The sequence below is a fragment of the Rhizophagus irregularis genome, chromosome 18 (assembly GCF_026210795.1).
Source record: "Rhizophagus irregularis chromosome 18, complete sequence".
Taxonomy (NCBI): Eukaryota; Fungi; Glomeromycota; class Glomeromycetes; order Glomerales; family Glomeraceae; genus Rhizophagus; species Rhizophagus irregularis.
Genome location: NC_089446.1, coordinates 357,698 through 501,876, shown reverse-complemented (window position 1 = coordinate 501,876; position 144,179 = coordinate 357,698). Strand labels below are relative to the sequence as shown.

The following is a 144,179-nucleotide window of genomic DNA, read 5'->3' as shown; positions in this document are numbered from 1 at the left end:
GTTTATAAACTCATACGAGGAAGATAACTTTTGATCTCAATAAACTAAAATAGTCTCATTTGCAAACCCTTTCATACCTAATTTTTCAGTTGATCTATTGATCCATTATTTATTTTAGTTACTTTATTTCTAAAAAAGGAGTGAATGTTGTCTGTTACATTAAAACTACGCTTCTACTAGCACTAAGAACAAGAAAAGAAGAACCAGCACTAAAAAAAGAAAAAATAAAAAAAGTTTAACGGGTTTACATTAGAAATAAAACAAGTCTAGATTATAATGAAATAGAAGACAGATCAATATCTAAAGAGAATTATCAAGCGCGCGCCACGCCACGATCATTAAATGGATGGCGGTAATCTATTGATCCATTATTGTCTCGCAGTCGCAATAAGAGTCCAGAATAAGAGGTCACGTGCGTTTTGTGCTATGCACGATGTCGATCTTACTGAATAAATTTAACGTGATCATATAAAACCGCGTACACAATCACGAAACCGCGACACAAACATGTTGATAATTTATTGGCTCAATGGAAACTTGTATTGATAATCGTTTTCTTCTTCTCGGACTTTTTCTTCTTTCTCAGGCTTTTTCTTCTTCTCAGACTTTGAAAAAAACCTACAAAAAGTATTATGTGCATTATTATGTATGAAAGCTTACGGCTTGCTTTGGATTTACACGATACTATTTGCATCTCCAGCTTGTAAGTACTAATTGCATTTTTTAGTTTCGCGTTTTCATTTCCTCATGTTCTTGAGCTTTAATAAAATATTTTCTGTAATCCCGTTTCTGGCATATTAGTCTAATGTTAATCATATCTATGATGAAATATTCTTAACATCGCTAACGTTGATTCTGTAATAGAATTTTAGGAGAAACCTGTTCCGAATGGTGCAATACCAAAAAAGAAAAAATCTTACAGCAACAGTATGCACATCTTACCGGATGAAGACTCAGGAAACCAAGATCATTAACAACTACCAAGCAGATTGTCTATTGGGTGTACTAAATTTTTTCCCTTTATTTTTGTAAAATAGAACGTATCCTGTGAGATGTAGTCTGGCATAAGCGGACAAAAACTACTGTTATTCTTCATCAGAAGGCACGTTTGTAACCAGATTCTCTCACAGAAGACAGTATAACTATTGAGTGTTCTGAAAAACTACTGTTATCCCATAGCTCTTGAGTTGTGGCTCTAGAGGTTGGAACCGGTCCAAAAAGTCTTAACCGGTTAATAACCGGTTAACCAAACCTTTAACCGGTTAATTAACCGGTTAAAACTCAATCCTAGTCAGAATTAAAATTTGGCCAGGATTAGCATCAAATATCGGCCAAAATTAGGCCAGACCAAAACTCTAACTATCGAAACGAAACTCTAGCTGAAAGACGAAATTCAGGCCAAAATTGTCCGGCTGGCACTATGAATTTCGGCCCGCATTATGAATTTTATATAACACAAAAATTTCCACCACCTGGTCTTACCTGGTGGCTAAACTTTTATCCGAAGTCCCGTGATTTATAATTCTGGCCGGCACTGTAAATTTGGCCAGAATTACGCATTTTAACCGGTTAATTTAACCGATTAATTTAACCGGTTAATTTAACCGATTAATTTAACCGGTTAATTTAACCGATTAATTTAACCGATTAATTTAACCGGTTAATTTAACTGGTTAATTTAACCGGTTAAAAATTGTTTTTTAACCGGTTAACAAATGTTTTAACCGGTTAACCGTTTTAACTGGTTAATTAACCGGTTAAGTTTAACCGGTTCCAACCTCTATGTGGCTCACACTTGGTTGTTAAGAGTTATACTGTGAGTGCGTACCCGGAAATGCAAGTTTTTCCTTTAGTGCCTTGTAAGTATCTTAAAATAAAGTCTTAATTGTACTACCTAACTTTGTGCTGATGCTTGCTTTTATTGAATATCCCAGCAAAAGGATTACTTGACCCCATATGTAGGTCATGGGTAGGGTTGGTCAAAAACTACTGTTATTCCTATAGGGGCACCTGCCGTGGCATTTTCGTCATAACCTATATCATTTATTACATCTCTCTTTTGCAATTTTAGTGGCCCCATATGTAGGTCATGGGCAGGGTTGGTCAAAAACTACTGTTATTCTTATAGGGGCACCTGCCATAACTTGCGTAATGGAAGACGATGCGCTGACCGATTCATTCTGAAGAACTACTGTTATCCCATAGCTCTTTCAAGAGTTGTGGTTCATGATCGGTTGCCAAGAGTGTGTATCATGCGCTCAATCACCTGTCAACTTGTCAATCAAGCTATCAAATCATTTGCAGACTTATTTTATTAATCAGGTTAAGTAAGAATAATTTAGTTAGCATTTTCGTCATAACCAATATCATTTATTATATTTCTCTTTGCGATTTTAGTGGCCCCATATGTAGGTTATGGGCAGTGTAAACGGCCGAATATCAAGCACGAAAAGATGATAAAATTCAACCGCCAAATGTAATTATCAAGTATTAAGAACAAACAAATTAATCGTGGATTGGTGTGGATGGATAAATAATTAGCCGAAAAGGATAAACATTTAAGAAGAGTAATGATCTACATGATGTAATATTTATTGGATGATTGACAAAGAACCAATAGGATAAATAGAGTCGATCATTTGCGGCTTAGCGATCTTTAACAATGAGAACGACAAGAAAGAATAATTATAAGCCACAAAAGGTAGATTATGAGCGAAACACATAAAGTGGATTAAAAGAATATATAAAATAATGTCGGAAAGATTGGAGAACATAAAATAATATAGAAGATAATATGAAAAGATGGCATAAAGATGGAATATAAAAGATAACATATTAAAAAGAACATATATAAAAGATAACACAGCCACAAAAGATGAATTATATCTTTACGACATAATATTTGAAAGATTATTTTAAAGAAAAGATAGCACAGCCATAAAAGATGGGTTATAAATTATTTCTTTACGATGTAATATTTGAATAATAGAAAAGATAATATATAAAATAATATATAGGATAGCATATTAAAAGATAGCGTATCTAAAATATAGATAGTATATTAGAAAGATAGTTCAAAGATAATATGTAAAGAACATAAAAGATAGTATATAGATAGAATAGAAAGTAGCATAACAATTGTATATATAGAGAACGGAATTCAAAGTAATTCCACAGTTCGCATCCACAGAACTCAATAAAATATAAGTTTCGTTTAATTATTTGTTAATGAAGTTTAATATTAATTAAAGGTAATAGGTTCGCCCTAAACTTTAATTAATGTTTGATTAATTAATTTTAATTAATGAAAATTTAAGAAGAATTAAATATATGTTTTGAAAAGTGATAATTCGTAGCGAGAGCTATCGAAGTTTGAAATTAAAGGTAAAAGTGGATATAATTTGAGGAAAGAGAAGTATATTTTATTTTATATCGTTTAATGTTTTGTATTACTAACGCTATTTATTTTATGAACCAAGAATGTTGTTGTACGTTGTTCGCTGATGTTGTTGTTCGTTAATTATGTTTTGATCACGTGTTTGTTCGTTTGATTGCTCGTTCGTTCGTTTGTTTGTTCGCTCATTCGTTCGTTCGACCATGAGAATGCCCGTTCGATGTGGCAACCTTGTAAATTGATGACAGGGGGAATTGGGGGATCTCAGCAGGGTTGGTCAAAAACTACTGTTATTCCTATAGGGGCACCTGCTGTGGCTTGCATAATGGAAGACGATGCGCTGACTGATCATTCTGAAGAACTACTGTTATCCCATAGCTCTTTCAAGAGTTGTGGTTCATGATCGGTTGCCAAGAGTGTGTATTGTGCGCTTATCATATCATTTGCAGACTTATTTTACTAAAGATAATATTTACGCCAATCAGGTAAGTACAGAATAATTTACAGTTAGCATTTTCGCCATAACCAATATCATTTATTGCATCTCTATTTGCGATTTTAGTGATAGAATGGTTGACCTTCACTATAAGATGGATCAAGTTGGATACGATTAAGAAATCTTGAGCGAAGCACTGGCTTTAATAATATAACTCTAATCAAGATCTAGATTGGTTATGTTTGGAAAAAGATTGCACTATGCTTATAAATCAGTTTAGGATTTTCTTTTCTTGCCTATAATTGATATAACCTTGGATTGATGTGCATATATTAAAGTCTATAGACAAGTAAAGTGTGACATAATAAATCATCTTTGGCTAATAAAATTAATCTGCAATAATCAGACCAAATTATTTCCAAAACTTTAGTCATATTTGTAATGTGGAGATAGTTCCTTTTTTCTTAAATTAAATAGATGTAATTTAAACAATTTAATTAAACGAGAACGTTCTTCTAAATTATCCAACTTATAAAACTCCTACAGTACTTAAATATAATGAATCCTATACTCAAGTTATAACTACCTTAACGCCCTGGTCTTTTAATTAATTAATTATTTTACTAAAAAGAAAAATATCAATTTACCAACTAGAGTTTATTACGATATTTTCCGAATTTTCTTTACGCATATAAGCAAAACTCGAATGAGTCGTTCCAAAATCTATAGCAACAAGAATTTTAATTTCTTGTAGATTAACTTTATACAGCCGATAGTGTTCATATCGCACGACATAATCGGCAATTTGGTATAGAAAAGACGTGTTAAAACATTAACTTTGAACCAGAACTTCCAGATGAATTTGCATGTGATTGGCTTAAAGTTTCTGATTGGCCAGCCTTTCGGTTTCGCATAACATAACGTCAAGTCGAATCATTTCATTTTGGAGAGCTTTAATGGAAACATTAATTGTGGTAAAATCATTTTGGCAGGCTTCTTTGTTATGTTTTTAACCATCGATAAGATTTTCTGCGCCTCGGTGGCGTAGCCCGCTGCAACATGTGCGGAAAGATCATCTACGATTTTGCTTGAGTAAATTTTTTAGTTTACCTTTTTTTAATTTTAATTTTTTTTTTGAACCAATCTTTTACTCTGGTTCTTTCTTTTTTTCAAATTTCATTATTTATCTTTCGAAAGACCTTTTCTTTTCCTTTTTTTCTTTTTTAAAAAATTTTTCATTTTTTTTCTCTTTCTTATTTTTTTCATTCTTTGAATAAATCGAATGGCAATTTCTTGTTAATATACTAAAAAAATTGGTGTGTAACCGTTACGTTTAGATTAACCTGTATAAATTAATTTTGCTGATCGGTATTCTTTATAGCTTGTCATATTGTTAAATCTAATCCAATTCCGGTTAATGAAATTTAATCGGATTATTAGACCGATTTTTTCAATTTATTTTTTTCATTTTTTTTTAACCTATTTTTAAATTTTTATCTTTTCTTTCGAGCCGAATTGAATTCTTTCAGTTTCCTTTTTTTTTTAATTTTCTTTTTTTTCCTTGAATCGATCTTTTACTTTCAGTTCTTTCTTTTTTTTTAAGTTCTTCTTTTCTCTTTCGAACCTTTTTCCTTTTTCTTTTCCTTTTTTTTTCCTTTTTTTCGGGTTGGTTTTTTTTCCAACCCGAGAATTTATTGTTTTTTTTCCAAACTGAAAATTTTTTTTTATTAGTTTTTTAAGACCGATTTTTTATATTATTATTTTTTTCGGTCTTTTTTTTTAGACCGTATTATTAATTTATTTTAAAATTTTTTTTTTCAGTTTTTTTGGACCAGATTATTCTTTTTTTTCAGAATTTTTTTCGGTACTTATTTTTTTTACGGATTCCTTCTTATCCTTTTTCTTTTCCCCCACATTTTATTTTTCACTTTTTTTTCAATTTTCTTCATTGTTATTTTTTTTTTCCAAACCATATTCTTAAACCATTTAGATTTGGATCAGTGATCGGATTGATGCTGTGGCACCACGATAGTTGCCTTTTTCCCGATTCTTATTATTATTATAAGTAATAATATTTTCCCTAATTATTTTTTAGGCTCAATATAAATAGACTAATTTACTTATTTATTTTTTGTAACAATAGATCAGTTTAGTAAATTCTATAGGAAAATGTTTTTTCATGACAATAGATTGTTATAATTGATTTTTGGAGGATGTGAGATATTTTTTTGGGAGGATTGCTAACCGAGGGTTTTTTTCAAATATGTCACATGATGTACAAATTTATTAGTCGGCTGATGGCTGATTTTTTAACATAGCTATTTTGATCGGTTAAACTTAAAATTTTATTGCGAAGACATTTTAAAAAAAATTTTTTTGCATATTTATTCAAAATAATCTTATTTAATGAAATTTTATTTGCAAATATTAAAATTTAAGCCACACATTTACGATTTTAAAGAAAAAATCACCGTATTTAAAAAATAACAATAAATAGAAAGGTAAATAAATTACAATGACCAAGGAGAAAGATGCTAATAAAAAAAAATGAAATAACAATGGAGTAATGGAAAGTAATAGAAGATGAAAGAGAAAAAAAGAGTAATTAGAAGTGATAGGAAACAAAAAGGAGAAATAGGACATGATGAGAGATGAAAAGTAGTGATGGGAGACGAAAAGAAGTGATGGAAGACGAAGAGGAGTGATGGGAAGTAAAAAGGAGTGAGGGAGACGAAGAGGAGTGATGGGAGGTAAAAAGGAGTGATAGGAGACGAAAAGGAGTGATGGGATATGAAAAAGAGCGATGAGAGACGTAAAGAAGTGATGAGAAGATGAAGAGGAGTAATGGGAGACATGTGTTATTATTACTCTCTTTATTACTCTCTTACTTGATGGGCAAGTATCATTCCCGCTGCAACGTGATGGGTTACACCTAGTTATCATACTAAATTTTCTATTTTAACAAAATCATTGGTTCCGGTGCGAAGCTACTGATATATATATATATATATTTTTTTAATTTTTCAGTTTTCCGCCATTTCGAAAAGTTTCTCATGAACCATATGTATTAAGTCATAAGTCTTGGCTGGTAACCCTTAAACCCCCTTTTTTATTCAATTTTCATGAAACGATCGAAACATGTGATGAAATAAAATTCGTAAAAAATTTTTTTTTCTTTGAAGACGAAATTTTCTACAAAATAAATCATTATAAAAATTACCTAGTAAAATTTTTGAATTATCAATAATGACAGACGAAATTATTATTGAGGATGAAGATATTACACATAATCCTTTAGCAGAAAAGAAAAAGGTAATGCCAAATTTCAATAATTAACGTTAATATTTTTCAATTTCTAAATTATAAATTTTAATTTTTTTTTAAGAAAAAGAGAAGTTCTGAAAGTGGAGGTCAAAAAAGTCAAGGTATAAATAAAAAACCATCATTTACAAAACAATATTTTGAAAAAGGATATAATAATATAAAGGAGGAAGAAACCCATATTTGTACTATTTTAGATAAAGATGGTAATCAATGTGGTAAAATGTATCAAGCTCAACCGGAAATCTTATTGCACACTTACAAGATGTTCACCAAATTATTGATGAGGATGAAAGCGAGAATAATTCTAAAAGGGTAATTCTTATACCAAAAAATATCCAAATGTTTAAAGTTTATGATGTAAAAATTTAATACTAATTGATTTTTTTTTTAGTTAAAAAATACGAAAATTACTGATTTTGCTCAATCTCATTGACTTTACCCTAAGCAAATCAAAAACAATGGGAAGAATCTCTTCTTAAATGGATGCTGCTTACCAACCAACCTATTCCCACTGTTACAAATCCAGCTTATAAAGAAAAAATGGCACATTTTGATCCTTCATTTGTAGTACCTGGTGAGCAAAAAATTAAAACAATGATAATTAAAAGTTTTAAAAAATATTTTAAGTGAAACTGCAGCAATGGTGTGTCTCACTACCAATCTATGATCCAGTAAAGCTAAACATGGATACACTCCCGCGCCAAAAGTTTAGGACCACCCAATAAATTTTTAAAAAAATGGTTTTTTTTAACCAACTAATATTTTAATAAACTATAAAAAGTAATTTATAATTACTTTAATGGATAAAGAACAATTTTTTATTATTAGTTAAAAATGTAAAAATAAATTATCGGTAATTTAGTTATCCAGCATTTCGCAAAGTCACGTGACTAATGTTTACATCACGTGATTTTTCGTGATGAAGGAAAAAAATTCGTAAAATGAATAAAATATAAAAACTTTTTATTAAACCTCTTGTTATGTATAATAAAAAAAAAAATTCTGGTCCATAACTTCACAAAATTAAAAGTTAAGATAATGAAAAAAAATTTTAATAAAAAATGCTTAATTTTTGGTAAAAATGTAAACAAAAAAACCAATTTACCGAAACTAACTTTATAAAAATATAATTAAAACATTCCTCAATATCTTGTGGGATATCCACGAGCTTTTATAACTGCCTCAATTCTACGGTTCATGCTCTCCACAAGCTTTTGGTAGACCTCACATGAAATTTCTGACCAACATTCTTGAAGAAGTTCCTCCAATTCTCCTAAATTTTTAGGATGATTTTGCTTTGCTCTTATACGCCTCTCAAGCTCATCCCAAAGATGCTCAATGGGATTGAGGTCTGGGCTCTGCCCCGGCCATGATAGCAAATTTATTCCCATTTCTTCACAGAACTCTCTTGTTCTTGCACTTGTATGAATCGGTGCATTATCTTGTTGGAACAAATAATCACCATTTTCTTCTTCAAATCTTTCCAAGAAAGGGATCACGTTGTTACCCCTAGTCACGTGTAGAGTTATAATTTACTATGCCAGAAGATCATGTGGAAAATTAGGATCTACTGTGCCCAACTGTGCCAAGCCGACTTAGCCACAGCCTATTTAGCCTATTATTTTTATTATATTTATTATATTAATTATATTTAATATAATCGATATAATTATTTTATTTATTATATTTAATTTATTTATTATATTTATTATATTAGTTATATTTATTATATTAGTTATATTTATTATATTAGTTATATTTATTATATTAGTTATATTTATTATATTTATTATATCTATTATATCTTTATATGTAGTAACTTTTATATAAATAACGTTGGTATCTTCCTTCGTTAAAAGTTCCTTCAGTTCGAATTAGTTTACCTTTAGTTCCGTAATTCTTATTCTTGTAATCATAAAGTTCTATAATAAAGTATAACCTTTTACACTATAAACGAACTCCCTATTTTTAAGCGTGTCTTGTTTGATTGGATTTCAGTCATAGTTAAACGTACTTAATCTCCCTGACTGCAAATCATAGTTAATCTATTCAACGTACCGAATCGGTTAACAAGTGGTGATTCCTGCCAGGTAAAAGGCTATACTGTGAATTAACAATTGATTTCTTTTCTCAGACGAACTTGAGAATACTTGCAGACGTACTTGCAGACGTAATTTCTTTTCTCAGACGAACTTGCAGACGTAATTTCTTTTCTCAGACGAACTTGAGAATACTTGCAGACGCACTTGCAAACAAAATTTACTTTCTCAGACGTACTTGAGATATTAGCAGACGTACTTGCAACAATTTGAATTTTGAAATTGAATGCCCTTTTACAATTTATCTAAAGCAGAATTAAAATCACATCAAAGAAAACATCGTAGAGGAAGAGCGATCAACCAAAAAGGAGTTTACTGTATTCAGTGTTACCCAACAGATTCTATTCCAGCTGACAATATCCCTGACGGATTTGAGAAATTTTGGCTCTGGATTTCTATTCAGTATACAGCAAAACAATATACTGGAGCAACAGTAGCCGCTTTTAAAGTATTAAAAACTGAATTCTTTATAACTACACAACTCAATACACTTGTTGGTATAACTACTAAGATTTTACAAAGTATAAAGTTTCGACAAATAAATACCCCTTTATTAGAATTATCCTTTTATTTACATAAATTATTTGAATTAACAAACGGATTCAAGAGCTTACCAACTAATACTCAAGTAACCAACGCATACCAAATTTTTCATAATACACCAGTAAATAACAATGCCAATATGGATGCAGGTCAAATGAGAGATCTTATGAAGTTGGTCTGGGGAACTGACCCAGCTGATAATACTAACCCCAGAAATGTTGGAAACCTTTTGGAAAATACTTTGAATAACAATACAAATGCTATTACTACTGCTTTACAAAATAATCTTACCGCCATTAATGCTCTTACAACTGCCAACCAAAATCGTACTACATCTAAAGTTGTGGATGTTCCTTTTTTCTATGGACGTGATGATGAGGATCCATACGAATGGTGTCGACTCTTTGAAGCTGCCTTTGATGCTAATGGATGGCCAGATAATCGAAAAATTGCTTTAGCCGCTGGATTTCTTAAGGAAGCTGCCCGAGATTGGTATGAAGAGGATAGAGGAAATATCAATCAATGGCATATAGATAACAATGCAGATAACTTTGACACCCGACTTATAAACTACTTTGCAACTGCTGCTCGAAGGAATCAGTGGACCAGAGAACTGCAAAATATTAAACAAGGAGACAATGAATCAGTAGAAAACTACTCCCGACGTTTTAAGAAGTTGTTAAATAAAGCTACTCAAGGAGAAGCTTTAGCTGCAAGATACCAAATTAACTACTATATTAATGGTCTCAAGTCCTTCTTAGTTGGACAGGTAGTAATTGGGAATGCTGATACCTTGGAGACAACTATTACCCGAGCCAAGTTAGTAGAATTAGGTGTAAATACTACTCTTTTAACTACAACACCTGTAACTACTAGTACTACAGAACCTATTCCAACTACTACTACTACTACTGTTAAACCAACTCCACAAGTAGATGAAATGGAAGCATTAACAAAACAAATGCAACAACTCGCTCTTAATTATGCAAATCTTTCATCAGTTTTAATGGTTCAACAAAGCACTCCTCGAAATACCAGACCTAGACCTAATAATAATAACAATCAAAATCGTCAAAATGGTCAAGCCCCTACTCAGAATTCCTTCAATCCAAATATCACTTGTTTTAGATGTGGAAATATAGGACATATTTCCAGAAACTGCCAAATGGGAAGAAATACCAATAATGGAAATATTAATGGTAATAATAATAATAATCGCCCTCGCCAAAGAGCACCAGTTACACCAATTAACTATGCAGATGATGAAGCAGAAATTTATTATGATGAATATGAGGATGAATATGAGGAAGAATGGGAGGAAGAAGACGAATATGAAGCATATGTCACAACTCGTTCTAGATCTGTTCCATATGAGATATCCTCTCCTAGAGGAAAAAGAACAAGATTTTCAGAATCTCGAAAGGAAGACCAATTACGTACCCAACCTATTCCTCCAGTAACTCCTTCTACACCAATGGATATGGATGCTACAGCAGAATCTTCAACAAAAAGAAAAGTAAGAACCAAAATGGTCCCTGCACCTATTGAAAACGTCAATGAATTTGACATAGCTAAATACATTAGTGACCTTCCTTGTGGTCTATCTATCGGTCAAGCAACAGCTCAACTTCCTGTTTATAGGAAAGGATTAATTCAAAGTATGAGGAGAAAGCGTGAAAAGATTGATAACAATAATTATATTGGAGAAAGTTACTATGGAGACTCCAACTCAGAAGAAGAAACTCCTACTACCGCTGCCAAATGTGAATTTCATATTAATCAACAACCAGTTATTGCAGTAATTGATAGTGGAGCTGCAGTTAGTATTATGACAACTGCCATGATGAAAATTTTGAAATTAACTATCGATGGACCTTCAGAATATGTAATTAAAACTGCCAATGGAACTAGAGTTAGATCACTGGGAGAAATCCAAAATTTACCCCTAAAAGTCAGAAATTTAATTATTAAAACCAATGTTCAAATCATAGAATCAAGCGATAGTGTTTTTATTCTAGGAAATAACTGGATGAGAAAGGTAAATGCTGCTCTTGACTGGGACAAGAAAACACTAACCATTAGATACAATGGACGATCCACAACAGTCCCTGTGATTTTTACTCTTCCAAAACCCATTAAAATGAAGCAATCATTTGAGTATGATGACGAAGAGGAATATGAGTCTGAAGAGTTAGAAGAAGCTCAAATCTATATGTCTGATTTTTCTGGTTATTCTACAGAAGAATCCCTTGAATTTAACCCTTGGGAAAATGAAATATCTCCTGCCCACCAAAATAATGAAGATGAAGAATTGGAAGAATCAAATCCTGCCATTTATTTAGCTCAAGCAGAAGTATATAGTGAAGAAAAAGTCAATCCAGACTTACATTTAGGACCACTAGACTACCACCAACAAAACCAATTTCAACAACTCTTGAGTGACTATGCAGATATTTGTGCTAAAAGCCAAACAGAAATTGGGAAAACAAATGTAATTAAGCACAAAATTATTACAAAAGATGCTACGCCTATTTCTCAACCACCCTATCGATGTAATCCTAAATATAGAGAATTTTTACAAGGTGAAATCACAAGAATGGAAAGCCAAGGACTTATAAGAAAATCAGCTAGCCCTTGGGCTTCACCTGTAGTAATTGTTGATAAAAAAGGAGGAGAAAAACGTTTATGCATAGATTATCGCAAATTGAATGCTGTTACCAAAGCAGACGCCTATCCATTGCCTCGAATTGATGATATGCTCGAATCTTTTAGTAATGCAACATGGTTTACCACATTAGATTTAGCCAGTGGTTATTGGCAAGTAGCTATGGATCCAGCAGATGTGGAGAAAACTGCCTTCATTACTCCCTTTGGATTATATGAATTTTTAGTAATGCCCTTTGGTTTAGCTTATGCGCCTGGAACTTTTCAACGATGAGATCCCCCAATTCCCCCTGTCATCAATTTACAAGGTTGCCACATCGAACGGGCATTCTCATGGTCGAACGAACGAATGAGCGAACAAACAAACGAACGAACGAGCAATCAAACGAACAAACACGTGATCAAAACATAATTAACGAACAACAACATCAGCGAACAATATACAACAACATTCTTGGTTCACAAAATAAATAGCGTTAGTAATATAAAGCGTTGAACGGTATAAAATAAAATTAACTTCTCTGGATTTTCCTCAATTTATATCCACTTTCGATTTCAAACTGCGATAGCTCTCGCTACGAATTATTATCTTCCAAAGGTATATATTTAATTCATCTTAAATTTTCATTAATTAAAATTAATTAATCAAACATTAATTAAAGTTTAGGGCGAACCTATTACCTTTAATTAATATTAAACTTCATTAATAATTAAAAAATAAAACTTATATTTTATTGAGTTCTGTGGATGCGAATTGTGGAATTACTTTGAATTCCGTTCTCTATATATACAATTTTTATGCTACTTTCTATTCTATCTATATACTATCTTTTATGTTCTTTACATATTATCTTTGAACTATCTTTCTAATATACTATCTATATTTTAGATACGCTATCTTTTAATATGCTATCCTATATATTATTTTATATATTATCTTTTCTATTATTCAAATATTACATCGTAAAGAAATAATTTATAACCCATCTTTTATGGCTGTGCTATCTTTTCTTTAAAATAATCTTTCAAATATTATGTCGTAAAGATATAATTCATCTTTTGTGGCTGTGTTATCTTTTATATATGTTCTTTTTAATATGTTATCTTTTATATTCCATCTTTATGCCATCTTTTCATATTATCTTCTATATTATTTTATGTTCTCCAATCTTTCCGACATTATTTTATATATTCTTTTAATCCACTTTATGTGTTTCGCTCATAATCTACCTTTTGTGGCTTATAATTATTCTTTCTTGTCGTTCTCATTGTTAAAGATCGCTAAGCCGCAAATGATCGACTCTATTTATCCTATTGGTTCTTTGTCAATCATCCAATAAATATTACATCATGTAGATCATTACTCTTCTTAAATGTTTATCCTTTTCGGCTAATTATTTATCCATCCACACCAATCCACGATTAATTTGTTTGTTCTTAATACTTGATAATTACATTTGGCGGTTGAATTTTATCATCTTTTCGTGCTTGATATTCGGCCGTTTACATTATCCCCCTCTTCGCTATTTGTGACCTCACAAATAACTTTAAAAGAATCGAACTCGGGTCTCGTTCGTAATAATTCTAATTGAATCGAACTCGGGTCTTATCGAATACCTCTTTTCCTTTAATTACTATTTTTGGTGTAAATCCCCCTCGATCATAAAATTTCTTTAACCATTCTCCATTTTGTGGTGTCTTTAGTATTCTTCCATCCAATTCTTTGAGTTTATATGCCCCATTTCCAAATTCTTCGTGAATTAAATATGGTCCTTTCCATTTGTTCTGTAATTTTAGTTCTGTGTTCTTCTCCATTTCTCCACCTCTTTAAATACTTTTCTCCAACTACTATTGTCATTTTTAACTTTTACTCGACTGTATCTTTTGGTATCTTTGTACACACTCTGATTTTCTTCAAACATTTTAACCATGTCCAAATATTCATCCTTCTTTAATGTTGGATATGATGATTTTTCCGTTTTCTTTGTTTCTCTTCCAATGTAATTTTCCCAACATACATTGCCATCTTTTTCTAAAAATATCACTATTGATTTATCTATTGTTTCTTTCAGTCTGAATATTTCTTTCTCCATCTCATGATTTCCATGTGGAGTAATTAATCCTCTGTCAAAACTTTTCGTCTTTTGGTAATAATATTCACAATATGGTGATTTGTCCAAAATTATTATATCTGTATCTTCATCGTATTCTACCATTCTTCTATTTATTTGTTCCACTACTTCTTTTCTGAATTTCCATTCTGTATCCATCTTTGATTCGTGAAATTCATCTTTATCTTTTCTTCTTCTTTTATAAGTATTGAATCTTACTTTTAATCCTTGTTCTTCCCATTCTTTAATTAAATTTTGTACTATACTTGTTTTCCCTAATCCGTCTACTCCATCAATTATTACTATTTCTGGTTGGTCCTCTACTATCTTTAATAACCTACTTAATGCGTCGGCGTTCGTATTTTCTTTTCCCGACCTATGTATTACTTCGAAATTATATTGCTGTAATTCCATCACCCATCTTGCTCTTTTTCCTTTTGGTATCTTTGCATTCATTAATCCCTTTAATGCACTGTGATCTGTTATTACTTTAAATTTTCTATCGATTAAATATTTATGAAAATGTTGAATTCCCCAAACTATTCCTAAACATTCCAATTCTGTTATCGGATAATTTTCTTCCGCTGGTAATAAACTTCTACTTGCATATGCTATTACTACTTCTTTTCCTTTTTCATCTTTTTGACTCAATACTGCGCCTAATCCTTTTCCTGATGCATCTGTTATTAATAAAAATTCTTTCTTCCAATCTGGATGTCGCAATATTGGATATTGTATTAACTTTTCTTTCAATTTTTCAAACGCTTCTTGTTGTTCTCTTCCCCAAATAAAAGGTATTCCCTTCTTTCTCAAATCACTTATTGGTCTTGCTATCTTTGAAAAATTCTTCACAAATTTTCTGTAATATGAGCAAAGTCCTAAAAATGATCTAACTTCTTTCACTGTTGTTGGTGCCTTCATTTCTTTTATCTTTTCTATCTTTTTATCGTCTGGCCTTAATCCATCATTTCCTACTATATGTCCTAAAAATTCTATATTTCTTTCCAAAAATCTACATTTCTTTAATTTTATTATCAAATTATTCTCCTGTAGCTTCTTTAATACTTTTTCCACATGTTCCATATGGTCTTTTAAATTTTCTGAATATATCATAATATCATCGATATATACTACCACAAAATCGTTTATGTATTCTTCTAATATTTCATCCATTAATCTCTGAAATGTTGCTGGTGCGTTCGTTAAACCGAACGGCATTACATTATATTCGAATAATCCCTTTGAACATACAAATGCTGTTTTTTCTTTGTCTTCTTCTTTCATTTCTACTTGATTAAATCCCGCCGCTAAATCTATACTTGAAAACCATTTTGCTTTTCTATATTTGTCTAACAATTCATCCATCCTTGGTAAAGGAAAACTATCCATTATAGTTATCTTGTTTAACTTTCTGTAATCAATACAGAATCTATATTTTCCCGTTTTCTTTCCTGCTAATGTAACCGGTGAACTCCATGGACTTTTTGATTTTCTTATCCTTCCTTGTCTTAATAATTTATCTACTTCTTCGCTTATAAATTTTGCCTTCTCATCTGTTTCTTTGTATCTTCTTTGCTTTATTGGTTCTACCCCATCTTTTATTTTTATCTCATGTTGCGCCGCTTTTGTTCTTCCTTCTATTTCTTTGTCATATTCCAAAATATCTTGGTATTCTAATAATAATTTTACCATATTTTCCCAAATTGGTTCTTCTACTTTCCCTATACTTAATTTTTGCATAAATTTTTCACTTGGTTCGAGCATCTTTTCCGTCTCTCTCTCTTCAGAGCCAAGACTCTCTATTTAAAATTCTGGTGCATTTTGAATACCTCTCCCTCATCGTTACTTTCATATTCTTCATCGTCCTCGCTCTCTTCGCTTTCATATATTGCTTCTCTTTCATATCCTACTGGGATCGTTATTATTTCTCCCCGTTCTTCTATTCTTAAGGTATGATCTTCGAAATTTATTTTTGCATTATACAGCTTCCATATATCATTTCCCAAAATTAGATCCTCCTCTTCTGAATCGATTACTTCAACGTCTCTTAATATCTCTAATTCATCTTTGTATCTTAAAGTTATATTTGCCTTCCCTAATGCTGCTATCTTTTGCCCATTTGCTATTGTACATCTAAATTTACTTTTTCCAAATATAGGTATATTCAATCTTCTTCTTAATTTATCTGTTATCACGCTTACTGCTGCTCCGGTATCTATTATTACACTCACTAATTGATCTTCAACTTCTAATTCCGTTCTCATCGCTGTAGTTCTTTTCTCTTCATCTTTCATAGTTCCCACCGAGTGTAGTCAATTTTTCTCGTTTATACTTCTTGGTCTATATGTTCCTTCTCTTAATTGTTTATGGTACTTAGGATTCCCGTTTACTAATTGTCCATATGTTATATTCGCTCTACAATTTTTCACATCTTCCACAATATCATAAGGTGGTATTCCGTCAGTTAGTCTTGGTCCATATTCTCTGGGCTTTGTTGGTCCTCCTGCTTCTCTCCATTTTCTTAGTCCTTCTGTTGGGTCGTAATAAGCTTGCCTTTTATTACTCCACCTCATTCCTTTTGGTCCCATTGGTCTATCCCCATTTTGTTCAGTTCGTTCAGGTATATAATTTGGTGCTGTTGTACCAGTTGGTATTTCTCTATCATCCATTCTATTTCCTGCTTCTCTTAATTCTTCTTGTAAATTTCTTCCTTCATCATTGTTTTTATATCCCACTATTGGACTCGTTCTTCTTGATTGTCTTCTTCCTTTTACTGCGTCATCTTTTGCGTATAATTCACTATGATAATTTAATTCTCTATCTTCATAATCATCGTAATAGCCTTGTGTATAATACATTTCACCGTATTGTGGTTCCTTGTATCCATATTCATCATAATAGTATTCTTCTTGATCATCATATTCGTCTATCATATTTAATCTTGCTTTCCTTCCTTCAGGACAATTATTCTTATAATGCCCCACTCTATTACATCCGTAACATGTTGGTACCCTAATCTGGTTTGATTGATAACTATTCCTATTACCATTATTTAATCTCCTTCCCATATTTGGTTGATACCTATCCCTATTATCGTTGTTTAATCTTCTCTCCATATTTGCTACCATTCTTTCTAATTTACTAATTTTCGCCTTCTCTTTAAACATTTCAGCTAATTCGTCCTCATAATTTTCGTTCAATGGTTTTGCGAACATATTTTGTCTATTGTCATCTTTTCCGATATCTATTTTCGTACTAATTGGTGTTCCTATTGCTTTTCTTAAAAATTCGTCTTTTGCACCTTCTTCTCTTACCGCTATTTCTATCGCCCCATTTAAGTTCGCTGGATTCTGTCTTCTAACTTGATATCCTATTGTTGGTTCTAATCCTTCGATGTAAAAATCTACTTGATATTCATCTGCTAATGCATGTCCTCTAGTTGCTATTCTTAATATTTGTCTAAATCTTCTTGTATATTCTTCAACACTTTCACTTGTTTCTTGTCGGGTTTTTCTTAATTCTAGCATTTTCTTTCTTCTAACATCCTCTCTGGTAAATCTTCTTTTTATTCTATGCTTTAAATCATTATCATTATCTGCATCTGCCCAATTCACTAAGTTTCCCGCATTTACTTCTTTCATTTCATTATACCATTGTGCTGCTGCCCTCTTAAATGTGCTGCTGCGTATACCGCTTGTCTTACGCCATTAGCCCCCGCTGCTTTTCCGACTGCTGCAAATGCTACCTCGAATTGTCTAACCCAATCAGTAACATCTTCATCTTCTCTTCCATAAAAGAGTGGTATACTAATTGTTCCTCCTGCTTCATTTCCTGCATTTTCGATCCTTTCTATCAAACTTCCTCCTGCTCCTACTGCTGCGTTCAAAGTATTTGCTGGAAAACCTAAAGCATTTTCTATCACTCTTTTTATTTGACCCTCAGTTGCCATCTTCAATATATTCTCTTGAAATAAATCTTGTAAATTGTAATCAGATAATTCACTTTCGTTGTCAGAATTTTTAATATTTAATGAACTATTCGTATCTGAGTTTTGACTTAAGTCGCTATCCCCTCTATTTATAACATTTTCAACTTCATCTTCAAACTCTTCTTCGTTAAAATTTTCAATATCTTCATCCCATCTTTCATCCGGACTTAGTATTTCTCCAATCTTTTCTGAATCATCTGTATTATCTTCTTCTGATTCTTCATTATCGCTTCTTTCGCCACTTTCTTCACTATCTATTGTTCCTGTTTGTTCTTTCAACAACTTATCTAGCTTTTTCTTCAATTCTTTTTCCGACTCATTTTTATTTTCTTGAAAGATTTCAATGAATTCTTTATCTAAAATTTCTCCATCTGTATATCCCATACTAGTTAATCTCAACAATTCTTCTTCAGTTATTATTGTTCCAATATCTTCAAAAATCTTCTGTAATCTTTTTACCCGATCATCAATTTCATCGATATTTTCTTCTTCACAATCTTTGCATACCATTCCTCTTACTCTAGACATATCATCCATCCATCCTAATCTAAACATATCATTCATCCATCTTATTTCACATCTTTCGCACCAAGTTGTATTCTTGTTTAACCACTTATGGATTTCTTTTCTTAATTCTTTATCTTCCAAATCTATCACTTCCATATATTCTTCCACAAATTCTTTAGTTACCATTATTCGATTATTTACCCCAAAACTCTTCATTCTTTGAATTTCTGACACATCTATTTCATATCCCAATTTTTCTAAGTTGTTTCTTAATTCTATTAGCTCATCTTGTTCATTCTTCTGCGCTTCTTTAACACATTCCCCGCACTCGCTATCCGCTTCGTCCATTTCGAACCTTCTATTACCACATTTTTCACACATTATTGTTTCTTTTTCTAACCATTCTTTTATCCTCAATTCTTTTTCTCTTTCATCCAATTCCTCTATCTCTTGAATTTTGTCCATAAATATTCTCGTTACCAATATATCCATTTCTATCATCAACTTTATTCCTATCTTCCAAATGTACCTCAGTTGATCTTCATCCATAACATTTGACCTTCTTCTTAATTCACTAAATTTCCATGATTTATCTCCTATTATTATCTCTAATTCTTCCTCGGAATCATTTTCCAATTCGTAACTTGCTGGACTATCCTCACTTTCTGAATCTTCTGGTTCTTTTGTAAATCCCCTAGTATCTATAAATATTCTTATTATCTTCTGTACCATATTCTTGTGATATTCGTGAACATTTTCTATATGTATGTTCTCATATTCTATATCGGACATTAGTTCCTTTACTTTCTCTTCATTCATAACTATTCCTTCTTCTTCATATAGTAATTCCCTAAATGTCTTTATTGCTCCCGTCTTTACTCGTAATGGTCCAATTTCTTTTGATGTGATTCTATACCATTGCCAAAATTTTTCAAACCTTCTTTCAACATCCCAATCTTCCAAAATATATTTGTGTTCTATTAATTCAGGATTTCCAATTAATCTATCAAATACTTCATTCTCCAGATTTCTTTCAATACAATCTCTTACAATTACTAATATAATTGTTCGTAATCCTTTTTCTTTCATCTTTGGTTGTATTCTATATCTTATTGATTCTGTTATTCTATCCATTATATCTCTGCATTTTCCTTTATGTATTGTATCCTCTCTTTCTGAATTGTTCATACTTAATAAATCTAATACTCCCTTAATTGTTACGTCATTATATATTATTATTGCATCTTCAAATTTAAATAATGCGTCCCAAAATTTCTTGAATACTATTGGTTCATCTACTATTGGATAACATAATTCACAATTTAAACATTCGTCCAATTCTTCTGTTCCTAATTCGTGTTCCTCTTTATGTGTTCTATATTCGCTTTCCCATTGATGGTACCATTCCATTATATGCTTTAGTTAAATTGCTATGAATATCCATCCAGAATCTCAATCGGATTCCTCTCTCTATATATATATATTTCACTCTTATCATTTCTATTTTTGATCTTCTAAACATTCTTTCATCTTTAAATAGATTACTTCTTTCAATCTTAGATTCCATCTTTCGGTTCTATATATTTACTTCGTCATATTTTACTATTAATTTTTGCTGCGCCTTAAAATTTCAAAAAATTTTCTAAGTCCACGATCTCCTCAGGCTGCGGAGGTTTTTTACTGCGCCATAAAATTTATCTTTTATCACCGATTTCCCTAATTTCACATGTCACATCTTTTCGTCACCGTGATTCATAGTTTCACTTATCACCTCTTTTTGTCACATCTTTTTGTCACATCTTTTTGTCACCAAGATCCATAATTTCACATATCACAAACTTTATGAAAATTCTGGAGTTTTAAGGTTTGCGAATTTCCAATCTTTCTTATCGTCCGCATAAATCCTTCTTACTATATATTCTATATTATATAAATTAATCTATAACACACAAAATGTCGTTCTTTTCAGATAAATGTCTTTCTTTTCAAATAAATGTTCTTTTTCAAATAAATATTCTTTTTCAAATAAATGTTCTTCTTTTAAATAAATGTCCTTCTTTTCGGATTTTACTCTATTATTAAATACTGCACGTAATGTTCATTATACGGCTCGTTAATGTGTAAATATCCTTCTATTTTTTCTTCTTTTAACAGAACATTGTAATGAAAGCGTGAACTAGGACACTACACCAGGAACCCTCATCTGAAATGTAGCCTAGGACCTGTAACAATACAACATATCAGTCTTTTCCTCCTTCGTTGGCCGACTCGTCTCTTAACGGGTGAATCTAATCTTCCGAAATCCAGTTTCAAAAGTCATCAGCTATCCATAAAACTCATCTAAACCAACTTTCTTAAATTGGTGGACCTATACTGAGCTTATCTCTATCTTTTACCCGCTGGAGATACCTCACATTGAAATAAAAGCACGACAGTTTTCAGGTTTGTCCCATTTTATCCATTCAATGTTTCTTGATAGTAGGTGTCTTTACAATTTTCATTCCCCGTCCCCAAAGCAATTCGCGCGTTATTGAGCTGGGTATCCAGATTTGACGTAACCCATACGTTATAATCTTTAATGTCGAAGAATAAAAATTTTCCAATCTCGAGCATTTATCCAAAATCCAAACTCAGAGGTAACCCATACCACACAGATGAACCCCGGATAATACATTGGTGTTCTCCCATTATTAATCTTTATTCCAAAATTTATCTTTAACTTCCACATCTCCTTATGAAATTTCTCAGGTACTTTATTCCCGAAAGAAACATTCTTGTGCTTTCTATCGATTAAGTGATTACTTGCACAACTTCAAACTCCAATCTTTCGCCTTTTCAAGTTTTCAACTCATTAAATCCTCATTGATTTATTGGTTCCTTTTGAACTCGTCAAAACCTGAAATCTAAAAATAAATTCTAAAATAAAATATTGATTAATAATATCAGTGACTTACTAACGAAATTAAATTTTCATATTCATTATAACAATAATCATGTGATGATGATCATTTCCTTTCTCGGAGCATGCACCATATGAGATCCCCCAATTCCCCCTGTCATCAATTTACAAGGTTGCCACATCGAACGGGCATTCTCATGGTCGAACGAACGAATGAGCGAACAAACAAACGAACGAACGAGCAATCAAACGAACAAACACGTGATCAAAACATAATTAACGAACAACAACATCAGCGAACAATATACAACAACATTCTTGGTTCACAAAATAAATAGCGTTAGTAATATAAAGCGTTGAACGGTATAAAATAAAATTAACTTCTCTGGATTTTCCTCAATTTATATCCACTTTCGATTTCAAACTGCGATAGCTCTCGCTACGAATTATTATCTTCCAAAGGTATATATTTAATTCATCTTAAATTTTCATTAATTAAAATTAATTAATCAAACATTAATTAAAGTTTAGGGCGAACCTATTACCTTTAATTAATATTAAACTTCATTAATAATTAAAAAATAAAACTTATATTTTATTGAGTTCTGTGGATGCGAACTGTGGAATTACTTTGAATTCCGTTCTCTATATATACAATTTTTATGCTACTTTCTATTCTATCTATATACTATCTTTTATGTTCTTTACATATTATCTTTGAACTATCTTTCTAATATACTATCTATATTTTAGATACGCTATCTTTTAATATGCTATCCTATATATTATTTTATATATTATCTTTTCTATTATTCAAATATTACATCGTAAAGAAATAATTTATAACCCATCTTTTATGGCTGTGCTATCTTTTCTTTAAAATAATCTTTCAAATATTATGTCGTAAAGATATAATTCATCTTTTGTGGCTGTGTTATCTTTTATATATGTTCTTTTTAATATGTTATCTTTTATATTCCATCTTTATGCCATCTTTTCATATTATCTTCTATATTATTTTATGTTCTCCAATCTTTCCGACATTATTTTATATATTCTTTTAATCCACTTTATGTGTTTCGCTCATAATCTACCTTTTGTGGCTTATAATTATTCTTTCTTGTCGTTCTCATTGTTAAAGATCGCTAAGCCGCAAATGATCGACTCTATTTATCCTATTGGTTCTTTGTCAATCATCCAATAAATATTACATCATGTAGATCATTACTCTTCTTAAATGTTTATCCTTTTCGGCTAATTATTTATCCATCCACACCAATCCACGATTAATTTGTTTGTTCTTAATACTTGATAATTACATTTGGCGGTTGAATTTTATCATCTTTTCGTGCTTGATATTCGGCCGTTTACAACGATTAATGAATAGAATACTCCAGGAGTATCTAGGGAAATTTGTAGCAGTATATTTAGATGATGTAATCATCTACTCAAAAGGAACCTTGGAGCAACACTTGGACCATCTTAGACAAGTATTTGAAACTCTTAGATGAGCAAATTTGAAGATTAAACTAAAGAAATGTTATTTTTGCCTTGGAAATATTCATTTCCTAGGACATGTAGTAGGACGAGAAGGTATCCGTCCTGATCCAGAAAAAATTGAGAAAATTAAAACTTTTCCAGTCCCAACAAACCTAACACAACTTCGCTCAGCATTAGGCTTATTCTCCTATTATCGAAAGTTCATCAAAGATTTCTCAAAAATAGCCAAACCAATGTTATTACTTTTAAAGAAGGAAACCCCTTTTCATTGGACTGAGAAACAGCAAACTGCATTTGATTATTTAAAGGAAAGATTAGTTAAATCTCCGATTTTAACATACCCTGACTTTGAACAACCCTTTATTATCCATACAGACGCATCTGGAACTGGACTTGGTGCTGTGTTATCTCAAATAAGAGAGAATGGAAAAGAACATGTAGTCGCTTATGCCAGCAGATCTTTGAATAAGGCTGAATGCAATTACCCTATAACCGACCAGGAATGTCTTGCGATAGTATGGGCTATTAAACATTTCCAACACTACTTAGGATTAAAACCTTTCACAATTGTTACTGACCATTCTGCTCTAAAATGGTTAAAGACATCCAAAATCCCAAAAGGTCGCCGTGCAAGATGGGTCATGGACCTTCAACAGTACAACTTTAATATTAAGCATCGAGCAGGAAAAGCAAATGCAAATGCAGATGCATTATCCAGAATGTTTGAAGAAGATAACCAAACTCTTAGTTGTTTCATGATTTCTATTGAAAAAGAAAGACAAACTAATGTAAATGAAAGCTCTACTCCAGTACATGAAGAGTATGATGCAGATTCAGAAGATGATTATACTGATAGACCTGCTCAAAGAGCTATCGATTTGTTAAATCATTGTGATAATCTAATATATGATATGCAAAGCTACATTGAAAAACGATCTGAAAATAACTCTCCTATTAATATTATTTCAGGAATTCGATATGATTTTAACAACCCCAATGGACCTCATCCAGAAGATTGTATTTGTAAAGTTTGTCAACCTCCTCCAGCCCGTTCACCATCACCATATAGTTGTTGTAACGAAATTATTTGTCAGTGTAATGAAGATAACTATTCGATTGATACAGAAGAATATAATAATTCGTGGGAAAGACAAATTTATGGAGATGCATTCTCTGATTATTCAGAAGAAAATCAGATTAATATTGAAGAACATATCGCCTGGACCATGTGTGGTATGAACCGTCAAGCTCTAGAAAATATGTATTTGGAAAATATAAAATTAAACAAGTAATCGCCGGTCAACCAATCAATCATGGTGGAAGTCGTTGTACCATGGAATGTGATACAGAAAATCATCACGTGCATACATACTGTATGATGTGCAAGAAGAATCTATTTTATGGAACTACTATACACGACTGTATCATTGGATTCACTTTAGGAAAAATTAGGCCAGATATGAATCCTAAATTCCTTATTAATAATCAATGGTGGAAAGAACCTCAAGCAGTACAACTTGAAAATAATATCAATTATCTTAAATATATCGAACGATTAATGAATGATTTACCAGTTTACAAAGTATCTTTGGAACCTTTCATTGCCAATTTGGACTAAAAGTCCACCTCTTTTACATATTATAATTAACAAAGTATCAAAGGGTGAAAGCGAAAGTGTCCGCATCGTGACGAGACAGCCTAAATTTTCAAAAATGGATATCGAACATTATAATAACATATATAATTATTTAAAATATAATCAATTACCTTCTACATTAAATAACCAACAACAACAACAAATTCAAAAACGATCAGTATATTTTATTATCAAAAATAATTTTATTTATAAAAAAGATAAAAAGAAACAAAATAATTTATTACGAGTAATCAGAAGACATGAATTGGAACCAGTTCTTTTTATGTTTCACAATGATTTTACTGCTGCGCATTTTTCAGTTGACACAATGTTTGACAAAATTCAATCAAGATATTATTGGCCACAAATGTACAATGACATCAGATCTTATGTCATGTCATGTGACTCTTGTCAACGAAGAGGAAAACAAAAGACAAAGTTGCCTTTACATCCTATTCCAGTAGAAAGTCCTTTTCATCAAATAGGAATAGATTTTGTAGGACCTTTACCTATAACTACAAATGGAAATAAATATATAATTACAGCAATGGATTATTTAACAAAATGGCCAGAAGCACGACCTGTTAAAGAAGCTACTGCAGAACAAGCTGCACTTTTTATTTATGAGGAAATAATTTGTCGACATGGATGTCCAGCAAAAATATTATCAGATCAAGGAACTCATTTTAGAAATCAAATAATTGAAAAACTAATGGAAAAATTTCAGATAAAACATTTATTTTCAACGCCATACCACCCTCAAACAAATGGACTTGTAGAAAGATTTAATCGTACTTTATCAGAATCTTTAGCAAAATTATCAACAGATCATATTGATAATTGGGATAATTATATTGCACCAATTTTATTTGCTTATCGTACTACAAAACATTCGACTACAAAAATCGCACCTTTCTTTTTATTATATGGACGAGATGCTAAACTACCAACTGATTCATTAGAAAATAATGGAAATCCAACTTTAATAAATCACATAGAAAATTTAGTTGACCAACTACCTCAAGAAATCAAAATAGCTAAGACAAATATTGAAATATCTCAACAAAAACAAAAAGAACGACATGATAGAAAATTACGTCATCAAATAAAATTTTCTATTGGAGATAAAGTTTTATATTATGACGTAGCAAAAGAAAAGCAATGGACTGGAAAACTAAATCCAAAATGGAAAGGACCATACTATATTCATCAAGTTGGAGAAAAAGGAGCGTACAAATTATGAACTATAGATGGAAAAGTCTTACGAACTCCTGTAAATGGAAGTTTATTAAAATTGTATCATGATCGACAAAATTGGGAACCAATAATTGTGGTATAATTAGTCACGATTAAGATTTACAACTCGTGGCAAATAGTTAATTTTATTTACAAGTGTTACAGACGATCAAAATGAATTTGCGACTCAATGCCCCAGAAAAATTTATTAAGAAGATGAAAAATTTTAGAAATTTTATTGTGAAAAACTTAATGAAAAATTTATTACAAAAATTATTAGAAAATTATAGGGAAAATCAGAAAGAAGAAATTTTTTTTATTTAATCAACTTCTTCATAACTAGGATTAGAAGTAGAACCGTTTGACAAAATTATATTACATTCCTCAAAAAGCATTTGTTTTGCTTCTTCAAATGCTGCTTCAGCATGACCTCTACTACTCTGCAAGCCTATATTATGTGAAATTAATTGACAAACGCCTTCTTCCAGACCTTCTATTGTTCGCTGCTGGTCGATAATTAATTTTTGGGCCTCCCATAATTTTCGCTGCTCCCCAGCCCAGATTTTATTTTGGAATTCTGTCTCGAGATTTTTATGGGTCCCCATTTTCAGCAAGTTTTCAAATTTCTCTTGAAGATCTTCTTTTTCTTCCTTAGCTTTCGTAAGGTCCTCTATTAGAAATAAAAATGGAGATTTATGGTCACTCCAAGTTAGTTAAAAACTAAGTGAATAAGGTCGATAGTACAAAAAAGTTCTACAGGTAGAGGCCTTTTAAGACTTAAATATCCTAGAAGTACAAGTACTCCGTCTACAAGCTGCGCAAAATCAACCTTTCAAGAACCGGATATAAGGTCGAAACCCTGTCTACAGGCAATCATACCGTTCAAGAGACATCTTAAGAACCTTGCGTACAATACCCACCTTCAAGTTGACGAACTTTCATCTTACGCGCTTCTTTAAGTCTTTGAAATCTTGCTCGAGATTTCTGACGTGAGGTATTAGATCGACGACAGGTCATGATAGATAGATTGGTAGATAGATAGATAGGTAGACAAAGAAAATTTTGGAAAAATTTTGGGATAATATCAAAGATTTTTACGAGAAGATAAGAAAAAGAGAAAGGGAAAAATTAGACCTTATATAAGAAATAGGCATGACGCGAAAACGCGTTAAGATCAGGCACAACAAAAATATCACAAAAAATCATGACGCGAAAAATTATGAAAAATGTGGACGCGTAAGACGTGCAAAAATCACTTTTGAAAATATTTCTGGAAAGTTCTAGAGAAAAATGTGAAGATATTTTTAGAACAAGGAAAAATAATCTTAAAATAGAAAAACGCGGTTAAATAATTTAAGCGCTAAAAATAACTGATAGATGTGGTGAAACATGATAAGTAATACAAAAATCTCATCAGAAATAAACAAAAATCTAATCAGCAAAACGATCTACAGAAATTTAAAACATATATATAGATGTGGATAAGTTGACAAAAGAGTTTAAACCGCTTGAAGAAAAATGGATTTTTCAGAAATATTAGAAGATATTCAACAAACTACTTCAGAAGAAATTAATTTTCCACCGCCGCCCTACATGGAAGAAGAAGATTTCCAAGTTAAATTTTCTGCAACTCTAAGAAGTGTAACGAAGTCAATACGACTAAAGGACACACAATTGGCGATGATTAACTCTTTCTATTTAGGACAACTCCTAGACCAACTACCAACTCCTAGCAAACGATTGAAATACAAGCATAAAATGTCATTACATTATGCAACAATTATAGAAAAGACTTTTGATATTTTTGAGTTTTTTCCAGAACAAATCTTAAGGACGAAGAAACTAGACGTCCAGGTTATTAGGAAAATTACCAGACCTCAGATAAGGAAACTTAGAAATAATTTATTGATTTTCGCAGGAGCTGCAAATTAAGAGGAGGAACCTGTTACCCCTAGTCACGTGTAGAGTTATAATTTACTACGCCAGAAGATCATGTGGAAAATTAGGATCTACTGTGCCCAACTGTGCCAAGCTGACTTAGCCACAGCCTATTTAGCCTATTATTTTTATTATATTTATTATATTAATTATATTTAATATAATCGATATAATTATTTTATTTATTATATTTAATTTATTTATTATATTTATTATATTAGTTATATTTATTATATTAGTTATATTTATTATATTAGTTATATTTATTATATTAGTTATATTTATTATATTAGTTATATTTATTATATTTATTATATCTATTATATCTTTATATGTAGTAACTTTTATATAAATAACGTTGGTATTTTCCTTCGTTAAAAGTTCCTTCAGTTCGAATTAGTTTACCTTTAGTTCCGTAATTCTTATTCTTGTAATCATAAAGTTCTATAATAAAGTATAACCTTTTACACTATAAACGAACTCCCTATTTTTAAGCGTGTCTTGTTTGATTGGATTTCAGTCATAGTTAAACGTACTTAATCTCCCTGACTGCAAATCATAGTTAATCTATTCAACGTACCGAATCGGTTAACAACGTGATAGCCAAGTATCTCTTCTATATACCTTTGACTATTAACTCGACCATCAATTCTTACCAAAGGGCCCAATCCAAACCATGTAAAACACCCCCACATCATGACTCCACCTCCACCATGCTTCATGGTTGGAACAAGGCAATTAATATCATATTTTTCTTTTTGAAGACGCCAAACCCGAATTTTTCCATCATTCTGGAACATAGTAAATCGAGACTCATCACTCCATACAATTTTTTTCCAATCATTTATAGTCCATAAGCGTCTTTCACGAGCCCAATTTAAGCGTATTTTTCGATTACACTCACTAACACAGGGTTTTCTTAAGGCTGCACAACTATTATATCCCATTCCATACAATGTTCGTTGTATGGTGCGCCTACCTACATCATTTCCAGTGGATTCCATAAAAATTTTTCTAATTTTTTCTTCAGGTTCACGTCGGTTTTTATTAATAATAGCTTTAAGATGCCGTTTATCCCGTTCAGTTAGTTTCTTAGGATGACCACTTCTGGGAGCGACAGTAACAGCACCAGTTTCACGATATTTTGCTATTATATTATGAATTGTAGTTTTTCCATAGCCTGTTTTATTTGAAATAGCTCTTTCTGAATCACCAGCTTCATAAAAACCGATAACTTTTCCACGTTCAAAATCCGTTAGTTCTCTTTTTTTAACCATTTTGCTTTTAAACAAAAAAAAAAGCCGCTAAAATTTTGTGTAATTATCATTACTAATCAATAAATAACGTAAATAGTTTTTATTTATGTTACACAAATGCGTAATTATTACTGTTTAGGTGTTGTTTATGCCGATCATAAAGGTGGTCCTAAACTTTTGGCGCGGGAGTGTATATTGGCATCACTGCTACATGGATTACGCCAGATTTTAAAGTAAAAGATGTAATGTTAGAAATAAAATATGCTTCTCCTTCCGATTAATAATTATTTAAAATTTCACCCAAAAAAATTCCTTAAACGTATGAGTAGATCATAATCAAAAGAGTATTTATTGCAAGTGTTTTAAAGATCTTTGTATGGGAACTTTATGGAAATAATAGAAAAAAATAAATAACACTTGCGTTACAAGGCAAAAATAAGAAAAAAATCAATTAAATTATATTAAATATTTAATTAAACATTAAGATTGAATTATTATCAAATTTTTAAATTTTTTATTGCTAAACTTACAATAAAAAAGATATTGTCATATAAATAATTTTATCATGTTATGAAATCATTAAATAATCTTAAATAAGCAATTAAATTTAACATTAAATTATAATAACGCGGAGTATAATAATATTTTAATTTTGCATTATACAAATAATGAATTTACTTAAAGATGATGTTGCATTTTTACTAATATTACTAATAAATAGTGTAACATATATTTGTTTAGTTAGAAGTGGCGCAGGATGACTGAACAATTGGTATCTTTACTAATTTTGGTGGCGGAATAGGCATTCTGATAGGTAGAGCATGGCGAACTTGGCAGAGTATCAGAAGCAAATATCTCTAGAACTTCAGACATATGATCCTTAAAGTCATATGGTGTTAAATGCAACCTCACTAAAAATAATAAACAAAAACCACTATTTATTACTTACTTTGACACCATATAATGCGTCTAATACTGGTATTAGATTTAAGAATTGTGCTCTTCATCAGGAATTTTTTTCCATTTAAAATCCACATGGAAATCCACATCAAATACTATGGAAATATGTGGAAATCTAAACAGTTCCAGTATTTTCCAAATACCCTGTGACAAAACACATGGTATTTTCAGCATAAGTCCACAAAATTCAGTGTGGATCCATGTAGGATATTGGGAATGTGTGGAATTCCACGTATTTCTGAGCAAACCCATGTGGAATTACATGGACTGACCCATCTAAAAACTTCCTGATGTTTCTGTTTGGATCATAACATTTGCTTTTAAAAACATTCTATATATTCCATCATAATTGAGATCCATTTCATAAATCCAAATGCATGAGCCTGTAAATGGAACCAAATATGCATTAAAATATTAATATATACCATCATTTATTAGTAAATGTACTCCAAATTTATACACTTACCACTAACTCAAACTCCAAATGAAGCTAGACCAATCTTATTTCCATGTGTTTAATTAATTCATCTAATGCACCCGATTGGAAATTTGACAACTTGATGAGGTCTTTACCAACCAATAAAGATGTTGAATCTTTAGGTTTTATCTCATCAAAAAGTATTTCTTCTTTTAAATTTGTAATAATTTTAAAATCAGGTTTTTCACCTCTATTATTTTCCTTATTACCTGAAGTACTTGTATGACAGTTTTTGGAAACGAACCTTTCACTATTCGCCCAAATTAGTTCAAACGTAGGATCACGGAAAATCTCATTAAGTAAATCATGCAACATTCCATGAACAAATGTGTCCTCGTTATTTGTATCGATACCTTTCTCACATAGAAATAAACTACAAACAAAAGTTATTTCATTGTTACAATAATTATTAATTACAATAGACACACTTACAAATTTTGAAAGATTACTTGAGTTTGACTAAAAATCTCCATATTTCGACTTACTAATCCTACAGCTTTGGAAAAATTATTACTCCATCTATCATGAATATCTTTCATTGGTATAAAACTATTTAACATCTAGAATTAAAAAGTACTTAGTCTCATTTCTAGAAACTAAAGTTTGAAAGTAATAAGTAAACTTACAGAAGAATATTCAAGAGCTATTTTATTTATTATTGAAGGCAAATTTGGTAGTAATTTTCTTTCCCATATTTGCTCCCATGTTTCTTGCAGGAATGAAAAAATAATGGCTTTATATGTTCGATTAGTATTATATTTGCTATTTTAAGGATAATGAATACAATATTAATAGTCAAATAAATCTGATTAAAATTTACATACAGAATTTTTTGAATATCAGTTTTATAGGATAGTATTGGATTTTTTTTAATTTGATCAGGCAATTGTTGATTTTTGAAAATTTTGGAACTCTGCAGAAAGATTAAAGCTCTTATAAATCCACTAAAAAATATTATTAATGCATAAGTACGTGTAGTGAATGTAATAAATGTAATAAATGGTGTAATATTTACATCATCTTTAGAGGAAGTCCTAAAATTGATCTTATTAATGGCATCCTCCCACGAATAGAAATTTTGTGTCATTTATGGTTAGTTAATAAATATGTTTTATCTTGCCTGTATTTGATAAATGACAATACCCTTTTTATTATTTAATAATTCCTGAGTTTTGAAATGTTCAAAATCAAGATTTATAGATGAATTTCCTTGATTTATTATTTCCTGGTTTGACTCTCTTAGACAAGGTTTTTTTGGAGGTTTCTGTTCGTCATTTTCTTCTGGAAGATGATTGTTTACACATCTTCAAATCACTTTACCAGTTTTATTGGTTAAGATCATATCAATGAAGGTCTGACAAAGAATAGCTTAGATAAAATAAATTTAATAAACCAGCTACATAAGTAAGTTCAACAAACCTTTTCCTTCTGAGCACTTTTGGAAGGTCAGAAATAATCATCAATGCTTTGCCTATAATGGCCTTTTATGTATTTGTTTGATCTCATTAAGTGTGGGATCATCATTATAAATTTTAAGGCTCTTCCTGAGAGTGGTGTACCAATTTGAAACACCTTCCTTCTTTGAGGAAAAGCTGAACTCTTTAAAAAATGTGGTTGGTATTGGTTTTTCTTCCTTAACAAAAAAATCAACATATTGGGAAATTGATTTTGAGTCAAACATCATAGCAAAAATTTTTAGGTAAAAAGTTTATGTAAAAAAATTTTTATGTAAGAAGACTGAATAAAAAATTTTTTATGTAAAAGAAGTTTGGTGTGTATATTTATACTTAAATAAACTTCGTAACTAATAATGTGATGACATTGATAGACTCGTATATAATTACGCAATTTCCGCAGTAACTTACATCACCTACATCCTCTAAATGGAAATTTTATTTATATTTGTATTACTCATTGATTATTGTAGTACATATATACGCAATAATTGCAACATACTAAGTATATACGCAGTAGTAGGTTTACAAAATGATCATTTCACATGACTATACGATAATCATTTGGTTCACCATACTATACTACTATTCGTATTACTCTTCACCCTGACCCTAAGAATTTGGTAAATCAGAAATGGTAAATGTTCAATTTTGAATTTCCAATATAAAGTTTGAGTTGTATCTGTTAATTTCCTTTTATTTGATTCAGGATGGAAATGCTCACTGAAGAAACAAAGAATCACAAAATTGATGGTACTTTGATGATTCTTAAGACAAGAAAAAAGAACCCATCAGAAAGTAATAATTATCGAATTCTCAAGAGGTAAAAGTTGATGATAAGGTAAATCTTAGCCGTAATGCAATGCGAATCTTGAACAAACTACTTGAAACAGTTCCTTGTAAGAAAGCTCGTGTGTATACAATTCAGTGCGTAAGTAAGTACTACGGGCAGTAGGATTTTTTCAGTTTATATAATTTTTTTCTCTAAGATGGACGAATCCATATACGATGCACGGTTCAATGGGACATAGTTTAACAAAAGTATATCAAGTCGTATAGTAAAAATTACTTGGAAATTTTTTTTGTATAAACTATACAGTATTGTAATTTATGCTATAATCATAATAAATTTATAATAAATTTCATATTATTTTTAATCCTTAATAACTTAACATTTTCGTTTCAAATTTCGCAAAAATATTCCAAAACATCTGTCTTTTCCATAAAATCTCTCGTTTTTTAAAGCCATTAATACTTCAATAATAATAATCAAATCTTTCATTCCGATAAGAAAAAATTTTTCTTTAGAAGTTCCGGGTGAAAATGAGTTATTTCATGTTTCTTAAAGTCATCATATATCCATTAAAATTTACAGCATTACCTTAAATACCAAGTTATAGATAGAATTTTAAAACTTTAGGATAATTTACTTGGAAAATTACTCGTTCATCAAAGCAAGTCTGAATGTATAATCTTATTATATTTAATTTAGAATTATTAATCCTGGTTTTCGGAAATAATTCCGGTTTCAGTAGTGTTCCGATCCTATTCTTAAAGAGTCATCCGGATTGTAATCTGAATCAACGGATTCATCCTTTATTTAGGATCAGGTGCTGACCCTTTCCCAATCGCTAACTGCAGTACAAGGGATTCGTTGAATAGCTTCACGCTAAATCTGAAAGATTTTCATAATTTCCGTTACCCAAAATTATGTTTGTAATACCAAAAATCACCTGATAGACTATCTCATTTGACTAAATAATAAGTTAACATTTAATACTTCATAAAGTAAACGCAAAATTAGAAAATTAAGTATTCTTTAATAAAACAAAATGTAAAATAGCTATGAATATTTTAAAAATATTTAAAACTCAATGAATATTGTTTAAAATTTAAAATTTTTTTTATAATAATTTTTATAAAATTGCCTAGTTTTTATATTTTTTAAGTCATATAACTATTAAATTCACATTTATTTTATTGTACACGTTATAGGAACTTTACACTCAAACTGATTGTAAAACATATATACTTTCAAAAAAAAATCCAGAAATTATTGCGCAAAGTGAGATCCCATAACGGAGATTATTATTATATTTTTGACTTAAAAGAAGAATTTATCAAATTATTGTATAGCAAAACTAAATAAAAATTTTTTTAAGTTACTACGCCTTATGTAATGCTTGTGTAACAAAAATTATCAAATTGATTATAGTGTAATCAAATCTGCCGATATGCCGGTTGCAAAATTAATTTGCCACTTGTCCATATAGTGGTCAATGAATTCAGCTGAATTATTTTTTCTTTATAAATAATTACTAAACCAAAAACGTGTAACCCGGTAATCCATCACTCAGGTGATAATTAAAGGTCAATCTTACTATTTATGCTACAACTATTCCTTGCTTCCCACGAGCTACATGATTCTGGCCGAACCTTTTTATAACGCCGGCCTTGCAAATAGTGGAAAGACGCTTCTGTGAACCAATTTAAGGCATTTTCTTTACAAAAAGATTTTGTACTATACACTTGTTGAAGTCACTATTTCAAGAATATGTCAAATTTTCAATTTTTAATTACTATTTTTATTATCAGTATAAAAAAAATCTATTATTTACTTTGCTTATTTTAGCATGGTCATTTTTTCTTCTTCATTCACCGTCTTCAATTTTCTAAATAATTGCGCTAATAAATAATACTAACAACTAAATATAAATTAATAAGAGAAATATTCAATACTAGGTAGTATATTTAGTATTATTATTTATTTTTATAGTGTCAACCTTAAATCATTAGATTTAACTTGATCAAATTTAAGATTTTAGCTTTTTTCAATCAATGTATACGTATTTTTCCAAGAAATTTTATTTTTTATGCATAGTGCATAAAACGCACCCTTAAGTTTTACTTCGGAGTTATGTTTGATAATGGAGTTTAAGGTTACGCAATTTGTCTAGACTTGGAAAAATAAAAACCCTTTTTTTCAAATAATTCATATTACTTTCGCACAAAGAACAATTATAAAAGCAATGAAGAGTAAGTTTGAAATTGATTGTTTCCAAGGAAGAAAACTTTATTTAGAAATAAATATTTGGTAATGAATTTTTAGATATACGAATTACGAATTATTTACTAACTTTTTTATTAGTCGATTACAAAATTCTGTTTGAAATCTCAAAGTCACGTGATATCATTATTTAAGCGCGAACTAGTTCCAATATTTAGTAACACGCTAAGAAATATTCATTGAACAATTTAATTAAAAAAAAAATTCGAATCAATCTCTTTTTCAATAATTTTAAATTAATGATGAATCAATTTCACCATTTGCTATTGTCTGCTGCGGATATTTGATATTTCCGAAATGGTTATTTATCCTAATCTAAACTCGGTTAGATCAAAAAGACGATAAAATTGATGGGTGGCTAATTCATTCGGAATCATCTTGTGTTGTTGCAATGATTTGATAGGTACTATTCCTTTTTTTATTCATTTAAAATTGACATTAGCTTTTTTTAGGTTTGACTCCTGGCTTCGGGGATTATTGAGATGTAGGTCGTTCAGTAATAGGTTATGCGTTTGTTTTTATTGATTAATAATTTATAATTATTAAGTAAATAAATTGAATGACTAAAATATTTTTTATTTTTTCTTTAGGTTCTTTGGTTTTCTGGCTTCAAAACCGATGGAGTGGCCAATTTATTCGACAATTGGTACAGCGCTACAGGCGTTTGATTCTCTTTGATTTAGAATTGATTTATTTATTAAATATTTTTTAGATTCTTTTAGGTAAGTTTTTATTTATTTTAATAGAAAAATTAATAATAATTTGTTTTATTTAGTTTAATTTATTATTTATTTTTATTTTTATTTATTTTTTTTTTAAGTTCAGCTCTTGGCTTCAAAACGGTGAATTGATTTTCCCTTTGAATTCGAAACAATAACATGTTGATTGTTTTATTCAAATTGGTTATCCTAACTTTTTAGTTTTTAAAATAATAAATATTTCTCTTTTTTCTATTTCCTTAATGAACTGGATGCTTTATATATTGCTATTAGTTCGAATTTTTTTAAAAATATTTTATTTATTAATAGATAAATATCAATTGTATATATTATTTTAAACTTACAAAAAAAAAATAAATTTTTTTAATATTATTGTTTTATATATTTTCGAATTGTATAACTTTACGCTGGATCTACCATCTATCGCTATAAAAAAAAAATCATCAAATAAATGAAACAAAAAAAATCTTCAAAAATTATTGTTTTTATGAGAATTTACATTTATTTATTCTATATTATTATAATAATAATCAATAGAAAGATTTAATATAATTATTATATAAAAAAAAATTTTTAAGTTTTTAAACTTGTATATGATACAAATAATTTTATAGAGAGAGATAACGTAAAATTTTCGCCATCCATAAAAAAAAAATAAAACTGAGCACATTAAATTATCCATGCCAATTGATTTAAATTTTTTTTTTTATTTTTGAAAAAGGTACAGTACATACTTTTATCTTTAGTATAAAATAGCTATATAAGAGATACTCAAAATACTAACTATTTTGAAATTAAAACAATTGAAATTTTTTTATTTAAAAAGACATCCAAAAAGAAAATAACTCTTTTACCAAGAACAAATTATTGTTTTTTTTCGTTTTAAGGTTTAGACCAGGTTTGATAATCAGATCGAAAAAGCTGCGGTGCTACGGATTTATAATCAAATATAGTACTTATATTTAAAGTTATATATTTTTTAATTTGATAGTAAATTGTTGGGTGTAAATTAAAAATTATTTATTTTCTTCATTTTTTTTTCTTTAGGTTCAGTCAAGAGATCTTGCATGTGACACAGAAATAACCTGGATATGCTTAGCTGATTATCAATCAGTTTCTTTTTTTTGATTTTTTTTTGTTTATCTTTCGTACTTAAAATTTAATTTTTTCAAAACATTAAATCTAATTATAATAAAATTTTACTATTTGGTAAAGCTTACTGTCATATTTAACATTTACTCTTGTTTGGCTGGTTATTAAGCTGACTTTGTTCACATGTCCATAATTGAAAATACTGACCGCCCCTCATTTATCCACATATGTAAGCAAAGTTATGATATTTTCAAATAACTTCCTTTCTAATTATTTCATTTATAAATATAGCAATGATTATTTATAATAATAATTTTTTATAGATGATGGAAACCAAATAATGCAATCAAATTATTTTACTGACAACTTGCTGCTGATGCTTGATAATTTACAGTACCTTTGAGCGTAACTACTACTTTTGACGTTCATTTATTAAATTATTATATTTTTGAATTTTAAAAAAATATTTAGTATGTCATTAAATACCAATTTGTTTTAATAATAAAATTTGTAAAAATGATGTTAAAATAGAAATTTTAATAATTTATTGTTTTGTCATAAATAATTATTTTTTTATTTACAAGCAGATTGAAATTTTTATAAGTATTACTGTACCTACTTTAATGACGAATTATATTATAACTGAATTCATTCATTAATATGAATTTCCATCATATAATAATAGTAAAATATTTCTTTTTAGTTTTATGCAACTATAATACATTTTTTAAAAATTTTTTAGCCTAAAATTTTAACACGATTCTAAGGCCACACAAATTCAATTTTTCGGTTCACGTAACATTGAAATTTAAAATCGACCCGGGGACCCGGGGTTTATTGTTTATTAGTAAAAAAAGTTTATATATAAAATCGTGACATTTGATTGGTTGACTTTTAAAAGGGAGGAATTTATTTTCGCTCTAGAAGTTCTCAGCCGCGTGATAAACTTGCCCGCCAATAAAATTACGTCCTGATCACGTGATAAACTTTTTATATATAAACTTTTTTTTATTGAAATTTGAAAAAGTGACCCGGCCGGGTGAAGTGAACCGAAAATTCGAATTTGTGTGGCCTAATTATTAGTAATTTTAATGCACATTGTTACTGGTAATGATATTGATTGACTGTAATGTATTTTTCAAAATTCAATAAAGTACCATTGTATAATAATATTTTGGTGTTGGATGATCGACACAGATTTTTTTTTGTGAAACAAGTATTTTGTTTGGGATTTATAAAAAAGGAAATTTCTTAATAATCTGTGATTTTTGTGATCATCAGCTGACTTATTGAACATTTTATTGTTTTGACCTAAATAAAAATGATTTTGTCAATCGCTGCTGTGTAACTGTAATACGTTTTAAAAGGCGTCTTTTTTTTTAAAAAAAAAAAATTTTTTTTATTCTGTCTAGACATAAAATTGAAGTCACATTTATTAATCCAATATGGAAGAATTTATACTTACTGATGATATATTTGAGCAAATAAAGATTTTGATCATGAGGACCTAACTAAAGAACAAATTTTATTAATTGATAAGTTAATATTAAATGAAGAATTAAAAATACGTTATAAACGGAATGGTTTATGCAAAGAATGTAAGCAGCCTAACACTGCTAATTATAGTATTTGGTGTACGTCATGTAATGCTAAGAATTTTCAACAAAATTTTAAAAATTGGACTAGTGGAAATCATGAAGTTGATAAGTTTATTCAAAAAGCACAACTTAAAGCTAAAAATTATAAGGAAGTTTTAGAATGGATTGAATATGATGGATTTGAAAATGTTGAATACTTAACAAAAGGAGGATTTGGAACTATTTATAAAGCAATTTGGAAAGATGGATGGATAGATGGTTGGGATCTTGAAAATAATAAATGGATAAGAAATAAATATTATTGTAGGGAATATGAGAATTTTCCAGTTATTTTAAAATGTTTATATAATTCTCAAGATATTACATCCGATTTTTTAAGAGAAGTAGGTTACTTATTTTTATATGATTTCAAGATATTGTCCTATTATAAATGTTAAACTATCTATTAATTATTGTTATTATGGATTCTTTTTTAGATTGAAACACATATGTTTTTTTCAGAACATATGGATATTAGTAATAATAGTTTAACATCATGGTGTTATGGCATTACTAAAGATCCAGAATCTAGAAATTTTATGATGGTAATGGGATATGCAAAAGATGGTAGTTTAAGACAACATTTAAATAATAGTTTTAATTCAACAACATGGTTTGAAAAGTTGAATATTTTAAGAACAATTGCACAAGGCCTTGATTTTATTCATCAAAATGGGTTAGTTCATCGTGATTTTCATTGTGGTAATATATTAAAAGATAGCAGGTTTACTTTTATTACTGATTTGGGATTGTGTCGACCAGCGAATGTAAAATCATCCCAAAATGAATGTAAAGAATTATACGGAGTATTACCCTATGTAGCGCCAGAAGTTCTAAGAGGAAAAGGATATACTCAAGAAAGTGATATTTATGGTTTTGGAATTATTGCGTATGAAGTTTGTACAGGGCTCCCTCCTTACCATGATATTGTTCATGATAAATTTTTAGCTATTAGCATTTGTCAAGGACTTAGGCCAAAATCAAATTTTAAAATTCCTCAATTAATTCTAAACATAATTAAACAATGTTGGGATGCTGATCCTTTAAAACGACCTAAAGCAAAAGAATTAAGTAGTTTACTATATAATTTATGGAATGGATTATATGATGCATATGATGATGAAACTGAAATCAATAAGCAAATTGAAGAAGTAGATAAAATTAATGAAAAGTTAACATCATCATCATCATTATATACTGGACCTACTCTTTCATATACTACAAATCCTCAAGCAGTTTATACAAGTAGGCTTTTAGATTTTAAAAATCTTCCAGAACCAAAAAATGCTATTGATAACAAGGATGATGATAATTCATTTGGAGAATATTCAGGTAATTAATTTCCTAATTTACTTTACAAAAGCATTATTTAAATATTTTATTTGATGTATATATATTATTTTTTTTTACATTATAGAATCAACAGAAGCAATAGATTTTACCAAACTAGACCTAGGTACTTATATACATTAACCTTTTATATGATTTATTTTATTAATAATATTATTTAATAATTTATTTTTCACTTATAGATAAAAGCAGCTGAATAAAAGTAAGAAAGGGTATAAATTTCTTTATTATTTTACTATTTATTTTCTTTAACATTACTACAGATATGATATTTTATTGGAATGTATTTTTATGATACTAAATAAAGTAATATTTATAAATTATATGAATATAAATAGAATTGTATGTAATATGTTATAAAATTGTAACAAAGTAAAAAATTATATTATATTTTATGTTAATCTTATTATAAATTTATCCAACTCATGGGAAGGCCAAAAACCTATTAAGAAAAATAATTGTAGGGTCAGTGAAATGATTGTCAGTAAAATGAATGTGACCCATTAGCAAGGAAAAGTAAACCATCATTGGGAAGAGTAATATAAATAAATTTGAAGTGAATATAGAAAATTTGTTTAACGTGTTTGAGCTGGAGCCTGTAACAATTGAAGCGGTGGTAATTATGAGATAATTACAGTATTTTTGAGCGTAACTACTTTTGACGTTATTAAATTATTATATTTTTGAATTTTTTGAAGAAAATATTTAATATGTCATTAATAACAATTTGTTTTATAATAAAATTAGGAAAAATGATATTAAAATAGATGGAAATTTTAATAATTTATTGTTTTATCATAATAATTATTTTTTATTTACAAGCAGATTGAAATTTTTATAAATATTACCTACTTTAATGACGAATTATATTATGACTGAATTTATTCATTAATATGAATTTCCTTCATATAATAACGGTAAAATATTTCCTTTTAGTTTTATGCAACTATAATACATTTTTAAAAATTTAACCTAAAATTTTAACACGATAATTATAGTAATTTTAATACACATTGTTACTGATAATGATATTGATTGACTGTACTGTATTTTTTCAAAATTCAATAAAGTACCTATATAATATAAGTATAATTGTACTAATAATATTTTGGGGTTTGGATGATCGACAAAGCTTTTTTTTTGTGAAACAAGTATTTTGTTTGGGTTTTATAAAAAAGGAAATTTCATAATAATCTGTGATTTTTGTGATCATCAGCTGACTTATTGAACATTTTATTGTTGTGACCTAAATACAAATGATTTTGTCAATCGCTACTGTGTAACTGTAATACGTTTTAAAAGGCGTCTTTTTTTTTTAAAAAAAAAATCTTTTTTATTCTGTCTAGACATAAAATTGAAGTCACATTTATTAATCCAATATGGAAGAATTTATACTTACTGATGATATATTTGAGCAAATAAAAGATTTTGATCATGAGGACCTAACTAAAGAACAAATTTTATTAATTGATAAGTTAATATTAAATGAAGAATTAAAAATACGTTATAAACGGAATGGTTTATGCAAAAAATGTAAGCAGCTTAACACTGCTAATTATATTATTTGGTGTATGTCATGTAATGCTAAGAATTTTCAACAAAATTTTAAAAATTGGACTAGTGGAAATCATGAAGTTGATAAGTTTATTCAAAAAGCACAACTTAAAGCTAAAAATGTACATGAAGTTTTAGAATGGATTGAATATGATAGATTTGAAAATGTTGAATACTTGACAAAAGGAGGATTTGGAACTATTTATAAAGCAATTTGGAAAGATGGATGGATAAAAAGTTGGGATTTTGAAAATAATAAATGGATTAGAAATAAATATTATTGTAGGCGATATGAGAATTTTCCAGTTGTTTTAAAATGTTTATATAATTCTCAAGATATTACATCCGATTTTTTAAGAGAAGTAAGTTACTTATTTTGTATATAATTTCAAGATATTGTCCTACTATAAATTTTAAACTATCTATTAATTATTGTTATTATGGATTCTTTTTTAGATTGAAACACATATTTTTTTTTCAGAAAATATAGATATTGAAATAGATAATTTAACATCATGGTGTTTTGGCATTACTAAAGATCCAGAATCTAGAAATTTTATGATGGTAATGGGATATGCAAAAGATGGTAGTTTAAGACAACATTTAAATAATAGTTTTAATTCAATAAAATGGTATAAAAAGTTGGATATTTTAAGAACAGTTGTGGAAGGCCTTGATTTTATTCATCAAAAAGGGTTAATTCATCGTGATTTTCATTGTGGTAATATATTAAAAGATGACGATTTTACTTTCATTACTGATTTGGGATTATGTCGACCAGCGAATGTAAAATCGTCCCAAAATGAATGTAAAGAATTATATGGAGTATTACCCTATGTAGCACCAGAAGTTCTAAGAGGAAAGGAATACACTCAAGAAAGTGATATTTATGGTTTTGGAATTATTGCGTATGAAGTTTGTACAGGGCTCCCTCCTTACCATGATATTGGTCATGATAAATTTTTAGCTATTAGTATTTGTCAAGGACTTAGGCCAAAATCAAATTATAAAATACCTCAATTAATTCTAAACATAATTAAACAATGTTGGGATGCTGATCCTTTAAAACGACCTAAAGCAAACAAATTACAAGATTTATTACGTAATTTACAATATTCAAGTGAAGATCATGAAATCAATAAGCAAATTGAAGAAGCAAATAAAATTAATAAAAAGTTGACATCATCATCATCATTATATACTGGACCTACTCTTTCATATACTACAAATCCTCAAGCAGTTTACACAAGTAGGCTTTTAAATTTTAAAAATCTTCCAGAACCAAAAAATACAATTGATAACAAGGATGATGATAATTTATTTGGAGAATATTCAGGTAATTAATTTTCTAATTTACTTTACAAAAGCATTATTTAAATATTTTATTTGATGTATATATATTATTTTTTTTTACATTATAGAATCAACAGAAGCAATAGATTTTACTAAACTAGACCTAGGTACTTATATACATTAACCTTTTATATGATTTATTTTATTAATAATATTATTTAATAATTTATTTTTCACTTATAGATAAAAGCAGCTGAATAAAAGCAAGGAAGGGTATAAATTTCTTTATTATTTTACTATTTATTTTCTTTAACATTACTACAGATATGATATTTTATTGGAATGTATTTTTATGATAAATAAAGTAATATTTATAAATTATATGAATATAAATAGAATGAATTGTATGTAATATGTTATAAAATTGTAACAAAGTAAAAATTATATTATATTTTATGTTAATCTTATTATAAATTTATCCAACTCAAGGGGAGGCCAAAAACCTATTAAGAAAAATGATTATAGGGTCAGTGAAATGGTTGGTCAGTAAAATGAATGTGACCCATTAGTAAACCATCATTGGGAAGAATAATATAAATTTGAAGTGAATATAGAAAATTCGTTTAATGTGTTTGAGCCTGTAACAATTGAAGTGGTGGTAATTATAAGATAATTACAGTACCTTTGAGCGTAACTACTTTTGACGTTATTAAATTATTATATTTTTGATTTTTTTGAAGAAAATATTTAATATGTCATTATTATTCATTAATAATAATTTGTTTTATAATAAAATTTCATGTTATTAGGAAAAATGATATTAAAATAGATAGAAATTTTAATAATTTATTATTTTGTATAAATAATTATTTTTTTATTTACAAGCAGTTTGAAATTTTTATAAGTATTACCTACTTTAATGACGAATTATATTACAACTGAATTTATTCATTAATATGAATTTCCTTCATATAATAATGGTAAAATATTTCCTTTTAGTTTTATGTAACTATAATACATTTTTTTAAAAATTTTTTAACCTAAAATTTTAACATGATTCTAATTATAGTAATTTTAATGCACATTGTTACTGATAATGATATTGATTGACTGTCTATATAATATTATAATTGTACTAACAAATAATATTTTGATGTTGGATGATCGACAAAGCTTTTTTTTTTGTGAAACAAGTATTTTGTTTGGGATTTATAAAAAAGGAAATTTCCTAATAATCTGTGATTTTTGTGATCATCAGCTGACTTATTGAACATTTTATTGTTTTGACCTAAATAAAAATGATTTTGTCAATCGCTGCTGTGTAACTGTAATACATTTTAAAAGGCGTCTTTTTTTTTTAGAAAAAAAAAATCCTTTTTATTCTGTCTAGACATAAAATTGAAGTTACATTTATTAATCCAATATGGAAGAATTTATGCTCAATGATGATGTATTTGAGCAAATAAAAGATTTTGACCATCAGAATCTAACCAATGAACAAAGTTTGTTAATTGATAAGTTAATATTAAATGAAGAATTAAAAATATGTTATAAACGGAATGGTTTATGCAAAGAATGTAAGCAACCTAAGGCTCCCCATAATTGGTATCAATGTAAATTTCAACAAAATTTTAAAAATTGGACTAGTGGAAATCATGAAGTTGATAAGTTTATTCAAAAAGCACAACTTAAAGCTAAAAATCATAAGGAAGTTTTAGAATGGATTGAATATGATAGATTTGAAAATGTTGAATACTTGACAAAAGGAGGATTTGGAACTATTTATGAAGCAATTTGGAAAGATGGATATATATATGATTGGGATTTTGAAAATAATAAATGGATAAGAAGTAAATATTATTGTAGGCATTATGAGAATTTTCCAGTTATTTTAAAATGTTTATATAATTCTCAAGATATTACATCCGATTTTTTAAGAGAAGTAAGTTAATTATTTTGTATATAATTTCAAGATATTGTCCTATTATAAATGTTAAACTATCTATTAATTATTGTTATTATGGATTCTTTTTTAGATTGAAACACATGTGTTTTTTTCAGGATATTATGATAGTTTAACATCATGGTGTTATGGCGTTACTAAAGATCCAGAATCTAGAAATTTTATGATGGTAATGGGATATGCAAAAGATGGTAGTTTAAGACAACATTTAAATAATAGTTTTAATTCAACAAATTGGTATGAAAAGTTGGATATTTTAGAAACAATTGCAGAAGGCCTTGATTTTATTCATCAAAAAGGATTAATTCATCGCGATTTTCATTGTGGTAATATATTAAAAGATAACAATTTTACTTTTATTACTGTTTTGGGATTATGTCGACCAGCGAATGTAAAATCATCCCAAAATGAATGTAAAGAATTATATGGAGTATTACCCTATGTAGCACCAGAAGTTCTAAGAGGAAAGGAATATACTCAAGAAAGTGATATTTATGGTTTTGGAATTATTGCGTATGAAGTTTGTACAGGGCTCCCTCCTTACCATGATATTGTTCATGATAAATTTTTAGCTATTAGCATTTGTCAAGGACTTAGGCCAAAATCAAATTATAAAATTCCTCAATTAATTCTAACCATAATTAAACAATGTTGGGATGCTGATCCTTTAAAACGACCTAAAGCAAACGAATTACATGATTTATTACGTGATTTACATTATTCAAGTGAAAATCATGAAAATGAAATCAATAAGCAAATTGAAGAAGCAGATAAAATTAATGAAAATTTGACATCATCATCATCATTATATACTGGACCTACTCTTTCATATACTACAAATCCTCAAGCAGTTTACACAAGTAGGCTTTTAAATTTTAAAAATCTTCCAGAACCAAAAAATGCTATTGATAACAAGGATGATGATAATTCATTTGGAGAATATTCAGGTAATTAATTTTCTAATTTACTTTACAAAAGCATTATTTAAATATTTTATTTGATGTATATATATTATTTTTTTTACATTATAGAATCAATAGAAGCAATAGATTTTACTAAACTAGACCTAGGTACTTATTTACATTAATCTTTTATATGATTTATTTTATTAGTAATATTATTTAATAATTTATTTTTCACTTATAAAAGCAGCTGAATAATAGTAAGGAAGGGTATAAATTTCTTTATTATTTACTATTTATTTTCTTTAACATTACTACAGATATGATATTTTTATTGGAATTATTTTTATGATTAAATAAAGTAATATTTATAAAATTATATGAAAAATATATAGAATGAATTGTATATAATATGTTATAAAATTGTAATAAAGTAAAAAATTGCATTATATTTTACGTTAATCCTATTATAAAGTTATCCAACTCAAAGGGAGGCCAAAACCCTATTAAGAAAAATGATTATAAAGTGAAATGATTGGTCAGTAAAATGAATGTGACCAATTAGTAAGGGAAAGTAAACCATCATTTGGAAGAACAAATATAGAAAATTCGTTTAACGTGTTTGAGCTGTAGCTTGTAACAATTGAAGCGGTGGTAATTATAAGATAATTACAGTACTATCTTAGTGCGTAGCTACTTTTGACGTTATTAAGTCATTATATTTTTAATTTTACGAAAATATTTAGTATGTCATTAATAACAATTTGTTTTATAATAAAATTTCATTTTATTAGTATTAAAATAGATGGAAATTTTAATAATTTATTGTTTTGTCAATAATTATTTTTATTACAACTGAATTCATTTATTAATATGGATTTTCTTCATTATATAATAATGGTAAAATATTTCTTTCAGTTTAATATAGATTTAAAGCAACTAAACTAATTGGATAATACATTTTTTTAAAAATTTTTTAATCCAAAAATTTTAACACGATTCTAATTATAGTAATTTTAATACACATTGTTACTGATATTGATTGAGCGCACAGTGCTGTATTTTTCGAAATTCAGTAAAGTATAGTATAATTGTACTAATAAATAATATTTTGGTATTGGATGATCGACAAAGCTTTTTTTTGTGAAAGTATTTTGTTTGGGATTTATAAAAGAGGAAATTTCTCACTCAATAATCTGTGATTTTCTGGCACTTTATTGATTTGACCTAATAAAAATAATTTTGTCATTGCTGCTGTGCAACTGTATACGTTTTAAAAGGCGTCTTTTTTTTTTTAAAAAAAAACTTTTTTATTCTGTCTGGACATAAAATTGAAGTCACATTTATTAATCTAAATCTGATATGGAAGAATTTATGCTTAACGATAATATATTTGAGCAAATAAAAGATTTTAATTATCTTAACCCAGCTGAAGAACAAAGTTTGTTAATTAATAAGTTAATATTAAATGAAGAACTAAAAAAACGTTACAAGCAGTATGTATGGTTTATGTAAAAAATGTAAATAGCTTAATACTGGTAATTATTGGCTTAATGAGTTATGAGTGTAATCCATGTAATTCTAAGGATTTTCAACAAAGTTTCAAAAATTGGACTAGTTGAAATCATGAAGTTGATAAGTTTATTCAGAAAATACAACTTAAAGCTAAAAAAATTGATGAAGTTTTAGAATGGATTGAATATGATAGATTTGAAAATATTGAATATTTGACAAAAGGAGGATTTTGAACTATTTATACAGCAATTTGAAAGATAGATATATAGAAAGTTGGGATTTTGAGAATAATAAATGGACAAGAAGAAAATATTATTGTAGGAAATATGAGAATTTTCCAGTTACTTTAAAATGTTTACTTAATTCTCAAGATATTACATCCGATTTTTTAATACAGCAAACATGTAACTTTAGTCTAGCCACATTTAATTAAACGAGAATTCCAGACAGATATTGATAAAGTAATTTTCAGAAATAATCAATAAAGATTTGATAAAATAATAAATTTGTTTGTTCTTAAATAAGTTCTTCCACCTTTCATCAGACATAATAAATCTATTTTATTGTTCTAGAAAAATTTTTATCCTCCTTTTGGATCTGGAACCAAGTCAACCAACAGATCAGGAGATGCATTGGTACTACGGCAAGCACCAGTTCCAATTTTTTTTAATTTGTTTTCTGTTTGATTACTTTTCTAAAAAAAAAAAAAATATTTCTTCGTCCTGGATCAAGAACTTGTAGATCAGATGGCATTCTTACTGCTGACGGAGGTATTACGGTGAGTGCTGTTTCTCCCATTCTATTTTTATTTTTTTACTAATATCAATATATTTTTAAAATTTCTTTTTCATCCTTTCAGATCAAGACTCACAAACTAGGAAATACGCTTACCACGCACTATCGGTGGTACTATGTATGGCAAACACCAATTTCAATTTTTTTCGTTTTTGAATAATATTTTTTTTCTATTTTATTTTTTTACTACCATCTTTTTTTCTGTCTTTTAGTATTGAGAATTCACGGATCAGGAGATGCTCTTACCATTGCAGCACTACAGTAAGCACAAATTCTCTAATTGTTTTTAAAAAAATTTTTGACCAGAGATATTCTTTTAGTATTTCTTTTTGTCTTTTAGGATCGGGAACTTATTACAATGAATCTATTACCTCTAGCACTAGTGCTAATTTTCATTTTTTGATTAACAGTGAGAGTTAGAGTAATGATTGTGATTCAAATAAAATCAATCTTTTTTTTTATTTTTTTTATTTTTTTTAATTAATAAAGATAAACAATTTTATTTAATAAAAATCGATAACCACAAAATTAATATGTGCAATTTCCATAGCCACACTTAGCCACAGTCAAATCACACGAATCACGTGCCCGAGCTTTTTCGATGGTGTAATGCCGTAATATACCTAGTAAATTTATTAATTATGAGGCGCAGTATTATATTTAGAATTAGTGTATAAAATTTTTAGTATTTTAAAATTGTATGACGTTCTAAATGTAACGTCCGAGATGACGTTAAACTAGACATAATTAGTAGTCAAGTGACATTAATATCAGGTGATTATAATGTAGATCATGAAACAAATGAAATATAAAGATACGATTGAGAGGTTACGATACATAGATTCTTATAAATATCAGATTATTTGGATCTTGTTAAAAATCAGGATACAACTTTTTGAAAATAAAAAGAAATTTTAGGATAAATATTTAACCATTATTTAATATTATTAAACATTATTGTATTTATTTATATTATTTAATAAAGTATTATTTTGTCAATATCTAAGGTTGCAACGTGACTTATCACGGGCTTAGGTATTACAATGGTTACGTACGATCCGGATAAATTCGAAAGGGCACATTTTGGCAATTATACACGGATTTTAATTAATAAAGATTAAATTTTTTTTATATATATAAGACTGCATCCCAATGCACAATCTAGTAGTTTAAAAAATTACTATTTAATATAAAAAAAAAGAGAAATGAAAACGGATTGGTTTTTCATCTGATCCGCATGAATTTCAATCCGTTTTAAATTTCTCTCTACTTTTATTTTTAAAGACAATTTTTTTTTTTATATTATGTATTGTTAGGTATCCATAAGATATCTATAAAAAAAATTCTTTTAATTGACTTAATATTCAAAATGGCTGAAATCTGTTTATTTACTGATTGACGGATCACAACTCTATTACGCTTGGGGAGTTCTATCCATTATAGTACGTAATAAAAATAACTATCATTAAATAAAAAAAAACCATTTAAATTAAATATTTAGGATCAAAATCTATCCAGATTACATGTCTTGAATTCTTTTTTATTTGATATGTAATATTAATTTGTCTCTTAGTTCAACATTTTAGCAGTAATAAAGTATATGTGTATAGAGGATATAGGTTATATATGAGTCAACTATTCTCATAAGTTCACGCAAATTTTACATAATTTTTATTTTGGTCAATTATCACATATTACTACATATTAGTATAATAATGATAATGGCGGAAGTTTATTATAAAAATTGTATTAATATATACAGTTTTAATTAATAAGCTTTCATTTATGAAATTCATTTCATATATATTGAATGTATGTTTATGTGGTATTTTAATTTATAACAAGGGGTAAATATACTTTTCGTTAGTTTCTATTATCTCGTTCTGATATTAACTAAATCTTTTTTAGATCCGACATCAAACAATTATGTAATGGTCTTACAGTATGCGAATCAAGGAAATTTAAGAGAATATTTAAAAATCAATTTTAAGCCGAATGATAAAATTCGGGTGCAGAAATTGCTTGTGGATTGAAGTACTTACACTCCACAAAAATTATTCATAGAGATCTGTATTTCATATTATTTTCACGTTTTAAATTAAATAACTTATGTTTTATTTTTATAGCATGCAAAAAATATACTGGTCCACAATGGTACTCTAATGATTGCGAATCTTGGATTAGCAAAGGAATTAACCACCGATGGTTCATCAAATTCTGCAGTTTATGGAATACCGGCATATGTCAAACCACAATGTTATAAATATGGAGATTATGTCAAAATGCAAAGTCTGATATCTATATTTTGGGTGTTTTCTTACGGGAAATAACGAGTGGATATCCATTTTCTAAGAATTTACCTCATAAGGATGCCGCTTTAACTTTTAAAATTGCCAATGGATATAAGAAATACTTTATTATTAAATGATTTTCTTGCATCTTAAAAATATATATAATATTAAGATTATATTTATACAAATAAAAAGCTGTTTTTTAAATTAAGTTATAATGGATGAGATCATGCATGTGAAATTATTGATTGTCACTTGTCTGGTGCCCATTGTGTATTTCTTATTATAGTACTGATCTTTAATTTGCATGAGCAATTTTTATTCATGTGAGTAGTACAGGTAATTTTTTATGAGTCATATGATATACAGATTTATATAGATATTGCTATTACAAAAAAAAATTATCATAATAAAATATTGGTGTAATTATGAATATAATGAAAAATATAAAAAGATTATATAAAATCAATATGAGTCATATTTATTAATTTTTGTAAGATTTTTTTTTTCTTTTTTGATAAAAAAAAAATTGTCATTATATGAATATTTATTATTATTTTGATATCAATGCATAATTATTTAAAAGATGGAATATTAATAAAGATGATTCAATATTATTCAGTATTATTGAAAATGATGCAAAGACAATTTTTTTTTATTTAAAGACCTGTAATTTGCTAAATATTTTTTTTTGTAATTTTGTAATTTTTTTTTTATCAATTGTAATTTTTTTTTTTATCAAAATTGCAATTTATTTTTTTTTGAAATCAATATTTTTTATAATTTATTTTTTTGAAATCCAATATTTTTTGCAATTTTTGAAAAATTAATATCTACTGTAGGCTTAGGACTTTAGGCATCAACAGTGGATTCTGAAGGACCATGACAGTAGGAACCATATATTAGGTAGCATGGTATCATCTTTCTGTAACAGTGGTATCCTGAAGGACCATGACAGAAGGGACCACGGTATCATTTTGTGATGCAAGAACCACTTGAGTAGATTGGTATAATTTCTTTCTATCTGAGGTGTCCTAAGTTTGACTTGAGTTTGTTGTTGGTAAAGGTCTGTTGATTCTGTTACAAAGAATCAGCTATGTGCCTTTCTTTATCCTAAATAAAATATTCACACTACTAACTAATATCTTATATATCAGGCAAAAAATCTAAAAAATCCAACATTTCAAAATCATGTAATACAGGATAAATTACCTATACCTTGGCCTTGGATATCATCATTACTTCTTCTTTTAATGTTTCTTTTACTTTTTTTTATAGGTTTTGTTGAGCTCAGTATTTAAATTTGGTAAGTTTTGCAACATTTGTGAAACTTGATATTTTGTTTTTTTAATAAATTAGATTTGAATTTGTTCCCATATTACTAATAGTATAATAATAATGGTAGAAGTTAATTATAAAAATTACATGAATAGTCCTGTCAAACTGATAGTATATTATATTCAGATTTAATTAATAAACTTTCATCTATGGAATTCATTTCATATACAGTCCACTCACTTTACAACAAATTTTGATTTAACAAATTTCTTAATATAGTGAACCTTTAGTGTTTATACTAATTTTATCATATAAAAAAATCATGTTATACCAAAGATTATTAGTAAAATGCTGTATACCGTTTAATGAAGTAAGTCTATAACCAGTGTATATAATATATATATAGAATAACTCTTATTATAATGAATTTTTATTCATTACAAATTTTTATTTAATATAACAAAGATATTTTGTGTGATATGCGTTATCCATAATACAAGTATTGTACAATTTACTGCAATATACAAAATTTTCCTGAGTTATAGAAAACAATCCATTTTTAAAGATCTTTCTTACAGAATAAGTTTCTTTGTAAATTTGTAAAAATACATTTTTCTTCTTTTTATTTTATGTCATGGTTGCTTTTCTAAATTTACAGTATGTCATATAAATTTGAAATTGTAAAATAGTAATGAATATGAGCAATTAAAATGTTACAGTATTGGTGTAATAATATAGGTGATGATAGAAATAGATTCCCAAAATATTGTATTTGAAATAATTAAATGTGAGTGAATGGTACAACTATCTATTAATAACAAATGAAACACTTTTTAAAGTATCATGTTTTCTCATACTCTATTCCTTCTATAATATGCTTGTAAATTTTGCAACAGGAGTTTTACTTTCTATAGTTTTTCACCCAAACAGTATATATAATGCAGGATATTGTCAACCAAATTTATTGATGAAAGGCAGAAATTTATTCACTTTAATAATTTTTCTGGATAACAAGAAATTTAGTTGATTGTTGATTAAATTGGTCCATTAAGATGGTTATTATCCATATATGATATTTTATGAGTGAACTAAATGTTCAGGAGGATTATTATCCATTTTAGGAAATTTAAAATTATGTTTAGTCAAAATTAAGTATGTTATTAATTACTAGAAATGGAAAGCCTGACTCCTACCCCTAAAAATAACATTATTTATAAATTATACTCATATTTTTTCCCATAAAACTGCTTTTTCAAAAAATATTTTATTTTTTAAAAGAAAAACTTTTTTATTTATTATTTTTTTTTGAACCTTTTCAACATTATATTTTTTTGTTTTTAAAAACATTTTAACTATATATATTTAATTACTGTTTACAGAAGATGAATTACTTCACTACCCGTATAACTTGAAATAATGGAAATAGATTTAAATAAATCAAATTTCTTACTCTTTGTATGAGATTGAAAAAGAATGCAAATGTTATATTTAATAATAAATCAAGAACTTGAGATTAATTGTTATAAAGCATAAGTTGTACCCATTTAGCAGTAATAAATATATGGTAAATATTTTATTTCCTAGTTTATATTGAAATTTAATAGGTCACCATCCAGTAAAGATCAAAAAGGATTTTCTAACTAAACATGATAGTTGATTTATATACAAAAAGTTTCTCTCAACTATATTATCTATTTAAAGAAAGAATCAGGGTGAAAAAAAAATTAGGACATGTTTTATTGTACTTAAGAAATAATAATCTAAACGTATATATCTTTATGGAATTCACAGCAAAGCATACTAGAAAGTTGGTAAAATCTTTAATATATCATTGCTTTGTAAGATCTGATATAATATAAATGAGTCATCTTGGTACACATCAACTTCCAAGGTAATCCACATTAATGGAGCTATCCAAATTGTAATCCAACGAAACTCAGCAATGATAATGGCTCTATTTTGTTTATAAAAATTCTTTCCTAACAATTCCATTATGGTAAAATAATAATAAATAGTAAAAAGTATTTAATATCAAATTTTTATATTAAAAATAATTGACATTTTGTATATAAATATAGGTTTAGTTTATTAATATAACAATATAAAAGTAAAGAAATACTGGATGCATACTAGCAGTTAAAATTTATCATCACATACTTGTTCATTATAATTACAGTATTATCACATACAAAAGCATTTAAATAAACAATTTATAATAGATTGAATTAAAAAGTAGTTGAAAATATCTTAGATTTTAAACTTGAAAATTAACAATAGAATACATTTCAGCTATATATTTATTATACTTACACCTTTGGAAAGTATTTGAAAGAGAAAGGAACTTATTAGTTAATTTTTTTTATTATTAAAATTAAGAAAAATTTGTAGTATGACTATTTTTTAATATCATCCTAATGATTTTATTTTTTTTTATTACAAGAAGATGCATGGGTGTTCATCCATGTTTCTTTTTTATAATACTATATTATATAACTAATTCCATTTTATTAATTATTATATGTGAAAACATTAGTAATATAATTGTTTTCTTTAATAGCATATATAAAAAGGATTTTTAAAAAAGGAATATTGTAAAATATAATAATATTATATTTAATTAAAAAAATAAACATAAATAAATATATAGTTAATTAAAGTATTAAATAGTATTAAAGGATTTTAACACCAATGATCTTACATTATTATTATGCTGTAACTGGTAATGTACTGTATATCTATTATAATTTTATGAAAAATTAACTTCAATTATTTAGTTTATTCAAAATAATAAAAAATGAGTTATACACTTAATAGTCCAGAACAAGTTTGGGCTCTGGAATTATTCATTATAAGATTATTAGAGGAAATTAAAGAATCAGAAATTGTGAAATAAAAAGAAAATTCGGCATAAACTTGTACCTGATCTTTTAAGATCATTGCAAACACATTACAATCCTTCATATGTACAATTAAAAGAGTGGCTTAGAGCATTGCATAAACAATAAAGAGATGATTACTATCTTTCAGACAAAAAATGAACCATGATCAAACAAGTTGATGAGTTTATAGCAATTAAATTGTTTTGTGCTTAGTATAAAAGTTGTCATTTGGTAGTAAAAAATATAATTTAGAATAGTTACATTATTCATTTATTAAATAGTTTACAGTATCTCTATTTATAGATAATGCCTTATAAATAATCCAAAGTTTATTATAAGCTTTGTAATCGTTTTTTTAAAAATTACATCAATAAATATCAAAACTTTAAAGAAACCATTTTATTTGATAATTGCATTATATACATATATTTTTTTGTTGATCTCGAAATTTTATAATTATTTATTCTGCATTTTCAAATATAAAATTCGCATTTTATCATGGAATTTACTTATAAAATTATTATATATAATGACTAATTTATTAAATTAAAGATTTTATTTAAATACAAAATTTGAATTTAATGTTTTGAACTTCAATATTCACTACATAAAAGTTTAATTATATATTTTTTACCAGTGACCTCATATATTGCAAATACTGAAATTACCGTTTGATCAAAAGAAAGTCCAAGAGTAACAACTCTATCACAACCTAAGTGAACATCTGGAAGGTCAATATATAGTTCCCCTAATAGTTCCATTCCAGGCTCATCACAATATTCTGCATTAAATTCGGAAGTTCTATATAACTTAAAGTTCATTGCTATTTGATCTGGGAGAGATGGCCTATGGTTACTTGAGCTAAATACTTGATCTACTTCTACTACTGCTCCTCTCCTTACCAAAGGACTAAATTTAAAAACTTTTCCATTAGAGGTTTTTCTTGATGGAGGGTCAACACCTTCTTTCCAATCCAAGCATAATCCAATTCCATAAGTAAATTTAAGAACCCTGGAAGGAATAATACTATCTTTATTTTCTAAATTATTCGTCCCGTTTGAATTTATAGATTCTAATCCATAAATCACAGCTCCACGTGAAACTGCTGCTATAGGTTGAGCGGGAACTGAAATATTATTAACTTGATGATTAAACTCTTCTTTAATTCTTTTTTGTAAATATTTTGATTCACTAAGGCTTCCAACTAAGAACATTGCGGAACAAGTTTCATGAGTATTATTTAATTGAGCTTTTATTAAATGAAGAATTTTCTGAATAACAGGATCAAAGATTGATTTAATTGTTTTAAAATCAATTTCAATTATCCAATCATCTTCCTCTAAGGTATTTTTGATTTTTCCATTAGTAATATATTGTAATAATACTGGAGCTGTATGCTTAATATCCAATTTATATATAAAATCTGGATCATCTCCTGTAAAAGGAAATTTGCAAATTCTACAAAATTGTTGTATCAAATATTGCATTTGTCCATAATCATTATCTCTAAACAAATTCATAGGTTTGTCTCCAAGTCTTTTTCGTAAATATTTAATCAACTCAGCATTAATGAAAGAACTTCCACAAGAATCTTTGGCTTTATTAGTTATTTCTCCAAAGTGATTATTTATAAAATTATGGGTCGTCAAATTCACTACATCATCACCACAGTCAACTATCATAATATTAGCTGATATATAAATTATAAATAAATAAGTAATTAGATTTACCTACCAACAAAAAAAAAAGAAAGAAAAAAAATTTAACATACTATTTGATTGTGCAAAAACTTGGTTTTCACGATTTTTCATACAATACATTACAGCAGCCTCGGCTTTATATAGAAGAACAAATTTAGAAATATAAAAAGAAAAAACCATCATTTTAAATTAATTGTGAAGATTCTTACGTTCTGTAATGATTTGCAAATTTGTTGAATATTCTTCTTTGATCAAACTTGCATTATATGCACATGTTCTCATAATTGTTTTCGACTTTTCAGAAATTTCTGCAGGAACGGTAATGAATAAAAGTGTATTCTTAAAGTAATCAACATTTGGCCAACACCTTGCAACAGTTTCTTTAATTACCTTGAAAAAAAAAACAATTCTCATGTAAATAAAAAAAAACCTTAATTAACAATAAAATAATATTATAAGAAAATATTGTACCTTGCCGATTTCTCTGAGATAATCAGTAATAGCCTTTTTATAATCAACCGGAAGTTTTGGTTTAGAGCTTTCATCTAGGCTGCTCAAATATAATGCGAATAATTCAACAGGATTATTTCTTTCATTATTTTGACTTTTGGTTCGGCGATTCGGTTTTTTAGCCAAAGCTGGAGCACCCCATAATAACACATTATTATATTCATCATCATATTGAAGAACTGTATTGGTTTTTAAATAGCCCATTTGCCCATTCCATGTAGTATTTGAAGTTATATTTTGTTTATTAGCAACATGGCAATAAGAGAATCCTGAGTACTTTACACCAAAGTCTAACCCAACCACAATTCTGATATCAGAATAAAGCTTAGGTTTTTCTGTATCTTTTTCTAAACCTATAAAGCAAAAAAAAATCATTATTACATTATTTTATTTGATAATATTAAGGTTTTTAAAAAATCCAACTACAACTTCTACATACCTTTATTGAAAAAATTTGACGAAAAATCTTTATTATTTTCTTTAAGAGCTTTAATAATATTCTCATCAATTTCATCTAATTTCAATACTTCTAAATTCTTCTCTAAAGTTTCTTTCATCATTTCAAGTTGTTGTATTTGTTGTGATTCTTCATTTCTTTGTTTTTCTAAATTTGAAGTATGTTGTTGAAGTTTTTCAAATTGTATATCTTTTTTTTGAAGTTGACTTTTTAACTCAGAATTAATTCGTGTGAATTCTTTATTTTCTTCAATTAAATTAGAATTTGTACGTAAAATTTCTTGATGTTTTTCATTTAATTCTGAAATAGTACGTAAGAATTCTTTATTTTTTTCATTTAGTTCAGAATTAGTACGTAAAATTTCTTGAATTTTTTCTTCATGATTTTTATATTGTTGTTTAATCTTTTGATTTTCTTCTAATAAATTAACGAATTTATTATTTAATTTATTAAAACCAATTCCAAGTTTTTCAACAACTTCATGAGACTTATCTTTTGAACGTTCATTAGCCATGGAATTTTTTTTTTTTTTTTTTTTTTTTTTTAATTAAATTAATTTCGTATTTTAAGGGATATTGCATTGTTGCACGTCACACATGTTGTAATTGTTGCACGCGCCGCACATCATGTGAAATTTTTCTGCGCCATTGTAGACAACGATCAACGAATCAACGATCGGGTCGATCGGCTATATATAATAAATATTGTCGGAAATATTTTACTTGAGATATATAGTAATCTAGTGATAATTTTGATTATTATTATATTACATAATTAAACCATAAAAATTGAGACTTTAAAAATTTTAATTATCGATTATTTACACATTTTGATTAAACGGTTATGCGTGAAATTAATTTAAAAACTATTGAATTTTGCTAATATATCTACATATATCTATATATATATATTTTTTTAAAAAGAAATAAAATAATTATTTAAAGGTGATTTTATTAGATTTATTATAGTTTATTTTTAATAACTAAGAAATAGAGAGCAGTATATAAAAGTTAAAAAGTTTAGTTTATTTACTGATATGACGTAACCATATCTGGAAATTCTATAGTTCTTCGTTTCGCTAAACAAATCATTTGATCATGTGAACGTGAGTATAAGCTGCACAATTTATATTATATCAAAAAAAGTTTTATTTTTATTTTGGAATTATCCTTTTGAAGTATACGGTCAGATTAAAAGAAAAATAATAAACTAAAGATTGTTGAACAAAAAGAAGTTAAGAAACGTACATATGTATAGTATATTAAACTACTTTAAGACATTATTGTTGTGCCCCAAGTTGACGATTGCCCCAAATCAACGATCGGCCTAAATTATCGGCCCATCTTTATAATGCCTCAAGAATTTTCAAAGCATCACTTTTCACATATAGTAATCATCGATGATTATCGTCAATTTGGGGCATATTGAGATTTGGGGCACAACATTATCATGTGAACAAAATTATTATTAACACAAATCAGTTAACAAAATTTTAATTATGTATCTCATTAATTTCCTTATATGTTCAAATTATATAATTATTTTAATTAGTTAGAATTCCTAGATGAATTGATTATAATACTTTTACATGTTTGTAATCATATTGAAATACTTTATCGAATCATATCGATATATACTAAAGATTTAATAGAAGCAGCAAAATACTAGAATAACCACTATTTTATATACTTTTATCACATTGATATATTAATATATTATTTGTATATAAATATATAAGAAAGCAAGTAGAAAACAAGTAAAATCTTTGAAATGGAATAAATCGAAGGATTTGACTAATTAAGCGCCTGAATAAACAGTGTAACCATTTTTAGTATGTAATGACGCTTCACTTAATCGATTGTAAACTTTAACAGGTAATACCAACATCACAATAATAGTAAAATCAAAATTTATGAACAATTCTTGAATTATAATATAAACCTTCTCATCCACTTCCCAATAATAACTAATGAAATTCTTTTTAATCAATTTCATATTGTACCTGGATTGTCTGAAGTCTGAACATCATTCTTAGATTACTACTTCTAATGTTTGACTCATGATGAAATAGGAATTCTGCTTTAACATCTATGAATAACAATACGAAATAATTATGATTATGGAACATATACAGCTTAAAATATTGATGTTCAAAAAGTAAAACAATAAAGGATAATGATTTTTTTTTCAATAAAAATAATTCGGATTACAATGGTAGCAAAAGCTGAAATTATTTTCACATGGCCAATACTAGTTTAGTAAGATATTACTATTTATTTACTATAATACCTCAAATAAGATTCGCGTGATTATATTAACTTTGGAGTCAACAAATTTATTACATGCCGTATTAAAATTTGTAATGAGAATATTGTAAATAAAATTTTCATAATGAATTTTTTTTTTATTGTTATTCGTTTTAAGACTTGTATACAAAATTGAAGATTTTTTTTTTTTTGAACTTTAATTTAACCGTATAAAGATTATAATAAAATTACCTAAATATAACAAAATATTATTCTATATTTATAACATAATAATATATATCAGTATAATATAAATAGGAACCAATATTTGAACTCCTTCCAACTTAAGTTGATATGAAGAAAGGAGTTTCAAAAGTTTTAGGATATTTACTTTCTTTTAACTATAACTTTAGTTAATACAACTGAAAATATTCAAAAAAAACATATACAAAATACTCTCTCTTATTTAACGTTAAACTGGCATAGGGTAGTACAAAATAATCCTAATAAGTTGAATCAAATCGTAATTTACGATAAATACTTCATATTGGTAAAAAAAATCTCCAAAGATATACTGAAGACAGATTTTTATTATTTTATATCATTTATAATAATATTTTTGAAGGAATACATAACACCATGATAAATTATATTACCATTATTTTCTCAAAAAATTCTTCATTTATTTTATGGTTGCAATCAAGATTTTATATATAAAATACAATAATGATTGATTATAAAAATTCATTCATAAAGCTGTTATCAGAAAGAGCCATAAGAAAAATGAATCATCATTTTATGACATGAAAATGCAAGAAAGATCTCGTATACTTTAATTATTCACTATTTGAAATATTTCAAATTAAAATTTTTATTAACTGATTTTACATTTGGTATATAATTAAAAATAGAAATTAATTACAATAATTAAATAACTTTATTATTTTTAAACTTGCTATGCTAATCAATTAACTATAGCTTCAAGAAATGAGAGCGGAAAACTAATTGATTAGGAATAATTTTAAAAAAAAATTAACAACTAAAATTACAAATAACAAGATATAATACTATAAATATAGCAAAAATTTTTTAAACTAGAATCGCCATTGTAGGAGACAAAACAATATGAGATATCGTCTACCCCGACATTAATTTTTTATTATTTATTATTTTTTTTATTATTATTATTTTTTATATTTTTTTTATTAATTATTTTTTTTTATTATGATATACATTTATAAGATATTTAAATTCTTAACAAATAATAATTAAATAGAAACAAACGATCATTAATTGTATAATAATACCATACAATCAAATTATATTACAGTTTTTTCTTTATATTTTATACAAGTATAAAGGCCTTTTCTTTAGATGCATTGAACCTGTTGATAAATATATCAAACTACGCTAACATACTCTTATGGCAGTAATAATTTTATTAATAGTCTTATTTTCATTATATTAAACTAATATTTTAATTGGTTTATTAGTTTATTATAGTAGTAAGTAACCTACAGGACCAATGAGTCTAAATAAGTACTATATATGATAATAGAATATATTCATTACAATGCTCTAGACGATATTCTCACAGCTTAAATTTTTTATTTATTTATTTATAATTAAAAATTTATAGCTAATATCATTATTAAAATATATAAAAATAAAGAAAGAAAATAAAAAGAAATAAAAAGGCATTATAAAAAGAATAAAATAAAATAAAAAACATAAAAAGGTCATGCAATCTGTTATTGGTAAAAAAAGTCATCCCAAAAAGATTTTTTATATGATATTTATTAAATAATACTATTTTTATAATTATTTTTATAATTATTTATACTATTGTATTACTTGTTAGTATTAGTAAAACTTACTGAGTCTTTAATTTATTAACCAAAAACTAATGCAGGTGCATATTATGTTATTCAATTTAAAATTATTTATAAAAGATTGTAATCTCAATATGACAAATTTTTTTTAGTTATATAGATTTTACTGTATATCAAGAATTTTTACATTGTATACCTTTTTTATGTGAATGAACAGTAAATGAATGAAGTAGATTGATAAGGTCATAATTATATATTTTTCAAACATAATAAATTGTTTTTTCTTTAGGCATTTTTATATATATAAAATAATTTATCTGTTCCTTAGAGTTATTAAATGTATTTAGCATATTTAGCAAGAAATAATAATTTTAAAAATCAGAGAAATTACCACTTAAAAATGTAGTAAATAATGTTAATTCATAGTGGAATAATTAATTATTAATATATAATCATTATTAATATTAATAAAAACACTTGTAAAGTGAATCACAAATCTTTCTGGTGTTGTATGTATTGAAATATATACAACAATAAGCTAGGTTTAAAGCTAAAGTTGGACATAAAAAGATGAGATATCGAATAGATGGATATTTCAAATGTATGTTGGTAATATGGAGTACGGGGAGTACGAGGCAGTTGAAGTGGTTAAGAAATTCTAAAAAACCAAATTGCTTGCTGATGGATACAAACTAGGAAAAGCTATGCACGATATGCTTTTATGCCTGAGCAAAAAAGTCCATTCCGAAGAGTCAAAAGTAAGGAAACTGAGAGTTGCTGGAATACTTCATTTAGGTCAATATTCAAATTGTAAATCAAGTATTTATAATTTTGAAATATTAGAATTTTAAGATTAGTAATTTTTCAGATATTTTGTTTTAAAATTTAAATATATTTGTACTTTTTTTTTTAAATAACAAAGAAAACAATTTATATAATAAATGATGAATTAATTATACTTCATTTAACAAATTAAATTAATAATTTTAAGAATGTACTTATTTTGGTAAATTCAACATTTTCGATAATAAATATTAATAGTTTTTGTTAATACTTACAAAAATATTATTACAAAAGATTTTTTAAAATTAACAATAGCAAGTGTACTTTTACGGTAAATTTTTTCGCTATTAAAATAAGACAATTTAGCAAAAAAAAAGTTGCAGTAACTCGGTTAATGAGGAAAATTAATTTTTAGTTTGTAACTTTCATGTGCAGATAATTCTGAAATTATAATCTTTCATATGTATTCAACACTTGAACACAGATATAATATTTAGCTCAATCAGTTCGTGACATAATAATCAAAAAATAATTAAATCATTAATAAAATACTGTATATTATATAATACTGGTTTACAAATGCAATATTTTAATTTCATCTGCTTTGCTATCATGTATAAAAATTAGTTAGTAAGTTAAAAAAAAATAGCAATAATCAAATAGCATGATAAAAGACATATGCATAGAAACAAAATTTTTATAATAATAACTGTTTTGAATCATATCAAAGGGAAAATATGCAATTTCCACGTACATCGAAGAACTACCAAACAGAATAATCTAACTTCAGGTTTATTTAATATTGATTAGTCAAGTTATTTGTAAATTTTGTTAGATACTGTAATAATAAATAAGTAAAAGAAATATTCGGTAAAACAAAAGGTCGGCATTCATTTATTATTAGCTCTAACTGATTTGTCACTTTGTCACAAAAATTTGCGCCACTAAGCATCTCTTCAGGGCCAGAATTACGTGATGCAGCATGACATTATCCAAAAAGGAAGGATCTACACATTATTCTATGGATAAAAACTTAAATCCGGTCAAAGGACTAAAAGAGCCCATAAAAAATTTTCAGAAAAATGATCACGTGTCTGAGTTTCTTCAGAATTAAAACTAGAAAAATGATCATTTATCAGAGTTAGTTTGTCAACATTTATATTACTGCTGGAGTAAGTGGCAATACATGTTTATTAAATAATATACTCAATATTTATATATAATTATACATCATACAAAAAAGGATCGTATTTCTTATGAATTTATTTCTAAGAATTTTATAAGATGCTTTAAACTATTCAACTAACACAATATTAAATATTGTTGTAGCCATAATATCAAAAACTACTATTTTGAACCTTGAAAAAAACCTAAATTAAAATTCCTGTCTATTTGTTATATACATGTTCCTATCAAATTTTCTCTATACGTATCTAATTTGCGATTATATAATCCACGTTTTAATTTTGTAACTTTTTTCTCCTTGTTAAAATTAAAATTTTGGAAGGCACTTGTAAAATATAAAAGAAAGAATCATTAATTGTCAAGAGTGCTCCAAATCAGTTTTCTCGTAATGATCTTCTAATTCAATCATTGTAAATAATTACTTCAATTTCAGTATATTCATTCTTTCACATTTCCAAATATGATTACTTGATGCCCGAACAAAGTTTCGTACGTTGGAAGTTCTTAAATAAAATTTTTATTTTGCACGCTCTTTCATATGTGTCATTATTCGACGTAAACGTCTTTGATTGAATTAAAAGTTTACGTTTTATATTTAATTGTAATAAATATAAATCTCCCATAATACATTATTATGAAATATATCTTCTGATTGTGTCGAGTCCAACATATCTACCTTATATCTAATTGTACACTTTTTCTTAATCCAATTTTTATTATTTCCAAATAATAAATTATTCTTCCAACGTAACGCATATTTATCAAAACGTATATTATAATTTAATTTTTTTCTAACTTACACAATCTTCAAAGAAAATTTAAAATACTGGTCACTTATTAACATACAGTTGAAATTTTTTCTAAATTAATAAAGCAATAATTATATAAGCATATTATGTAATATCGTATAAAAAATGAATTAACTTTTAATCTTCAAAAATTGATCCTACTTTAAAACAAAATATCTGATCAAAAATTTCATTAGCCGGAATTGGATTAGTCACAAAAATCCAAGTATGCATGATTCAATTTGATATTGAGAAGCTGAATTTTTTATTTCCCATTTTTAATTCGATGAAAGAAAATTCTTTTTTGAAATAATTTGGATTGACCCTTTATATATCTTTTTTTTAAAAAAAAACGTAATCTTTCATCCTATAATAAATACGAAATGGATCAGGCGTAGATACATCATGCGTTTCATATTATATAATACAAATTATTTATATGGGAATTTTTTTTTAGTTATATACAGCAGTAGTTGTACAATGATGTAACATTGCACTGTGGACATAGATAAGTCCAATATTTAAATAAATACAATAGTTGCGAAATAAAAAGAAAAAAAAAATGTTGATAATAGAAAATGCTCTACTTTATTGACACAACAATAAATAATGATGTATAATGACGTCTGACATCACATATTATACAATGACAATATAAATACATACCCTTAAATTTCCGTAGCTTCAAAATAAGAGCTATTTTTAACATAATCGAATTTAGCTGAATAAATTTTATGATTCTTCATATTTCTAGCAGTAGCAGTAATTAATAGCTCTCCAAACATTAAACTAAATTCTACAGGTCTATCAGTACCACCTTCTATATCCGGTATATCAATTTCTAAATCTCCAATTTTACGCATACCTTCTTCATCACAAAATCTTGCATTCTTTCTAGATGTAACATAAACATCAAACAAAATAGAAGTTTGATCTGGATAAATTGGATAATATGTTCCTGAACATGGTTCATCTGGTGTAACTTCTCTACCTCGAGTTGCTATACAGCTGAATTTGTAAATACGTCCGTCGGAAGTTTTTCTTTTCTTTGGGTCAACTCCAGCGCGCCACAAAGGATAAACTCGGACTCCTTTTAATCAGCACAAAATAATTAAAAAAGTTGAATATTTTTTTAACAGATACTTTTTTTTTTTAAAGAAATAATTTGTTTTTGATACGTTACCATAATTCATGGTGAGAACGCGAGTGGCAACTGCTGCTTTGTTAAGTCCATACATGACAGCACAGCTGTGATCGGATTTTGTGGGACAGTAATTATAGGCACTACCGATACAAAAGTATCTCTTATTTTTTTAACTAAATATGGACTTTCAGCGAATCCACCAACCAAAAACATTGTAGAACATCTTTGTTTAGAAGAAGCCAATTGATCTCTAATTAAATTTAAAATCTTCTCAACAACAGGTTCAAACATAGTCAAAACATCTTCATATTTAATTTCGATCAACCAATCATCATCTTCTATTGCATCCCTTATTTCTTTATTGATATATTCAATTAATGCTGGACATGTTCTTTCAATATCCAAATCGATGTTACGAAAAACATCTTTTTCATCAATAAATTCAAATTTTATTCTTGGACAAAAGAAATGATGGATTAAAGATTGGTATTGTCCATAATTTTCCCTTCTGAATTTATCCACAGCTGCGAATCCTAATTTCTTTTCGAGAAATCTAGCAAATTCTCTATCAATATATGTACTTCCACATAGACCGCCCGTACGTTCCGTAATTTCACTTAATTTATTATTAGGTAACAACGTTCGTGTTGTCAAATCGACTGTACCACCGCCACAATCGACGACCATAAATGAGGCTAATATAGACAATGTATTAATGGAATATATTTTATTATATTATCACTTATTATTTATAAATAAATAAGACAAATAAATATGTTTTGCTTACATCCCTCTTGGATCCTATGTTCCCCAAGTTTTCCCATGGCGTAAATTGCTGCGGCTTCCGCTATAATTTAAAGAAATGTTTTAAGAACCTATTTCGAGATTAAATAATTGACTCTTTTCACCTACGTTCAGTCGTAAATTCTAAATTATTATTTAAGTGTTTTGTTTCAGTAAATCCGGCTTTATGAATACAATCTTGAAGAATACCAATAGTATGAGGTCTCCTACAAAAATTTAATTTTTAAAAATAAAGAAATAATCATGTGACTATTCGGCCAACAAAACGGAATTCTCTAAAAGTGGGGCACTGATAAGGTGGTGTAAAAATTATATGGAGTAAAACGAATAGTTACCATTCAGCTGGTACGGTGAAGACGAATCGAACTTGAGTAAATTTAATACCAGGCCATCGCTTGTTCAAAACCTCTTCAATTAACTATAAAAAAAAATGATGCAGTTTCTAATCAATTTCTTCAAAAAAAAAAGAAAAAAAGAAAGAAAGTATAATTTAATTGTTTCTAATATTTACAGATTTCATCTGAGAAAAATAATCAGAAATTGCTTTTTCATAATCAAGACCATTAGGAAGATAAGGTTTTTCATAATTTCTAAGATTATCGGCTAGAAGTAATTTGAATAATTCAACAGGTAAAGTATTATTAGTCTCCGAGGATTGATGACGAGATCTTTTTGTTGGTTCTTGAGCTAACGCTGGAAATCCCCAATAATTTACTGTCCATTTTTTTGGATCCGATGACGTTGTATTATATTGAAGAACTGTATTTGTTTTATGCATAGTTAATCTTGTTTTAAATTGTCCAGGCCTAATAGAGAATAAAAAATGCATAAAAAGGGTAAAAAAATAATTTCGTTTTTTAATAATACTACGGAAAAGATAATCCCATTTACCATAATTCGTTAACTGTGATATCCGGGTTTATTTGATTTGCATAAGCGAATCCTAAATATAATATACAGTGAAGGGTTTGTATTAAAAAATTAAATAATTAATGTTACATATTTTATATTTTATTAAATTTTTTTTTTTTACCTGAGTATGTAGTTCCAAAGTCTTCAAAATATTGGATTGAGAAAAAGATATTAATTAGGTCCATATTGAAAAACTAAAGAAAAGAAGTCGATCAAAGAATACCTATAGCGACTACAACACGAAAATCTTTGAGACTCATGATTAAAAAATTCAATAATTCCTTTTCTAAAGCAGTAGAAACGAGGTATTTAGTAATTAAAAAATTTCAATTATATTTTATTTTATACGCTTGAAGTTGTGCAACAACGAATAAGATGAATCAAAAGAGTACTCTGAGAACAACTCTGTATGATTTTGTAATTTTAATTTAACTGATTAAATTGAGTAGATTGTTGTTTAATCCTTTTATTCTTAATTTAAATCAAAGAGCAAAAAAAAAAATTTAGTTGAAAAGGAATTATAAATATGAGTAAACAAAAACAAAATGCGTTCTTCAATAAGAAACCTAAGAAATCGTTATACTGATTCCCGAAATCAAGATTTTTATGAGGTAACCAATTGAGCACACTTCCGGGGTTAGAAGCCATCGACAGAGCCACGAAAAGCCCCGATTATACAGCAAAAGCCGCGTGGCTTCCAGTGCCGTACCCATCTAACCCATCTAGTAACGAATTATGTAGATTTTCACAGATAATCACAGATATAGTAGATTGTCGTGCCGATACAGGTTATACACCATAACTTATATTGATTATTTGCATTTCATATCGATAACAATTTTCATTTTACTCTTGTTCATTTTTCTAAGAAGTTGTTTTGAAAATTTATCATTTTTTAAATAAAAAATCATTCAGAATTTTTTCTTTTTTTTTTAAAAAAAAACAAGATAAAACAAAATGAGTGGGCAGGATTCAGCCGAAAATAAACAGATGACTTCGTATGCTAAAGTGGTATCTCCTCAACGACAAAATTCACCTCCTTCACAAAATATTGTATCTCAACCTTCGTCATCTACATCCTCTTCCGTTACCACTTCTCCTCCCGCACTTTTGAAGCAGGAAAAGATTGATCAAACGCAATGGCGCACCGCAGAATGGTTCGGAAACGACGAATATTGGCAAAATGATCTCGTTAGATGGATAATCCTCGTTTTAGAAGAAAGAAAAAGTTCCGAACAAAAAAATATTGAAATAGGATTGGACATAATTAAGAACGAAACAGATGAAATATTTAATGCGAGAATGATTAATTCATATTCTTATAATTTTTGTTTGGATTTAATTAAGAGATGTAAAGATATTCGTGATTCCAATTTTGATGATAAAAAAAGAAATGAATTATTAGATTTTATATTTAATTATTTACAAATAATATTTGAGAATGCTAATTTGATTATCAAAACAATAGGACAAATGAGCGTTGAGCAACGTTCAGTTTTAAGATTTATGACTCATCAAAAGATTCAAGCAAAAATTGCATTTTTGAGAACTACCTTAAAAACTCATAAGACAAGTCACGATATGGAAGGATATCATTGTATTACAAATCCATATTATGCCGAATTACTTAAGCAAAAAAAAGCGGTCACAAATGAACTATTAGCCGAAAATGATAGACTTCGTAAACAAAATTCAGAACTCTTATCACAAGCGGATCAAACAGAAACAAGTCATACTAGAGAGCTTATAGATGATTATAACAAAATAACTTTCAATTTTGATAAAATGAAATCGGAATATGAAACACAAATAAAACAACTGCAGGAACATAACGATAAAATGAAATCGGAATATGAAACACAAATTAAAGAACTGCAAGAACATAACGATAAAATGAAATCGGAATACGAAACGCAAATAAAACATCAGAAATCAGAATACGTAACACAAATAAATCAACTACAAGAACGTGAAAGTAAAATTAAGCCAGAGTATGAAGAACGTGTAAACCGACTTCAAGAATGTAACGATAAAATGAAATTATTCTACGAAGAACATATAAGTCAACTTCAAGAAGAAGCAAACGAGTTACGCAAAGAAGCAAAATCAGCTAACGATGAAGCATCAGGTTATCAGGCTGCTCTAGGAAGTGCAACAAACGTTCGTTGGAGTGATGACACATTTAACAATCCTATTCAATTAACCAAAGATATTGAAAAATTTCAATATTTATTAGCTGATTTTACTAAAGTTAAAGGAAAATCTATTAAAATTGATGAGAATGCTGCTAAAAATTTATTGACTAAATATGAGTGTAAAACAAATCTCAATTCTAAAGAGATTAAAAATTATTTAGCAGCTGCTCTTCAACGAATGATTCTTGAAACAATATTTAATAATGCGGATAATTTATATAGTTTTTCTGAAAATTCTAAGACTTTTGCTGATGGACATCTTGAATCGTATATAGTATATCATACTCAAAATCTCGTTTGGTATACAAACCAATTGGCTAAACGTCGCGAAGGAAAAGACAGCATTACTACTATAACTCCAGTTAAAATTCGCCAACAAGCATAATTATGCTGCTCTAGGATCTCGTGGATTCGCTAAATCTAATCATCCACATATGAAGAAACTTGTTATTAATATATTGAATAAAATGGATAAGTATCGTGAAATGATTGATGAAGAAAGGAAGAAAGTTTTATACTCCGAAGCCGAAAATGTTATTCGTACTGGCATGAAACTTTGGTTTTGTTTGAAAGCTCAAGAACCGATACCAAAAATTCAATGGTTTAAATCTGGTGCCCATATAGAAACACATCTTATGGAAGGATCCTGGGAGAGTGGAAATATTAAAAAAAATGAAGTAGATTTTGCCTTTTTCCCTCTTATTATTGCCGAACAGGATAGTAAATTTTTAATAAAGATCAAGTTTTCATTCGTCCAAAACAAAATGGAAAGTTCCAAAAACTAAAAGAATATTTTTATTAAAATTTCTCATATGTAACTTGTATATTTTATTCGCAATAAATATTTATTTTAAATAGTAATCTGTGACAAATTCATTTTTCTACTTTATGAAGTATAATTCAAAACTCAAATGATACCTCTTCTGATAGTAATAAATTTGGTTTTATTATACCATAAATATAATATAAATAAATACATTTATATAGCTATCAAAGATCTAATTCAAAAATAGTTATAATAAGTTCCACCAGTAGACTTTTTTTTTTGTTTGATAAAACGTTATATTTTATTTGTAATAGATGCAATTAAATTTAATAACATACATTACATTTATAATTACATTTGATCATCACTCAAAGTAGCTGCAACCAATGTTAAATCACTTGATTCTTCCAAACAACTAGCTTTATTAGATATGATGAAAGAAAACAATGTACATATTTGCGGGGTTTCTGAAACATGACGTACACAAAAAAAAAATCTAAAATCCTATATTACAATACTTATTTTTCATGATAACTCTAATTTTCACTGCAAGTGAAAATTCAATGGGATGGTTTAAACCTCGAATATCATGTTTTAGCTCTTATGAGAGCTGAATTTAAGCGCAGGATTGCCAAGGCTCTAATAATGACAAGTAAAAAAAGAGAATGAGGCGTGATGCTGAGAATGCCAAACTTAAGGCCAGAATCGAGGAGTTAGAATCTGAGAATATTGAGCTTTAGAGATAGAATTACAAAAGTGGAACAGAAGCAGTTGCAAAATGACTCAAAGGGTAATAATACCCCTAACAATAACTCATCTAACTTCAATCAGGTGCAGTCCACCATGAAAAATCATCGTAGAAGAAAGAGATGGATAATTTTTGGATGAGGTGCATAAGAAAAGCGTTAGTGATGGAACAAGGTGACGCAATAAGGAGAATAAACTCCAGTGTGATACCTCTGATACTGCGTATGTACTAGAAACTGTTAACAATATTGAGAAGTTGGATGAGTCAGGGAATAATAAAGTTACCAACTGTTCTACCTCAGAATTATCTCACAGAACAGAGGTCATTGAAGATATTGCAAATTTTGATATAAAAACCATTAATATTGTTAATGATCAAAATAAATTGGCGGAAGAACTGGTCTCTTTGGACCTCCCAGTTGTTTCCTTAAGGATAAGACAGAATCTATCATAAAGCAATCATCACAAGGCTTGGCTTGGACCCTTCCTCAAGTATAGTAACTGAATTTGTACAAGGTTTGTTGGTCTCATTCCAAAGTTCTGCGGTTGCCAAATATCAATAAATAACTTAAAGAACAATATCTATTTATTCTATCCTCATTCTATTAGTTCTATCAGGAAAAGCTTATGAACATCACCACTCTAGTTCATATCGAAACTCTTGCTACCATGGGAATTTCTTTCAGTAATCAATGATCAATAAAAATGATCAAATACGCCAACAAAATATAAAATAAATAAAAATAATTATTACTAGAAAATGGAAACTGTTATCAAGTCCGAAGTGTAGTTATCATGTACATCGTCACGTGCTGGGCGGACAACAGGATATTTGTGAAACTGATACGAATAAAATATAGTCCTTCGTAACATTTCGGACTAATTATTATTAGTTACACGATTATGCAATCATAGTAAAATACTTCTGTAATTGATTTAATTAGAAAACTGTGATCAATAAAAATGATCAAATACGCCAACAAAATATTACATGATCATGCAGTCATAGTAAAATACTTAAGTTTGAGTGTGTCACGAAAAATAAAAAATACTTAAGTTTGAGCGCGTTGCAAAAAAATAAAAAATACTTAAGTTTGAGCGCGTTGCAAAAAAATAAAAAATACTTAAGTTTGAGCGCGTCGCGAAAAATAATATAAATATTGGACATTTTCCTTAAGTTAGCTATTAATATATAAGTTGCTTATTCATATCTTAAAATTACCTTCTATCATTTTATATACGATAAAAAACTCACTTTATGTTAAAATGTCAGAATACGCATCCTACTTCAACCAAGACTCTGCTAAATGGTCATTGATTAACTTTGACAGTTGGTGTCTTCAAAAGACGAACGGTTGTCATGCTAACAAAATTCATAGAATATTCTACAAACACATGAATGATATTTTGTTAAAAGATTCATCAACAGAACAAGAAAGAAGTCAAGCACGAAATTTGATAAATAGTAGAAAAGTAAGTAGCTTTAAAAGAAAGTCAGCTTACCAAAGGAAAGAAATGAGTTATTCTGCACTTCGCTAATCACCTTAGTGGGTTGAAATAAGTAAGAACCTATTAAAGCTCTGCACCTTGTAGCAAGGTTGAAATAAGTAAGAGTTTGTCATGGTTTTGCACTTACTAACTGCATTAGTGAAGTTGAAATAAGTAAGAACAAACTCATTTCTGGCCATATATATACTGTCTTTCGTGAAGGTGAAGTTCTTTTTGATTATTAAGAAGTCTACTAATTCTGAAGGAGGAGTTGGTTACGTACCTTCTTAATAATCAAGATAACTTCCTTTTACTAGGTTACTTACATGTATTTAATACTAACCATTTTTTCTTTTAATTAATAAGGAACATGTAAAGCTTGCCAATGCGTTATGGGATAATCCTGATGTTTTAAAATCAATCTATAAAGAAAATTCAAAAAAACGTGACAGAGATACGGATGAAGAAGATTTAGTCGAAAAAGAAAGACATCTTGCTCTCAAAGAATGTGAATTGTCTATTAAAGAAAGAGAAGTTAAAATCCGAGCTTTGGAATTGTCAAACTTTGAAAAAGAGAAGGAATTAGGATTGTAAATTTTAGGATGAGTTTTTTTTTACTGAGACACAATAAAGTAAAATCTCATTATTCAATTTTCACATTTCCATTTTTGATTACTGGTATTCCGAAATGGCAATGTAATTTTCTTTAACTAATTGTTAAAATGCCTCTATAATTGCATAAAATAAAGCAGTATATTTTACCTCATTCTAATAAAACTTTTGTTTTCATATGCAGTAGAAATTAAGTATAAAAAAGGCTTGTTTTTTGAAGTATTTATGCAAAAAAGTAACTGCGAAAAAGGACAGAGATCCCAAAAGATGCATAAAGTTTTAACAGCATAGGTAAAGAAAAAATTTCACGGATTAGATCTACCCAACATATGTCTTAAATCTAACTACTGTATAGATGGAACCAAGATTTAAGATAGTTGTATACAGAGATAATAGTAAAATATATCTAAGTTTTCAGCGCTTACTTACGAGGGAGGACAAAAAAATTGACGTCTTTGTAGCTTGAATGTAAATGGAGACAATCTACGCTGGGCCATCTATAATAGACCAAAATTGAAACGGGTTTTTTAATTTAGGTATAAAATTATGGTTAGTAGAATTAGCATAGTATATAGTTTAGTATAGCCTTTAGAATAGTTTAAGTATTAATTTTTATAAGTACTTCCAGAAATAATATGGAGTTAGTGGATAGTATTACAAAATTTTATAAATAAAGAATGTGCGTTACAACAAAAAAAAATAAATAAAATTTATATTATTTTTTATTCTTTATATTTTTAAAAAAAAATACTTTTTTTTAAAAACATTAATCACTTTTCCATTACGGATAGTCAATTTTTTTCAAACAATTATATAATTTCAACTTGTATTACAAACACAACGCTTAAATGAATGATGATGCAATGATCATTGTACTGAATTTTATTTTCAAAATAATATATATATTATAAAATATAAAAATAAAAATAAAAAAATAAAAAATTTTATAAACAGAAAAAAATTATAATATAAAAATGTAAAAAATATAAAAATAAAAATAAAATATAAAAATATAAAAATAAAAATAAAATATAAAAATATAAAAATTTTATAGACAGAAAAGAATTATAATATAAAATTATAATATAAAAATGTAAAAATATAAAAAAAATATAATAAAAAATATAAAAATAAAAATAAAATAAAAAATAGAATATAGATAAAAATTTTATAAAATAGAAAAAGAATTATAGCATAAAATGTAAAATATAAAAAAAAATAATAAAAAATATAAAATAAAAAATAAAAAAAAATTATTTAATGATAATAACGGTGTCGGTCTCGATCACGGGGGTAAGGGGAATAATTGCGCCTGCGCTCTCTACGCTCTCTACGCTCTCTACGAGGAGATCTAGATCTAGAGCGCCCGCGCTCGTGACGGTGATGGGAGGATCGGGATCGAGAGCGCCTGCGCTCTCGATATTCGTATCTTCTACGGTCCACCTGATTCCTCCTTGCAGCACGAACTCTTGCTAAAAATAAAACAATTAGTTAATTATAAATGTGATAAATTAAATAAAAAAAAATCAATTAAATAATAAATAGTTACGTTCGGCGAGCCAGAATTCATCTGACAACTCTTCATGAAAATGTTCGTCATGAAGAGTTGGGGTGTGCGTTGGAAATCCTTCTGGATTTCCATTTAATAATCTTTTTAAATTTTCGTATCCCGACTTTAATGAGTTCCACTTAGTCCTGCATTGTTTTTTTGTCGGGGCGAAGTTTGGGTGGTCCAAATTTATATTTTGAGCTACTTGGTTCCAGATTTGTTTTTGTTCATATATTGGAGTTCTACAAAATTCTTGCTGAAAAAACCGCCGATATTGAATTAATGAGAGAACACCGTCATTCGGCCACGTAACGTAATAATTAACTACTCCAATTCCACCACCAGCATTTAATTGGGCCATTTTTTAGTATTAAAAATATTATTACAAATAAAAAAAAATATGAAATAAAAAAAAGTATAAAAAAAATATTATTACTAAAAAAAAAAAAAATATTATTAAGACTGAAAAAAAAATATTATGAATAAAAAAAAAGTTTGTGAATAAAAAAAAATATATTGTTACTATGAATGAAAAAAAAAGGTTTGCGAATAAAAATATATTATTACTAATAAAAAAAAAAAATTATTACCGAATGAAAAAAAAAATATTATAATAAAAAAAAAGATTTGCGAATAAAAAAAAAATATAATGAATATAAAAAAAATATTATAATAAAAAAATGTTTTGTGAATAAAAAATATATTATAAAAAATATGAATTATTACGAGTGAAAAAAAAATATAATTATGAATATAAAAAATATTATTACTAATAAAAAAAAAAAAATATTATGAATAAAAAATATTACGAATGAAAAAAAATATTTGGAGTGATTGAAAAAAAAGTATTTTGAAAAACAATTGATTTAATTGAGAGTGATTGAGAAAAAATTATTTGAAATGAGAGAAATGGAGAAAAGGCTCTATATTTATAATAAATTTCTTGAACTCTATATTACGATCTTGCGTAGCAACAATTTACAAATTTTTATGATCTTAATGTAATTATCTGCATATTTTTTTCTAATTACGCTATATTCGAAGCATGTCATATTAAAAAATTTACTCAAATTATATGATGATCATTTAATGTAATCATAATTTTTAAATCCTGCATGTCATTGTATTGACATTTTTTTCTGATTATATTAATTAACAAAAAACAGGGTTCATGATAATTATCTTTGCCATTTGAATATTTGCTATTCGAAGATTTGGAAGGACGTATAGATTTTATTAAGTGGTATTATTCAAAGAATACTTATGCTAATTATGCATTGCAAAATAAAAATAATTTTTATTGTGGTAATTTTAAAATTGAATTTTTACTGATGTATTTATTCTAAAATTACTATTTTAAACAAACAAAAAAGAAATATTATTTTTGATAAGGTCGATCACAAGTTTTATCAGCAGTAGAGAATAATTTATATTAATAAAAAAAAATTTTTTTTTTTATTGTAAATCAATTAAATATTATTTATTTTTTATAATTTATTTTATTTAATACATAATTACAATTATGACTATTTATCTGATATTTTACAGATCGTATTTGACTATTTAGATCTTTAATACGACCTTCAGCTCCAAACGCCCGTTGAAGATTTTTCTTACTATCTTGAGAAATCTTACTTTCCCTTGCTATAATTTTAAACAAAAAGTTAAGGATATTGATGCTAAAGTCCATATTCACGAAGCTTACCTCTTATTAGTGAATTCTGCTTCTCCAAGTCTTGTATACGTTTGTCCTGGGAGACCTCAATCTGTCCCAAATTATTGATGAGTTGCTGCTGTTGTTGCAACTCTCCCTGCAGTTGTTAGAGTTGTGATTGTTGTTCCATTATTTTATCATCTTGCAACCCTATATGTTTTTCTAGTTGAGAGATATAAACTGCCGAAGCAGTCCAAAAAGGAAGGGAGAAGGGATTAACTATGCGCACTCGTTAAGTAAATTATGTTCATTACTGTACCAACTTCATCCATGACGTCTACAGTATCCTTTAAAAGACAAGGAAAAATGAACCAAGCGAGAGCGTCTACAGTCAACTTTAAGCACAAGCCATATCCATTGGTACAGCTCCGCCACCGAACAATAACTTACCATTTTTATCATGACGACTTAATGGTTCCCTTATTTCTTTTTTTCGTTCTCTTCTTTTTGCCTTTATTCGTTCCAAGGCCTTTCTTTTGGAACTATACGAGCGGTGTACTTTACCCATAGCGAAATAACAAGAAAAGTTCGCAAAAACATTTGGTGGGTATTTTTTTTTTTGAAAAAAATAAAATATTTTTCTTTTTAATAATAACTGTGGGAATAAAAATATTGAAAATAGAACTGATCAGCCGATTATGGGAAAATCCATAAATTAAATAATATAAGTTCAACTTTTATGTATTTTAAATTAAGTATATTCGGATAAATTATAATAAAATACATTTATTTAAAGGCTATTTTAATTAGTATTTAACAAGATGAAAATGATCGATATCGAGCGATATAATACAGTGATATCGATACTATATCAAATATGTATATAAATAATATTGTCACCTGAATAAGTATCGTTGCGATGTAATATACATATCTATGAGATTGTATTTTCGTTAATATAATTTGCGCTCTAAGGAAAAAAATTTTTTTAAAGAAAAGAAACAAATTTTACAATATCGTTAGTTTAAAAAAAAGATTGATTGCAACGAGTATCATGAACAAAGAAGCTTGTGAAACAATAGGAATTTGTGAAACAGATCTCAGGGGAATCTTACCACACTACCCTGTCACAATATAAATAGTACTTTAAACGTGGTAGTACAGGTGACATTAATGCAGTGACAAATAGAGATCAGGCTAGTAAAAAAAAAACACGTCCCTCAGAAACATAATAAAAAACGTAAACATGTTAGCACGTGACAATGTGATAAAATCATCACAGGGAAGTGTGGTAAGATGTCACTTTCGCCCACCTCCTTTATTTACTTTTTAGGTATCGGAACATCAATATAGAGTATACCGATAATTAGAACTTAATTCGATCTTAATTTACTCCGTTTTGAGAATACCGCAAAATAATTGGCTGGTGACCTATGCACTTGACTGGAATCTTGATTTGAATACCGATAAGTAAAAAATCCAGGAGAATTTTAATAATTCCGATTTACGCAGATTATCTCTAAAAACGCTATTTACCGGATTGTCATATCGTCACATGATACGATACACCAATTTTAAAAGATGGTAATTAATAATGCCAATCCTAGCTAAGCCACTTGCAAAATTTGCAAGTCGCTAAAGTTCCACGATGACGTTGACTTTGCTATGGAGGAACGTAAGATTCCGACCATAATTTCTAGCTGATTCAAATTTTAAATGATTTATTTTCGAACAATTTTACCAAAAGTGAGTTAATTTTTGTTCTTATTTAGTTTTAAACCTTTATTTGGTTTAGTTCGGCTTTTTTTTTTCTATTTTTTTTATCTTTTATATACTAAATAATTCTCTTTCACTAATATTTTATATTATTAACAAAGTTCTGCTCATTATACTATACTATGTGTGTGTTTACCATATTTCCTGTAGCCTGTTCTTTGAATGTTCATGCATAAGCTGAGATCCAATTTTGTATTGTTGCTATCTTAGAATATCTTTAGCTTCTAATTCACCAGAATCAACGAACATTAGAAGTTCATTATACATAACTTTACCGACATTTTATCCTTTTGGTTGAGGTTTTCATTCAAAAAAAACTTTTCAACAACTCCTTCACCTTCTTTTTTATTCTTTTTCCTTCCCTTTTCTCCTAATTTTGATTACTTTTCAACGCCTATCCCATAGGAAATTGAAAATTCACGTTAATAGAATTAATTCAATGCAAAAAAAGTAAGATTATAATTTGAATTATATCTGTTTAAGCTTCATATTTATTACCTTACATCTAATTCATTATTACTATTATTATTATCCATAAATTCAGGTATACTAGCTGATTCTATATTTATAAAATATGTTAGTCATATATGTTTATGGAAAAAAATAATCTATTTCAGTTGATTTACCTGGTAGAGAATTGGTCAGGTTCAGTTTGTTCAGAAATCTTTGGACCAAAATGTGGAAGTGATCGGGCGCATATATAACCTATCATTTCACCAGAAATTGGCCATCTCTAGTAAAACAAATTTGAAATACCTAATACCTTTTATAGTTTGGTTTCGAATTTAGTTCTTTTTTTTTTAACATTGTTTAAATTTTCATCTACAGGTTCAAATTGATTGGTTTAATTTGCTAGCGATGTACCAGATAGATGTTCTCCATCACGGATATCATATCCAATCCGAATATACGTTTGATTGCATTGGAAATCTAAAATAAAGGGTAATTTTAAATATAAAATTTATTGAAAGTTATTTATAACAGTAGTACTTACTGCAGCATGGTGGGAATCAATTGTTGTTTTAGCTTCTCCTGGCTTAAGAAATTGCCAATCTCAAACATCAATTCGATACCATTCATTCCAATGTGCGACTATAGCCATAAGTTCTGATGAATGATAATGTGCTCCATTATCTGAGATTATTCTAATCCATTTTGGTTTGTTTTATTGTTTCAAAAATAGCTTCAAAAGAAGATGGTATCAGTTAACCAGTGATCGTAAGCCCTTACATCTAATTCTTTTCAATAAAGAAAGAGAAACATTAGTTTGACATTTCTAATCAAAATAAAACTGGAAGGAATCTACAAAAGAGTAGAGACAAGATAATTAACATTTCTTTAAAAAAAAAAACAAAATAATTTACCATTTTGGCGTTCAAATATTTAAATCTGAAATTAAAAAAAATAAAATTAAAAAACGTTTCCAAATTAAAAAAAAAAAATAGTAAATAAATTGTTTCACAATTTTTAAACTTACCATTTCTAGTATCTCGAATCAAAAAAAAAAAACTTCCAGAAATCACCTAGATAGAAAAAAATAAAACACAAGTTTTGTTATAAGTTAAAGAAAAAATATTATAAATTGTATACGTTAAAAAAATTATTATAAATAATTTTACTACCATCTAACAGTTACCTTTAAGAGGGAATAGTATTTTAAAGGCCCAGTCGCATCCTACCTGATCACCTAAAAAAAAAAAAGAAAAGTCAAAACGTTAAAAATGTTTCGTTATAGATATAATTTAAAAAGAAATTCTAATATCTACTGAGATCTCAACTTCATGAATCCGTTTCCAAAACAATATTCAAACCAAACTTTCTGTCATCAATCCGGTAGTCCTGATTAGAAAAATTGAAAGTTAGAAACATTTCAATAAAAAAAAAATTACGATAAAAAACACACAATAAAAAAAAATAAAAACCCATCTCTGTTTCTACAATCACAGAAATCGAACCTAGAAAAAAGAAGGTTATTTAATAAAAATTAATACTACCTATATTCTTAAAAACAAAGATATTGATCATCCACTTTAATTGAATTTTATGCAACTGGTTGTATTTCAACCTTCCGAGCCTTAAAAGAGATCTTTTTAATGTAACAAAAAGAATCGTTTATGGCGAAATGAATTGAATTGAAGATAACTACAAAAAAAAAAGGGAAAGAGTTAAAAAAAATAAAGAAAAAAATTCTCTAAATTCATTATTCACCTCCAGGACGCATAGACAATGGTCAAAATAAAATCTGAGTCCTACATAAAATCAAAAAAAAAATGAATAAAAATGTTTTAAAATAGTCTTCGAACCTTAAATCGCAAATTTACCTAAGATACGGTATTTCTAAATCATGGTCAGAGTCCTACAAAATAAAAAAAAAGTCGTTAATATATAATGCTTTTTTCTTTAAAATGAAGTTTTTCAAAACTTACTCAGAGTTCTGAGGCCATAATAGATTCCTATAGGATAGAATAAAACGTTAAAAAAGTATAATAAAGTTTTCAAAATAATCTTTGACCTGCCTGAAATTCATGTTTCAAATCGGAAATTCCTATAAAAAGTCAAGAAAAAGAAAAAAAAATCAGCAATCATTTAATCATTTCATTAAAAGAACTGATTCAAATTAAAGAAAAAAAAATTCTCTCACAAATTTCCTACACGTCCAAAAATCTGAAAAACTGAAATCATTATAAAATTATTATTTCAAAGTAAGACCCACACAAATTTTTCACGCATCTAAATATTCCAAAGAACAAGTCTCTACAAAAGAAATAACGAAATGTTAGTGATCGCTTCATTAAGAGTTAATTAAAAGTAAAAAAATCTTCCTCACCAAATTTCCACGTGTCCAAACACTTGAAAAAACTGGCTGACTGCAAAAAAAAAAAATGAAATGTTAAAAATGCTTTATTAAAAGAATAATTATTTAAAGGAAAAAACAATCTCACTGAATATTCTACACATCCAAGTGTTTATAGGAACTGACCGTCTACAAAAAGAGAAAAATAAATGAAACATTAGAACCGTTTCGTTGATAGAAACAAAAAAAAAACTTCAGAATCCTCACCAAAATTCTATAGTAAATTTAAAAAATTTATTGGAGATAGATCTTAAAGATAGAAGTCAAGTGTATTTTGAACTTTTCTGAGATTTTTGAAATCATAATTGGGTTTAAAAAATAAAATAAAATAAAAGTATTAGCGATCATTTCACAAAGAGAAAAAACTAAAAAAAAAAACTCCCCTACCGAAATTCTCGCATAAAGAATGGTCACCTAAAAAAAAACAAAAAAAAAAAAATAGAAATTATTAGTATATCTTTCGTTGCAAGAAAAGATTCAAAAAAATTCTTCATTACCTTTAACAGATAAGGTGATTTACTCAAAAACCATGATAATACATAGATATTAACCTACATAAGAAAAAAAAGAAAAAAATAACTGATAATAATTTCTTCAAAATAATTAAAATAAAAAATTCGAAGTACATACTTCAAAACTCATAAAGAAGGATCCTAACTCAACTTTAATAAAAGATTCATTTTTTTTTATTCAGTCCTATAATGTAAAATTCGATCTCATCCCAACCCGCTAGTAAATGGGTGGCCTTCCATAAATTCCAAACAAGTCCTCAAGACATGTAACTTGAAGGCCGGAGCCAACCATACGAAATTGTCTGGTAATACTGTAATAGTTGATCCATGCAACCATCCTATTAATTTATGTAAAAATGGGTTTCGGGAAAATTCAGAAAATCTCGGAAAAATTAAAATTAAATAATTGGATGATCATTACATCAAATTATATCTTATTTGAAAGCTGGATTTATTATTGATAAATTAAAAATAAATTTTAATTTAGTAATTTTTTTATATTTAGGCTTATAATAATATATATGTATTTATCTGCATAAAATTTTTTTTTATTTATACTCTTCCATAATATTTGAGAAATTTTCAGTTAATTTATATATGGTATACTTTTAATTAACTACATGTGTCTTTGTAATTTATACTATTTTTTAGCTTTTTTACTATATACCGAAATTGAGAATAAAATTCCCATCATTCTACCACAAATGTTTCTATACTGCTGATTTTTTGACATTAACTTTTTTACGTTATTGTTGATAATATTTGAATGTTATTAATTAAAATTCAATTCACAAATGCTTCATAAACTTAATGTGTTTTTCTATTTGAAAGTAAATGTTTATAGCTAAATCTTTCCAAAAATAATAAACTGTATAACTACAAAGATATCATAATGCCAAACCACCCTCGGTTACATGGTGACATTTAGCGTCGCATGTCACGTAAATTTATCTGGGGACTTAGATTTTTTTGAGTGGTTGATCTTTATTTCATCTAGTTTGTTTTGTGCAAGTTTTCAATAACGATTAATGATGATTTTTGATGAAATGGGAAGTATATTAGTTGTGGTTAACAGTGATACATGTGTAACCGAGAGTGTGGTAAGACCCGTAAGAGTCAATTTCACAATATATATTTACCATTTAAGGTTACGATGTTATACAAATTGGTGATATTACCTAGAAATTAACTAGCCAAATTTGTATTACTCCGCTGAAAAATAGTGTAACCAATTGCTTAATATGATTAGTTAAAATTTTTTCTTTAGCGATGCTGGATACAAGAAATGTAACAATAACAATATTGATTTTTTTACTAAAATATTATTTATATGCCGGTAAGTATTTATTTTAAAAGTTTAAACAAAAAAAAAGATACTAAATTATGGTGGAATAGCGTTATGAAACTAACATGAAACAATGTTAACAACTTTTTCTTTTTTAGATTTTTAGATTAATATTAAACAATTCTCATATTGTAAACGTTTAATTATTAGCAGTTTTCGGTATACAAATTTTTAATAAAGCTCAAGTTTTCATTCGTCCAAAACAAAATGGAAAGTTCCAAAAACTAAAAGAATATTTTTATTAAAATTTCTCATATGTAACTTGTATATTTTATTCGCAATAAATATTTATTTTAAATAGTAATCTGTGACAAATTCATTTTTCTACTTTATGAAGTATAATTCAAAACTCAAATGATACCTCTTCTGATAGTAATAAATTTGGTTTTATTATACCATAAATATAATATAAATAAATACATTTATATAGCTATCAAAGATCTAATTCAAAAATAGTTATAATAAGTTCCACCAGTAGACTTTTTTTTTTTTGTTTGATAAAACGTTATATTTTATTTGTAATAGATGCAATTAAATTTAATAACATACATTACATTTATAATTACATTTGATCATCACTCAAAGTAGCTGCAACCAATGTTAAATCACTTGATTCTTCCAAACAACTAGCTTTATTAGATATGATGAAAGAAAACAATGTACATATTTGCGGGGTTTCTGAAACATGACGTACACAAAAAAAAATCTAAAATCCTATATTACAATACTTATTTTTCATGATAACTCTAATTTTCACTGCAAGTGAAAATTCAATGGGATGGTTTAAACCTCGAATATCATGTTTTAGCTCTTATGAGAGCTGAATTTAAGCGCAGGATTGCCAAGGCTCTAATAATGACAAGTAAAAAAAGAGAATGAGGCGTGATGCTGAGAATGCCAAACTTAAGGCCAGAATCGAGGAGTTAGAATCTGAGAATATTGAGCTTTAGAGATAGAATTACAAAAGTGGAACAGAAGCAGTTGCAAAATGACTCAAAGGGTAATAATACCCCTAACAATAACTCATCTAACTTCAATCAGGTGCAGTCCACCATGAAAAATCATCGTAGAAGAAAGAGATGAATAATTTTTGGATGAGGTGCATAAGAAAAGCGTTAGTGATGGAACAAGGTGACGCAATAAGGAGAATAAACTCCAGTGTGATACCTCTGATACTGCGTATGTACTAGAAACTGTTAACAATATTGAGAAGTTGGATGAGTCAGGGAATAATAAAGTTACCAACTGTTCTACCTCAGAATTATCTCACAGAACAGAGGTCATTGAAGATATTGCAAATTTTGATATAAAAACCATTAATATTGTTAATGATCAAAATAAATTGGCGGAAGAACTGGTCTCTTTGGACCTCCCAGTTGTTTCCTTAAGGATAAGACAGAATCTATCATAAAGCAATCATCACAAGGCTTGGCTTGGACCCTTCCTCAAGTATAGTAACTGAATTTGTACAAGGTTTGTTGGTCTCATTCCAAAGTTCTGCGGTTGCCAAATATCAATAAATAACTTAAAGAACAATATCTATTTATTCTATCCTCATTCTATTAGTTCTATCAGGAAAAGCTTATGAACATCACCACTCTAGTTCATATCGAAACTCTTGCTACCATGGGAATTTCTTTCAGTAATCAATGATCAATAAAAATGATCAAATACGCCAACAAAATATAAAATAAATAAAAATAATTATTACTAGAAAATGGAAACTGTTATCAAGTCCGAAGTGTAGTTATCATGTACATCGTCACGTGCTGGGCGGACAACAGGATATTTGTGAAACTGATACGAATAAAATATAGTCCTTCGTAACATTTCGGACTAATTATTATTAGTTACACGATTATGCAATCATAGTAAAATACTTCTGTAATTGATTTAATTAGAAAACTGTGATCAATAAAAATGATCAAATACGCCAACAAAATATTACATGATCATGCAGTCATAGTAAAATACTTAAGTTTGAGTGTGTCACGAAAAATAAAAAATACTTAAGTTTGAGCGCGTTGCAAAAAATAAAAAATACTTAAGTTTGAGCGCGTTGCAAAAAATAAAAAATACTTAAGTTTGAGCGCGTCGCGAAAAATAATATAAATATTGGACATTTTCCTTAAGTTAGCTATTAATATATAAGTTGCTTATTCATATCTTAAAATTACCTTCTATCATTTTATATACGATAAAAAACTCACTTTATGTTAAAATGTCAGAATACGCATCCTACTTCAACCAAGACTCTGCTAAATGGTCATTGATTAACTTTGACAGTTGGTGTCTTCAAAAGACGAACGGTTGTCATGCTAACAAAATTCATAGAATATTCTACAAACACATGAATGATATTTTGTTAAAAGATTCATCAACAGAACAAGAAAGAAGTCAAGCACGAAATTTGATAAATAGTAGAAAAGTAAGTAGCTTTAAAAGAAAGTCAGCTTACCAAAGGAAAGAAATGAGTTATTCTGCACTTCGCTAATCACCTTAGTGGGTTGAAATAAGTAAGAACCTATTAAAGCTCTGCACCTTGTAGCAAGGTTGAAATAAGTAAGAGTTTGTCATGGTTTTGCACTTACTAACTGCATTAGTGAAGTTGAAATAAGTAAGAACAAACTCATTTCTGGCCATATATATACTGTCTTTCGTGAAGGTGAAGTTCTTTTTGATTATTAAGAAGTCTACTAATTCTGAAGGAGGAGTTGGTTACGTACCTTCTTAATAATCAAGATAACTTCCTTTTACTAGGTTACTTACATGTATTTAATACTAACCATTTTTTCTTTTAATTAATAAGGAACATGTAAAGCTTGCCAATGCGTTATGGGATAATCCTGATGTTTTAAAATCAATCTATAAAGAAAATTCAAAAAAACGTGACAGAGATACGGATGAAGAAGATTTAGTCGAAAAAGAAAGACATCTTGCTCTCAAAGAACGTGAATTGTCTATTAAAGAAAGAGAAGTTAAAATCCGAGCTTTGGAATTGTCAAACTTTGAAAAAGAGAAGGAATTAGGATTGTAAATTTTAGGATGAGTTTTTTTTTACTGAGACACAATAAAGTAAAATCTCATTATTCAATTTTCACATTTCCATTTTTGATTACTGGTATTCCGAAATGGCAATGTAATTTTCTTTAACTAATTGTTAAAATGCCTCTATAATTGCATAAAATAAAGCAGTATATTTTACCTCATTCTAATAAAACTTTTGTTTTCATATGCAGTAGAAATTAAGTATAAAAAAGGCTTGTTTTTTGAAGTATTTATGCAAAAAAGTAACTGCGAAAAAGGACAGAGATCCCAAAAGATGCATAAAGTTTTAACAGCATAGGTAAAGAAAAAATTTCACGGATTAGATCTACCCAACATATGTCTTAAATCTAACTACTGTATAGATGGAACCAATTATGTGATTGCCGAAATTTTAACACATAAGGTTTGATGAGCTCGGACACCCTCAATAATAATTTTTTTTTTGAGAGAAGAAGGCAGGTAATTATAGACTTGAAAGAAAAGCTGGGAAAACATTTTTATATTTATGAATGTGTGTGTAATGTATTTGGAATATGCAAAGTAAAATATTAAAATTCAAATATATTTTTTTTTTTAATAAAACAACTAATAATTTCATTTATCATTAATTTAAAAAAAACACAAATTTTTTTGTGTATATTATAATTATAAATAAATTACTTTTATATTATTATGCTATTTCTTTATTTTAAAATTTTCAAGTTGTTATATTTTAATTAAAATATAATAAAGGAAAAGAATTTTAGTAAAATTTCAATATTTGAATTAATCTAAATTGCTAATAAGGCCATTCCAAATTAATTTTTAGTTTAACGTCCCCCTATTTTTGAAAATTTCAAAATAATTTAAACACATATGTTCACATATGTTTAAAGCACCCCTCTCTTTTCTGAAATTGTGTGTACCAAATATTTTCGATTTAACCGAAAACTTCCAGAAATTTTGATATGTTTAAATATCATGTTTGTTTAAATTATTCCCTCCCCCCCCTCAAATTTTTCAGCCGGAAAGGACGTTAAACTAATTAAGTTTGGAATGGCCTAAGTTTCATTTATAAATCATAAATATCAATAACCAAGTCATAATAATATAGATCTTGAATATCATGTAATTGAAATTCCTTTACTTTATCTTTCAAAGAATACAAATCTTCATCTTTTCTATGAAATAATTCTAAAATAGCTAAATATTTAACTTTTATTCTTTTTCATTATATATTCTTTTATATAGGGTAAAATATCATCATTCTTTGCATTCTTTACTTTATTTCTAATTAACAATTTTTTGATATAAATATTTTAGGAATTTTTTAAGAAAACTTCTAAATCACTTCCATTAGTTGAAAGACCTAAATTTAAATATTCTAATTTAAAAGAAAGAATTTGTCCTAAATTTTGTAATATAATTGAACTAATTTCAATATTTCTATTAGTATTAAAGTAACAAGAGCAATCGATCATAAGATAATTAAGATTTTGTCTCATATTTTTAATTAAATCGAATACTAAATTAATATTCTGATTATTTCGCCCAATAGATAAATATAACAATTTAATATTATTACAATATAATTTAAGTGATTGTATTAATTGTTGGAATTCACAGTTGATAATTCCAAAATTTTCTAAATAATTGCCAGATTTTTGTATTAATGGTTCTAATAATAATTCATCCATTTTGTTTCAAAAATAAAGACTTTAATTTAAATGGTTTGGTAATATTATTAATTTGTTGAATAAATTTAGAATCTAGAGAATAACAATAACTGAAACAATATGAATTGATTCTAAAACATCCAATTGATTAAATACTTCACTTAAAACATCTATATTTTCAAAGCTAGTATGATGAAATATACTGTAATTGTATTTAATGTGTTTGAACAATTAGGATTTTTTAATGATAATAGTGGATATAAAGGGGATATATAATAACAAAATGAAATCTTTTTAAAGTTTTCTTGAAATTTAATAATCATTTGTGATAAATTTTCTTCAATTATTGGATAATCATGACATGTAAATGAAAATAGATGAAATCAAATTGCAATCAATTAGAGCTGAGAAATCCTATAAATTTTCTTACATTATCAGTTATTTCATCAAAATCAAGTGTTAAATCTTTAATATTATGAACAAATTCGGATTTTGTAAAATTAATTAAAAAGCCGCATCAAAACATTCAAATTCTTCATAGTCAACCATAAGTTTTGTAAACTTTGATATTTGTGGAAGTGAATAGCTGGGATGCTTCTTTTCAATTGTAATTGCCCAATAGAATTATAAACATTACGTGTATCTAAACGTTGAATAAATTTAGGATAATTAAATAAAGTATTTGAAGGATCTTGTTTTATCATTATCACTTAAATTATGTAAATAAATTTCAATAAACCGATAATTTTTAGGGAATTTAATTGAAAATGGATCTTCCCATAATAATGGAATTGCTAAACAACAGTTTCAAAAACTGCAATAAATTTTATTATATATTATTATAATTATAAGAAGTAAGTTATTTATTTAATTCTATTATTATATATATTAAAACTAAAGTTTACATTAGGGGAGTTACATATATTACGTAATATTCAGTTTAATATAAACTTACTCCCCTCCCCCCCCTTGTCAGATTTAATAACCAATCAAATTATAATATTTATAAATTATATATTTTATTAAGTGTAACGTAAGATTTTGGTTACCCCTCCCCCTTTGATAATTACGTAATATCTATAAGCTCCCTTATATTAAATATATATTTAAATTTTAGAGTAAGTGAAAATTTTAATTAATATGTATCTTTATTAATATAGTAATCTTAATTAATTAAACTTATAGATTTAGAAAAGTGAAAATGCAATTATGGATAAATTTATTTCTGTATTGCAACTAAAATGAATTCAGTTTTGAATGATATATCATCTATTTTCTTATTTGTTGTGATTTTCATGATGACAATATTTTAAATCATGAGGATAAAGATGTAGTAGATAATATTTATATTTAGTGATTTTCAAACTGTAAAGTCATTTTTGGTTTAAGATTTTTGATTTTTTAACAAATATTGATTTTATGGACCGCAGAGCGCCGTTATCAGAAGTAACGTGATCTAAAAGGTAAAATTTACTTTTAAATTAATGAAACAATTACATGAAAATAAGAGAATATAGATTTAAAATTTAAATAAAATGAATTTTTAGTAAAACAAAAAAGAATATCACTTTTACTTATACTATATTATTTAATTTATATGCAAACTCTGTTCCAAATTTTGACGCTAAATATCTTTTAAGTTACGATGTTTTAAAATTATTAAAATGAAGCAATATTGAAATCTTTAAATTTTAATAACTTGTGCATTAATACCGTCTAAACTTTAAATATCTTTTTTTTAAAAAAAACCAAAAACCAAAAGAAATTATATTTTTTTCCTATTTGGAAGGTTATTTTAATGTTTCCTATAATAATCTATAATAAATATATGAACATCATATTTTTATTAAACTAGAATAAATAAACATATAAAGAAGCTTTATTTATGTAATATTTTTAAATAATTAATCAAGTTTCCGCATAAATTGATAAATGTCGAAGTGTAAATCATTGTATTTTTGAACTATAATATTATGTGACTTAAATTCCTTCACTATATCTCTATAATCAAACAATTCCTTATTAAAATTCCTAAAATTCAAATACTTGACTCTTTTCTCCTTCATTATATTTTTTTTTATATAAGGTAAAAGATCATAATTAGCTTTCCTTATTGAATCTCTAATTAACAATTTCTTAATAAAAGTACCTTGGGTATTTTTTAGGAATACTTTAAAATCACTTATTTCAATACCAAGAGTCAAATCTAAATATTCTAATTTTGAAGGAAGAATTTGTCCTAAATTTTGTAATAAAATTGAACTAGTACTATTATCTAATACGCAGCTGACAGAAAGACAACTAAGATTTTGTTTTATATTTTCAATCAAATTGAGTACTGGATAAACATTCTCATATGTGATTCCATAAATACCAAGAAATTCGATATTTTTACAACATTTTATAACTAATGCAAGTATTTGTTGTACAAGTTCGCTCTCGAAATACGTTAAACGATCGACACTGAAATTTTTTAAATAACCACCAGATTTTTGTAATAATAATAATAATGATTCATCAATGTTTGATGATACATTTATGAATAAAGATTTTAATTTAAATGGTTTGGTTAAATTAAGAATTTGTTGAATAAAACTAGTATTTAAAGAAAGACAATGAATGATATGAACAGATTCTAAAACGTTTAATTGTTCAAAAATTTTATTTAAATAAATTATACCTTCAAAATTAACATTGTATAATGTGATAATATTTAAAGTATTTGAACAATTATAATCATTTGATAATAATAAAGATTGATAAAAAGGGAGATTATAATAACTTAATATAACTTTTTTAAGATTTTGATGTAAATTAATTACTTGTAATACAAGATTGTCAATTGGTGAACTATTATCCCTAAATCTCGTTAAAATAGAAATTTTTAAATTTTTAATATTGCGAATGAAATTTGGATTTTGTAAGGTTAACTCAAGAATACCTTCAATATATGTGATATAATTATTTATATTAATTTCAAGGGTATGTAAATTTACTTCATTATCAATAAATATTTTTAATAATGATATAATAATTAGTTTTTTAGTATCTTCTATATCTTCTACCAATTCTGATTTTTTAATTTTAGCATTATAAAACCACTTTCGAACAGAAGTAGAAAATTTCAACAAATCCAAATATTTTATAAAACTAGGATAATTGAAAAGTGTGTTGGAAAGTAACAGATTTTCATTAATTTTATGTTCATTAAATTTTGTTTTTAATTCACCATTTAAATTATGTAGGTAAATTTCAATAAAGTTATAATTTCCAGTAGGAATTGAAAATGGATTTTCCCATAATAATGGAATCGCTAAACGACACCATAATCTGTTAACTAAAACACATGAATGTAAGGTTGAATAATCATTTTGAAAATATTTTATAACTTCATAAGTTAATTCAGGTAAGTTTATTAGTTTCGAACATGACATTTTAAACGAAGAGAAAAAAAAAGTAAGGTAATTGTGTTTCACGACCGGATAAATTACATTAATTTGATTTCCGATATTGTCGCACAATTATTGTGTGTAACATAAATAACTAGTTGTAATACTAGTTGTAATACTGATAAAGTCACGATTTACATATTTTTTTTGTGTAAGAGTATAATATCCTGAATAAATTAGGAATAAGTAAAATTTACGGATAAATGATCGGCTGATAGGCCGATTCTAAAGTAAAAATTTTACTTATTCCTAATTAGCCAGGATATTACTTATTATTTATTTTTGTAACAATTTTATTTTTTTTTTATTTATCAGTAATAGTTAGTATACATAAGATTTAACAAACAAGACAAAATTGAAAAAGTAAATAAAAACTTAAACTAAAAGAAAATTTTGTAACACTTTTATTCTTACAAGCACGTTTATCACTCAATTCCGTCAAGAATTATAGTTGACAGAGTTAAAATTTTTGCTTTTACTTTTTTGTTCATTGCATCTAATTGCAAAAATATTGAGCCACCAAATTCATTTTTGCTTCGATGAATTTTTTCATACGTAGTGATTCAATCATTCATAACTGATTGACAATAATTCTGGCAAAATTTATAATTCCGGCCGAAATTAAAATATTTCCTAACTTGGAAATTAGTGTAATGTATATATCACGGGCGTGCTACATAAATTTCCATATTAGGATATATTTTTAATTCCGGCTGGAATTATAAATATGGCCAGACTTACTGCCGATCACGTGCGTATGGCTGCGTATGAAAAAAAATTATCTTCGGAGCACAAATGAACTGGGTGATCAAACATTTTTGAAACAAATTTTGCGGGTTTTCTCAAAAACTATCTTAACAACAACCTTTTTGACCAAGAATAACCTATGTTATGATTTGATTCTTTATTCCGAGTTTAGCAATAACAAGTCCATTAATCTTTTTTAAATCTTCTTTATTAAACTTATTTAATAAGCGTACAATTGTTGAAAAATTGACTACCCTGTAAGCCCCTAGTTAAAAATTATTTTCTACACTATTGAACTCCTTCTGTCATTTACTTGCGTGATCCGTTTTTGATATCCTAATAGATACTAGTAGAATCTATACATCCAGCATTACAATTAATCTAAAATCACATAATGGAAAAATTAGACATATTTGATAAACTTAATTTGCGTAAATTTGTGACAATACCAACACATTTCGTATTTGTTCATATTATTGATTCAGTTTTTGAACTATATATATATATATATATTGTCTTTCATGAATAATAAAAATTTTTCAACAATCTAAAAATTAATATATGGAAATTTTATATATATAATGAGTAAATTTATAAGCAACTTTATTTGCAAAAGAACATTATTTTCTATTATTTCTAAATCATTATTAAATAATCAATAATTTCCTTTATAAAATTATCAATTTCAATCTTTGAGATATGGACTAATATTATATGACTTGAATTCCTTCATCCTTCGAAAAAAAAAAATACTTAGTACAACAAATTATAACTTTTCAATAATAGTGTAATAATTATCATTCCTATAGACTATAGAGAAAAGAAATTTTCATTCAAAAAATATATATATTCGATAATTAGGTTAATTGAATAATTACTCAATTAATCATTATCCGGTATTTCTTAATTGATGATGATCAAAATATCATATGTATCATAGTATGTATCATTCTATTAGAATTTATTTATAATTTTAATATTAAAATTATATAAATTATAACAAATAATTAATTGCAATTATTATAATAATGTTTAAACATAATAATTGGTTTATTGTTTTCTACCTTATTCAAATAATTCAACTGTACTTAATGCATTAAATTTCTAATTATATTTAACAAGGAGGATTTAAAAAATTTTATCCGTAAAAACTCCGTGAATATGATACATTTTACGGGAAAATAACTAAAAATCTAAGAGCAAACTCAGATAATTTCCATGTTTTGGGACTATAAATTCCGTTAATATTTTGCAGAATGAATATGGAATAAAAAACACGGAATAAATTTTTTATAGGAAAAAAGTTAATCAGCTTATTGATTATGATAATATTAACCCGAAATTTTTTTAAGATTTAAAAACTTTTAATTGAAAATGAAGCTAAATAAATATGTAAATTTATGTATAGAATAAGTTTCTCCTAGTTCGAAAGGCTGTTGTTCAGAAAGTTTTGAGAAAAATACAAATATGTTTTAATAAGTAAAACGTAAAAACAAATAAGACGGGTTTTTGACTATGGCAAACACTATTTTGACCGGAATGATATATTGTAAATCGTTGACCTTATTATGCCTAACTATTAAACATGTTATGCAATTAATAATACGAATTGTACGACAATATCGGAAATCACTATTCCCAAAATTAATATAATTTATCTGGTCGTGAAATGTAATACACAAATACCTTTCTTTTTTCTCTTCGCTTACGATGCCTTCTTGTAAGTGTCAATAATTTGACTAATTTATGAAAATTGCAGGTGATTGGCCGAGTTTATAAATGACCGGAGATCTTCACCAGTATAGTATAGATTTCTCTAATTTTAGTTTAAAATAGTTAATCACATAATGAGTGACAGGGGATTACTCATTATATTTTATGGGTAGGGGAACATCATGATTTTTTTTAAAAAAAAAAACCCCCCGTTACTTTCAACTCCCCATGAAATAAATAATATAAATAAACTTTTTCTTTTCTTTTCTTTTAATGTATATTTTAAGTCGTAACCTTGACATTATTATAAAAAATGTTCGTTATATTTTTTCAGTACATTTTATTATTTATTAATCTTATTAATCCAAATTGCAGAGGTTTACACAGCAAGTTCTAAATATAATTTATCTTTTTATAACTTGAAATATTTCGCATTCTTCTACACAAAATTCACCATTAGCACATTTTTGACATATTGCAAGGAGGCAGCTTGATTCACAATAGTCACAAATAGTAGGATTTGGCTCTAAAATTTAATATTGCAATGATAATGAAATATGGAATTAATAAAACATTATCTTGTATAATCGAAATATCAAATGTTATTATAATTCAAAAAGATTATAACATACCACTGATATCAAATTCAAATTCTGGATATGCGATAGGTTGAAAAGCATGATTATTTGGATGATCATGAATATTTGATGATTTGGATTTACAATCTTGACATAAATCATAATTATTACAAAATGTACACTTCCATCTCATTCCATGAATTGTTTTGTTGCAGCACTTACACATTATACCGTCATGTTCAGCAAATTCTATGGTGTATTATAATAAATAATAATTAATTTTTAGAAAAATTTTGGTATTACAAAATGCTATATTAAAAAAAAAAATATGATAGTACATACGAGGAGCACAATCAGAAGATTCTGAATGTGATATAAGTTCGAACACATGATCATTCGGATGATGATGAATATATGATTTGGGTTTACAAACATGACATAAATCATAATCTTCACAGGTTGTACACTCCCATCCCATTCCACGGATAGTATAGTTACAGCAGTCACACGTTGCGCCATAATGTAAAACAGATTCTACAAAAATTATAAAGAGATTATAATGAAAAAAATTTTTTAGTTATTTACATATAAAAGGTAATTAATTACTAATCATACCTGAAGAAGGACATCTGATTTGTTTTTCATAACTATCCTTTATACAATGTCCACTGTTACCCCGTAAAACAAGATCGGCGCCACCAAATGATGGTCCATAAGTACGGTCGTTAAATATAGCACAATTTTCATTCATGACACGACTTAAAATATGATCATTAATATCATCTCCATCCTTAAAAGAGAATATAAAGCTATCCTTAGTAGCACCATAACCACGACCAGATTTCCATTTAATTGGATTATATCCTCCAAGAATTTGGTTATTACCCTTTACTTTAATAATTGTTACAGTGCATAATTGATTATCACAAATCTCATGAAATATATCGGATTCAAATCCATCTCGAGATCCACGAAGAATTAATTTGAATTCATATGAAGATGTTGACTTGTCTGCAATATCTAATTTATCAATCCATTTTGAAATTAATTCAGTATGTTGGAACGTAATAATTTTTGAATTGATATTTTGAATTTCATTTGGTCTGCCATCAGGATTTAAATTTAAAAAAATTTTCAATAAATCCTTGTATAATTCCTTTGGCAAAATTTTCTTATAAGGTAATACTTTTTCAGAAAATTCTTTAGAAGTTAAGTTATTAAACTTAATAAAAGGAATGAGCTGTTGTAAAGTATTCTTTAATACATTGAAATCTTCTTTTGAAAAGGTTGCAGGATCAGAAGGAAGTTCGGGATTCTGAGCAAGCCCCCATTTAATCACATATTTCCAAACTTGAATTTCGCTTATATGATGAAGATTATTGCTTTGGATGATTGAGACTAATAATTTTTCCGTAATTGAAGAGAAACTAATTGATTTAAGTATCTTATCAGGCCTTTTTGAAATTAAGTCGGTGCAATATTTTTGAAGTTCCAAGAAAGAATCATTTTCTAAACTTGTTTGATATACGAGATTAAAACTTTGTTCCATCCATTTTTTATGATTCTCGATTATATAAAGTTGTAAATAATTAACTAATTCTTGAAGATTAAGTTCATTAGCAGCAATCAAAATCTTAATTATATCCGAAATGTCACATCTATCCAAAGAAAGCCTTCCTCCGTAAATATATCTGAAACAAAAACATTTTATATAAATTAAAAATTATTTACATATTTTTGTAAAATAATAACTTATTTATTGTATTAATTACTACACACCTTAAAATTATTTGAAAAATTTCCGGTAAAATATTTGGTAATTTAATTTGCACCAAATTTCCATCATTTTTCTTTTTATTTGTTGATAAAATTCTTCGTAAATAAGTAGAACGGTAGTTTAGAATTACCATATGAGCGCGGAATATTTTTACGTAAGGGTCATTACCAACTTCGATAGTAATATCATAATACTCATCATCGTCCAAACTTTTGAGTAAATTTTGTGATAATTTCGGTAAAAATACATTATCATCCATTATAATTTTTTTTTTTAGAAAAAAAATCTGATTAAAAAAAGAAAACTGATTTAAAAAAAATGATTCCTTAAATACTGGATCGTGGTTTCACAAATTTGCAATGACGCAGTAAATTTTAACGTTCATCGCATTGTTTATTGTGCTACTGTTATTCTCTGCAGAAAAACTTATCAAGATCAAAATCCTAGCCGAATTTAAACTAGTTAAAACAATTATTTAACGAAAACCTACGTTACAACTTTTTAAGCCATCTATTTGAAAAAAACACATTAGAAATTAAATAAATTATTATTAAGGTCATACAAACTTAATTTTTCTATTCTCATATCCCGATCGGGTCAGTTTTTGTTAAATCTCAAAAAAAAATTTTTTACATTATCACCATTATACCGAGTAAGATTTTTTAAAAGTTAAAAGAAAATTCTTATTTTACTAAAAAAAAAAATAGCGAAAAATATTGTTTGAAAAATTCTTACAAAAATACGTGTATAATAAAAATTTTAATGTTTAAAAATAATAAATAAACACGTTTTCTTCAAAATTTAAGCTACACGGTATAATAAATACTATGCAAAATATATATTTGTATCTTTTACTATTAAAACGCAAACTAATAAATCTATGCAAGCTTCAAGATTTTATAAGCTAAGTTAGTTAAATTTTTATTAAGACACTTCTTCACCTTTAAAGTTTTTCAATAAAAACAAAAATATTTCAGTTAATCATAAAATAAATAAATAAAATAAATTACAATAATTAATTTCATAACAGAGAAGAAATAATATACCTTTCAAGAAGAAATTTACAGCAAAGTGAGCAAAAAGCGTGAAAAATATTAAAGAACGTAAAGAATTGAAAGAAAAATATTTATACATATTAATCTTATCGTACACTCAGTTTACGATAAAGGTCTACCCCACTTTACATTAAGGATGCCTTTTTTTTAGTGATGAAAAATATTTTTTTCACACTCCAATTATTTGTCACCGATCGCGTGGTGAAGTTTTACTCTTAGAGCGAAGTATTTTTATCATTTCTCTATCTAAGTGCACTCTCACTAAATTCACGCATTATAGTAGTAGATGGTCTTTCGCCCCAGCCCAGTGTTCCGATCGAACGGGTCAATTCGGGTGACCCGTCTAAAGTAAAAAGAAAACTTCGAGACGTTTTTTTTTTACTAAGTAATTGTAAAGAAAACGTTCTGGCATTTTTTTTAATAATATTATATGAAAAAACACCGAAACGCTTATTTATTAATTTGGTAATCGATTTACGGAAATGTGATAAAAAAATTATACAAACTTTAAAGGTCGTTATGAATTAATATTTTCTTGACATTGGACTTTTAAAAAAAGAGCCACCATTTAATTATAACTTTTTTTATTATCAATTATTTTAATGGTTTTATCCAATATATTAAATAAATCCGGAAATAATTGTGATGATTGATTGATTGATTAAAATCGGCCTCTACGTAATATACGTGCATTATTAATTACTAAAGGTGGTTTTAACCATAAAAGTTAATTACGTAAAGTATAAATAAAAATCTTTCCTTCTTTTGGATAATGCCACGGTAACTCCGGCCTGAAAGAGAGTGCTGATCTCTTGTTACTGTAATTAAAACCTGTATATATATCATACTAATCAGTTTGTTTTATGTAATTTAGGACCTTGTATATAAACAGGGAAATAAATTTAAAGATATTTCTAATCAATATATATCTTCTTGGAAATACAAAAATAAACATATGATATACAGTATAAAATATTTCTGAAAACAAATTATATCACGCCATAATAACTATTGAGATTATATTGAGAATTCAAATACTTTTTTTTTAAATAATTCATAATACCAGATACATTGTGTATATATATATTATATATGTGTAACTTAAATATTTGATAAACCAATTATAAGTACTATTCTAATCGAAAACTTATTTATAATAAAAATTATCTTATAGCCAAATATGAAATAATTGAATTATTTATACAGTAAAATTAAAAATCATCATCTGGATAACAAAAAGTAGCCATATGTTCTTGTCTATTAAGTTCATTCCTTGCAAGAGCAATAATTTCATCTTTACCAAAGGTTAGTCCGAAAATAATACTTCTACAATCAAGTTGTACGTCTAATAATGATTACAAAAAAGTTAATTATAAATTATACAATTTTCACTGAATATATTATTGAAAAAATTAATTGTAAATTTACCTGAAAGGTCAATATTTAATATCCCAAGTCTGTTTACTCCTGGTTCATCACAGTACCCTTCTATATTGTGCTTTTGTGTATAGTAAATTGCAAAACTTTCACTTATCTGCTTAGATTCAGGTTTAAAATTGAAGGAAAAAGTTTGATCAGGTGTAATTTCAGTGTCCCGTTTGACTAAAGTCTTAAATTTACAATTTTTTCCATCATGAGTAAGATCATCACTACTTTTCCAGTAATATTGAACTCCATAAGTATATTTAAGGAGTCTCGAAGAAATAACACATTTTAACCTATCGTACATAGTTGATAATCCATAAATTACAGCTCCACGTGCAACTGCTGCTTCCGGTAAAGCAGGAACTAAAATATCTTTCACTTGATGACTAAATTCATTTTTTATTCTATTTTGTAAATATTTGTTTACACAAAAATCCCCAGTTAAAAATATTGTTGAACAATTTTCTTTATTATTTAAAAGTTGTATATGTATTAAACGAATAATTCTATCAACAACTGGATCAAATATTTTTTTTATGTCATTATATTTAATTTCAATTACCCAGTCAATTTCTTCCATGGTTTCCTTAATTTCTTCACTGACATACTGTAGCAAAATTGGAGCTACTTCAATGTCTAGTTCATATTGAAACGCCTTATCATCGCCTGTAAAAATACTTATATGTTGATAGAAATTTTTGACCATGTATTGTAATTGTTTATAATTATTTTCTTTCAATAGATCTATGGCACAAGTTCCAAGTCTTTCACGTAAAAATTTAATAAATTCTTCATTAATCAATTTACTTCCACAGAAGTCTCTAATGCGTGCTGTAACTTTATCTAAACGATTTTCAACTAGTAACTTACGAGTAGTCAAATCTGTAGTGCATTTACCACAGTCAACAAACATAAATGTCTCTAAAATATAAATGAATATTATTCTAATATTCTTTAAATTAAAATAATTAATAATTAAAACTTGCCTCCTATTCCACATTTAAAATAATCTTTCAAACAATATATTGCAGTAGCTTCGGCTGTAAATAAAGAAAAATTAATCGGATTAAGTAATAAAGGCCTTATTTCTAAAGTCAAACTTACATTCTGTAGCAAATTGTAGTTTTCCTGAGTATATATCTTCAATGAGGTTCGCATTATATACACATTGTCTCATAATAACCTTGTCTGTTTCTGAATATTCTGCAGGAATTGTAAGTACTAACAATACATTTTTAAAGTAGTCAATTCCTTGCCAATTGCGACTAATATTTTCTTTAATTAACTAAAAATTATTATTAAAATATGTAGAAATTTAAAATTAAAATTAAAATAATATTGGAAATTTGGAATTATAATTCATACCTTTCCGATTTCTCTAAGATAATCAGTAATAGCCTTTTTGTAATCAATTGGAAGTTTTGGTTTTAAGTTATCTGGCAAGTCACCCAGGTATAATTTGAACAATTCAACGGGTTTACTATTTTGTTTTCTATTTTTTCGTTTTGGTCTTACTCTTAAAGCTTCAGCACCCCAGCACAACACATTAATATATTCATCATCATATTGAAGAACTGTATTTGTTTTTGATGAACTAGTTTCCCCAGGCCATTCACAATTTGTACATATATTTTGATTATTAACATGACAATAAGAGAATCCAGAATATGTTACTCCAAAATCTAATCCGACCACAATTCTAATATCTTTAAAAGTGTATGAAATCGATTTAGTTTCGTTTAATAATCATTATTAATAAAATCTTTAAAAAAGTTCACATACCTTTACTACAATTTGAAGCGAAGGTTGTTGAATTATTGTTAATATTACAATTTTTTTGTTCATTATTTTCTTTAAAAGCATTGATAGTATTAATATCAATTTCGTCAACTTCCAATATTTTTAAATTTTTTTCTAAATTTTGAGAAATTACTTCAAGTCGTTGAATTTCTTTATTTTTTTGTTTTTCTAAATTTAAATCTTTTTGAAGTTTTTCAAATTGTTCATTTATATTTTGAAATTTTTCTTTTAAATCATTATTAATACGTAAAATTTTTTCATTTTCCTCAATTAATTTTGAGTTATTACGTGAAATTTCCTGATATTTTTTATTTAATTCTAAATTGGTACGTGAAATTTCTTGATTTTTTTCATTTAATTCTAAATTGGTACGTGAAATTTCTTGATTTTTTTCTTGAAGATTTTTATTGTGTTGTTTAATTCTTTGATTTTCTTCTAATAAATTTGTAAATTTATCATTAAATTTTTTGAAACCAGTTTCAAGTTTTTCGACAACTTCATGTTGACTCATGATGTTATTGCTTAAATTGCTTTAAATTTAACAAGTTTTTTTTTTTTTTATTTAAAGCTTTTTTTAGCGTGAGCGACAACTTTATACTAAAAAATGGTTTCACAAATTCTGTAAATGTAACATACATCACATGAAAATCACTATCCAATATAGTACGTAATCAAAATATAAATTTAGCTTGAAGATTACCGAATTTACGTAATAACCAATTTGTCTTTAATTCTTTTTTTTTTTTTTATTTAAAATCAAATAATAAATAAATGAAAATAAATAAAATAATTACAAACATAGTATTTTAATTTAATATAGATTAGTATATGAATAGGTGTTTTTTAAAATTTTATTAATTAATAATAAAATATAATAATATTACAAGAATTTTTCCAACTATCACCGAAGGTGCGTGATGATCACCGGTGACTGAAATAAAAAATTAATGCGATATACTGTATATATATGCAGATCTTACGTCGCTTAGTCCCTATTCATTCGACAAGAATTTTTTCGATATCGTATTGCGCATTTCAGGTGAACGCCCTTTTTCATTATACTTACATGAAGATTATCTTTCCATTGCACAGTTATAATCTCACATAACACATGTTCATGTATACACAGTTAAAAAAGATTAATCACAAAATATAAGCAAACTTGATTTTTATTATTTTTACGACAAGATCAACTATCATACATGTTATAAGTGATTCCTACACTATTGAAATAGCAATTATTCTTTAAATGTAGTTTATTATGTAATTACTGCAAGTAGTAAATATAATGCCCAAGATGTGCAAAGTAATATTGCCTCCTTTGAGACATTATTCTTCACTGTCACGAATTTTATCTACGTTTTGCGCAGACATCAGAATAAGGCAAAGATTTGTTACAGTGGCCAACTCCTAATTACGTTTGTAAAATCGACTTGGCTTTCTTCTCTGTACCTAAATAATAACCCAAATTTATCATTCAAACATAAGGAAAAACTGAATATTATTATTAAAATTGCTTACCGTCTTTTCCCAAATGACTATTTCCTTGTGTTCTTTCATGATCCACTCCTTTGCGGTTTTCAATTCTGCTTTATTGTTAAAATATAAAAATATTGAATCATTTTCCCGGTTAATCCAGCTAAATAAATTTAGCTTTGCGAGCCATTCCATAATTTCTCTATTTTCGATCATAGTGCAACTTGTAATCTCAAGACTTTCCATTCCATTATATGGATTTCCATTGATATAGATAAAAAATTTATAACATGTTTCGAGTTGAGTGTAATGAATTTTAGCTTCGTACTTGATTTTATCTGATGTCCCTGTGGTGGGGAAAGAAAGCTTTAAATCATCAGATACAATTATCGGAAACAAATGCTTTTTGCAAAGCTTAGTTGGTTCATGATTATTAAAACAATTCAAAATACCACTCCAGAACCATACTTCGACCTTCCATTTGCGCTTTATAGCTTCTAACAATGTTTCAAAGTAATCACCGTCTCCAGCAATCAAAATTAACGTGCTGGGCCTTTTTTCGTCACAAAACGTTGTTGTCATTTTAAGCGTGATGAAATTATCTACCCCCTCTTCTTTTCCCTTGCAATTGCGTTTAAAGACTTTAACATCGTAGCCTTGATTATAGATTGAATCATTAGGCGAAATCTCAGAGCCAACAATAATTGGGTTACCACCTAATTCACGGTTACCCCTAATTTTCTTAAACAATAGTCCATAATCGAAGATTATTTTATTATTACTACTCAAAAAGCAACCTGGTTTTTGACTGCGTATGAAGTACCCGCCTTCCATCGTAACATTAGAATTGTCTATGAAAAAATAAACTTGGTCTAAGGATCTTGTGCCAGCTACATAGAAAGGAAAAGAACCCTTAGTATAAATTATAATTGTGAAAGATAGGGTTGACCAAATTTATTACGACTCACTTACCAGCAACAGGTTGCTCTACGATAACGCGAATGTGTTTTTTGGGCGGGTTTGACGATAAGAAGCAGGAAAGAAAGCACAAGAATAAGTAAGTATTCAGTATTATTGGCGAATATGACGGACGAAAATTTAAGCTTACGCTTTATATGAAAACATACCAGCTCCAATAGAGTTCAAAAAAGTTATCAGATAATTACGTTTCTCTTTATCCGCATCAAAGAGATCCAGGGCATCTTTCATTTGATTTGTTAGGTCAACATCCTTACTAATGTGAGCAATTATTTTAGTAAAATTCTCTTTAGGTAGCTCTTGAGTGAGACGTTTTATCTCTTGATAGACAGCGGACATTTCTGTTTTTAGGAAATTAGTAAGACAAATTGTACAATCCAAAGAACGCAGAAACGGGATTATAAGAGAAATCGATTGTCGCACAGATTGATCTGACTCATCAGTTGATCAGTTACGCAATTGACTTAATACAGATATCTGTCACTCCAGATTACAACAATCATGCTTCCTTATGATCAATATTTAAATAAAGATTATTTATATACTACTGAGCTAAATTATTATAGATAATATAACAAGTAAACATTAAACATATTAGGGAATTTTAAATATTAATGAATAGTAAATTTTATAATGATTAGAAGTTTTATTAATTTATTAAATTTATCTTGCATTTTTTGACAGTATCTATATCAATAACAAATAATAGAATTAATATAAATACTCTATGATTGAAAAGATTTTAGGTTTCAATCATATAATGTACTAAGCCATTGATAAATCTTCAAAAAAAAATTCCTTTCATAACTGTAAAAAAAAAAGATCTTGGATAATTATTCCTTTAATAAAAAAAAAAGAATTTAGATAATTATTTATTATTAAAAATGCATTAGGTTTACAAAAAAAATTATCAATTTATTAAATAAAAAAAAAATTATTAAGTATATTAAAGAAATTTGTCTAATTTAATAAAAATTCTAATACTATTTTATATTAACAATTATCAGATAACTTTCAATGTAAAGTCATTTCTTTTATTGCCATTTTCAACAAAACCTGATTTTGTGATTTTTCGTATTGAATATAATATGAATCATCTCTTTACACGAATTTTTAATATTTTTATACCAGGTTGTTTTTGTGAATCATTAAATTTAAGACATAAATGGTGAATTTTAACAATATATTATATAAGAGAATCAAATTTATTATCGTAATTACATCATTATTATGGTTAATTAAGTAAAAATTTTTATGTGAATGTTTTGTATTAGCATAATTTATTATGATTATTTAAATAGCAGTTAATAAATAATGCTAATATAAAGATACAAAATTTTTGTATAAAGCTTATGTTAAAAATGCTATTATGATGTTTATTATGGATAAAATTTGATGTTTCATCAAAAAATCTAATATAAAATATTAAAAATTCATGAGAATGGTGATTTACTTATTTAATTTTATATTTATTATAATAACCATAATAAATTGTACTAGTACAAAAAATTTACTGTATATAAAACATAATTTATCAAAAAAATATATATTAAAATATTAACAATTCATGAAAATGGTGATTCACTTATTTAATAATCTTTATATTTATTATAAATAATCATAATAAATACTAATACAAAAAAATTCACTTAAGTGTAGAATTTTTGATTCATCAAAAAAAAAAAACATATAAAAATATTAAAAATTCATAAAATGGTGATTCATTCCAATTTTTGCTCAAATAACTATAATAATAATATAAATACAATACGACATTAAAAATCCAAGTAGGGTACCATTTATATTTTGAATTAAATGATTCACTAAAAATTCGTGTAAAAAAGGTGATTACAATTTTCAATACAAAATCACATGATATCATCGCAAATCAGATTTTTGAAAATGGCAATAAATAACAAAGATTTATTTTTTGTTTATAAAAAATATGTTTGACTATCATACATGTGTTGAATTTGTTTTATATTTGTGCTCATGTGTAATAAATGTCTAAAAAAGCACCATTTGATCCGATTTGTGTATTATTACAAAAAAATAAAATTTAAACAAAATGGTGCTTTTTTAGACACTTATTACACATGAGCACGAATTTAAAATAAATATAACACATTTCGTTTTTATAGGACGAATGATATGTATATTTTCTCTCGCCATTCTTGCCGTCAGTAATATTATGTCCAAACTTAATCAAAAATTTATGAATCGAAATGCTACCAAAGGTATTGAAACGTACGTTCCAGAATTTTTTTTATGGCTGTGGTATCGCGAATAAATTGTAATAAATTGTAATAATATTAGAGAACGTTCAATAATTCTGTAATTAAAAGCATTGCTTATTAATATTTATTTTTTTATTTTTTTTTTAAAAAAATAAATTTTATTGAATACTCGAATCTAAAATTTAGCTACTACTATCGAAATGTTAATTTTTTCTTATTATAATAGAACAACATTAAAAAATTTGAATAATTTAAATGGTATACTAATTCATTAAATCAATATAGTATGGTATTTATACAAATAATTTGAATAAATTTATTAAAATTATTTAAACTACAAACTAAGAATTTTGTAAAACATTTACTACTCTAGTCTTAGTGTTTAAATAATCCAAGATAAATAAGTGATAATAATTTAAAATATAAAAAAAAATATTGTTAATTTGATTTATCAAAAGACAATTTAAAATCCATCTAAAGATAAAAAATAAATTAATTATAGATTAATTGTTTGCTTTACTATAAAGAAATTTATCATTTCTACTAGTTTATTTTAAGAGCTTACCATCAGGAATTTCCAGTTCATCTTGTTCTTCTGAATGAAGATTTGGATTATTATATGCTTCGTCATCATCTATAAGAACATGAACATACTTAAAGTAGTATAAAAATCGTTTGTTATTACGTAAAATTTTCACCTACCATCGACATGTTGCTGAGTTATTTTCTTTTCATCATCTAAATTTTAAATAAAAGTCGCGTTAAATAAATTTAATTGATATGGTAATTTAATTCGTTAGTAATTTACTTACTATTTGACTTTATTTGCAACTTTTTAAATAATTTAGATAATTTTTTATTACTATCTAAAATTAAATTATAGATTTAATATATAAATCAATCTTGATTTGAACATAATTAAAACACATTACCTCTAAAAATAGTAATTACTTTTGATGATTTGCTACTATTCTGTTCATTTGATTTATTAAAGTCGTTAACTAAAATAAAAAAATTGATTATTAAACATCATTATATGATAATTAAACGCTATAATGTTATTAAATACTTACTATTGTTAGGAATGTTAAAATCATATGATTTACTATGAAACGCTATTAGAAGCAAAATAAATAAAGTATTTAAAAATAAATTATTATAGTAACAAAAAATGGTAGAAATTATTTATACAGTTATACCTTCTTGTTCTTCTATTATGATAAAAAGATAACATTAATAATGTATTTTAAAATAAATATATTTATTAATAAAATATTATACACTTATACCTTCTGTTGCATTTCTTGGTTCAGGTAGATTTCCAAAGTTGTGAATTTTACTTGTAAATAAACTGCTGCTCGTATAATTTTCTTCTACTTTATTCATTTCTAAATTATCCATTTCTGATTTAAATAATTCATCTGACATATTTTGATAATATAAATGAATTCTTATTATTCTTCTCCTAAGTGCAGAAATATTGGGTCTTTTTAATGGATCAGCATCCCAACATTCTTTCATTAAATTTTTATATTCTAATGGAGTTCCTGGCACAATTTTTGGTCTTATACCGTTAATAATATTCATTACAATATCATTTTCATGTTCATAATTTATAAATGGTGGTTGTCCAGATGAAATTTCCCACATAAGAATTGCAATACTATAAATATCAGATGCAAAAGTATATTCTCTTCCAACAATAACTTCGGGTGCTATGTAAGGAAGATTTCCATATATACTTGTTGAAGATTTATCAGCAGGTCCACAAAATCCAAGATCACTAATATACCAGTAATCATTATATTGTGAATATAATATATTTCCAGAATGTAAATCTCTATGCACTGCTTTCTCTTTATGAATCCAATAAAGTGCACGAGTTATTTCATCAATAATTTTCATTCTATCTTTCCATGTAAGTTGATTATGATTTTGTTGTAAATATTTTCTTAAATCTATATCCATTTTATACATTACGAGCATATAATTTCCATTTGATGGATTTTGTGTTAAACCATAACATCGAACAACCTCCGCCCTTTTATTACTTATAGTTAAATGTGATTTAGCCTAAAAGACAATAATTTGTAAAAATACTAGTGCTAATACAAAAATTACAACAATTTTATAAAATATAGAATACAATAATACAAACCTCTTCAAACCAACTTTGATTTGCACTTTCAACATTTTCTAATTTTTTTAATATTACTTTGAGATTTCCAAATCTTTTTAATTGTTTTTTTTCAGAATCCCATTCATCATATCGTCCACCAATCCAATTTGCTGTATAAATTTCAGAAAATCCACCTTTTGTTAAATATTTAATATTTTCTAAATTACTATATGGGATCCATTCAACTATATTCGCTGGTTCAAGTGATTCCATTTGACATTTCTGTATTAAATTATCAATAACATCATTTCCAGATGTCCAATTTGAAAAATCTTCTTTTAAATAATTTCGAACACAATATTCACAATATAATGTGGCTAAACATTCTTGCTTACAATTTTCACAAATTCTTTTTGTTCCTGAATTATAATTAACTTTATTTCGATCATAATCTTTAGTTATTTCTCTTATTGCATAAGTTTTTTCATCCTTTGTAAGAATTTTACCAGCAAGGACTGTTTGTTTTTGAAATTCAAAACGTTTGTGTATATCATTGTAAATATTAGTATCTGTTAATGATATTGCTCTATTCATTGTTGCATTAATTAATTCATATCGAAGGGTGGACATAATGTAATCAATAAGAAAGAAAGAATGAATGAATTATTTTAAGTTCATTCACTTTATAAATTAGTAAAATGCAAATTGTTGATCAAATTTCATGTCCCACATAAATTTTGGCGTAATATTTTACGCCTCACCAAAAAAAGAAAAATATTACTAACCATTTACATATTTAGTAATTAGTATGATCAATAATTTTACGTTTTTTTATTTTTTTATTTTTATTTTTATTTTTTTTCGGAATATAATTTGTGTTTAACAAATTTGATTGTCATACTTAATGAATAGATAGTATCCTTATTAATATTCAAATAATTTGATCAACAAAAATCAATGATTGTTATTCAATGGACTATTAATTTGTAGTATCTTACTTAAAAAAAATTTTAGTGTAATGGGTATGTCATGGGTTTTCATGTTACACAATCCAAATTATTTATATGGAGACTATTCTAAAGTCTAAACGTCAGACACATTTTTTTTTCGTTATATAGAAAAATTTACAAAAATAAAATAACAGATATGATAAAAAAAAAATACGAAATATATCAAAGAATGAAGTAATTACATTCCAATAATTTATTTGGCTTTTTTATGTTGTATTATTTTCATTTCTGGTAAAAACTCTTTCAAAGTTTATTAGAAAAAGAACTTTTTTTTGTTATATTTATATGAAAATAAACGTCCAACGTCACGGTGCTTTTATAAAAAAAATTGGTCCAATATTTTTGGGAAAGAGTTTTTTCTTTCTCAAAATATTTTTACTTGCTAACTATAAATTTTTTGAAAAATAACTATCGAACGTATCACGTGATTTTGCATTATTGCTAGATCTGCTGATTTTATTAAAGACGTCATCATTTTATTTTTTTTTTAAAAAAAATTGATAATGATAATACATAAAGTATATTAAAAAATAATGATAATAATATATAAGAAGATTTTTTTAAAAATTAATCTCTTTTTGATTTTGATCAGAATAAGGAAAAATTATCCTTATAATGAACGTAATTAATTTAAATGTAATCAATCAAATAATTCCAAGAATGATAAATAATATAGTTACATAAACATCATAATTATTTCCTCTTATAAATCCCATTCTTGTATCAGCAGGAATAAATTCCTTTAATTCTTGATCGGAACCTTTATTAAGATCATTACGAAGTAAAACGTATTCAATTAAATCCGCAGCTCTATATTTTCTTTTACTATTAATTTTTGCTAAATATTTCATTCTTTCTACATTTTTCTTTACATCCTCATCATTCAACAAAATATTTATTTTATTTATAATATCATTAAAGCAAATTTATCTAATGATAACGCTAAACACTATAAGAAAGTCATATAAGAAGAGAAATTAGTATTTTTTTTTGAAAAAATATTTTTTTTAAATTTTTGATCATTATAACACAAGATTAGAATTTATATCTTTTTTTTTTGGTTTAATTAAATTGAATAATAAATAAAAAAAATAATTAACATTACTTAATTTAGTTAGCAAAATCTATGCAAAGTAAAATTGTATTTTGATAAAAAAAAATCTACAAAAAAGAAATAAATAAATAAAAAATAAAAACATTACAACTAGAAATAAATAAATAATTTAGATGTAAAAAAAAGCTTAATAAAGTTTAATTTAAGGATTCAAGGAATTCCAGATAAATCACCAATTTGGAATCTCTAAATTCGACTATTTAATTATTTCTCAAATCTATTAAATATAATTTTATGGTCATATAAGTATTAAATTTAAGAGAAGCTTAAGACGAATATTCCTTTTGAATCTGGTTAATGGTGATTTATTATAAAAAAGTTTCTATGTAATGTTAAACATTTTAGAAATAGTTAATTTTAATAAACTTAAACATTAATTTCATATTTTCATTGCAAATATAACCTCGTCAAAGTGAACTACGCAGAAATTTGGTCATAGAACGAACATTCGCTGGTAACTAAATGATTGTATCTTTTCACTTAAATACATATAAAAGTTTTGAATTTTAATCATTACACTTTGAATACAGTAAAAGTTTGATACAATTCAAATATGGAAGAACTTTGCTAATCATTAAAAATTGATTACGGCATTATTATTGACATAGTATAACTTCAAAGAACGCGAGTTTAAATTTAGTTTAAAAGTATCACAGTAAAGGAAAAAATACTTAATGCGATTTATTCACTTTAATAAAATCAAATGTTCAAAATATTCCTGAAATGATTTAATAAAAATACTTGGGTTTATTATATTATATATAGTATATGTAGTACTTTATGATTCCTTATTTTAATTATTCGATTTCTAACGATTATCACGATGATAATGATTAGTTCCTTTAAAAATTCTTTTATTAATTGATTATTTTTTTTTTAGAAAAAGCTGAATATATTTTATCAATGATTCGAAATAATAAAGGATTAAAAAAATACTGTATAGCAAACTCAATTTTTTAACATCGTGTAAGTTTTTAAAATCCGCAGTATAAATAAAAATGTCCTTTTACAACATCGTTATTTACAATGTATTTTAATAATTTCTTTTGCCTTATTTGTAAAAAATTCTGATTTCCTTAAAATTCTATTTTTTACATTATAACCTTTAAAGACTGCTCGTCATTATATACTATTATGTCATGAAATCTATTTTAATATATTTAATTTATTCCCGCAAAATATTTAACTTTAATTATCTGCATTGCAGAGATCATAATATCACATGATCAGAAACAATCATCTTGTTACGAATGTTACGCTTATACAGTATACTACGATGTGAGTTGTTTTAATTAATGAAATAATACAATTAAATCATAAGAGCACCACTAAATAGAATGAGGTTAGTTAAATATCATTTGCGGAAGATATTATTTCATAATTTTATAATTCGCTAAAATAGTCATATATCAGATGATATTGCGTCATTTAAGTTATTACCTCAGTAAAAATTGTCAAAACTCGGCAGGAAGGCTATTTTTGGGAACATTTTTATTTATATAATATAAAATAATTACAAATAATAAAAAATTTTAAAAATCAAAACAGATTATATGGATGAAACAAGTGGATGATTGTCATACATCCATCAAATGAAAATTATATGATTGTTAGTTAAAAAAAAAAAGGATCGCAATATCGACAACGCAATTTAATTGGCAACTTGTAATGTAAATAATTTAGAGAATAAATAAATGTTTAGATTAGCATAATTATTGTATAACAATGTATTAATGTTAATAAAATCCATGTGATAACTTTATAAATGTATCATACGGACACAACTGTAAGTTTAAAACTATGCTTAGAATGCTAATAAAAAATTAAAAAAATAATTAATATAGTATTTCATTATTTCCAGCTACTACTTTATTAACTGAATTCTATAGAACAGTGATTAGTAATAACTAGATGATTGTTTCTTTGAAGTTTTATTTTCAGGTTTGTGTAATTTAGCGTGGGACTTATGCAATATGATGATTGGCTGTGAAAAAAAAATACTTAAACGGTTGCCATTACCTAGTATATTATATTATATATATAAACAGATTTGATTTATTATCCAAATATGTTGGGCCTTGCAAATTTTCTTGTTTTTTTTATTTGTGTATGAATAATATTCTAAATTCTTCAGTATATACAGTAAAAATTAAAAATATCCAAATATCACTATAGTATAACAATGAATCATCCAATATTGACCTTTTTCAATGTAAAATTTCTGACGCTGAAACTCTTTGAATATGTGATACAATTGTGTTGTATGATATGTGTTTCGGTGTTTTATGTTGTTTAATGACTTTAAATGTTTAGTATGCCTCATACAGTAATAGAAAACTTGATGTAAAATTTAACCAAAAAAATAAAATAAAAAATAAATAGAAGTTGTGTTTATACAGTTTCAAAATTTCAGGAAAAAACAATAGTAGATATTAGATAAGTCGGATGGCTTGGATACTGGATAGGGTTAATAGAGATTTTGGACGGATCCCTTAATAGAAACACTCTTTTTTGTGATTTTGTTCCATGGTATTTTTTTTTTTTTTTTTAATAATAATCTCAGTAATAATTTTAAATACATACTAACCCTATTTTATTAGAATAAGGTCACTTATCAGTCCACTGATTTATATGTTCACCATAAGTGATATTAAGGGTACTATTGTTATGCATTACGATTAGAGTAGAACTTTTCTGCTCATTTGCAAAAATTTTGTCTATAATAGAATACCGCATGAGCAAGATGATGTACTGTAAATTCGATCGATTGACATTCTTGTTTCAAAGAAATCGATTTTACAAAAGATAATCTGTAAACTAGATTTTTATAACAAAATTGTATCAAAATTTTTAAATGGTTTTTAGAATAAATTCAATTTTTAAATAATGCCAGCCGGAAGTAAACCAGTTTGAATTCAATATTTCTTGTTTTCATACAAATTTAAACGGTTATTTTGGCTATTTTGAATGTAGTAATCTTACGAAGAATTGTTAAAATCATGACTTTTGTTACGAACTTACAAACTGTAGCAGATAAAATCTTTATTTTCTTCACCCGTTTGGAAGAGAAAAAAGTGTACCAAATGAAATTTCTTATGTGTGACGCAACTAGTAAGCCATCAGGACATTGCAAATAAACAAAGTGATCGATAATCATAATGTGAAAAGGAGATGAAAAATCTTGACGAATTAGGTCATTTAATTATCATCGAATCTTTTATTTCGTTTATTTTGCGATTACTTGTTTTACATCTTAAATATAATCATTATTAGGATTTTTTTCTTAATTGTTCAAAAATTATTAGCTATAGACGTGTTTCGTGTACAAAGTCCTATTATAAATAAAATATAAATAAAATGATTATTATTATTATTGTAGTATCACGTCTTAAAATTCTATTTAATTAATTTTCCTTTATAATTAAACTTATGAGGCCAAGCTTATAATTACCATAATTTCATCATTACTTCTTTTTTCAAGTCTACATTTACAATATGAATTATTACATTCTAAACACCAAGAACACAATAATTATATTTGATATTTACATTTTTATTTCGTTATCCTTTTAGTGTACTTCATTAATTTTCGTTTTACATTTTCATTTCGTTGTCCTTTTCACGTACTTCGTTAATTTTCATTTCGTTAATGATTCATTATTAGATAAATATAAATATGGTCCTACAAAATCTAAAATTTTTCCAAGAGTCAGTAAAAAGGCTCGTAAAATAATAAAAGAATTGTTGCCCGGTTATTGATTGCTGTCCAGAAATATAGTTGTCGTCCAGATCCAAAAGCAGAATAAGCAGATGGGAGGTATTCCACCCCATACACATTCTTATTGTTGTCCAGAAATGTTGTCCCGAAATATAGTTGTCATCCATGAATAAGCAGATGGGAGGTATTCCACCCCATACACATTCTTATTGTTGTCCAGTAATGTTGTCCAGAAATGTTGTCCAAAATGTTGCCCAGAAAGTTGTCCAGAAATGTTGTCCAGAAATGTTGTCCAGTAATATAATTGTCGTCCAGATGCCAAAAGCTGAATAAGCAGATGGGAGGTATTCTACCCCATACACATTCTTATTGTTGTCCAGTAATGTTGTCCAGAAATGTTGTCCAAAATGTTGCCCAGAAATGTTGTCCAGAAATGTTGTCCAGAAATGTTGTCCAGAAATGTTGTCCAGAAATGTTGTCCAGTAATATAATTGTCGTCCAGATGCCAAAAGCCGAATAAGCAGATGGGAGGTATTCCAGTGTTGGAAAGTGACATAAAATGACACAAATTATCTAATGAAATTTCACATGTCATAATGTCATTTATTTAGAATTATATCATGTGATCTATAATGCTAGTCAGAATTATTTATACAAACTGCGGTTATACATCTGATATTTATCATAATGATATATAATAAATAAAAATCGTTTATTTATTTGTCATAACAAATATAACAATTAATTTGCATACAATAAAGTTAAAGTAGCCATATTAAATTACATGCACAGAAATTCATATGAAATATTATGGCACAGCAAACACGAGAAATTTCGAGAATGAAATGATACAATATAGTTATTATAACTTACAAAATGATTAAAAGGGTGATATTGGAACAATACTCTACGTATTGGTTATTACTAGAATCAATCACGTTAAAATTATATAGATTGAAAATTTTTTAAAAATATGTATTATCCAATTAGTTTAGTTGCTTTAAATCTGTGTACAAATAATTATAAAAAAGAAACATTTTACCATTATTATGTGAAGGAAATTTATATTAAAAAAATAAATTCAATTATAATATAATCATTTTTAAGTATAATAAAGTTATGTTTATAAAAATTTTAACTTCTTGTAAATATAAAATAATTGTTAAAATAGATTGTAATTTTATTTACTGTTTTTTCATAATATCATTTTTCCATAACCCTAATAACATGAAATTTTATTATTGGTATTAATATTTTCTCAAAATTCAAATTATAAAAATTGTAAAATTTTAATAATGTCAAGGTAGTTACGCTCAATGATACTGTAAACTATCTTTAAAATAATTGACTGTGTTATTTAGTTTCTATTACCTATGGAAAATATTAAACTATAAAAATTGCTCTTATATTAATAAATGAAATAAACAAGGAAATATCATCACTTTGCTTAAAGCAGGTAAATGGGAGGAATTTAAATTTTGGCCAAAAATTTTTTATTGCCGATCATGACACGTGAACAAAGTTAGCTCACAATAATTTCTAAAATTAATTCGACTCACAATAATTCCTAAAATTCGGCCCACAAATAATTTCTAAATTCGGCACATAACAATTCTTAAAATTGGCCTAAATTTGGCTCAAACAATTGTATAAATTCAGGTCATAAATAGGATAATTATTGTATGATTGCCATACAATTATCGTGTGATTTATTGCGATTTTTAGCACATTTATTTTATGGTCAAATATACAGAAATCAATTGGATGTTTTTTCAACAAAAATCACCCATGCCTTTTGCATAGGGACGAATAGTTTCTTTATCTTGTTGTGGAATATTTTCCAAATTTTTTGTCAAAACATGATGGTGAACTTTTTCAGCGAATTTAGGGTCTGGTTCTAATCCAGGATTATTGACAATAAGCTTTTCCGAATTAATCAATGGTAATTCAGTCCATTTCAAAATATCTGTAAGCTCCTGCTGAGTGAAATTTTTAGAAATATTGTATGGTATTACTTCAAATGGAATGTCAATATATGAGGAAATTTTGTGTGGATTCAAATAAAATTTAATTGTATCTAGAGTTTGAGAACTATCATTGATTCGTGTAAATTTTAAAAGCCGCGTGTCATATTGATTTCCCTTTGATAAATAAGAAATCCACCATTTTAAAAGTTTAATTATTTCTTCTTCAGAAAGTGTTCGACTTTTTAGTTCAACTAGAACATCTTCAAAACTTAACTCTACTGTAAGATTTGTATTTTTGGCTTTATTAAAAAATGGTTCACATTGTTCCAATAAAGATTTTGGAATGAGTGGAACTGTTTTTATGAATCCTGCCATTTCTGGATTAGGTAAGCGAACATTAGTTATTGGATGGATACCGTTTGTTGATAAAATATGTAAGTTCTGTTTCAAACAATTAAAAAATTGAGTTTCCACTATTTTGGAAACTTGTACATTTGGAGTACTTGCATTGTATGTAAAATGTGCTATCACATGTGCTGTCCATTTTTCCAACAATTCATGGTGAGGAGATAAAAATTGCATGGTTGGAATGTGATTACTGGATTTGAAACGTTTTATAAGCCATTTATGTAACGATCTTTTCATTTTTGGCTCAGGTGTATGTTTTTCAGGCTGTTTTGTTATTTCATTTTTTTCAATTTTTTCAATATCAGAACTGATAATCTCATTATAGAAGTTTGATATTTGAGCCATTTCATATTCATATAAAATTCTACTTAATGTTCCTCCTAGACATAACATTTCATTGTTATATTCAGCTAATGTTTGTTCAGCAAAATCAATCAATTCCCTTTCCATCTAGAAGAGCATAATTATATTAAGATAATACTAACATTTAATAAATTATGATATGTATAAATTAAAATATACTTACAGTAGGAATCACACGAGCTTCTAAGTGAGAACAAGAACCAGTTGTTTGATTAGTTGGGAAACCAATATATATTTTTCCTTGTTCAGGATATGAAATTAAATCTTTAAATATAGGAGAAAGGTCCTTATAATAATCTTTGGATGTATTACGTTCATCGAATTCAGTAAAAAGCATTTGGATGGACGTATTATTTGGTAAGCCTTTCTTAATTATTTGTCCCATTTTTTTGGAAAATTCTTTGCTAATATTAACGTTCAAACTTCCTTTAGCAATTCTAAATATTATAGATGTTTCTTCCATTTTATACACATCTGAGTGAAGATGTTTTATATTTATTTTTTTTGGTATAAGTAATCTCTCAACATCTAGTTGGACATGCCTAAGATCTACCGATGTGAGATGAAACATATTTTTTGAAGAAAATGTATTAAAACCAGATGTAATATCAATCGACTTTGAATCTTGCATTTTCTTTGATAGTTTTGTTATCAATTTATTATCAATATACATTGATATTTCTTTAATATTATCCGTAAACCCCTATTATTGTTATGGACGGAATATAATATTAATAAAATTAATAATAACAGTTAGCAATATTATATAACTAACTTACCAATAAATTGACTAAGAACTTTGAGAGTTCTTCAATATTTGGTATCTAATTAGTGAGAAAAAAGGGTAAATCGATGCATAAATATCATGATATACTGTATATCAGATATACAATTATGTTTAAGCAATATTTACCATTAAAGGTTCCCTAGTGTCCATAATAAATGTTGTCCAGTCATCATCATCGTCAATTGGTCCTTTTTTCGTGAATATTTTGTTTCCACGCCAATAAAAAGCCATACCTTGTCCGCCAGAAGTAACACTATTAAATATAACATCATTATTATTTATTGAATAGTTCACACTGAGTAAAAGAGAAAAACAAATTACTTACAATGGATTTTCTGTAACAGAAAATAATGTATAAAATCCTACGCCAAAAGCTCCTATCTATTAGTGTTATAAAAAGGAAATTTTATCGATAAAGGTCAATAAAATGACTTAATTAAAAAAAAGTTGATATGAATATAAAATTATTGTTATTTTTTTTTTACCTTAAGCTCATCAGGATTTCCTTCGGCAATACTCACTAAACGATCCCAATCTTCAGGTCTAAAAGCGAATCCATTATTTTTAAATAATATTCTTGTAATTTTATTGCCATTGGTTTCAAATATAATTTTAACACTTGATGATTCCGCATCATCTTTATTAAAGTACGTAAACGATAATTAATTTTTTTTTGTTAAATTATGAATTGAATATGTAAGGCATGTAAATATTTTACCAGAATTTTGCATTAATTCTCGGAATATTACAAATTTATGAGAGTATCTAAAAAGTGAAAAAAAGATAATTTTTTTGTTTTAGCTAAATAGGGAATAATGATGTCATAAGAGTTAACAATTTACCGAGCCAAAATCTTATCAATTAAATCTCTTTGGTTTACTTGAATTTTACCCTTGTCAGAGTTTGAAAGGATCACGTTTTTAGAGGTGCCCAAAGACATTGTAAAATATAACAATGAATATCATTTAAGAACGTAATGAAAATGATTTTTTTATAAATAAATAAGAACTGAACTGATTGATCTTATTATTTATTAGTTATTGTAACATGACACAATTTATTATCGCTACCAAAAAAAACCTGTCTATCCTTATATTGGTAATATTTGTCCAACTAAACCATATCCAAATAGTCGGACTCATTGACTATATCTCAAACCTATCCTTATTCAGGTTAGCTAGTATATAACACATTGTCAAATGTAAGACGAATATAGGAATGCATGATGTCATTTAATTGATCTGCTATGCACTGAACATTTTTGATCAAATCAAGGTATAAATTAGTTAATATTAAATAATTTATGTAATAAAAAATAAAAAAATTCATGTAATGATAGTAAAGTGGCACATGTTTGGACTATTATTGGAGAGATCGTTTGAGTGTCCTTTCGGGGATTGTATGACAATAAAAGGTTCCCCTTTAGTAGGTAGTTTATTAACTCTAGTAATATAGTCACTTGCCGAGTGGAAAATTTATTTTTATCGACCAGTGTGGGGTATTTACCAACCATTACACATATTCTTCACATAAGCCTTCTTCCTGGATGTATCCACTGGCTTGAGCATATTATTTTAGCGATGATAGTTTAGTAGTATTTGTTATCTTATAATATTCTGCTTAAATTCGCATCATGTTAGGTTCCTAACTGACACCCATTAATAAAAATAAAAATAAAAATTTATGTAGTGATCTAGATATATCCGAATTAAACGAATATCCCAATCCCGTAGCACCCAATAAAATAATGATAATTAGAAAGTGGTTAAAATCCATAATTATATGGTCGATCAATTTTGTCAGAAACTTCTAGATTATAATTTAGACTCATTTAAAATTGTAATACTTTATGTAAGTACTGTAAAATAATTCAAATAAAGATTTTATAAATTCATTTGTCACCATATATTACTTAAACTATTATATTCATTATAGTTCTCATAAAAGTTTCATTTTCTTCCAGTAAATTTTCATCTAAATTCTCATATTCTCATTTCAAGTTTTTTTCTAAATTCATTAAATAAATCTAAAAAAAAAAGTTGTGTTTCAAGTTTTTACACAAAAAAAAAATACATCTTGCTTTTGTTCAAAGCTTAATTTCCTACTTTATTTAGTAAAATTCAAATTTCTATTACTTTTATTAATTTTAACGTCAAAAAATACAACTTCTAACGAAGATTGAAAGTTGAAAAGAATATACAAATCTTTTTTTGATAAATAATAAGGTACTAGAATCGATCAATAAGTATGATTTTCATTATTTAAGTCAGATCGATTATATTGTGTAAAATGTTGTATAACATTATTATAACGAATTTTTTTCGTTTTAAGCCAGCATTACGAAATTGGCCAGAATTAACAAAATTTGACCAGAAATATGAACTATTGATCAACAAATTTTACCAGATTTAATTGACTTTAATCATGTATACTGTATCACTGGTAATGTTCTACGAATTCTTGGAAATTAGTTTATGCAATACAGTATAAATCTATATTATAGTATTTGTTCTTTATTATGTTCCTACAAGTTTATTGGATATTTTACTGATTTATAATCGTTTTTTGGTTCACCAGGCCCGCCAAAATTATTAATTATAGTCAAATTTGGTTGTAATAATTTAGTACAAAGAATTCATCAAATTTTATAATTCTTTATAATTAATTTAATTAACCCAGTGAAAAAGCTACATGCATGAACCGTGTTATATCGTTTATACTAGTAAATATAATCGTTATGCCAAAATTGCGAATGTTGGTAATCTAATTTAGGTATATACAAATTATCAATTTATTACCATATATACTATTAACTAATTATAAAAAGTAACATTGTTTTTTTTCTAGATGGAAATGAAAAATTTAAAAACGATTGAATATGGATCATATTAAATATTTTTATATTAATTAACATGAATATCGATTATCGAACTCCAATTGAGGAAATACAGAAAATTTTATTCAGAGTGGAAAACTCAAAAAATAATATAAAATTGATTTATTAAAAAAAAATAAATAAAAATAGGTTTTGTACATTTGCTAATTTACGCGGACGGTAATACGAAATTAATAAATTTATAATATAAAATTCATTTCGTATTTATTAATTGTGTTTGGCCAACTTCAGATAAATTATAATTTGTTAATTCGTTGACTTGCAACCTGCTTGTGCTGAATTTGATGTATATATTAATAAGAAATTAATCGTTATTTTTATTTCTTAATAAGGAATTATCCCATAGGAATCCTTGATTATTCATGCATCAAAAAATCAGTTTATCTGAAACAAAATTATTATTATTATTATTATTATTTTAAAAAAAAAATCATTAGTAACACATAATAAGTATATTAATTATAGATCAATAGAAATACCTAAAAATAATAGAAAATTATCTTTATAACTAAATTAACCATCTAAAATCTATAATCTATAATCATTTCCATAAAATCTGTGATTATGATCTAACTAAATTTACTTTCGTTGTTAAATACCAAGTGCTTGTCAAAGATATATTTGTGAATATGTTACCAATCATTTTGTCAAGCATTACCTGTTTTTCTTAATCCTAATAATTTTTTTTGATTTGCTTTTTCTATATTTTTTTTTGAGTTTTATTCGTTTTATCATCATTTTTTTATTTGCATCCTTTGTTAGCTATAGTTTGATTACGCCACAATAAAAGTTCGCACAATAATAACGTGACAAATATTGTTTCACGCGATTGATAATTTATACGAATCTGACATATTAAACAAAGAATTGAGTCAGCACATTGTGATTCAACTCGCTGAGGAGCTGACTAATAATCAATGAGTCAACGATAATCAATGAGTCAACGAGTATCGATAGTTATTTCTAATATTTAAATACCTCAAGAAGCAAAAAAAAAAATAATTTTTTATCCTTTCTTTTTCCTCTTTTTCTTTTATTATATTTCGTCAAGTATGTCAAAGGTAAGATACAACCAACTCTCCACGTATTCCACATATTAAATCATACTTGAACGAATATAAAATTTGAAATTGGGTAGAGAAACCTGTGTTTAATCCTTGGTCCTTAGTCCCATAGTTCAAAATATTTATATATGATTATATGGGTAAAATGGGAAAGTTTATTTTAAGAATAATTTCTTTCTCATTTTAGTGCCATGTTGCATAGGTAACGGATTTAGAGGGTATAATACGTAACAGAAGAGGCACAGATCAGAAAGTCTCTACTCAATTTTTTCTTAATAAACCAATTATTTTATTTTTTAATATTTTGTAGCTTATCACCCATTAAGGGCAGTGTCATATATTAGCTAATATTATTTTACACTTTCAGGTAAGATATTGCAATCAATCATTTTCTTTATAAATTTTATTGGCTATTATATGTCACTGCCCTTAAATTATAAACTGGTTGTAGCAGGTAAGCCTGAACGAAGCTTGCCACCTCTACGTGGTGTTCAGGAGAAACAGTTTATAGGTTAACTATAATATCTGGCCAAGAGCAAGCATTAATAAATGTGTTTTAATTGTTCATAACATACTAATCGTAAAATTTTTTTTTAAATGTGTGATATAACAATAATGTAAAAATCTTTTATTGAATAAGCAAAATTACAGATAAGTTACATGTAAAGGTAGACTGTTTCTCGAAAATCCGTAATCAACGATTGATCAGAAAATAGAAATCGCTATGACTTTATATTTCTAGGAATGTTTTTCGATAATATGAGAAAAATAAATTACGAAGCTTATATAACATTTCTTGGATGTCAGAGATTCTTTTAAAGGTAGGTGATGTGAATTAGAGTAATTTGTGTGATGGTGTGATTGGTGGATTGGTAAGTTGGTGTCTGTTTTTTTGGAATGACCAGATCGGGATCACATGATGTCCGGTGTCTTTGATTGTAATCATTGCAGAGGGTGATCATTTATACCTAACTATGTCCTGTTGAATAGTCTGTCCGGCTTCACATAAAATAAATAAATAAATAATCATTTATACCTAACCAATACATTGCAATGTAATATTTTTATCTTTCTGGAAAATATATAAAAGCACTTTCTGATCCAAAATCATCAGGATGTCGCGTTGTGGATAGTGTGAAAAAGGAAAAATCGGAAAATTTTGATTTATCCCTATTCCAAAGGAAATTGGTAATTATTTATAAATTAGTATAGTGAATTTTTTTAATTAAATTGACGTAAACCCTTTTTTTATTTAAGGTTACATTAATAAATAAAAACCTGGCGTTACCTCTCCTATAATCGGTACTAGAACTGTTACTCAAAGAAAATCTTACAGCACTTGAATTCAAGCAAATATTACGTTATTAAAAAAAAGTGATTTGATTATCATTTTAGTTTATTCTTTTTTTTTTTTTTTTGACTGACGCCAAATAAATGATTAGACTTGTCGCGGTATTTAACTAGATCCCATTTCCTCATTTGGTTAATAATAAAAGATTATTAATTTTGAAAGCAAGTGTATTTTTGTTCTTTTTATTCCCTAACACTCCTTGTATGTTACTCAGGTGGTGCATGGCTGTCCCGAGTTCGTACGTAAACAAAAGTATTATCATTAAATAAAAAATCAAATCATTAAAATAACATAATACTACTTACTATACATCTTGATATTAAGTTTTACAACATGAAAAAAAAAATAAAAAAAATCTGGCCTTAACAAACCGGAGTAAAATATTAATAAAAAAAAAAGGAAAAGAAGAAATTCTGGACATTCTGAAGAGTAAAATGAATATTTTTAATAAAATAATTCAGTTAAAAAAAAACAGAAAAAAAAACATAATTTAAAATTTAAATAAATATAAGTCAGTTCAAAAAAAATCGAAAGAAATAAATTTTTTTTAAAAAAATTATTTTGGTTCAAAAAAAAAAAAACTGAAAGGGGAATAAATGTTTAAAAAAATCATTTTGGTTCCATAAACCGAAAAAAAATTAGTTTGAAAAAGTGAATAATAAAAAAATAATAAAGAAAAAATATTCTGGTTCTAAAAGAACCCGGAATAAAAGGAAAAATTATTTTTCAGGAAACTGGAAAAAAAAAATCAATAAAAAAAAAATGAAAAAAAATTTGGTTCCAAAAGGAAAAAATTATTGTAAAACATTCGAGTTTTATACAGTTTTTATACAACTCGCAAAATAATAATTATCATGGCGCGATTGACGCGATAATTAAAAAAAAAACTTAATTTTCGCCTAAATCAATATACGGTAGTAAATACATTTAATAATTTGAATAAATTTATTAAAATTATTTAAATTACAAACTAAGAATTTTGTAAAACATTTACTACTCTAGTCTTAGTGTTTAAATAACCCAAAATAAATAAATAAATAAATAAAAACATTGTTAAATGATTCAAAATCCATCTAAAGATAAAAAATAACAAATTATAAATTAATTATTTGCTTTAAAAAGAATTTAATTTATTTAAGAACTTACCATCAGGAATTTCCAGTTCATCTTGTTCTTCTGAATGAAGATTTGGATTATTATATACTTCATCATCATCTATAAGAATATAAACATACTTAAAATAGTATAAAAATTGTTTGTTATTACGTAAAATTTTCACCTACCATCGACATGTTGCTGAGTTATTTTCTTTTCATCATCTAAATTTTAAATAAAAGTCGCGTTAAATAAATTTAATTGATATGGTAATTTAATTCGGTAGTAATTTACTTACTATTTGACTTTATTTGCAACTTTTTAAATAATTTAGATAATTTTTTATTACTATCTAAAAATTAAGATATTAGATTTAATATATATATCAATCTTGATTTAACAATAATTAAAACACATTACCTCTAAAAATAGTAATTACTTTTGATGATTTGCTATTTCGCTTATTTGATTCATTAAAATCATTAACTAAAATAAATATCAATTATTAATCATCATTATGTAATAATTCAACGCTGTAATGTTAATAATTACTTACTATTGTTAGGAATGTTAAAATCATACAATTTACTATGAAACACTATTAGTAGTAAATAAAGTATTTTAAAAATTAAATTATTGCAGTAACCAAAAAATGATAGAAATTATTATTTATACGGTTATACCTTCTTGTTCTTCTATTATAGTAAAAAAATAACATTAATAATGTATTTTAAAATAAATATATTCATTAATAAAATATTATACACTTATACCTTCTGTTGCATTTCTGGGTTCAGGTAGATTTCCAAAGTTGTGAATTTTACTTGTAAATAAACTGCTGCTCGTATAATTTTCTTCTACTTTATTCATTTCTAAATTATCCGTTTCTGATTTGAGTAATTCATCTGACATATTTTGATGATATAAATTAATTTTTTCTATTTTATCACAAACTGTATCAGCGTCAGGTCTTTTTAATGGATCAGCATCCCAACATTCTTTCATTAAATTTTTATATTCTAATGGAGTTCCTGGTACAATTTTTGGCCTTATACCGTTAATAATATTCATTACAATATCATTTTCATGTTCATAATTTATAAATGGTGATTGTCCAGATGAAATTTCCCACATAAGAATTGCAATACTATAAATATCAGATGCAAAAGTATATTCTCTTCCAACAATAACTTCGGGTGCTATGTAAGGAAGATTTCCATATATACTTGTTGAAGATTTATCAGCAGGTCCACAAAATCCAAGATCACTAATATACCAGCAATCATTATATTGTGAATATAATATATTTCCAGAATGTAAATCTCTATGCACTGCTTTCTCTTTATGAATATGATAAAGTGCAAGAGTTATTAAATTAATAATTTTCATTCTATCTTTCCATGTAAGTTGATTATGATTTTGTTGTAAATATTTTCTTAAATCTATATCCATTTCCATCATTACAAGCATATAATTTCCATTTGATGGATTTTGCGTTAAACCAAAACATCGAACAACCTCCGCCCTTTTATTACTTATAGTTAAATGCGATTTAGCCTAAAAGACAATAATTTGTAAAAATACTAGTGCTAATACAAAAATTACAACAATTTTATAAAATATAGAATACAATAATACAAACCTCTTCAAACCAACTTTGATTTGCACTTTCAACATTTTCTAATTTTTTTAATATTACTTTGAAATTTCCAAATCTTTTTAATTGTTTTTTTTCAGAATCCCATTCATAATATCGTCCGCCAATCCAATTTGCTGTATAAATTTCAGAAAATCCACCTTTTGTTAAATATTTAATATTTTCTAAATTACTATATGGGATCCACTCAACTATATTATTCGGCATGAGTGATTCTATTTGACATTTCTGTATTAAATTATCAATATCATCATTTCCAGATGTCCAATTTGAAAAATCTTCTTTTAAATAATTTCGAACACAATATTCACAATATAATGTGGCTAAACATTCTTGCTTACAATTTTCACAAATTCTTTTTGTTCCTGAATTATTTCTAACTTTATTTCGATCATAATCTTTAGTTAATAATCTTATTGCATAAGTTTTTTCATCATTTGTAAGAATTATATCAGCAAGGACTGTTTGCTTTCTAAATTCAAATTGTTTATGTATATCATTGTAAATATTAGTATCCATTAATGTTAACGTTCTATTATTTGTTGCATAAATTAATTCATATCGAAGGGTGGACATAATGTAATCGATAAGAAAGAATGAATGAATGAATTATTTTAAGTTCATTCCACTTGATAAATTAGTAAAATGCAAATTGTTGATCAAACTTCATGTTGTGCCCACATAAATTTTGTGATCATGAGGCGTAGTATTTTACGCCTCATAACCAAAAAAAGAAAAATATTATCGTACTTTCTAATTTTATTTTTATTTTTTATTTTTATTTTTTTTATAATTTGTGTTTAACAAATTTGATTATCATACTTAATGAATACTCGATTATATTGATTAATATTCAAATAATTTGATAAACAAAAATCAATGATTGTTATTCAATAGACTGTTAATTTGTAGTTATTTTTAAATCATACTTAAAAAATCAATATAAACATGAAAGGTCAAATTTTCTTTAGTTAACGGTTTCCATTTCCTAATTTTACGCATTTTAATCGCACTTGTACTTTGATTATCCATATTTTTTTTTTCTTTAATATGACAAGCAATTTAGTTAATTTGTTGGAATTTCACTTGGATATTATTTTAAAAGCCTTTATATTTATTATAATAATTTAAGAGCGTTCTCACTTCTCAAGCATCTCCCTAGATGTGATTGAATGATGATGTCATTGTGCTCAAGTATCACAATCAACAGAAATAAAAAGCTTGAGAAAGCTTTTTTTTGAGCTTCATGATTTCATTTGGCTACAAATTTTTTTCAGATAATTATTACTAGCCGTAACCCGTTATGCTGCGCCGGGATATATTAATTGCATATTATAGTATTATGTATTGAAAAGAAAATTCTGATTTATGTTTAGAAATTTTGTTACTTATATAATATTAATTTTGTTTGTAATTAGAAATTTGTAGAATTGAAAATAAATAAAACAATTCAAAATAAAATAAATAATAAAATTAAATAAAATAAAAATTTAAAAAGGTAAAAAAAAAAAAAAAAAACCTAAGAAAGGGGTCTGAAAGGTAGTCAGTAACCCTTAGAAAAAATTTGTTTATAATAGAAAAATTCTTTTATATAATAGAAAATTTTCTTGCATGTTAATAAAAAACTGAAGTAGTTATGTAGATTTGTATTTAATATTATAATACTGAACATACAGTATAAATTTATATTTATAATATGATTATTATATTAGAATAATACATTATATATTTATTAGTATAATACAACTATCTATATTTGAATGATATAAATTATATTTACAATATTTACAATACAATAATAATGTGAGGTATATTTACGATATGATTAAATTAAAATGATTTAGTATTACAATAACTTAATACAAATATTATAATATTAAACAAATGTTGCAGTATTATAGAATTTATGGTTTATTTATATATGTTTACAGACTCATCACAAAATCAATTCTGAATAATTAATTAAAATAAATTTCTCATCACCAAGAATACCATCATGCGAATGTATTATTACAGAAGATTATATCATAGTAATCTAAAAAAAATTTCCATTATCAAATCTATTGTTACAAAAAAAAAATATTCTTATCACCAAAGCCTATTGTTATTACTAAAAAAAGGTATAAAACTATTACTTAATAGTATTAGAATGACGCCAGTTACCAGGAAGCAAAAATAAAAAAAAAGTAAATTTTTTTTATAACCGGGAACTAACTATTACTAATTAATATTAGTAAATGTCAGTTACCGAACATAAAGAAAGGGCAAAGTCCGATCTATTGTTGGAAAAAAAATTTTAATGAAAAAAAAATCCGATCCGTTGTTAAAAAAAATTTCTAAATTAAAAAAAAATAATAATAATAAAAAAATAATAAAATAACTAAACGATCTATTAAGAAAATAAAAAAAGTTACTAAACAATCTATTAACTAATCGTAAAAAGAAGAACGATATTGTTTTTCAATTTATTAACTTAATAAGTTTAATATTTTTATTAGTAGAATAGTTCAGGCGCAGACAAATATAAACGTTAGGTTACACAGTGAATTTTTTAGTATTTACTAACCTAATATGGAATAGATTAGGCGTGGCAGATCATGTGTTTCATATTACACAATTCAAATTATTTATATATGGTAATCTAAACATGACCAAATTTTTTTAGTTGAAAATTTCAAATTATAAAGAATCAAATATATTAAAGTATAAATTCGCTAATAAATAACATTTAAATCACTAAATCCGAAACATTTGATATGTTTTATATATAAAGCAACGACATTAACTTAAGTGGGCGTATAATTTATCTTAATCTACGAATGTGCTACCATAAATCACCAACACGTCCAGTAACCTCAATTCATTTTCTAGAAAGTTAAATCAACTGTACCACCTCCGCAATCAGCTACTAAGAATGAATCTTTGTGGATTTAACTTTAAATTTATTGAAATATTAGCAAAAGAAAATATACCGTATGGTTCTGCAGCTTCAACTGATGAAACGAATATAATGCTCATGATCTTGAGTAAAGTATATAAATATAAATATAACAATCAGGATAATTAATATAATGGATATACGCTCGGTTGTAAATCATAATTGTTGTAAATTCAAAAGTTAATATTCCTGCTTTACATGCACATTCTCCCATGACTTTAGTTGCTATAATAATACGATATAAACAAAATTAAAAAAACAAAATTAAATAAAATAAAATAAATGGTTTGATCATCATGTACCCATTCGACAGGACGACTTGTCGAGAAAACTTCACAGTAGGCCGTCGTCTTTCTAGAGTTTCTTGAATTAATTTTCTCATTTAAGCTATATAATAATCTTCAATAGCTTATGTATAATATAATTGAGGCTAATTCTTTCTTTCTCATTATATTCAACAGAATGTGAATGTTGTCCTTCTGTATCATCTGATACTTCATCATTTTTTTCATCTATAAAGCTAAATTCCCAACTGGTTACTTTTTTATGCCCTTCATCATATTGAAGTGCTGTGTCTTTTGGTACACCTCGTCCTGGCCTAACGATTGTACCATCAAAGAGTTTAATTTTATGAGGATTTTATTAGACTACGTCAATTAAAACATAATTACCATGAAACTATTTACTACAACAATTCCAGAATATGTAGCCCCAAAATCCATTGCAACGAGAATTCTAATATCATCCATTATTATAACTTTTTATGAAGAACTATAGAATTTTAAAAATAATTACTTATTTTTGGTCCAAAGTGTAACGAAGGTCTATATATATATAAGGCCATTTTATTAGAAAGTGAGTATGTATGTCTTAATAAAATTAAAATAAAAATTTATTCAAGTTTAATGATCGTAAATATTTATAAAAAGTATTCAAGAGTCAATAATTATTCAAAGTTATTATTTTTTTTTTTTACAATATATATTCAATATTATTAAAATCATATTTGTTTGGATTTTAGCTTAAAAGAAAATTATGACTTTCTCTTTTACTGCGCCTTATATGCAATGAGTTACGTAACGTAATTTGGCGTAACATAATTTAGCGTGACACAATTTACTTTAGCGTAACATAACACATAGCAAGCCTATAAAAAATTAAAAAAAAATTACGTTTATTGTTAATCCATTATCCACAACTAATTTAAAAATTATGGCGTCAAGTAAAAAACCTTTAAAACGAAGAAGTGTAACACAAGATCGAGAATTTGTTATAAACCACAGTAAAATTGAATATTCTTTAGATACAGTTAGTGAGAATAACTGGCAATTATTTATGTGGCTCGCTTCCTTGGAAACAGTTGAGAATTATATTTGTTTATTTATTCTTGTTTGGGATACTATTCCAGTACGAAATAGTGCACAATTTTCAAAAGAATTAAGGGAAGAAACTGATAATTTAATTCAAATTATCAAGGAATTAAATATTTCAGAGGAAAACGATAAGAATTATTCTAAAATGTTGGATGATTACAAAGGTTATCGTTTTTTAAGTAACAAAACTTTTAGATAAAATTTAGTTCATGATGTTTGGAAAGAATTGGAAAACTATGGATTAAAGAATAATTTTTTTAATGTTTCGGAACAATTAGACTGTTGTTCATTACTTCAAAAAAAAGAGTTAAGAGCGATGATTTTGTCTAGAATAAAATCTTTTCAATCATTTTCAAGAAAAATAAAAGAAAAAGAATTACAACAAGCACCCCTTAATAATAAAATGAAAGATGAAAATCAAGAAATAATTTTAAGTGAAAATAAAAGTTTGGAAAATCAAATAGTTGGTTTGGCCGATAATAATTCACAAATTGGTAATTCAACAATTCTTGAAGATGAGTTACAAGGTGCTCAAAATATTCAAGAACTTTTGAAAAGCGAAAACGAGAATTTAAAAGCTCAAGTAGAAGATTTAATAAATGAAAGTTCGAAACAGGTAGCTCTTGATAATTTAACAAATTTATCTTTGAATGATGATGGTCTATATAATTCAAGAAAATTAATTCAAGATATTAGAGATTTACAAGATATGCTCTCAGATTTCACAATGGTTCAAGGAAGTGATTATAAGATAATTAACGATGAGGCAAATGCTCTTTTAAGAGTTCTTAAATGCGAAGTAAAGTGCCCTAGTTCGCGAGCAAGCCTTGTTTTAGGGTTTTTACTTCAAAGGATTGCAATTATCAAAATTTTAGAAGAAGTTGAAAAATATTTAACTGCCATGAGTAGAGGGACAGGAAGTCAAGGGATGGCTCTTGAGGGAGATATTGCAAATACCACCGAAACCTTAATTAATCAGACAATATTATTTGAAAAAAGTCGGAAGGGAGAAGACGATATCACTAAGATTACGCCAGTCAAAATTCGTCAAGATGTTTATTCAGCCCTTCGTTGTCGTGGTTTTCCGAGTGATCACTCTTTAATCACAACCACAGCAAGTAAATTGTTGTATAAAATGAATAGATATAGACAAGTTGTAGATGAAGAAACTAAAAGTGAAATGGATGATTTAGCCGTTCAAATAACTCATAAAGTTATTAATATTTTTTATTTTGGTTTTAAAACACAAGCTTCTGTACCAACCTATAAATTTTTCGATGCTGGTCAAGCTTTGGAACCGCATCTCATGCAAGGAGCTTTTGGAAATAATGAATCTAAAAAATTGGAAGTGGAAGTTTGCGGATTTCCTTGCATCGGCATATTTACTGGTGATAAATCGAGTGATAGAATTTTTATAAAAGCCCAAATTATTACAAGATCGAAGCGTTTATAATAGGAAGTCAAATTTTCGATAACCATCAAAGGGGTTATGAAATGAACCTGAAACAGAAGTAGTAATATTTATAGCTTTTCTAAGCGGAGGTTCACATGTATAATTTATTTCATATTTTGAGGAATCGCTTATTCGAATCATAAATAAGAGTGATTAGTAAATAATACTATATGATTATTTAATAAATATTATACTTATTTTATAAATTATTTTTTATATATTTAAATAACGAAAATTATTAAAATAATGAAATGTAGATTTTATGCACAAAGTTGGTTGTTGATCTTTATTAACCTTTCAGATATATAAAAGATGCCAAAGATCATATCATCTTTGTCATCATATAAATCAATTAATAATTTAATACTAAAATGTCTTTACTGTTCAATATGCGAACCAGATTTAGATCCGAATAGAGGTTTAAGTTGAATACTGTAGTGATTAATGTCGTATAAAAGCTTTAAGTTTTACAACACCTTGTATATAATAATGTAACGAATTTCCTAGACTTGAGTCAGGGTATGATGTAGAGATGCAGTAAAAAAAATGTATAAATTGTAAGGTATTTAAAAAATATATTTATATTATTCTTATTAAATACCAAATTTGATTTAGCAAATATTGACTTAGTTAACATTTTAAGTGACTTTAGCCAAATTTCGTTACAATGTTAAATTCTTTATGGCGTTTTAAACAATATCGAGGTATCACAAAAAATTAGAGATATATGGTTAAGACTAATGAATCATATTTAAAGTTGTACATAAAAGACCACTTATTTTGGAAAATATTTTTGTAGAGAAGAATCTGTTTTCTTTTGCTTTTTTTAGTTAGTTCTTTCAGATTTCTCTTTACATGGGATTTTGATAAGTGTATTATTTAATTTTATTTTTTTGCATCTTTTATCGAATGTTTATTAAAAGTTTTGTCTTCTTTTTTTTTAAATGGTATTTAGGCGTATGAGAATCTTTTCTTGATATTTATTTTAATGAAACATTTTCTAATATCTCAATTTTTTTTTTAGACAGCTAGATTTCTGGACGCATAAAATCTTAGTAAGAATCTATTTCTTTTATTATTTAATTAGAAATAAGAATTTCTTCTAATATTTGTTTTTATTTATTTTCTTTTATAGGTTTCATCTAAAATGTGCTGAAGATGCTGAAATTGAAAGTTTTGTAATAGTAAATCTTAATTTTTTTCTTTTGTAGATTCCAGTTTTGATGGGATTTCGAATAATAAGTATTGAAATTAACTTTGAAACTTTATCTTTTTACTTTTTTATTAGAAACATTTTGAACATTTCTTTTATCTTTTTTACAGATCCCTAAGGATTTCTTTGCTTTTTTGTTTTAATTAAAGACATTTTTAACATTTCTTTATTTTTTTTATAGTCTCGAATTTCCTTATTAAGAAATATCTCTGATGAAGCTTATTCAATATATTTTTAACCATTGGAACATGTGCAGAAAAAGTGACTTTCTGAATTTTTCTTTAACAAAACATTAGTTAACAAAATACTTACTGATGTTTCGTTCTTTTCTTTTTTAGACAAGTCTGGACATGTGTGTTAGATGAACAGTGAGGACAGAGGTTATTCGAAACTTATAGTATAAATACTTTACAGTGATAATATTTTTAACAATGCTAAAACAATACTTATCAATGTTTTTAATAATGCTTTCATAAATCATAATGTGTTAACTATATGGTTGCAATAAACTGAATATAGTACAGTTACTATATGTAATCATGCTTTTATAATGTGTTGTATAGTGCTAAATAGCAACACACATAATAATGGCTAAACAATGCAATTATAGTGCAGATATTTTATTATTTAATTTATTGATATTTCAGCAAAGTAATATGTATATATTTTATAAATTTTATCTAATAATTATATTATACAAATTGCCAGTTATCCTCATAAGTTCATGCAGATTTTACATAATTGTTATTTAGGTCGATTATCTCGTATAATCGTATTACTATGTATTACATAGCATAATAATAAAATTATTGGATAGTAACAGGAGTTTATTATAAAAATTGCATGAACGGTCCCGTCAAACCGATAAATTATTATTGGATGATTTAAACTATAAAATAGTCTAATGTGGCACTAGCCGCTACTGGACTATTATTTAGTTTAATCATCCAATAACATATAATCATCCATTCTTTTTTTTTTAAAAAAAAAATTTACATACATTAAAATTTTATGATGAATGATCATTTTTTTCTTTAAGTATCTGTTATGTGCAACGTTAAGGATCTTTTATTTTGCTTAAGTGATTTTATAAGAGTATGCTAATATGATAATATTTTTATAAACTCTTTAAATATATGATTAATACATGTACAATCATTTTGAATATAAAATTTCACTTTCAGTTATTACTACATAATATTTTCACATTTTGTTTTTTATTAGTATACAAACCATATAATAATAATTCTTAAATAAAAAAAAGTGTAATTTCATTAAAAAAATTCCGATTTCATTAAACAATAAAAAATACAATATTTTTAGACGATAAAAAAATGTGCAATTTCATTTGTACTAATCTACTTATAGTTGTTATATATGCTGCTTAAATTATTCATTGTGCTAGCATGTGAATCCAATTTTGATTGTGTCGTAAATGAAAATTATCTTCCAATTTTCTAAAATTTATTTAAATAACTGCTGTGATATTGATATATTGAAATTGTAATTGTAATTGTAATTGAGATTCATATTATATATATATTTATTAAAAACTGCCCTTGTTCACTACATGTTACTAACGAAATTAAGGACTACTTCCTTCCCTTTTTAAAATATAACGTAATATCATAGTAGCCAATCACAAAAACAACAACTATAGCTGAAAACAACAACATTGTATTGCTATTTGTATATATTTATAATGAGGCTTGATGATTGACATACTGATAATCCAAATGAGCGAAATTTGTTTGTCACACATACAATAGGACCCCGAACTATACATAGAAAGGTCGAATCTTAGACTCCTAGTTACTTGCTTATAATGAGCCAAAAATCATGTAGATCGCTTCCATTTGTGAATAATGCCGACCAGCATTACATAGTGCCGGCCCTGAAACAATGCGTAGAGCTAATAGTAAATGTGTCGGTCCATGGCCTCCATGCAATACTTGTGATCAACATAATGCATTATTATTGCCATATATACCCATACTAATAAAGGAGTTTAATAATAATAATCATTTTACTTATCTTTATATCATTTTAAAATTATAACTTATATAAATTCTCAATATTTCAATATAGGTTCCTGTATTTGAAGGGTGAAAAATATAATAATGGTTTATAGCAATGATAATGGTAAAAATCATATTTAACAGTATTTAATACAATTAAAATTCTAAAATTTTTTAACAAATTTACAATAATATACAAATATAATTTAAACTAACTATATAAAATATACAAATAATTTAGCTCGTAAGTTAATAAGTTATTTATAATGAAATAATAATGAATATATTTATTAATCTTGTTATATTTTATGTAAACTATATAATTCATTTAATAAATAATAATACTCTAGTTAGTAAGTTATTCAGTTATTTAAATCTTTATTTATTTTATATTATATTCTATATTCAAGTAACTAAATTCTTTATTTAATAATTGATTATATTACAATTATATTACAGATGGTAAGTTACAATATATATTATATTCGTTTATCTAATATTTTATATAAATCAACTAATTATATTCTTATAAATAACTAGATTGTAAGTAATACATTTAATTTACAGTAAATACTTTTGCATTATATTTATACTAACTAATTAATAATTAATAACACTACAGGGTGTAAGTTAAATCTATATTTCTATTATCTATATAATTTAAACCAACTAAATTCTTTATTTAAAAAAATATTTTGTTAATTTTATTTGGTTGGTAAGTTATAAGTTATTTATTTAATTCTATTATATTTATTTATATACTTATTTAGTATGTAATAAGTAATAATATTTACATATAATTTAAACTTACTAAATTCTTTATTTAAAAAAATTATTTAATAATATAGGGAGTAAGTTATTTATTTCTATTATTACTTATTTACAATATTCACATATAATTTAAACTAACTAAATTCTTTATTTAATAATATAGGGAGTAAGTTATTTATTTAATTCTATTATTATTTATTTATAATATTTACATAAATTTAAACTAACTAAATTCTTTTAAATAATATAGGGAGTGAGTTATTTATTTAATTCTATTATTACTTATTTATATAATATATGCATCTAATTTAAACTAACTAAATTCTTTATTTAATAAATTATTTTGTAATTTTATTTAGTTCGTAAGTTATAAGTTATTTATTTAATTCTATTATTACTTGTTTATATAATATTTACATATAATTTAAACTAACTAAATTCTTTATTTAAATAGAATGTAAGTTATAAGTTATTTATTTAATTCTATTATTACTTATTTATATAGTATTTACATATAATTAAACTAACTAAATTCTTTATTTAAAATTTGTAATTTAATTTCTTTATTTATATAATATTTACATACAATTTAAACTGACTGAATTCTTTATTTAAATAGATAGTAAGTTATAAGTTATTTATTTAATTCTATTATTACTTATTTATATAATGTTTACATATAATTTAAACTAACCAAATTTTTTATTTAAATAGGATGTAAGTTATAAGTTATTTATTTAATTCTATTACTTATTTATACAATATTTATATATAATTTAAACTAACTAAATTCTTTATTTAAAAAATTATTTAATAATACAGCTTGTAAGTTATTTGTTGTTTCTATTGTTATATATTTCATAAAATACTTATCTTTTAATTGAATTTTTTCATTTAAAATTTCTGTTATTTTAGTTAGTAAGTTGGGAAATATAGGTTATTATTATATATACTTACACAAATACTAAAACAGATATTATATTAAATTTCTATTTAAATTTTAGAGTAAGTCTTGATTTTAATCTTATAACTTTTAATATAAATTTCAGTATAATTTTAATTATTTAAATTTATAGATTTGGAAAGATGGAAATGAAATTATGGATCACTTTATTTCGGAAGGAGATTTAAAATGGATTCCTTATGATAAACTTAAAAATGTTGAATATCTTGATAAAGGAGGATTTGGTACTATATACAGAGCTATTTGGTTAAATGATAATGAAAATAGTAAAGTAATTCTTAAATGTCTCAATAACTTAAATGAAAACTTAAATGAATTTTTAAATGAAGTATGACGATAAAATCATTATTTATTATTTTTTTAATTTAAATTATAACTTACAGTATTTATACTAATATGCTATTATTTTTTATAGTGGAAATATCATAAAAGCTGTTTAGGTACAGGTAATATTATTAATTTTCATGGGTTTACAAAAAATCCAGATACTTTAAAATATATGGTAGTAATGGATTATGCAAACAAAGGTAATTTAAGAGGAAACTTAACAATAATAATCAAATATAATTGGAATCAAAGATTAGATATATTATATAAAGTTATTTCTGGACTTAGTGTTATACATAATCAAAATCTTATTCATTGTGATTTTCATGATGGCAATATTTTAAATCACAATAATGAGGATGAGGATAACTTTTATATTAGTGATTTGGGATTATGTCGACCTATAAAATCATCTTTGAAAAAATATGATATTTATGGTGTTATACCATTTATGGCACCTGAAGTTTTAAGAGGAAAATCTTATATTCCAGCTAGTGATATATATAGTTTTTCTATGATTATGTGGGAATTTACATCTGGGGTACCACCATTTAATAATAGAGAACATGATTTTCAACTTAGTTTAAGTATTTGTAAAGGCGAACGTCCTGAAATTATTGAAAATACTCCACAATGTTATGCAGATTTAATGAAAAAATGTTGGGATGAGGATCCATTAAAAAGGCCATCTGCTAATGAAGTGTCTGATATTATTGAAAAATGGATTATTCAGCCTAGAGGAAAGAAAATTAATGAAGAATTAAAACGCAGTGTTATATAATTTATAAATGCACCAATTGGGCAGAAAACCAATTTTACTATTGAATCTTATCCACAAGCATGTTATACAAGTCGCTTACTTGATTTTAGTAGTAAAGAATTGAATGAAATTCTTAAAAGTGAAAATTTGGATGATTGCATAATTAACGATGATATGAATCATTAGGTATGTAAAATATACAAAAAAAAAATAAATAATAATTTGGAAATTTATATATGCAATTAATTTTAATTATTTAATTATTTAGATATTACGACAAATGAAATCAACTAATTATTTGTGTTTCGAAAAAGATTTAAGTGATATTTGATATCTTACATTCAACAGAAATTATTTTTTATTTTATTCTTTTTAAGATTTATTTAAACACTAAGGCTAGAGTTAGTAAAATATTTACAAATTTCTTAGTTTGTAATTTAAATAATTCCTTTTTTTTCATAGCATATCCAAGTATTAAATATTTATATATATATTTTTTTTATTTACTTTGAATTATTTAAACACTAAGACTAGAGTATTAAATATTTTACAAGTATCTTAGTTTGTAATTTAAATAAATCTTTTTTTTTTATATAACTTTTACAATTATTAGATATGAATTATCAAAATAATAATATAAAACCATTTACAAAATATAAAATTAGTGAAATTTTTATTTTTATACTCATTATAATATTTAATTTTATATTATTGACTTTTATTTTAAAGTCTGCAAAAAATATTCTTTATTTTTTTTAATAAATTATATTTTTAAGACAAGACATTACGACATTATACATAATTATACATAATTATTTTAACTTTATAATAAGCATTGACATTGAAATTTTAGGTCAGGTGAGTTAACAGAATAATTATCTGCTAAGTTTTACTGTTTTATTGGTCTAATTCTTATCGGTTTAAGAAGCGTAAGTTTATTTAATATATATATATTTTTTATCGGAATTTTATTAATAGTCAGATGGCAATGCAAGAAAGAGTAAAACCTGATTGCATGACTAGAAAAAAAAATATTCGACCTCTACTAATGCTTGAAGTGGACGGTAAGAAGACCAACTCTTATACGATTAAATGGTATGTATAATTCTGTAATTTTCATCCAAATAATCATATATTCGGATAAATAAGTGAAAGCATAAATAGCAAAAATAAAGGAAATGATAAAATGTGCAATCCAAAAACTGTACTCGAAATTACTCCATGAAAATATTTGTAATAAAATTTCTAGAACTATTAAAGTTAATGAAAAAGGAATAAGTTGTACGACAATCATACAAATAATAACCGTTATAGTATCAAAAATATAACATAGTATAGGAATACTAAACAAAAAGAATCCAACCCAAAAAAATGAGAAATTAATTTTCCATTTAATTTTTTCATATGTGAAATTTGTGAAAAGATTCATAATAAAAAAAAAGTTTTGAAAAATGCATACTAACAATATGATAGTATTTAATGTTGAGACTGAATTATTAAGATAAAGTAAGGCACCTTCACAAATAGTAAATATGATTTGGAAATGAAAACCAATCGGAATTATATCAATCAATTCAAAAAAATTGATAATGAATTTAATGAGTCCTAAAAAGAAATAGATGTCACTAAGATTTGCAACATATTGTCTAGAAAGATTCAAAACAATCGTTGTGATTGATATAATATTCAGTTGTATGTGCAAAAATTCATTCTCTAGTACTTCTGAATATTTAATTTTAATAATGATGATAACCGATAAAATCATCCATAAAATAAAGGACATTCCACCTCTATAAATTGAACCAAAACCTAGGCCTAGATCTGTTGCTGTTTTAACACAATCAATAAATACAGTTGATCCATGTAAAAACCAATGTGTCGAAATATTGTTTCTGATATCCGACTTAAGAAAACGGAACGCAAAAAACAATTCAATACAAGCAATAAAAGCATCAATAACAGTAAGCCAATTGTATTCGATAGTGTTATCATCAGTATCATGAAACAAAATAACTGTATTAACGCTTTGAGTATTCATTTTGCAAATAAAAGGTAAAAAATTAATAGTCGGGACACCCGTATATTCAAATTTTATAAGACCTAAAACGGCGGATCGGCAGATCGGCGAATCGGCGAATCGGCGTTTCGCCGAAATGCCTATGTATAATTATTATTATACATTGAAGATGCTTAGAAAGGAAATATTTTAAATCGTGTGACCTTTCATTTGAATTGTGTATCACATGATGCAAGCTAATTTTGGTAAGACAGTAAATAAACTAATAATTTGATTGTGACGACAGTGACGTTCAAAATTCTATGAATAATTTAAATTAGTTTAGTGCATTCTTAAAACCGGCAAGGGCTTCGAGTTTGAAAAGTTCTCAAAAAATCATTAGTAAACATATCATTTTAGCACTTTGAATAAATAATTATATCATATGAAGACAGAGAAGCATTAAAATTTTGAAAAACAATATATTAAAATAACTGAAATTTGTAATTTTTATAAAATTTATTTATGAAATTTGTAAATAACTTATAAAGCACGAAATAATTTTTATGGAAACTTCATGAAATTATCTATACAAATAAAGTTATTGATTTAAAGTTACAATAAAAGTTTCAATTTCTTGTATTACCTTCTAATTGTATAATCGTCATAATAATTTTAAATGAACTTCCATATCTTATATAATGAATCCTAACCAAAATTAAAACTGGTACTAATATAACTTCATTATTTTCAAATGAAAAGATAAAGTCACCAGATGATTGATTTATACCATCGAACTTTATCAGATAGTTGATCATTAAACTAGCCTACTTGACCTTTACATTTATTCTTAAATGAATTAATTTCAAATCCATCACAACTACCAACCATGATAAATATATAAAGGAATATTCTTTTCAGTACGAATAACTAGTAAATGATTTTTTTTTTTTTGTCAATCCAATTTGAAATAAGCTTTGGTTTGAATAAAACCAGACTCCTTAACTTTCTTCATATCTTGTTCATTACGAAAGTATAAAATAACTTTATGCGTCTTTTCTATATAAACATTTTTAATAAAGGCCACGCTGCATTTTTTGGCTATGAAAAATTTTTTTAGTAAAAGAAATTAACGATGCAAAAAAAAATTCAGCGCTTGCCATAGTACCACAGCGCCTCACTGAACCCAATCTGGACGACTGGATCTAAAAAAGACGAAAAAAAATAATTAGTAAAAGAAATTATATAAAATAATTTACAAATCAAGAAATGAAATTTTAGCGCTTACCATAGTACCGCAACGCTGAACTGGATCTGAGAAGACAAAAAAAAAATTTTTTTTAGTAGAAGAAACTAAAAAAAATACGAAAATTCCGGCGCTAACGTAATACCGCATCACGAAAAAGCAAATTTTTCTTGTAAAAGAAATTAAATAAAAAAATTTTTTTTTAATGCATTAACTTAATCAAATCAAACATAATAATGTGATGAACAAAAACACAAAAAAAAAAGAAAAGAAAAAAAGAAGAGTACCTGTTAATTCTCCGTGTATACCCATATCATGTTTGATTTACAGACCTTGGCCGAATATAAAAACCTAAAAGGAAATGAAAAGAATAAATTACTCTTCAATTTTTTTTTTAGGAAAAAAAAAATTAGTAGTTGAATAATACTAAAGAAAATACGAAAAAAAAATATTAAGAAAATCGACTAAACAATGGAAAATTACATGATGAAAAAATATTTGAGGTTAAGTGTTAATTTTGTGTATTGACCTTAATAAAAACCCCTGCATAGATCTAATATTTCAGGGACAATGATCGCGGGATTTATTAAATCCGTCCATTTCATTCATATTTTATTTATTTATTATATAGCTGTACAAATTTAGAATTCTGCCAAAGAACATTTCAATACGAATATGGAGTAAATGATTTAATAGACTAACACAGAAATTTCTTATCTATTCTATCACAATCATTCTTTGAATTGAATTAATTTAGATAAACAATAAACGAAAAATAAGGAAATCATAACAAAGTGATTTTCAATAATGAAAGACTGTCAATAAAGCCATTTATGTGAAAAATAAAAGACGTGTTACGCACATAAATAAATTCCAATTTTGAGGAACAAGGTTTTATAGCGATTTATAAATTTTGTTACCGAATGCAATATCAATTATATTATTAATATTGTTAAAATTTTACGTTGACGATCATAATTTTCGATTAATAAATATAATAATCGTAAAATAAAAATGTTCTATCATATATAATTAGATTAATTATGCTCATTAATTTTCATTCTTTCTGAGAATCAATGTGATATTATTGTTGTTGTCGTTGCGTAGATTCTCATTAATAGTATAAATGACTTGTAATTCAAAAAAAAAAAAAATTTTATTCGTGAGAATATTTAGATAAACAAAAATGGAAGTAGCTTACCAAATGTATAAATTTTTTTCATTTGTAAATGATCAACTTTCTGTATATAAACAAATAAATAAACAAATGGATTTTCCATGGTCTCTTTCTTTTTCATTTTCTTTTATATATTTATATTAAATTATCTACAACGTAAGTTATTAAGTAAAATGACTGTTATTTCATTGCGTGAATATTACACATATTTATTGATTAATTTATTAAAACCTAGACGAGATTATATGAAACAAATTTAACGATGGATTTATGTACTATGACTGTCATTTTAATTTCAATTTGCGGTATAACTTTCATAACGAATAAATCAATTGAAAGAGACTACAAAGTCGAAGCGAAGGCTACTCAGTACTTTTCTTTATCTTTGGGTAGAGATAGAAATAAAAATTCAAAAGCAAAAGTATCGAAGTAAGTTAATTTTTAATCATACATCATCTGTTTTTTGTATTTTTAAGGCCAAGTACACTCACTATAATCATTTTTATTCGTAGCGAAAAAATTTAAAATTTTACTTCACATCTTGGAGAAACCTTGCTAAAACTGCTTGATACAAAATTCATATAATTGAAAATTTTATGACTAATAATATAATTATTTCTTCAAAGTATTAGAAGTAAAATATATATATATATATATATATATTTTTCCTGTATTTCCTTTTTCATTTTTGACTTTAATGAATTCATCTTGTGTTTACTATAAAATATATCTATTAATAAAATGGTTAAAGTGAATAATAATTTGAACGGAATTGTTGAGCTAGTCACACAGAATGTTGTTCGTTCGCTGAATTATTTACTTAAACAATGCCTATCTAATAATCCTAAATTATTACATATAATGTGTCATTTTCTTATACTGGAACTTTTACATAATTATGCCATCAGTCAATTACTTTGTCATCAAAATTCCATTCTCACATTCTCAGCCATCACGTATGTCCAACTTATCCAGCTAATATGTATTGTACTAGTTCAATTTAATAATTAGATGCATGAAGCGCATCCCTTGAATATATTTCCCGTGTGATGACTTCGAATCGTAAAGATAGGAATTTCGTTAATTTATAACCAGCGAAGACAAACAAATAACTAAACGAGTGATATTCATAATCTGACCACAAAAACATGGAGCCATAGATCTCCACGTTCTTGATACTTACATAAAAAAATATATCCTTGAAAACAATATTCGTAAACATCCACATACACAACAAGATCGGCTGTACTACATTAGTGTACAATGGAGGATATCTCTATGGACAAATATACATGTTGCAAATATCAAGTTCCCATTCTATTTGAAATGTTGAGAGAAAAAAATTGGTTCCACTATAAATAAATCTGCAATATCATAATAACTGTATCTTCATCGTTAACGAGGAAATGGAAACATCTTAATTCGACAACTACGAACGAATTCTGGATCCAAGGGCGTGACCTTTCATCCCTTTGTCCATGTTTTATTTTTATATTATAAGGAACCTTCTACTGTACATGGGATTAATTTTTTGCGTGATAGCTTAACTTATTTGTATAGATAAAAGAGTGCGTTAATAACTGTGTTACAGATCATAGTCTAAAAGATAACTTTTGATCTCGTTCATCTCTGCAATACTTATGTGTAACTTGTGTAACTTATCTGTCAAACCACAAACCTTCAAATATGGAACAAGTCTCATCCATTTGCTTCTCAGTTAATCTATTGATCTATTATTGTCTTCGTTAAACTCAGTAGAGAAGTGCTCAGAGTGGGAAATCTCGCTTCCACAATACGATTTGTTCAACAGAATAAGAGGTCACGTGTTTCCTCCAAAAACGTGACATAAACGTGTTGATAATTTATTGGCTCAATGGATACTTATATTGATAATCATTTTAACAATACAACTTATTCTTCTTCTCGGACTTTTGAAAAAAACCTACAAAAAGTATTATGCACATTATTATGTGTGAAAGCTTACAGTTTCTTTTGATTTACATGATACTATCTGCATCTTCAGCTTATAAGTACTAATTGTGTTTTTTCAGTTTCGCGTTTTCATTTCCTTACGTTCTTTTAGAAAACGGGATTACAGAAAATATTTTATTAAAGCTCAAATATCGTGGTAAATGTTAATTATATCTATGATGAAATATTCTTTAATACCGCTAACATTGATTATGTAATAAAATTTGGGAGAAGCCCTGTTCCAAATGATGCAATACCAAAATTTGAGACAAATTTTTCTTTAAATAAAATTCTACAGCAACAATACAGGTTTTGCACAATTCTCTAGGTATAGAACCTAACATACTCATCGAAAATGTAGACAAAAGGACAAGAAAAAGTAGGAAAGCCATATCAAATGAGGGATATATTGAAGATTATATTTTTAGGAATTCATCAATGAATTGTGCTACGTCCTGCTCTGTGCAATGTGGGAAGAAGAGCATCTGTCCCATAGGTCATGCATGCATCATTATGTGCGCATCTTACTGAATGAAGACTCAGTAAAAGGTCTACTTCTGAAACCAAGATCATTTACTATGAGAAACAACTACCAAGCAGATTTGAAGAAGGTGCGAATGTTAAGAATTCGGAACTAATAATCGGACAAAACTTGAAATTACATAAGTATTTGGTTACATTCATTCCTGCATTCACAGTAAATTATTTCAATCAAGTTAATTGTATATCGTAATTGATATTTTTTCCTCCTCATCTAGTATTCAGCTTTCCCGAAAAATGAGTCTGATTCTGAAGATCATGAGAGAAAATATCGGCAAAATTCACCACAGAAGAAGCAATGCACGCAAGTTTCATTACGTTCGTCATTTGTTGTTGCTATTTATTATTAACACATATCATTCATTTGGCTCAAGCGAACCAATTGCGGATGCTGAAAACAATCCTTATCTGACTATTTAGTTGAAGAAGAAATGATCAATACATAGATAGTATGGGAGGAGTCAGATGAATTCTGGATTCTATAGCTCGAAGCTCTGATGCAGACCATGATGACAAAATAGAGCATTCTGGAACCCACCGTGTTGGCAAGGCATGCGATTTCTTGTGTTGGGTAATTGTGTCTATTTGGTTATGAAAGTAATTATGTTAATCCAACGTAATATTTTATGAGGACATGACATTGCACAACAGATTATGACGCACTTGTATGTAGTTATATATATTTCTTGTTGTAAATATAATGTTTCAAAGCCTTACTAACATTAAATGGTAAACAGTTTTGTATGCTTGGAAGCTTCAACCGGAGTCAAAATCACCAGATCTTGAAAGACAGTTAATGAAAAATTGTTTTGTTGACTGTACTAAAATTTTTTCCTTTATTTTGTAAAATAGAACTATCCTGCGAGATGTTAGTCTGGCATAAGACAGACAAAAATTACTGTTATTCTTCATCAGAAGGCACATTTGTGACCAGATTCTCTCACAGAAGACAGTATAACAGCCGAGTGTTCTGAGGAACTACTGTTATCCTATAAGCTCTCGAGTTGTGGCTCACACTTGGTTGTCAAGAGTTATATTGTGAGCGCGTACCCAGAAATGCAAGTTTTTTCTTTGGTGCCTTGTAAGTATCTTAAAATAAAGTCTTGATTGTACTACCTAACCTTGTGCTAATGCTTGCTTTGTTATTGAATATCCCAGCAAAGGATTACTTGACCCCATATGTAGGTCATGGGTAGGGTTGGTCAAAAACTACTGTTATTCCCATAGGGGCACCTGCCGTGACTTGCGTAATGAAAGACGAACTACTGTTATAATCTCAAGTGCTTAATTCATAAATTCTGTATTTTAATGGTGATTTATCTATAGAC

General features: G+C 26.6%; 28 protein-coding genes across 29 annotated transcripts in view; 10 read left to right on the top strand and 18 right to left on the bottom strand.

Moving 5' to 3' along the window:
- Positions 1 to 30,981: 30,981 nt before the first annotated feature.
- Positions 30,982 to 32,056, bottom strand: OCT59_009752 (uncharacterized protein; the record flags this gene model as incomplete). Its single annotated transcript, XM_066132573.1, has 4 exons — positions 30,982 to 31,342; positions 31,402 to 31,529; positions 31,596 to 31,731; positions 31,794 to 32,056. 4 exons carry the CDS (start codon positions 32,054 to 32,056, stop codon positions 30,982 to 30,984), a joined length of 888 nt encoding a protein of 295 aa, XP_066000204.1.
- Positions 32,057 to 32,440: 384 nt separating this feature from the next.
- Positions 32,441 to 32,653, bottom strand: OCT59_009751 (uncharacterized protein; the record flags this gene model as incomplete). Its single annotated transcript, XM_066132572.1, has 1 exon — positions 32,441 to 32,653. One exon carries the CDS (start codon positions 32,651 to 32,653, stop codon positions 32,441 to 32,443), a length of 213 nt encoding a protein of 70 aa, XP_066000203.1.
- A 6,957-nt stretch (positions 32,654 to 39,610) lies between these two features.
- Positions 39,611 to 40,484, top strand: OCT59_009750 (uncharacterized protein; the record flags this gene model as incomplete). Its single annotated transcript, XM_066132571.1, has 4 exons — positions 39,611 to 39,614; positions 39,836 to 40,270; positions 40,356 to 40,394; positions 40,471 to 40,484. The coding sequence occupies 4 exons, from the start codon at positions 39,611 to 39,613 to the stop codon at positions 40,482 to 40,484; spliced, it is 492 nt and encodes a 163-aa protein (XP_066000202.1).
- Positions 40,485 to 41,667: 1,183 nt separating this feature from the next.
- On the top strand, positions 41,668 to 43,392 carry OCT59_009749 (uncharacterized protein; the record flags this gene model as incomplete). The annotated part of the gene is made up of 4 exons (XM_066132567.1): positions 41,668 to 42,204; positions 42,299 to 43,178; positions 43,264 to 43,302; positions 43,379 to 43,392. The coding sequence occupies 4 exons, from the start codon at positions 41,668 to 41,670 to the stop codon at positions 43,390 to 43,392; spliced, it is 1,470 nt and encodes a 489-aa protein (XP_066000201.1).
- Positions 43,393 to 44,558: 1,166 nt separating this feature from the next.
- OCT59_009748 (uncharacterized protein) lies at positions 44,559 to 46,258 on the top strand (the record flags this gene model as incomplete). Its single annotated transcript, XM_066132566.1, has 4 exons — positions 44,559 to 45,077; positions 45,172 to 46,045; positions 46,130 to 46,168; positions 46,251 to 46,258. 4 exons carry the CDS (start codon positions 44,559 to 44,561, stop codon positions 46,256 to 46,258), a joined length of 1,440 nt encoding a protein of 479 aa, XP_066000200.1.
- Positions 46,259 to 55,105: 8,847 nt separating this feature from the next.
- Positions 55,106 to 57,939, bottom strand: OCT59_009747 (uncharacterized protein; the record flags this gene model as incomplete). The annotated part of the gene is made up of 5 exons (XM_025310288.2): positions 55,106 to 56,448; positions 56,530 to 56,592; positions 56,668 to 56,848; positions 56,930 to 57,321; positions 57,408 to 57,939. 5 exons carry the CDS (start codon positions 57,937 to 57,939, stop codon positions 55,352 to 55,354), a joined length of 2,265 nt encoding a protein of 754 aa, XP_025183850.1. The 3' UTR covers positions 55,106 to 55,351.
- A 6,883-nt stretch (positions 57,940 to 64,822) lies between these two features.
- On the bottom strand, positions 64,823 to 67,379 carry OCT59_009746 (uncharacterized protein; the record flags this gene model as incomplete). Its single annotated transcript, XM_066132565.1, has 10 exons — positions 64,823 to 65,349; positions 65,443 to 65,543; positions 65,615 to 66,098; positions 66,191 to 66,250; positions 66,316 to 66,413; positions 66,543 to 66,625; positions 66,719 to 67,013; positions 67,099 to 67,150; positions 67,241 to 67,261; positions 67,343 to 67,379. 10 exons carry the CDS (start codon positions 67,377 to 67,379, stop codon positions 64,928 to 64,930), a joined length of 1,653 nt encoding a protein of 550 aa, XP_066000199.1. The 3' UTR covers positions 64,823 to 64,927.
- A 697-nt stretch (positions 67,380 to 68,076) lies between these two features.
- OCT59_009745 (uncharacterized protein) lies at positions 68,077 to 69,699 on the top strand (the record flags this gene model as incomplete). The annotated part of the gene is made up of 1 exon (XM_066132564.1): positions 68,077 to 69,699. The coding sequence occupies one exon, from the start codon at positions 68,077 to 68,079 to the stop codon at positions 69,697 to 69,699; it is 1,623 nt and encodes a 540-aa protein (XP_066000198.1).
- Positions 69,700 to 69,781: 82 nt separating this feature from the next.
- On the top strand, positions 69,782 to 70,099 carry OCT59_009744 (uncharacterized protein; the record flags this gene model as incomplete). The annotated part of the gene is made up of 1 exon (XM_066132563.1): positions 69,782 to 70,099. The coding sequence occupies one exon, from the start codon at positions 69,782 to 69,784 to the stop codon at positions 70,097 to 70,099; it is 318 nt and encodes a 105-aa protein (XP_066000197.1).
- A 1,994-nt stretch (positions 70,100 to 72,093) lies between these two features.
- OCT59_009743 (uncharacterized protein) lies at positions 72,094 to 72,909 on the top strand (the record flags this gene model as incomplete). Its single annotated transcript, XM_066132562.1, has 2 exons — positions 72,094 to 72,300; positions 72,682 to 72,909. 2 exons carry the CDS (start codon positions 72,094 to 72,096, stop codon positions 72,907 to 72,909), a joined length of 435 nt encoding a protein of 144 aa, XP_066000196.1.
- A 1,275-nt stretch (positions 72,910 to 74,184) lies between these two features.
- On the bottom strand, positions 74,185 to 74,837 carry OCT59_009742 (uncharacterized protein; the record flags this gene model as incomplete). The annotated part of the gene is made up of 2 exons (XM_025329518.2): positions 74,185 to 74,399; positions 74,477 to 74,837. 2 exons carry the CDS (start codon positions 74,835 to 74,837, stop codon positions 74,185 to 74,187), a joined length of 576 nt encoding a protein of 191 aa, XP_025167807.2.
- A 1,119-nt stretch (positions 74,838 to 75,956) lies between these two features.
- Positions 75,957 to 76,698, bottom strand: OCT59_009741 (uncharacterized protein; the record flags this gene model as incomplete). The annotated part of the gene is made up of 4 exons (XM_066132561.1): positions 75,957 to 76,120; positions 76,182 to 76,287; positions 76,454 to 76,515; positions 76,581 to 76,698. The coding sequence occupies 4 exons, from the start codon at positions 76,696 to 76,698 to the stop codon at positions 75,957 to 75,959; spliced, it is 450 nt and encodes a 149-aa protein (XP_066000195.1).
- Positions 76,699 to 78,455: 1,757 nt separating this feature from the next.
- OCT59_009740 (uncharacterized protein) lies at positions 78,456 to 78,986 on the bottom strand (the record flags this gene model as incomplete). Its single annotated transcript, XM_066132560.1, has 4 exons — positions 78,456 to 78,465; positions 78,533 to 78,639; positions 78,818 to 78,836; positions 78,901 to 78,986. 4 exons carry the CDS (start codon positions 78,984 to 78,986, stop codon positions 78,456 to 78,458), a joined length of 222 nt encoding a protein of 73 aa, XP_066000194.1.
- Positions 78,987 to 84,838: 5,852 nt separating this feature from the next.
- On the top strand, positions 84,839 to 85,654 carry OCT59_009739 (uncharacterized protein; the record flags this gene model as incomplete). Its single annotated transcript, XM_025330831.2, has 2 exons — positions 84,839 to 85,045; positions 85,427 to 85,654. The coding sequence occupies 2 exons, from the start codon at positions 84,839 to 84,841 to the stop codon at positions 85,652 to 85,654; spliced, it is 435 nt and encodes a 144-aa protein (XP_025168023.2).
- A 1,309-nt stretch (positions 85,655 to 86,963) lies between these two features.
- On the bottom strand, positions 86,964 to 87,341 carry OCT59_009738 (uncharacterized protein; the record flags this gene model as incomplete). The annotated part of the gene is made up of 1 exon (XM_066132558.1): positions 86,964 to 87,341. The coding sequence occupies one exon, from the start codon at positions 87,339 to 87,341 to the stop codon at positions 86,964 to 86,966; it is 378 nt and encodes a 125-aa protein (XP_066000193.1).
- Positions 87,342 to 89,224: 1,883 nt separating this feature from the next.
- Positions 89,225 to 90,754, bottom strand: OCT59_009737 (uncharacterized protein; the record flags this gene model as incomplete). Its single annotated transcript, XM_025332733.2, has 1 exon — positions 89,225 to 90,754. One exon carries the CDS (start codon positions 90,752 to 90,754, stop codon positions 89,225 to 89,227), a length of 1,530 nt encoding a protein of 509 aa, XP_025168022.1.
- Positions 90,755 to 93,633: 2,879 nt separating this feature from the next.
- On the bottom strand, positions 93,634 to 95,843 carry OCT59_009736 (uncharacterized protein; the record flags this gene model as incomplete). Its single annotated transcript, XM_025330830.2, has 5 exons — positions 93,634 to 93,755; positions 93,862 to 94,056; positions 94,150 to 94,341; positions 94,423 to 95,498; positions 95,587 to 95,843. The coding sequence occupies 5 exons, from the start codon at positions 95,841 to 95,843 to the stop codon at positions 93,634 to 93,636; spliced, it is 1,842 nt and encodes a 613-aa protein (XP_025168021.2).
- A 2,007-nt stretch (positions 95,844 to 97,850) lies between these two features.
- OCT59_009735 (uncharacterized protein) lies at positions 97,851 to 100,375 on the bottom strand (the record flags this gene model as incomplete). The annotated part of the gene is made up of 6 exons (XM_025321758.2): positions 97,851 to 97,984; positions 98,068 to 98,985; positions 99,051 to 99,104; positions 99,169 to 99,349; positions 99,430 to 99,770; positions 99,847 to 100,375. The coding sequence occupies 6 exons, from the start codon at positions 100,373 to 100,375 to the stop codon at positions 97,851 to 97,853; spliced, it is 2,157 nt and encodes a 718-aa protein (XP_025168020.2).
- An 899-nt stretch (positions 100,376 to 101,274) lies between these two features.
- OCT59_009734 (uncharacterized protein) lies at positions 101,275 to 102,657 on the bottom strand (the record flags this gene model as incomplete). Its single annotated transcript, XM_025332732.2, has 4 exons — positions 101,275 to 101,316; positions 101,386 to 102,230; positions 102,313 to 102,327; positions 102,468 to 102,657. 4 exons carry the CDS (start codon positions 102,655 to 102,657, stop codon positions 101,275 to 101,277), a joined length of 1,092 nt encoding a protein of 363 aa, XP_025168018.1.
- Positions 102,658 to 105,018: 2,361 nt separating this feature from the next.
- Positions 105,019 to 105,941, bottom strand: OCT59_009733 (uncharacterized protein; the record flags this gene model as incomplete). The annotated part of the gene is made up of 8 exons (XM_066132557.1): positions 105,019 to 105,029; positions 105,121 to 105,189; positions 105,258 to 105,293; positions 105,368 to 105,421; positions 105,488 to 105,556; positions 105,629 to 105,670; positions 105,755 to 105,766; positions 105,845 to 105,941. The coding sequence occupies 8 exons, from the start codon at positions 105,939 to 105,941 to the stop codon at positions 105,019 to 105,021; spliced, it is 390 nt and encodes a 129-aa protein (XP_066000192.1).
- A 2,387-nt stretch (positions 105,942 to 108,328) lies between these two features.
- Positions 108,329 to 108,535, bottom strand: OCT59_009732 (uncharacterized protein; the record flags this gene model as incomplete). Its single annotated transcript, XM_066132556.1, has 1 exon — positions 108,329 to 108,535. The coding sequence occupies one exon, from the start codon at positions 108,533 to 108,535 to the stop codon at positions 108,329 to 108,331; it is 207 nt and encodes a 68-aa protein (XP_066000191.1).
- A 5,753-nt stretch (positions 108,536 to 114,288) lies between these two features.
- On the bottom strand, positions 114,289 to 116,981 carry OCT59_009731 (uncharacterized protein; the record flags this gene model as incomplete). Its single annotated transcript, XM_025330829.2, has 8 exons — positions 114,289 to 115,341; positions 115,418 to 115,957; positions 116,034 to 116,078; positions 116,168 to 116,294; positions 116,367 to 116,422; positions 116,527 to 116,678; positions 116,760 to 116,806; positions 116,884 to 116,981. The coding sequence occupies 8 exons, from the start codon at positions 116,979 to 116,981 to the stop codon at positions 114,289 to 114,291; spliced, it is 2,118 nt and encodes a 705-aa protein (XP_025168016.1).
- A 5,433-nt stretch (positions 116,982 to 122,414) lies between these two features.
- On the bottom strand, positions 122,415 to 123,317 carry OCT59_009730 (uncharacterized protein; the record flags this gene model as incomplete). Its single annotated transcript, XM_066132555.1, has 8 exons — positions 122,415 to 122,425; positions 122,499 to 122,567; positions 122,636 to 122,671; positions 122,746 to 122,799; positions 122,868 to 122,933; positions 123,004 to 123,045; positions 123,131 to 123,142; positions 123,221 to 123,317. 8 exons carry the CDS (start codon positions 123,315 to 123,317, stop codon positions 122,415 to 122,417), a joined length of 387 nt encoding a protein of 128 aa, XP_066000190.1.
- Positions 123,318 to 127,429: 4,112 nt separating this feature from the next.
- Positions 127,430 to 127,791, bottom strand: OCT59_009729 (uncharacterized protein; the record flags this gene model as incomplete). Its single annotated transcript, XM_025328131.1, has 2 exons — positions 127,430 to 127,640; positions 127,706 to 127,791. The coding sequence occupies 2 exons, from the start codon at positions 127,789 to 127,791 to the stop codon at positions 127,430 to 127,432; spliced, it is 297 nt and encodes a 98-aa protein (XP_025168014.1).
- A 463-nt stretch (positions 127,792 to 128,254) lies between these two features.
- On the top strand, positions 128,255 to 129,868 carry OCT59_009728 (uncharacterized protein; the record flags this gene model as incomplete). The annotated part of the gene is made up of 2 exons (XM_066132554.1): positions 128,255 to 128,579; positions 128,694 to 129,868. 2 exons carry the CDS (start codon positions 128,255 to 128,257, stop codon positions 129,866 to 129,868), a joined length of 1,500 nt encoding a protein of 499 aa, XP_066000189.1.
- A 5,102-nt stretch (positions 129,869 to 134,970) lies between these two features.
- OCT59_009727 (uncharacterized protein) lies at positions 134,971 to 135,942 on the top strand (the record flags this gene model as incomplete). Its single annotated transcript, XM_066132553.1, has 3 exons — positions 134,971 to 135,162; positions 135,250 to 135,361; positions 135,761 to 135,942. The coding sequence occupies 3 exons, from the start codon at positions 134,971 to 134,973 to the stop codon at positions 135,940 to 135,942; spliced, it is 486 nt and encodes a 161-aa protein (XP_066000188.1).
- Positions 135,943 to 137,546: 1,604 nt separating this feature from the next.
- OCT59_009726 (uncharacterized protein) lies at positions 137,547 to 137,959 on the bottom strand (the record flags this gene model as incomplete). The annotated part of the gene is made up of 2 exons (XM_066132552.1): positions 137,547 to 137,567; positions 137,642 to 137,959. The coding sequence occupies 2 exons, from the start codon at positions 137,957 to 137,959 to the stop codon at positions 137,547 to 137,549; spliced, it is 339 nt and encodes a 112-aa protein (XP_066000187.1).
- A 4,254-nt stretch (positions 137,960 to 142,213) lies between these two features.
- The window catches only part of OCT59_009725 (uncharacterized protein), a gene marked incomplete at both ends in the record, with an annotated part of 2,153 nt that continues 187 nt past the window's right edge, over positions 142,214 to 144,179 (top strand). Inside the window, 9 exons of one of the 2 annotated variants that reach the window (XM_066132550.1) lie at positions 142,214 to 142,291; positions 142,392 to 142,468; positions 142,610 to 142,639; positions 142,849 to 143,008; positions 143,070 to 143,169; positions 143,337 to 143,422; positions 143,704 to 143,719; positions 143,848 to 143,932; positions 144,010 to 144,048. In XM_066132550.1, coding sequence (XP_066000185.1) covers positions 142,214 to 142,291; positions 142,392 to 142,468; positions 142,610 to 142,639; positions 142,849 to 143,008; positions 143,070 to 143,169; positions 143,337 to 143,422; positions 143,704 to 143,719; positions 143,848 to 143,932; positions 144,010 to 144,048 — 671 coding nt within the window. Of the gene's footprint in view, positions 142,292 to 142,391; positions 142,469 to 142,609; positions 142,640 to 142,848; positions 143,009 to 143,069; positions 143,170 to 143,336; positions 143,423 to 143,505; positions 143,517 to 143,588; positions 143,617 to 143,703; positions 143,720 to 143,847; positions 143,933 to 144,009; positions 144,049 to 144,179 lie in introns of those variants that run through there. The other variant, XM_066132551.1, reaches the window with a different exon arrangement.